This window comes from Carassius auratus, chromosome 8 (genome assembly GCF_003368295.1).
Source record: "Carassius auratus strain Wakin chromosome 8, ASM336829v1, whole genome shotgun sequence".
NCBI classification, from domain to species: domain Eukaryota; kingdom Metazoa; phylum Chordata; class Actinopteri; order Cypriniformes; family Cyprinidae; genus Carassius; species Carassius auratus.
The window spans coordinates 11,831,237-11,975,415 of NC_039250.1; the positions used below are offsets into that span (position 1 = coordinate 11,831,237).

The window sequence follows — 144,179 nt, forward strand, 5'->3', positions numbered from 1 at the left end:
AGAGAAGTGAACGGTTTGAGGGAACCCACCTGGTCGTGTTTCGCGGGACCAGGGGAGGTCGCCGAGGAGGAGGTGGCCGAGTGGAAGCTCAGGATCGCTCTCCACCATGGCCCCCCTTCGACTCGGGACTCACGTGGGAGGGACCAGAGCCGCCGTCTCACCAGGGCAGAAGAAGAAAGCCAGCGACACTGCCCATGATGGCCGCAGGTCCAGCGCCACAGCACAAGATGGCCGCCAACCCAGTGCCGCTGCGGTGCATGGCCACCAACCCCACACCACGGGGCAAGATGGAAGCCAGCCTCACACCACAGTGCAAGATGGCTGCCAGCTCAGTCCGGAGGCCATTACCGAGGCGGTGCCCGAGGGCCGTTCCAGAAGCGCTGACCGAAGCCGAGGCGTCTCACGTCTCCACAGGCAGTCCAAAGTAAAGTCAGGTGCCCATTGACTTTCCAGAGTTGAGTCAGTTCCCGGTTGACCCTCTTGGGTCGAGTCAGGTGTTCATGGACCCTCCTGAGTCAGTGTTAGTCACCGTCGACCATCCAGAGTCAGGGTTAGTTACTGTTGACCCTCCAGAGTCAGGGTTAGTTACTGTTGACCCTCCAGAGTCAGGGCTAGTTCCTGTTGACCATTCAGAGTTGAGTCATGTTCCAGTTGTTCCTCCTGAATCAAGTCAGATTCCTGTTGACCTTCCCGAGTCAAGTCAGGTGCCCATTGACTTTCCAGAGTTGAGTCAGTTTCCAGTTGACCCTCCAGATTCGAGTCAGATGGTCATGGACCCTCCAGAGTCAGGGTTAGTCACCGTCGACCCTCCAGAGTCAGGGTTAGTTACCGTTGACCATCCAGAGTCAGGGTTAGTTCCTGTTGACCTTCCAGAGTCGAGTCAGGTTCCAGTGAACCCTCCAGAGTCGAGTCAGGTTCCAGTGGACCCTCCAGACTCGAGTCAGGTTCCAGTGGAACCTCCAGAGTCGAGTCAGGTCCCAGTGGACCCTCCAGAGTCGAGTCAGGTCCCAGTGAACTCTCCAGAGTCGAGTCAGGTGTTCGTGGACCCTTCAGAGTCAGGGCTAGTCACCGATGACCTTCCAGAGTCAGGGCTAGTCACCGATGACCTTCCGGAGTCAGGGCTAGTCGTCTATGACCTTCCAGAGTCAGGGCTAGTCGTCTATGACCTTCCAGAGTCAGGGCTAGGTACCATGGACTTTCCAGAGACAAGGCTAGTCACCGCTGACCTTCCAGAGTCAGGGCTAGGTACCATGGACTTTCCAGAGACAAGGCTGGTCACTGTTGACCTTTCAGAGTCAGGTCAAGTCACTGGTGATCTTCAAGGACTGTGTCAGGTCACCAATGATCTTCCCGAACAGAGTCAGGCCAGCACCGATCTTCTGGAGTCCAGTAAGAACACCAGAGGATTACCAGAGCCTCGTCGTTCCGCTGGTCCAGCCGCATGGAGGTCTGATCCACCCTGGAGGGCTTCCCCCTTGACCACACGGCAGTGGTGGTCTTCTGCTCCGCCCTGGGGGACTCCGGCCTCAACCACAGGGGTGTGGTGGTCTTCTGCTCCGCCCTGGGAGACTCCAACATCGACCAAAAGGATGTGGTGGTCTTCCGCTCCGCCCTGGGGGACTCTGGCATCGACCACAGGGACGTGGTGGTCATCTGCTCCACCCTGGAGGACTCCGACGTCAACCACAAGGATGTGGTGGTATTCCGCTCCGCCCTGGGGGGGCTTCACGTTATTGTTTGTTTTTGTTTTGTGTCTTCACTCCTGTCCCTGTTCCCCTCTGTTAGTCTGGCCCTCCGTCCCTCCCCCTGAGCCTCCACCTGTCCTCCTCCCTCCTGGTCTCCCTGTGTTGTGTTACATTCTGGTACCTGTTCCCCATGTTTTTCTTTTCTGGCCCTCCGTCACTCCCCCTAAGCCTCCACCTGTCCGCCTCCCTCCTGGTCTCTGTTTTGTGTTTATCGTGGAGCGTCTGGGAGCCGCTCCGTAGAGGGGGGTTACTGTCACAGTGTCTGGGTTGTGTTCCCTGGGTTTCCACTAGGTATCCTCCGTTCCCACGGTGTCTGTCACCTTATCAATTCCTGTTCCCTTATTTGGTCACCTTCCTCCTTGTTTTAGTTAATTGATTGTTCCCCACCTGTTACCAGTTTCCCCATTATCCTTCTGTGTATTTATACCCAGTCTGTCTGAGTCTGTGTCACGGAGTCCTTGTCTTATGTGTGATACCTTCCACAGTCTGCTCTTCCCATGTGTTCTTGTTTTGTTTTTATGTTTATTGGATTTTCTGGCTTTGTCCCTGCCTGGACTGTTTACCCTTTTGGATGCCCCTCAATAAACCTCTTACCTGCATTTGGATCTCTCCCGTGTTTCTTGTATCACCGAACGTGACACAGGTAGCCAATAAAGTCTGTGTAGAATGGGAGTAATGTGAGAAGTTTTCTTTGAAAAAGTGTTAACCCTAGCTGCAGAGTTCAAAGCTAATTTATTGTTGTGTTTGGCAAACCATAAAAAAGAGAAATACAGTAGTCAAATGGAGAAGTAATGAAGGCATGAACCAGTGTCTCTGCATCATTTATATTTAAGAAGGCATGTAAACGAGTAATATTATGGAGGTGAAATAAGGGAGATTAAGTAAGTGAAGAAATGTGAGGAAGGAAGGAGAGAGTTAAATATTATTTCCAGGTTTTTAACAGTGGTGGAAGGTCAAACAAGGACTCCAGCAATGTTCACACTGTTGAAACAGAAATTATACACATTTTTGGGTGAACCAACAAGAATTAGATCTGTTTATCAGAGTTGAGTTAGAGAAAGTTACTGGTCATCCAATAATGTATATCATTAAGGGGGGGGGGGGGGGGGTGAAATGCTCGTTTTCACTCAATATCTTGTTAATCTTGAGTACCTATAGAATAGTACTGCATCCTTTATAACTCCAAAAAGTCTTTATTTTTATTATATTTATAAGAGAAAGATAGCCTGTGCATAGCATGTGGGCGGATCTAAAGAATCAAGAGCGCCAGTAGGCTTTTGCGTTGAGAGCATTTGTAAGCTGTGACACAGATCCAGAGGCTGAAATTTAACAAGAGCAACATCAGCAAAGGCGTCTCTATGTGGTATGTACTGAAACTGTATATATTTTGCTATTAAGTTCCACTTTGTCGTCTTTTTTTTTTTTTTTTTAAGCTGTACATGTGGAAAGTGCAGTTTGATGACAACATCGCATGTTGTTTACTTGATGTGCTTACACGCCGATAGCTAAGTTAACAAAACAGAGATATTTGAAGCAGTCTTACTCACCGCATGTGGTTCCAACACACGATCGTGACCCTTTTTCGTTGGGACTGCATTATCCTAAAGAAATAAACGATGTGCAAATCCGGCGTCAAACTGGGCCTTGTTTGTAAAACAAGCATCTTCGAAATGCAGGGAACAAACAAAAACACTTGCACAACTCCGTTGATGCTCTGTAAAAATAAACTCCATCCACTGGTCCCTTAATGCTGTTTCTCTTTTGGTAATCTGTGCAGGGTTGTCTTGCCCTGGCAACCAAAAACACACTTCTTTTGTGACTTTTCGCGATGCTCTCGCTCTGATCAGGGAATGCCTGTGCTCAGCCTCTCAGTGCTCTGCTATACGGGAGCGCGCGCTCTTCCGGCAGAAGTGCCTTAGGACCCATATAAGGAAATTCCGCTTCATCTAACGTCACACAGAGCCAACTCGAAAAAACAACTTTCCGAAACTTGTGACAAACCGGAAGAGGTTTTTTTGGAACAAAAATACTCCTTCAAACGTACAACTTAATTTTTGAAACTTTGTCCATGTTTAGCATGGGAATCCAACTCTTTAAGAGTAAAAAAAACTCAGTATGCATGAAATAGCATTTCAATTTAGCACATTTAAAATGTGTTTGAAAAGCTTACCTTTTCAAACTACAATCACATTAAAAGCACAGTTATGATTTCTTAAAATGCTAAGTAGACAGCTAACTAGGTTTAGAAACATAGGATTTTAAATGCCTTTTTTAAGAAAAGGCAGTAGTGAACACTGGACATTTGAAATCCAATTTCAAAGATTTATATGCTTCATGAGCAGCAGTGTGTCACACTGAAATTTACATGTCAAGTTATCTTTTCTGTCTTCCACTTGTCTATATAATCGATAAAAAAAAACTAAAAAAAAACTCTGCTATCCAATTTCTGTAGTACTTATAAATACAACCTGGTCTCATTGGAAATATGTACCTATGTACATATGAGGATCATTAGTGAAGGTCAACAGTGTGAAAACTTTCCATTTTAAACTGAATCAGTTATCCTATTCAGTCTCCTGAAAAGCAAAATTACATAGTGAAACTGTATTCCAGTGTCGCTCGCTTGCAAAAGAGATGAACCAGTGAGATAATTACTAGCTATGACTCTTAACTATAGCCCAATGACACTCTGTTTAGCTTTTGTGTAGCGTTAAATAGATATCATGGCTGCCATTGATTTCATTTTGCACCTGTGACATAGTTAAATCCAAAAGCCTAGCAACCATTATGTTAAAAAAAGTGGTTTGCTGCTAGATCACTATTAGCCTACTATTTATTTTCACTGTCTAATTCAGCCTACACCATTTGTGCTATGAATATTATCAAATCATGCAAGCTTGATCAGAAGATCACATATAAAATTATATTTTCTATGTGATTGGACGTCAATTTTCTGACAATTAAAATATTTATAAACAATGTCAAAGCAAAATCTACCACCTCAGGCTCATTAGAAATACATGCTTGTGGTGATGTTTCTACAACAACAATATTACGTCCCTTATTGCACATTTCGTCATGTCTAAAGTATCATGTAATACTGGTGATTTGTTCTTGAATGAATCAGTCTTAAAATAGGTGCTCACTATGTGATTTTGCCCACAATTTAGCCATCTAAATCAAACTTCGCAAATCCTAAATGATTAATCTGATCCTAAGCCAAAATCTATAGCCTTTGATCACAAGTTAACATATTCATGGACTGCCAATTAATCATCATTTTGATAAAATTTTCCTGTTTGCGATTGTTTTGTTTGCTATTTACCATTTCAATCACTGGCTACTTTCACAATTGCATACTTCCCTACTATATAGTAGGCAAAAAAGTATGTGAAAAGATTAGTATGATCTACTTCTTACAAGATTCTGAAGTACACCCATGGAGACTTTACTATCCTATGAGGCTATGGGACACGATTTGTGAATGTTAAGTGAAGCAATGCAACTGATGCAGGCAGATCACAAAATAATGACATGGCGGATATATATAGTATGTCAGAAATAAATTCATTCTACACAAATTTATACCATGTAGAACATGTTTTCACAGTTGCAAAATATTTACTTAATCAAAAGAAGAACCTGTTTACAAGTGTACAAGTGTGTCCTTCCAAAAGAGTCAAAATGAGTAAAGACAGAGAAGCAAGGTAATACCAAACAGTGAAAATCGGCTAGTAATGCACAATTTTACAAGGAACAAATACACATCATTACCACAGACAATATGCAATGCAGTCAGGCTTTTATGCTTTTATGTTCAATGCCCAAGTTTTTCAAATAAATATCCTTAAAAAAAGAATCTGAACAACACATTTCCAGAGATGCCATCCTTTCATAATAATACGGTTGAGCAGCAGACATTCCTGTGAGTACGATAATCCCAAATCTGTGTGCTGAGAACAGTCCTGCTAAAATATTTAATGTGAAGGTTGAGATAATAAAAACACGCTGGCTTTTGCAGAGAATCTCACGCTGATTCCCAGTTATCGTTAGATATGCAAAGGAGACTCCTCATACATAAACAACGTTCTGTTCTGTGCAGCGCAGAGACTTGTGTTTGTGTCTGAAGCAGTGTGAATCAAAGGGAACCTCTTGCTGATAACCTGCACAGACCTCAGTATGAAGGCCCGGGATGCCCATCATTCGCCCTGTCCTCTGGGGAACTGTAAATTAGGTGCTAATGTGAATGTACAATGTCAGTTTCCACAGAATGTTTTTTTGTTTTGTTTCTCCTAACAAGCCCAACTGGGAAGAACTCCACTTTCCCACTTGTTTTCGCTCCTACTCTTTCCCACATTGTTCTTATATTCTCATCTGACCCTCATAAAAGGGATTTACTCTGTCCCTAATGTTTCAGACTTTGTAAAATGTTGTTTTTAGTAGGGATGCACGATATTGGATTTTGGCCGATATTCGATATGCCGATATTTTCAAAATAATTTTGGCCGATGCCGATACCGATATCGATATATATACAAATATATACTGATATATTTAAACTTTAATTTTACTGAAGAGAAATCCATGTATCTCTTCTGTACTGATTCTACCATAAATTTATTATTTTACAAATGTAGACAGACATTCACATCTGAAAAACAGGTCAATTATTTCACTTGGAGAATATCGGTTTGGCTCATCGGCAGAAATATTCATATCGGCCGATACCGATAATGGTCATTTTAAGCTTTTATCGGCCGATACCGATATTGTGCCGATATTATCGTGCATCCCTAGTTTTTAGTTATGTTTGACTGAAACATTTGAAATGATCCTCAAGACCTGCTGTGATAGAGGGACCAGGATATATAGAGATTTAGGGGTGGGATTTTAATGATAATTTTGACAAATTTTGTTTTTATTTTTTTATGTTTTCCTCAAATTATATTTATGGCTTGCTTCAAACCTTAAATATTTATTTTCCCAAGGACAACATTTTTTATAAAAAGTACATTTATTGTTTTTTTTATAAAGACCATATGCCATATTTAATGTTTTTTTCTTTAGATGTTGTCAAAATAAGTCTCATCAAGCAACTTTTCTAAATACTTTATACAATATTCAACTCATGTATTTGAATCAGAATAATGTAACTTATGTTAAAATGACTAATACAGCTAAGTTGATTGTTCTTAAAAATTGAAGGCAACAACTTTAAAGCACTTTAAATAAAATACATGTTTTTATTATTATTATTGCAGTGCAGTGACTACCTGATCATGCAGCAATTACTCAAAACCTTCTATCAGTTACATAGAAATGCTCTAAACTGCTCAGAACACCTTCACAACCTCATAGCATGACTCTGCTAACTGACTTGGCATCCTGCCAGCAATTTTGAACATGCAAGTACCATTCTTTAAAAAAAAAAAAAATCTTTATCCAGTTACATCCATTTTTTGTTGTTGTGATTATTCCATCTGTCCAACCATCTCCTATTTACAGCATCCGTGAATAATCAGGCAAGTCATCAATGAATGCATCATACGCAGGTGTTTGAGGTTGTGTGCTTCCTGCAGTTGTGTTCAGATGAGTCAAAGAGACTGATATAATGTGAGTATGTAATTGAGTCTGATTGGCGTTTTCCTGGGGCAGCAGATGTTGGGTGGATGCTGGTGCAGAAAACTCATTACACCAGTGGGGAATATGGAGAATATTATCATTTCCTAACATTCAATCATCTGCAATTACTTACCACACGACTTGTGAGTTTTCTGACTTTTAAATGGCACACTGTCAAGCCATGTCTTCTCAAACTATTGTCATTTTGACTGGGCAAGCGTAGAGTTCAGGTAATTTCCATCACTGTTGGTTTTGTACCTGGTTAGAAGTGGAATACCTGATGCAATTTAAATAAGGGCCATTTCCCAATGAATCCTTCAGCTGAAGTTCCACCAATCACCCTAAAACAGACCACAGTGGTTTCTGTCACAGTGAATCAATGGTCATTCTAATGGCAACGGACCCAAGGCAGAAAAGGTAAAGTGGGTATGATGAGCACATTTATGCTTGTTTCGGTCGGAATGAGAGGTCAGGACCAAGTTGACTTCTTACATCAGTTGTAAGTGTCATTCACATCATTCACATTTTTTTACATGCTCAACAGAATAGAGAACATTCTGGAAGTCCCCTAATGACTTGAGCCTGATTCGAGGAGGGAACAGGCCTGTGCTCCTTCAGTACCCTGAGAGTCAGAATCACCGCAGGACATAAAGGCCCCGGCTCACTCACACATGATGGGTTCTCTCTCTTTAATCAGGGTGACAAATGGAGCCCAAATGCCTAATGATTCCACAGAGAACTGCATGAAAAGCAAAACCATTTGGTAAGACATACAAAAATATGTGTGGTCGGGGTTCATTTGTCAGTTTTTGTCTTCTTTGTCAACTTCTTATTTATTATCTGCTAAAACTGTTTTGCTAAATGAAGTACATGCAGCATGAAAATGTAAGGTATTTAATAGCTAAAGAAAACATTACCAAACATAATATAATTTTTACATTATTATATTATATTATATTATATTATATTATATTATATTATATTATATTATATTATATTATATTATATTATGCTTGACAGATCATTAGTTGATATAGGCCAATAATGTGATGAGATCTATTGATTTGTATTTAAAAAAATCAACAAAAATATATATTTTAATTATGTTTTTGTATTTTTTATGATTGTATTTTTTTCTATAATAAAACCAACTACAAGGATAGACCGATAATATCACAGTATTATACAACATACATTTCATAATATTAATTATAATAATGATAATAATAATAGGATGCATTTATATATATATATATATATATATATATTTTTTTTACATTTATTTATTTTTTATTTTTTTACTCAAAGTAATATAAAAAATACTTTAGGGAGAAATTTTACATTATGTTATATATTAAATGTTTATATTTATTATATCATAATTCTGTGTTATGTAATTTTTGTAATGACTTATTAAAGTTATCAGATTTTACCAAAGGAACTTTTTCATAAAATTAATTCACCTATTATGCTAATGACACATAACTGTTTAATATGATAAATAACTGTTTAATATATTTAAAATACAACCTCTCAAGTGTGTGTATCATTTTTCAAAGTGTGTACTTACATAATAAGCTTCATAAACAAAATTCTGTCCAAAAGCACCATCCTCAATTCCTCTGCTTTGAATGAACTGCATCCACTCTGATGAATAGAAATGCTCCAAAACCACAAGAGCAAGACCTGCATGAGCTGAGAGAGAATAATGCTTTATCAAGATTACATTTCATTAGGAGAGTGAAAAGTAAATGCAACTCTCCCAGGATTAGCTTGTCTGTCTCTCTCTCTCTCCATATCCTCCTATATTCATCTTTATTCATCCTCTCTGCTTTTGTTCAGAGTCACTCAGTGATGCAAGCACACGTTTGCTAAATGTTAAATCTTCTTCGTCCTTCATCATATTTGTACATATAATGTCCAGATCACCTCCATTTGAGCACATCAAAGGTTGAGCCAAATTCATTATAGACATAACCTAATTTACAAATGGATAAAATTTAAATCCTGTCATTGATTACTCAACCTCATGTCGTTCAAAGCCTACTTGTATTGTATGAAAAAAGCAGCACAAACATTCTGCTAAATTTCTCCTTTTGAGTTCCACAGGAGAAAGGAAGTCATATAGGTAGGTTTGGAACGACATGAATGTGAGTAAATGATGACAGAACTACAATTTCTGAAAATATTTTTCTGTGTTTAGCATCTTGCTGGTGTATTTGGAGTGAGAACATGCTTTCTCTCTCATAACGACAGGCATGAGAGCACAGATTAGGGTGAATGAATCCATAGTGAATCACTTAGCTGTTCTGTTATCAGCCACGCTGTGTGCTTAATATTTATCTTCAGTCGTGTGTGTGTGTGTGTGTGTGTGTGTGTGTGTAAGTGATCAATATACTTTGTTACCTAGAAATCGGACTGTGGACCTTTTAAACAGGCACAACAAAATGTCCAATAAGGAGCTTTAAATAGCACAGTCGTCTCATTAAAGCACAGTTTAATAACTGATATCCTCCTGACCACTTTTAAAAGCAATCATTTAGAAATACATCTCAATAGCTGGACAAATTAATTTGCCCCAAATTAGATGAATCTGTAATCAATTTAAATCAATGAAATGATAAATTAAATATCCACTCTATAAACATACATACATATATATATATATATATATATATATATATATATAAGACTCAGATTCACTTTTTGTAATATACTGTACATACACATCCATACATAAAAGTATATGAGTGATTCAGTTCGACCCCCATCATGTAATCATTGCTAGCTTTCAGGTTGCCATTGGACTGTGTGTGCAGTGAAAAAAAAAGAAAAGAAAATTGAACACCTTCGTCATGTGGTACAAAAATGTCTAAATAAAGATGTCCACACAATAGAGGAGTTACAGCATCAAGGTTATGAGAATAACCTGCTAAACCCTGATGCCTCAGTAAAAATAGCACTTTTAATGTTTTAAGTACACTACAAGTGCATTTTCAATACATATTCATTCTGTTTCACATGGGATAGTATAAACTTCCAGAAATTTGCTTGCTCGTGTGCTTAAATATATTTAAAGGGGGGGTGAAATGCTCGTTTTCACTCAATATCCTGTTAATCTTGAGTCCCTATAGAGTAGTACTGCATCCTTCATAACTCCAAAAAGTCTTTAGTTTTATTATATTCATAAGAGAAAAATAGTCTGTACCGATTTTTCCCGGAAAAACACGACCGGCTAGAGGCGTGACGTGTGGGCGGAGCTAAAGAATCACGAGCGCCAGTAGGCTTTTGAGTTGAGAGCATGTGGAAGCTGTGACATTACCTTGAGGAAAAAAAACATCATCCAAAACAAACCATGGCTAACAGTCAGATTCAGCCGTTTATTTATGATCCAGAATCAGATCTCGAGGCTGAAACTGAATGAGGGCAGCGGCAGCAACGACTCGCTCCGTGCGGGACTCGAACCCGGGTCTCCGGCATGGGAGGCGGATGCACTAACAAGGAGGCAGAGATATTTGAAGCAGTTTTACTCACCGCCTGCGGTTCCAACACACAATCGTGACCCTTTTACATTGGGATTGCATCATCCTTAAGAAATAAACAATACGCAAATCCGTCGTCAAACTGGGCCTTGTTTGTAAAACAAGCATCTGCGAAATGCAGCGAATAAACAAAAACACTTGCACAACTCCGTTGATGCTCTGTAAAAATAAACTCCATCCACTGGTCCCTTAATGCTGTTTTTTCTTTGGTAATCTGTGCAGGGTTGTCTTGCCCTGGCAACCAAAAACACACTCCTTTTGTGACATTTTGCGACGCTCTCGCTCTGATCAGTGATTGTCTGTGCACAGCCTCCCTCTGCTCTGCTATACGGGAGCGCGCCCTCTTCCGGCAGAAGTGCCTTAGGACCCATATAAGGAAATTCTGCTCCATCTAACGTCACACAGACCCATACTCGAAAAAAACTTTCTGAAACTTGTGACAAAACGGAAGAGGTTTTTTTGGAACAAAAATACTCCTTCAAACGTACAACTTAATTTTTGAAACTTTGTCCATGTTTAGCATGGGAATCCAACTCTTTAACAGTGTAAAAAACTCAGTATGCATGAAATAGCATTTCACCCCCCCCCTTTAATTATTATCCTGACTATTTACATATGCTGTTAAACATACATGATGCTGTCTAACGGAATCAAAATATAGAGCTAACGTTACAGCCTAAGCTTAATAAGGATTTGACAGTCAAATAAATTTTATAATGTTGCAAACCCTTAAAAGCTTTGTTCGTCTTCAGAGCACAATTTAAGATATTTTAGATGAAAACCGGGAGGCTTGTGACTGTACCATAGACTGCCAAATAAATACACTGTCAAGGTCCAGAAAAGTATGAAAGACATTGTCAGAATAGTCCATCTGCAATCAGTGGTTCAACCGTAATGTTATGAAGCGACAAGAATACTTTTTGTACACGAAGAAAACAAAAATAATGTCTTTATTCAACAATTTGTCTCCTCCGTGTCCCTCCACACATCAGTGTAGCGCCATTTTGGAAAATATTTGCTGAATGCAAACTGTCTATGCGCTTCTGTTTCAGCCGCGACACACGGATACGTTTTCTACGGCGTAGGCACGGCTGACACAGAAGACCATTAGCTGCCTGCGTTCTGATCACATTCTCCAAAATGGCTATATGGTGATGTGGAGAGACACAGAGGACACAAATTGATGAATAAAGTCATTATTTTTGTTTTCTTTGCATACAAAAAGTATTCTCGTCGCTTCTTAACATTACAGTTGAACCACTGTGTGCAGATGGACTATTCTGACGATGTCTTTCATACTTCTCTGGACCTTGATGGTGTCATTTACTTGAAAGTCAATTTGACAGTCTTCATCCAAAATATATTAAATTGTTTTCTGAAGACAAACTAAGCTTTTATGGGTTTGGAACGACATTGAGGTAAGTGATTAAAGACAAAATTAGCATTTTGTGGCAGAGTATCCTTTTCAGGAGCTTGCTTTTGTTATTTAAAGGGATATATCTAAAAAATCTGTTAGAACAATAAAAAAAATAGAGAGAGTTGAGTCAAATGTATTTATGTAGCACTTTTTACAATACAATTGTTTGAAAGCAGCTTTACAAAAATTATGTTGTTCGTGTTTATAAATTTCTTAATATCTTCATGTTTTATTGTCACATTTAGCAGATTTGAACTGGGTGTAGTTTCTATTTTACATTGATAAAAGCTATCAAGCAGTTCAGAATTGCTGTAGTATATATCACCCTACACTCTTAAAAATAAAGTTTCCAAAAGGGGGTTTCAGTAAAAGAACCTTTCAGTAAAACATTTTTCTGAGTGTGAAGAACATTTAAAAAATCTAAAGTACAGTTGAACTAAAGAACATCATGTGCAGTGGAAAGATTCCATGAATGTTAAAGGTTCTACATGGAGCCATCAATGCCAGTAAAGAACCTTTATTTTCAAGATTGTGTAGGCACTGTTGGACACACTCATATATCTAACTTGATTTAGCAAGTTTAATGTTTAATCCACTATATTAAAGAGCCACACAGATGGGAAATCAAAAATTACCTGTATTACAGTGTATGATGTAGCTGTCCATCAGTGTAAACAATGTGCAAAGTAATTAAATCAAAAAGTACACGATTTATAAAGTTATTGGCTTCTAAAGTAAGGAGTCGACTCTGAATCGCTGAAACGAGTCGTTAATAGATTTCAAATCTTTTGCCCATCTCTATGTACGTCACTAGGAAAACTTTGCATAATAATCTCCGCCTACCGTCTTGAGAGAAACTGAACTCTGAGCTGCCCCCCCCCCACACACACACACACACACAGACGCTCTGGTTGGTGTGATAGTATCATGTCGAGGAGACGGTGTGTTTTTAATTGTAAAGGCAAGTTTGTTTTATTTTCACTGCCAAAGAATGAAGATCAGAAGAACCAATGGCTAAAATTAATTTTCACCACAATACCAGAGCAGTACAACAAATCCCTTTTGCTGTGTTCACAACATTTCACTGATGACTGCTTTTCTAATCTCGGTGAGTATAGCGGGATTTTCAAAGCGTTTGGCCATAAAAGAGGGTTCATTACCAAATTTATTTAGAACAACGAGCTTCTCCGAATCACAACGCGTGAATACTCAAGGAAGAGACATGAGAGAGAGATCTATAGAAAGCTTGACATGTCTTCTTTAAAACTAAACAAGTGCTGCAGAAAACAGATATTCTGTGAGTTAGTTGACCAATCAGAACACAGTATGCTACCGAAAGGTGGGGTTTAAGGAAACCGAATCTTTTGAACAGCTTCGCGCGAACCGTTTGGGGATCTCTGGGAATTGAGGTAATTTTAAAATGATATTTTGAAAAAATGACAGTGTTTTTTAACCTTGGATGGATTTAAACCTAATGTACAGGACTTATAAACAGTGATAGGAAGCTTAGAATTTTCATCTTACTGGCTCTTTAAAGGTTCAGGGTTTGACAGCTAATCGTTGAAATGGGTACTTCAGTCCAAATTCAAAATACTGGAAATAATTGTTTCTCCTACACCTTTCTCCTCAGACTCAAGGCTAACAATGGTTGCTAGATTAAGATTACACAACAGCAACAGACAATAGAAGGTGATGAGCTGTGGCTGTCATTGTAATCTGATAAATTAATTTATCCATCTTTAATATGCCTCAGGTCTTACAGCTTTTTAGTTATGTTGCTGCACTGTTTTCCCCCAACTGGCCACCCAGGGTAGTGAGCAGAATCACACAGACCAAAACAATTGTTTTTCAGAGAAACATGTTTGCTAATCATAGGCAATCAAATAATGGTGTTTTTCGGCTCACCTTCCCATCTTCAATTCAGCTGAGGCAAAGCCATTATTCCCTGACATCACTGTTGAATGGTCAGCCCTGCACTCCATTACCGCTTCACAGAAAGGCTTCCAACACCTCACACAATTACCAAGAGTTCATCAAGGGCATTGGGCTGGATGGGCAAAGGACACAACAGCTACAACAAAACACTACAACAAAACAACAGAGGAGCAAGAACAGCACTGTCCTGGGAAGCAGATGAGGTGGTACTGTACGTCATCAACTATTGACCACATCTTTCCACCAACATGAAAGAAACTGAACTCAAATGCTGAACAACTCTTTTCAGTCTTTCAGAAAAGCCTCTGCTTATGCTCCAGGTCCACTGTCCACAGTTTTGAAACACACGTTTTCTTTGCTGTGAGCCAAATTAATAATGACTGATATTTACCCCTGCCCTTCTGCCTACCCATGTCTTTCCTAGTATAGTTCCTGTAATGCCCTGGCCTTTCTGGAAAAGGACCACAAAATGTTTCACCTACCCTCAAAGTCTAATCTTTCAGCTGGTGTGGGACAGATTGAGAGAGACTGGAAAGACCTTGGGTGACATGACCTGACCGACAAAACAAAGCCAAAACTGCCAGCACTGGAAGATTGTGTTGCATAAACATGACATGGATGGTGGATGTTCATGTCTTATTCAGAAGATCCCACATACTCACACTCATTTCAATACGGCTTCAAAAAGATGAATTGGCCAGTTGAATACAGGTAACATGTACTTTTATTTTTTTAATGTTTGTCTTTTTATCTACTCTTCTGCTACATCGTTCTATTTTGTGGTTTGGATGCTGGTGTCCATACAAGGCTTCTCATAACCTACTTCTCATAAACTATGACTGGAATTCATAGTTTATTGCCATATTAATAATATGTTGAATTTTAAATGGTCAAAATCCATATATTGAGAATATATTTAAGTATTTTACATTTTCACATTAAAAGTGAATTTTTACAAATATTAATGTAAAGTAAAACTTTTCATTTAACATTCACTTTTTAAATACTTAATGAATTATTATATTAAATGCAAGTGCAATTTTTAAATACACATGCAATACAGATAAAGCACACTTCTTCTTCACAAAGCCAGTGTTAAACCAGCATTAATAAGCATAAAGCAGCACGGAAGTCCTTGTCTAATTTTATTTTTTTTGTCATGTCTTGGGGGATGCAGGTTGGGGATTAGGGTCAGCTATGGGCGTAGGTTTGGTCTCAGCTTTGGTAGGGACACCCCCATATTTGTGTGGCTAGCTAGTTATTTTGCCTACTTACACTCTGACTCTGCTTTATGAAAAAGCTTCTTATGTCCCTTTTCTTCTTCTTGGGTGGCATCTACAAAGTACAAAAAGGGGCAAAAAAGAGAGACAGCCCTTGTAACTTTACCGTCGGTGTCGTTAACATGCGTGCACACACAAACCACCCACTCGCTCGCTGCTAGTGCAAGCCCAAAAGCAGTCCCGGCCCACGCGTGTAGTCTGTCAGATACCCCGCCGCCAATCAAATTACAGCGTTTCTTGTACTGTCGTCGTCCTGGCCGTTAGAATCGATCTAAATAGCAGTGCAAAGATCCAAATAGCAGTTCAAATGAGCTTGCTAAATATTGGTGGGGACAAATTTGTCATCTCAAAATATTGATAGGGACTAGTACCTAGCGTCCCCCCCTAAACCTACGCCCATGGGGTCAGCTATAGGTCAGCTGTATAGGTTCACAACTGAGATATTGACTAAATCCTTTGATAGCGTTCCAGTTTAAACAGGAGATTTTCCTGATTCCCTATCAAAACTCAATCTTGAAAGACGAAAACAGTCTTGGTTCAGAAGTAGCTCTTCCTGCAAGCGGAGACAAGTGGAAAATGGCAATCCAGCCCTGTAATATACACAGTGAGTGACTTTGACAAAAATAATTTATCACAGCAGTTTTGTGGTCGACACAACTGTCTTTTCATGACTGATTCAGAAGGTCGGTGGGGAGGAGAAAAAGAGCATAACGTCTTCAATTTATTATTGTGAAGGGAGAGAATAATGCGTCTCTATGAAAGTACCCGAGGAGACCGAGCGTTGAGATCTGACAAGCGTTGGTTGTAGCCTTATAGGATTTTTCTCTGTGGCTGAGAATTGATCACATGGCAGCGACAAAATTGCTGTTGTCAGGGTCAGCCAGCTGTCAAGACACCATCCAGACCTGATTAATAGAGTCCAGTGGTACTCCGAGAACTCAGAGAACCAGGACCGAGCGCTGCACTGCTACAGCTAAATTCGATAGCGTCTGAACCACAGGTAAATTGGATCTGCCAACATTTCTGAGCAGTTACAACATGCTAAATTGGATGCTTTTGTGTGATTACACAATCCATAGCTCCCAGTGAAGTATTTGATCAGTCAAGCCTCTGTAGGGCACAGGCTAATATAGTTCAGAGGGTGCAAACTCAAGCAGATCAATGGAAAGGTTAACGATTTTTAACACACTAAGAGATGAAGATAAGGTTATGATAGCACACTATGAGATAATAGCCTCTGGTGGACTAGAAGTGCCTTAGATATGGATGTTTCCAAAGCTGAATACCTTATACTGAAAGGCATGAACAATAATTCTACCAAATACTTAAAGAAAATAACTATTCATTTGAACATTTTCCAACAAGAAAAAAAGTGGTATTTTCAAGCATACTTACAATTACGACACAGTGGTGAGTCTGTGAAGCCAATGCGATAGACTGTGATTGAAATCCAGAAGTGTGAAGTTCTCACAGTGTGATATCGGTTTTAAAACAGATGGCCGTGTTGCTGTGATTTTAATTGTGCGCAATAAAAACAATTTCACGTGTCTACTGTATGTCAATGTTTCAAACTTTCCTAAAAGGATACATGATTACATGTTTCTGTGCTTGCTTGATGTAAGAATCAATGAAGTTTGATCATGTGTGTCACGCAACCAAGGTTGAGCTTTTACCATATTTGATGCGTGTGTAGGATCAATGTTTATGTGAAGAAAATCCTTAATTCAATCAGCATATATAAATCATAGGTTCAATAGGCAGTAGTCTTCTCAGAAGACTTGTATTGAACCTTTTGATTCATATGGATTACTCTTACAATGACTTTTAAAAGCATCCAAGTTCTGGTTACGTGGACTTTCAGTGGAGGAACAGAGACAATTTTTCATTAAAATATCCTTATGTGATTTTAGCCCCACACATGACATGCAAGAAAAAAAAAAAAAAAAAAAAAAAAAAAAAAGTGCACACAATTTACTAATTCGTTTCCTCAATGTACTAAAACATGCACATGATTACTATTACATTCCCTCGATTTGCTAAATTGTGTGCGCAATTTAGCAAATCGAAGGAACAAATTAGTAAATCATACACAATTTATAAATCGAGTGAACAAAATATTAAATCAAGGGCAATGGAGTAGTAATCGTGTGCACGTTTTAGTACATTGAAGAAACAAATTAGTACAGGTAGGTATTGTGCAGGGCTCCGTAATTTTAAGACATCATTGTCAGGGATCTGCAAGAAATGGGACCCAAGTGCAGAATGAGCAGACGAGGGTATTTTATTAAAACAGACTAGAACAGCTCGGGGAATTTGCAGTGAAACGGTTCAAACAGATGGGCAGGGCAGACAACAATACGGGCAGGAGGGATGACCACCGAGACGGTCCGGGAGGACCACGGGCTCAAGCACAGAGGAGGCAGCTCCAGAGGAAGGACCAGGCAGACACACACAGGAAACCCGTAGCTTCAAGTGAAACTCAAAATGTCACCAGTCTAGTCGCCAGGCAGAGACTCACGAGACTTGACACGTGAGAGAGGTGAGCTGCTTCCAGGCAGTGGGGTTCAGTGGCCAGGAAATCTGAGTGCGGGCAAGACAGGACAATACACAAAAACAAGCAAGACTCAAAACGACAGACAATTGAAAACAAAGAGTGAGCTAAAAGCAAAATAAATAACCAAAACTATCCAAAGAAATAAATCAGAGTGTAAAAACTAAAAGCCAGGATCCAAAAAGGAACTGCAATCTCTAATAGAATAAATGAAAAACTAAATCAAAAAAAAAAAAACTAGATTAGAATAAATTCCAGCCCAAGAAACAGGTAAACACCAAAAACAAACCAGCAGAGACACAATTAAAGGGAATCCAATATATAGAGCAGTCCACATGAGGATCAGGTGAAAACAATCAAGCCGACAAGGGCTAAACAAGGGGGCGTGACCAGGGGTAACAAAGAGGTGGGACAAGAGCATGTGGCAGACACGAACAAAGACAAAACCATGTGCTTAGACACAAAACAAACAAAGAAACATGGAACAGAGACAATATGGACAGGACTGTCAGGCCAGGATCCTGAAAATCATACTGTTGTTATTTATATATTCTTTTTTTTTTACCAGATTCATTCTTAGTTTTATTTTACATAATGATTTTAGATAGTGTATGTAGGATAATGGCTTTACTCACACTAGTAATTTTAAAACACTTATCTGCATGGACAGGAAATTAGTCACATAATGGTGTGTCACACTGGATCTGTCCAAGTTCTCCTCAACATCATACTTGCCCTTCTTTGTACAAACAGTACTTTGTAATGCAACCAAACTGGTAAAAAAAATGGCTTTGTTAAGAATTACAGCTGTGTCTTAAAGGTGGATTGTACCTTGAAGCGACCAGAGATAATGTTGTTGGGATGTTGTCATGTGTTGCTGTTCTTAGGGAATTTTGGGATCCTGAAGTCTCAGGAAAGTTATTGCAATTTAATGAAAGATTTTGAAGATACGGCCAGAGATATGTATTAAGGGAGTAGTTCACTCAAAATGAAAATGTTATGAAAATTACTCACACTCAGTTCATGCAAGATGAAGATGAATTTGTTTCTTCATCAGAACAGATTTGGAGAAATGTAGCATTCCATCACTTGCCCACCAATAGATCCTCTGCCGTGAATGGGTGCCGTCAGAGTGAGAATTCAAACAGCTGATAAAAACATCCCATCACAAACTCATGAATCTTGAATGGTCTGAGAGTAAGTGCATTTTCTGCAAAATTTTAGTTTTGGATAAATAATTCCTTTAAAGAAATATTAATGCTTACTAAAAAAATAAATGCTGATTTCTCACTCACTTTCTCTCAAAGACACAACACTTGTGAAAAAGAAGTGCAGTTAATTCTATAAAATGTGTATGTAGTTTACTGCCGTTGACATCTTATACTGAACCTGGAATATTCCCGAAAATAAACAGATTACATTGTTATTCCACTTTGAGTTGGAAGTACATACATTTACTGAAAACACTGATTCATGCACGAATGCATAATTCAGGGGGGAAAGATCATAAAGAGCATACAATCTGGGATCCTATGGCATAATAATTAACGAACTCTGATATGAAATGGACTAATCAGCACAATTAGTATGTGAATAAGATGCAACCAGAGACAACACATTATCTGGTCCCATCCTGAGTGGAGCTGAGACTGACCTCTACCAGACCAACCAGTCGACATGGAAACCAACCCCCTCAGCTGTGCACTAATTAGAGTCATGGTGTGCAGATCAGCCACTCCCTGGCACACGCTTCCGCTCCGGAGAACACTGCTCTCCGCTCACACACCTGCTGGACTTATTAGTAAAAGCACAATATTTACTGAGTGAATATCTCATACTCATGTTCACAGCAATAAAACACCAAACACTCCAGAGAGCAAGACTGAGAGACTCGGTGGCTCTGTAAATGCAGTCATTGAATGTGTGCACAAAGTCAAATTGTTTTTTTTTACTCTCTGGAGCAAAGAACAAGCTTTCCATATATGTCCAATTAAAGAGTCATCCAAACGCTGTTCCAGAATTTTGGAACAATGCTTTATGTCCTGGACCGACTCCATCAAAAACAAATTACACCTCACAATGTGATGTATTACTCTGGCAGGCGGCTCAAGGGACAGAGAGCAGTGAACCGACAACAATCTGGTAAAGACATTTATCACACGATGGGTGACGGCGAAGAACTATTCTTTAGTCGCATAGAGTAGCATACTAATACAACACAACACATTTTACAAGTTTGTAATTGCTGGTGGGAAAGCAGATACTTTTAAGTATGTATAGCAGTATGGGTACATTTATTTCATATTTATTTATAAAAAAACAGTCGTGGAATCTTTCATATTTTGAAAACATCACAAACTTTGTGTAGTGGGCAATATTATGTCTAGACAGATGGATACATACAAAAACGTTCAGAAACAGCAAACCATCTGGCCACGTTCAACTCTTTTAAAGTGTTATGACATCAACAATTATGTCAATAACCCAACGCACAGGATTTTTGAGGTTCACACTAATATTTAATTTTGTTTTGCAAAACATGTGTCCAAATGTAGCGTCTGGCAGGCACACTGACACTGATGTATGTAATAGCTGTGGAAATCTATTAGTGCACCTGCCGTTATGTAATATGTTTCTCTCTTAATGGCTTCCCATAAAGTGCCTTTGGGAAATCCTGTGAAAGCCAGATGTAGACATACTGTACACAGCAATGTCTTGAGCAAATCTGTATCAAGACGACACTGATCCAGTGCCAGTCAGTTTAATTGAATATACTGCTGGAGACAGCAGCCATGACGCTCATATCAAGTTTGTACTACAGCCGCTTTCTGACATGTACTATAGTTCATGTCACAGCCAGGGGAGAATCGGTTTTGACGTTTGCAACCTCCATGATCTGGCTAAATGAAAATGCATTTATCATTCAGAGAGAAAATCGACAAATGAGATGATTTCAGAATCTCAGCTGTTTCTTAGACAGCCATGAGATTAAATACAGAGACCCATTAATATCACATGCACCTGCTGTATCGTTTCAGAAAGACGTCAACAACATCTCAAACTGCACTCAGATTTGCAGAGATAATCGAATTTAAGTTAAGTTAAAAACCTCAATATAGCATGAAAAAACCTCTCATTCAGTTCTTACAGGACAAAATTATCTGAGAAATTCTAACAATATTCATTTTATAGCTCTACAAAAGGAGAACGTTTTACAAGACAATACAACTTTCTTTTATGTATGTATTTGTGTGTGTATCTTACTACTTTCAAATACGTTTCTTTCTTTCTTTCTTTTTCTTTCTTTCTTTCTTTCTTTCTTTCTTTCTTTCTATCTTTCTTTCTTTCGTTCTCTCAATGTGTACTGTTTAAGCATTTGTTTCACTTTCGTCTCTATTTCTGCTGAGGAGTTTTAAGGGCAGAGATGATACTTAAAGCTGCAGTCGGTAACTTTTGACGCTCTAGCGGTTAATAAACAAAACTGCTTGCGTCTTGCGGAAGAACATCGTAGCCGGAACTACTTCTCTCTGTTTATGTCTATGAAGAATCACAAAAGGTACTGGGTTACTCCGCCGCGGTATCGCCGAAGCAATCTAAAATAGTCTGAATATAAACACTTATTATAGGTGCACCCTAGTGATTCAGGACAAGCTAAAAACACGGTTTGGAAAATGGATTCATTGTGTACTCGCTTATTATATACATTTTTATAAATTTTGAACACAAACAAAGTTTCGGACCGTAGCTCTGATTGGTTGTTTCTTATCGGGAGCGGTCAGTAACTGGGAGGAGCCAGAGGAGCTTGATTTTTTTCACAGATTATCTGTCTCATATTCTACTGTCAGGACATAATGACAGGTTTCACAAATATGTAAAAAATATATTTTTACAAAAGTTACCTACTGCAGCTTTAAATAGGACACAACAAAGAAATGCGTTTTTAAATTTCCAATTTACCTGCATTGTAAAAATTATTTTTCAAGGTGTTAATATTACTAAAATTACTGGAGTTATACTATTTCACCTTACTTTAAAGACTAAAAATGACATTTCAATGTGTTATTTGACAAAAAAAAAAAAAAAGTAAAATAATTCTTTTTTCAAAGACATTTTTTTATGTAAAGACTACAACATTTGGTACAATGTCTTTATGGAGAAGGACTGAAAAAACATGACCTATGATGTACAGTAAGTAGTAGCCAATGCTTGACAAAAGTTTTATGATTCCAAAAAGTATTTCACATTTAGTGCTTTTTGAATGCATAAGCAATGCTGTCTCTCTTAAGGAACAGTGAAACAGAACTCGCTATGATGGGACACTTGACTGTCTTCATCTCGATCTCTTCCTGCCGTTTACCAGACAGTGACATAACTGCATCTTATCTGCATCACTGCCCTGGCCAAGAGGTCCTGAGACACTAACTGAAGGAGACAGGATGCTCCTCCATGCAAATCTCACTCCACAGAGCTGCACACGTACACAACCAAGCAACACAAATACAGTTGTTCAACCTAGAAAATGATTTCATTCTGTACCGTGACAGGAATTAGTCAAATACATTTAAACATGCAAAACCAATCTCACCCCATTTCACTGCACTATACACTAAACGGCTTTTCTACATTTTATTTTAATGGCATTATTGATGATGAATTCATTTTAAAAGCATGCTTTGTAGTCTTACATCGAACTCAAACAAAGATCCTTCCTTTACTTTAGACAATCTTTTTTTGTCATAGGCCCTGGAGCGACAACAAAACTACTTTTGCGTATTCAAATCATTCTCTGCAATGATTACCCATGAATAATTAGCATGTGAAAGCTGTTTAGCATACTGAACTAGAGTGACATGCACTACGTGCTCGAGTCTCCTGATACTGCTGAACCCGCTCGCAAGATGCATCATCATTTGTTTTTATGAACCTTGCTGCACGGTCTCCACGGGCAAAGCTAATTCAATGAAGCATCAGGTCATTAGCAAAGAGCAGAATAGCACGCTTATCTTAGTAAAAACTCATTACAGACCATACCACCATCTCTGTGCAATATGTCGACATCGTTTCCATTTAAAAAGGGTAATTTGACAGATAGAGATGTATGAAATGATTGCATTTTGCAGGTGGTTTGCAATTGTTTGCTGTCATTGGTAATGAAAACAATAGTTTCATGCTCCTCTTACTAATCTGTGTCCCCCGGTAAACGCCTCATATATTACACCTCACTGATACCAGCACAGGTTTATGAAATGCAGATAAGCTTTTTGTGAAAGTGGGGATGTTTAAAGATGATTAACAGCCTAATTAATCATGTGTGGACAAGACATCCTACATGCTCGCTGAATGCTTAGTGCCAGTGCAACACTTGCGTTTGACAGGCTAGTGTGAGACATCTGAATATTTTATATATCAGAAACAGAAGTGCTTCCAGAGCTCACACAGGAATAATAATAATAATAACAAAAGAGTTAGATTGTGAACAAATGACATAAATGTTGTTGTTTGTGTTCTGCGCTTCTATTCTGTGGCTGTACAAGCAGCAGGTGTGATTACAGATTTCATCGGCCTTGCATTTGGCTTCTGTGTTTGATTCTTATTGATTTCAGACCCATGACAAGTAGACATCTGTCATCACAAATGACCCGGCTGGGGGTTTGGGTGATATGAGCAACACGCTCCATTAGATATGAGATGGCAAAAGCAATTCACTGAATGATAACATCAGCTGCTCGAAAGGGTTGTCAAAACGATGCAAATACACAGTAAAAAAAAAGGATGTTCTGCAGCATGTTTTATAGGAAAATACTATTTTAGTCGTTCTGCTTCAAAATATCACATCCGAGGCGGTGTGTTGCTGCCATTTCTTTGTCATTATCTGAGAAATTCACCAGCAATTTCTGAGTGAAAGTAGTTTCAAAGCAAATCTCGCACCATTTTTTTCTTCTTTTTTTTTTGTGTATGATACAAGAAAGCAGAACAAGATTTCACTTGATGACTTCTCGTTTTCTGTTATTTGATCATTTCAGGGAAACAGATGTGTTTGGAAAAAAAGCTTTGCTGGCTGCTCATTGGCAGGTCAAAGGAAATGAATTTATGTTTCAAGGATGTGTATATCACTGTGGCATTACCTTTTTGAGAGTACTACTTTTAAGTTACTAATATGCATCATTTTGGGATGTATGTTTTGAAAGCGTTACCTCCCAGAGATATCTTTTTTACTTTTTCTGAGACTGTATAGCTTCTTTTATATATAATGCGTTTATTATTTCATTAAAATGTTGGAATATAAATCTCAAAAGCAACGAGGGTAGCTAGATGTTGGTTTGTTTTCTTATAATCCATCACAATCTCTATAAAGCATTAACCAGCGTACCTGATGTAAGTGTGTTCATTCAATATGAGTGAAAAGTTATATCCAGAATGTGAGGTTTTCATGTTTAGATGGAGTACTTCAGACCTACTGATGGTGCTGCAGACATAAGAGGCTGAAAAACATCTTTCTTGTCCTGAGATGAGCTAAGAATAGAGCTCTAGCGTCCTCTGCTGGTCGTGAGAGATGAAAGGTGTGTACAAAGTAGTATATAAGTTAATATATAGGTTTTTATGTTAATATAATTTGAAAACCACAATCAGTGAGCTCCACTTAATAGCCCATGTGAAAGGCTATTCATCTTATTTTTCATTGGTGAAATAATATATGAGAGTAGAATAGTGCAGTAAACATTAAAACTAACTGTGATACAGCTGAATTTATAGCTAAAATGATAATATATAATATGCCTATAATCCAAGATGGGATTAGGCCTACATAATCAGATTACAAAAATTAAGAACTTGTGTTTAGATTACATTACATTTTAATATGCTCATAATCAGATTACAGTTACTTATTCATGGATTGCATGCTTACATATTATACATATACAAAGGCTGTAAATTATTCATAATTTATTGATTCCTAATTCTTCTTTTTCCTCTTTTAAATGTTCCTTTCTGAAAGAAAGAAACAAACAAACAAAGAAAGAAATAAAGAAAGAAAGTACATATTTCAATAAATATTTATTCTTTCTCTTTACTTTTTATATCAATATGGTACTTTTAATGGTAAATTGAAAACAAGTTTCATTAGATAATCTTAAAGTAATCTAAAAAGTACTCTGAATACATTAGTTAAAATGACTAAAATTATTAATAACAGATTGCGTTAAGTTACTAACTATAATTTTAACCGACTACAATATGTAAGTAATCTACACTCTTTATATTATCATAACATAACAAAATATAATATAATATATTATAATACCAGTAAGTAACTGTTTAATTATGACCTGCAGCGAAGCAGCGCTCAGTGCTTTTCATTTGACAGCAGCTGCTGATGTCATTTGTTTTGCTCTGTACCGGAAGCGCTGCTGTGACGTCACGGTGAAAACTCAGCTGGGCGATCAGAAAACAAACATACTGAAACATCTTCGTCACAATCATCACAGTTATCAAAGAGTGGCCGTTGACGTCTGACTGCAACGGGCTTCTTTAAACCGTCCGATTTTTTCCGGTAGGTGTTGCAGATATGACACTACCTCGTGCACTCATAACTCATAACATTTACTGTAGACTGCTGTAAGTTTATATAACGACCACACACTGCTGTCAGCTGAATACATCTCACCGTTTTATTCGCATCATTTTTATTATCGTACTGTTTGTTTGCACTTTCTGCTAATATCCTTTTCATTGGAGGAACAAACATAGGCCACTACAGCTAAATGATGTTAACATTATGTACGGATATAAAATTAAAAGAATGTTGTCAATCATAGTTTTCTGCTTATTTTAAGTACAAACTTAACATTGCCCTTAAAATTGTATAGTTTTTTTATTTGTTCTTATTTATATTAATTGACATATCATTATGGCCTAGTTCTTGTTTTTCTGTGGTTATAAAATGTGACAGGCAGGACTTTGTTTCCTGTAAATCAAACCATGTCTTCATCCTGTTGTCATTATTGTATATGATATATGCTTGTCATTGTTTACTTTCCGTGATGATTAATATCAGTTGATGACTCACACAGGGTGGGGAAAGCTGTCTTGGGTTTGTGTGTATTTACTAATTTGTGTCCCTGTGCTTTCATTTAGCAGCAGTGTGGAACGTCGCACAAAAATGTGAGCAGGTTCACTTTCTGTTTGCATTTTTATATCAAGATGGCTGATGATTTGGTCTCGTGCGCGGCTGCAGGAGCCGTTCACTGCGCCCAGCCCTGTGCCAAGCAGAAGTACCGCAGTCATGCCCACTCACAGGGCCTGTTAGACGGGCTCCTGATGCTGCGACAAGGAGGGATCCTGTTTGATGTGGTGCTCTTGGTGGAAGGAAAGGCCATTCAGGCTCACCGAATTCTCCTGGCGGCCTCCTGTGACTACTTCAGGCATGTCTGACACTCCTGAAACGATTAGGCATGACAACATTTTTTTAATGTTTTAAAAGAAGTCTCTAATATTTAATCAAAAATACAGTAAGAACAGTTATTATGGGGAATTAGTATTTCAAATATTTGGTATTGTAATGTATTTTAAATTGTTGTTTATTCCTGTGTCTGAAAGCTGAATGTTCGGCATCATTAAATCCAGTGTCAGAAATTATTATAGTATGCAGATTAGCTGTTTGAGTAGCATTTCTTATTATTATTAATAATATATTAATATATAAATTTATATATAAAATATTAATTTTTGATTAGCACGATTTGATGAATATAAAGTTCAAAAGAACACATTTATTTAAAAATAATATTTTATTATTTTAGTTTTTACTATCACTTATGATCAATTTAATGCACCTCTGCTGAATAAAGGGAGTAGTTTCTTCAAATAATAAAAGCTTACTGACTTCAAAATTGTTAATGTTGGCATATATATGTAAATGAAAGTGTATATGTTAAGTACCTTTTTTAAAATATAGCACTGTTGTCACTCATTTCACTTTCACAGAGAATGCACACAATAATTAAGTTACTAAACATGTCAGTGATGAATAACCACTTTGTGTCCCCATTTAAATGTGTAATGTGCAACATACAGTATATATATACGTATGTATATATGTGTGTGTGTGTGTTTATTTAAAAAATTCAGATTTAGACACATTTCAAATTGAAAAACAAATTCAAGTTTAGATTATTTATTATTTCATATATGTATATGTATATATGTATGTATGTATGTATGTATGTGTGATAAATATATATATATATATATATATATATAAATTATATATAGAAAAAAGCTGCTCATTATAGAAGACATGTATTCAAGTCATGTTATGTGTAAATTTGTGGATAAATTAATAACTAATTAATACTAATGACCTTTGTATCACCAATGTGTTCTGAGAAGAGTAAATGTAAAGAAAAATGTAAAACAATTGAAGCTGACTCTCTAACACAAAGCACATTGTTTGTGAAAGTGATTTATTAAATCTGGATATCAAAAGATTGAGCTACATGATTATTGTTCCCCTGTACAGTCCTTCTTTTCTCTTTGTTTAGGGGGATGTTTGCCGGCGGTCTGCGGGAGATGCAGCAAACTGAGATCCCCGTCCGTGGAGTCACATACACAGCGATGACCAAACTGCTGGACTTCATCTACACGTCTGAGCTGGAGCTGGACCTGGACACGGTACAGGAAGTGCTGTGTGCGGCCACTCTGCTGCAGGTCCAAGATGTGATCGGCTTCTGCTGCGACTTCCTGTTCGCCTGGCTGGATGATGACAACATCTTGGAGGTGGAAATGCTAGCCGACATCTATGGCCTCAACCAGCTTGGGGAAAAAATTCGCTCATATCTGCTCAAGAACATCCAGACCTTCTCACGCACGCCGGTGTACCGAAAGCTTCCTCCGGAAAAGATCCTGAGTGTCCTTTCCAGCAACGATCTGGAGGTGAACTCGGAGAACGAGGTGTTTGAAGCAGCCCTGCACTACCATTACACTCCTGAACAGGTGGAGAAGGATGAGGTTTGCTTACAGGTGATCATCCCGAGTTCAGAAATATCAATTAAACCTTTCCCACATTTAACAATGACGATTTTTCTAATTATAAGTACTACTTTATGTATCATTGTTGTTTTAATATTTTTGAGATACTATTGTAGTTTTTATTAATATTTTGAATCAGTTTTCATTTTTAATTTTAGTCATTTTGTTGTATTTTTGTAGTTTTTTTTTCCGATAAATTTAAATAAATTAAAAAAAAAATATTTAAATAAATTCACAATTAGATTTAGATTTGGTATGAAGTGTTTTTGTATGCCGTGCCGTAAAAAGGGTTTTGCCCTTTTTCCCTTAATAAGTTAAATCATTATTTCAAAACTGCATTTTGTATTTGCTTGCATGATCTCTGTTTAATAAAAAATAAAATTGATGGTCTGAATGTGTTAGGTGTGACGTATGCAGAAAAAACAAAAAAAAACAAAAAAAACAAAGGCAAAAACCTTTTCACGGCACTGTATGTGTGTGTGTGTGTGTGTGTGTTTATATCACCTTTTTATACTTTAAGATAAGAAAACCAGTCAAATGTTTTGGTTGTAATGACAAAAAATTTAAATGTAGTATTTTACTTATAATCTTTAAATAAGTGCAAAAATATGTTCAAATGATACATTTAAAGGTACAATTTGTAAGATATTTGCAGTAAAATTTCCAAAAACCACTAGGCTAGTGTTATATGTTTTGTCCAGCTGATTATTAACAATATCTCTAATGTTTTCAACTACTTGTAAATCATGAGAAAATTCCCATTCTAAACAGTGACATGGGGCAGTGTAGTCACCTGTCAATGACGTTAGTTACCCTGTGTCATCGCCTTTACTGACGTAGAAACCACATGACAACAGTGTCGTGGACAAATGCGGAAGTAGCTTCGTAACAAACTTCAACTAGAAAGAGATGCCGATCTCGCTTGTGTTTTACTCGACAGGTGAGTTGTATTGATTCGTATCTTTACAGAAAACATATGCTATTATAACGATCAACAAGATTAGTATTATGGGGCATACACGCCAAACGCGAGGCATCACGCCTCTAGACCCGAGCGAGGATGCATCTGATCCATAGTCTGACCGCGTCTTTGCATTGACTTTGTATGTAATCTACTCACAAATCGTTGAACTCGCGTTAAATCCATGATTTATCTTTCCGTCTGATTGATGGCCGTCAGCGGTTGGGTAGAAGACAACAAATCCCATCATTCCACGCTCCTTCTTAGCATCATCAAACCACGCGATTGTTATTGTTTTGATAGTGCGCCCTCTAGTGGCAGGTCCTACAACCTGTACCTTTAATGTCCAAAAACTTTACATAAAAACATTTATCTTCTTTTCCCACAAAATAGTTATTTTCTGTGGCTGATTTAATGAAGCACCTACAGATGTAACAGAAAACATCTGGCTAATGTTTGCATTTTTTTCTATCACTGTCCATAATTGTAACCATAAATTGCATAAATTGTTGTCATCTAAAAAATAGCGAATTGAGAATTGAACATAGTGTGTAACCAGCTCAGAGGAAGATATGAATCGTGTCTTGGTGGCATTTTTCCAGTGATTTAGGGATAAAAGAAGATATTTTGTGAGAGAATGTGGCATGCTAGAGCAAAACCTGCACTTTTCTAATCTGTGCCCAAAATGAGCAAGAAACAAGCATTAGTCCGTCGTTTTGGATGTAATTAGTGTTATCTATGACAAATCAACTTTTCCTTCAGGATCCGTTGCAGATGTTGGAAGCAGTGCGCTTCTGTCTGATGGAGAAGCACGTGTTGCAGCGCTTACACAGCCGGATAAAGCAGTGTCCGCTGCGGGACTCGGTGGCCGCTGCTCTGCGTTACCACAGTCAGGAGCTGTGGCAGCCGGTGATGCAAACCCCACTCACTCAGCCTCGCTGCAGCTCCCAGTGCATTGTGGGATTCGGCGGCATGTATTCATCCAGCACACTGGTGGACAATGAGGAGCGCTTCCAGGTGTTCCACCCCTCCTGGGGCGAGTGGCGTAGTCTGGCTGCAGATCGCGCCTCTCGCATGTCCAACATGGGCATCGCCGTACTCAATAACTTTGTGTACTTGATCGGTGGAGACAAGAACACCAGCAGCTTCCGTGCTGAAGCTCGATGCTGGAGGTAAGTGATGCTGAATAGTGATGCTTACATGTTACATTCATGTTACATACTGATCTTGGCGGAACCTTTTTTTTTTTTTTTATGTTAATCCCGTTTTGAAAACAAACTCTTCATAAACACACACATATCAGTAATTTTTTATGTTTTTAAAAGAAGTCATTTATTTGATTGAAAAATACAGTTAAAACTTAAATATTGTGCAATAAATTTTATTAAAAACTATTTTAGATATTTAAAAATGTAATTTATTTCTTTGATGCAAAGCTGAGTTTTAAAGCATCATTTCAGGATCATCTTCAGTGTCAGATGTGATGATTTACTGCTTAAGCAGGAAATGTTTCTTATTATTACAGTGTGAGGTTTTACATTTTATAGAGCAGAGCTTTGACTTTAGATCCACCCATATGGCCTTATGTTTAGGATTATTGGATTTGTATTATACCCAAATCAGAGACCAGTATAATCAGATAAATGCTGATTGGATTATTAGAACCTTAAATCAGTTTAATTGCAAGAGCACTCAGAGTTTGAATCCATTTCTAAGTTTATCAAATGAAATAAAACTCAAAGATTTAGTATTCACAGAAACAATAACAAAAAGAATCCCTTATAAACAAAAATAAATTAAGATGCACATCATCCGTAATATTATAAACTATGGGCTAAAAGTTAAGAAACAGTCTAGAAACTTTTCCAAATCTGGACCTGTTGTTTGCACATTATATTGCACATATTCTAAATTATATATCATAACTTTTTTTTACTTTAGTCATTTAGCAGCTGTTTTATTCATTAAATGCACAAGCGCCGAAGATACGCACAATATCGCAATCCAGTGATCCAAAAGTAAATCGGGAAGTGAAAGAGAGAACAGGAAAAGATTTTCTATAAGGAAGTCCCTTCGATTGTTGCTTTAATTGCATTATAGTAATAACTATAATGTAGTGTTTTGTGTAACTTTGCCACCAAAAATTTGTTCATCACTATCATTCTTTTCAAATATTTATATCGATTCGCTGTGGAACGCAGGTCTCCTGATCAGTGTTGTTACTGTTCACAAACTAAAAGCAACATAATATCATGTTTGTTACTCTGAAGGCTGAAATAAAATAGAAATATTTGAATAAACACTTGAATTAGAAATGTTGCATTGGCGAGAATGTTGCAAGTGAAAATTAAGTAGACATACTAAAATTACTAAAATTGTGTATAAATAATACTAAAATACCACTGATCTTGATATGGTTACTACCAAAATTGAAGTTTTTCAATAATAATATTGCTAAAAACAAGCCAGAAAATTAAACAAATGATATACAACAATATTTGCATTCTAAGTTTTTTTAATTCCATTGTCTTCTCATCAAGGTACGATCCCCGCCACAACACCTGGTGTACTATCGAGCCTTTACGGCAGCAGCACGCCGATCATTGTGTCTGTGTGGTTGATAAATATATCTACGCCATTGGAGGACGAGACTACACCAATGAACTGGACTGTGTGGAGCGCTACAACCCACAAACCAACATCTGGGAATATGTGGCGCCGCTGAAACGAGAGGTGGACTGTCATCAGTTAACCATTATAGACTTTCACACTGAAATTGAAATCCTCTGAAATTGAAATAGATTTTAATATTGAGGATATAATACATTTTCAAGTTGTCATAATATGTCACAGTGTTTCCATTTTTACTGTATTTTTGATCAAATAAATCAATTTTTGTTGAGCAGAAGAAATATCAATCATTCCAAACTTTAGGCCAGTAGTGTAGTTTGGTAACTGTATTTACAACTGCAACTACCACAAGAATGTGGCACAAGTCTTTACAAGTCTTTACACTCTGACATGCCTGTGTCTGCAGGTATATGCCCACGCTGGAGCAGTGATTGATGGGAAGATCTACATAGCATGTGGCCGGCGGGGAATGGCTTATCTGAAGGAGAGCTACTGTTACGATCCCAGCGGCAATCACTGGAGCTTGTGTGCCGATGGCCCGGTGGAGCGCGCCTGGCACGGCATGGCAGCACATAACGGCCGCGCTTATGTCATTGGAGGCAGCAACGATGGTTGCGGTTACCGGCGAGACGTCCTCAAGGTACTGCACTTCTGAAATACATCCCCCTCTGTGACACCAGTTATAGCATAGTGTAAATATTGTGTCCAAAGCAAGACTATTGGGCTCTTCCTGCCTAGACAGCATCATCAGCTTCGCTCCTGAAGTGAAGACTATTTCAAAAGCCAACATGTGTCAAGATCCACAAGCCTTTCAAAATAACTGACAATTTACCATTTGTGACAAGATACTGTTAGTTCAGTCAGTGTGTTGCATTAGCCAAAAATACATTGTATGGGTCAAAATTATAGATTTTTCTTTTATGCATAAAATAATTAGGATATTAAGTAAAGATCATGTTCCATGAAGATATTTTGTACATTTCCTACCGTAAATATATCACAACTTGGATTAGTAATATGCATTGCTAAGGACTGCGTTTGGACCGTTTTAATGGTCATATTCTAAATATGTTTTGCACCCTCAGATTTCAACATTTTAAATAAGTTGTATCTAGTTGTATATTTTATCTACTGATTTTTTTTTTTTCATTTTAAATACAGCAATTGGTGAAATTATTTAAGTTTCAGTAATTTTTGAACATTTCCAGCACAATACCGATAACTGTGATCATTTAGGTCACTATAATTGTGATGAGAAATTTTCATACCTTTACATCCCTACTCATATGTATTCAATAAGTATGCAAAATAAGTAATTACTTTTACTTGATGTTACACCATACGACATAAAAAATTTTCAATTGAAACTTTTCTTGATTTTTCAAAACCATGTGAAACCATGAATACAAACAGTACATTTCAAAAAAAAAAAATGGCAAATGTTTTAAAGTAGATTTCTTTTTTTAAACTGGCACACTCTTATCTTCACTGACCTATATCTGTTTAGTTATTTGATATGTTATTTAATATACTACCAATGTATATATATACAGGTGCTGGTCAGATTATTAGAATATCATCAAAAATTTTATTTATTTCACTAATTCCATTCAAAAAGTGAAACTTGTATATTATATTCATTTATTACACACAGACTGATATATTTCAAATGTTTATTTCTTTTAATTTTGATTATTATAACTGACAACTAACAAAAATCCCAAATTCAGTATCTCAGAAAATTAGAATATTACTAAAGACCAATACAAAGAAAGGATTTATAGAAATCTTGGCCAACTGAAAAGTATGAACATGAAAAGTATGAGCTTGTACAGCACTAAATACTTAGTTGGGGCTCCTTTTCCCTGAATTACTGCAGCAATGCGGCGTGGCATGGAGTCGATCAGTCTGTGGCACTGCTCAGGTGTTATGAGAGCCCAGGTTACTCTGATAGTGGCCTTCAGCTCTTCTGCATTCTTGGGTCTGGCATATCGCATCTTCCTCTTCCCAATACCCCATAAATATTCTATGGGATTAAGGTCAGGTGAGTTCGCTGGCCAATTAAGAACAGGGATACAATGGTCCTTGAACCAGGTACTGGTAGCTTTGGCACGGTGTGCTGCGGCAGAGTCCTGTAGGAAAATGAAATCTACATCTCCATAGAGTTGATCTGCAGCAGGAAGCATGAAGTGCTCTAAAACGTCCTGCTATACGGCTGTGTTTACCTTGGACCTCAGAAAACACAGTGGACCAAAACCAGCAGATAATATGGCACCGCAAACCATCATTGACTGTGGAAACTTTACACTGGACATCAAGCAACGTGGATTGTGTGCCTCTCCTCTCTTCCTCCAGATTCTGGGACCCTGATTTCCAAAGAAAATGCTAAATTTACTTTCATCAGTGAACATAACTTTGGACCACTAAGCAGCAGTCCAGTCCTTTTTGTCTGAGAGACACTGTCTGTTGTTCAAGAGTGGCTTGACACAAGGAATGCGACAGCTAATTTAATTTAAAAATAATCTAATATTATTAATATTATATTAATATTATTGAATATAATAATCTAATCTATTATTTTTAATCTAAAAATAATTTGTATTTTAATTTGTATTTAATTTGTATTTGGAATGCGACAGCTGAAAACCATGTCTTGCAAACATCTGTGTGTAGTGGTTCTTGAAGCACTGACTCCAGCTGCAGTCCACTCTTTGTGAATCTCCCCCACATTTCTGAATGGGTTTTGTTTCACTATCCTCTCCAGGGTGCGGTTATCCCTATTGCTTGTATACATTTTTTCTACCACATCTTTTCCTTCCTTCGCCTCTCTTAATGTGCTTGGACACAGAGCTCTGTGAACAGCCAGCCTCTTTTGCAATGACCTTTTTGTGTCTTGCCCTCCTTGTGCAAGGTGTCAATGGTCGTCTTTCAGACAACTGTCAAGTCAGCAGTCTTCCCCATGATTGTGTAGGCTACAGAACTAGAGTAGCCGCATTTCCACTGTCGGGCCAGTGCGAACCAGGGCTTAAAGCGGGCCGGGTGGGGCTCATAGCCCCGGGCCAGTAGCACCGAGGCCAGAATAGCGCAGGGTTTCCACAGTCAGGGCTTGAAGCTCCGGTGCGCGTCACTAAACACGCCCTTTACATGCCTCTCAGAACAACGTCATGCAACCTCAAAATTTCACCATCAAAGAGAAGTTATCAGAAAACTAAGAAATAAGTCACTGGAACACGTGCAATCACAAAACAAACATGATCAAAGCGGCCGTTTGTTTGCATGCTTTGTTATATATTCAAATTCAAAAGCATCGATGTTTTAACTATACAATAAGTGATGCATTGATCATATTGATTTAATTTATCAAAATTAATCAAAATGAATCACACATAAATACACTTATTTCTATTTTATTTATTTATTTTTAACGCTCGTGAAAATAGCTTGCTTATTAAGTCGAGTCTGTTTCTGTTTATTAGCCACAGCCGTCATATTTAGAATGAATGATAATATCTCTATTTTTATAAAAGCTCCTGAACAAAAAACATTATTAGGCTATTCTTTTATGAAAAATTCACGAGACGAGGCTTGTGACTGATAATATAAGTTACTTAATAAATACACGATTGTGATAGAGAATAAGCTGACGTCTGATTTCTTCAAGGGGTCATATTTTACCATGTTTACTACATGTTTAGCGTGCATATCTTTTTCATCACTTATAAATATTTCTCCCTTGTATAGTGATTATAATCCACATTGGATCAAGTTATTTCAAACACTCGCTGCTGCCTGAAAGAGAGTTTTGAGATTGATTTATTTAAAAAAGTGTTTAATGCTGGTGTTATAGCTGTTATCTTTCTGAAATGATCCTCAGCTCAGACTCTCTATTTTTATAAAAGCTCCCAAACAAAAATCATTACATTACATCATTACATTTACATGGTAAATATATATAAGCTGTTATCTTTCTGAAATGATCCGCGCTGACGCTCTCCAGACACGGAGAAACTCCGCCTTTGTTCATAACCCCTCCTCTAGCCCCAGCTGGCCCGCTTTGGCCCAAGGTTGTCGTCAGGCCAAAAAACCCTGGCCGTTGGCCCCGAGGAAGCCCCGGCGAGGCACAATCAAGTCCCGGAAGTGACAGTGGAAACGCGACTGGCCCTGACACGCACTAGCACACCCGGTCTTAGCTCGATAGTGGAAACACGGCTAGTGAGAGGCCATTTAAAGGCCTTTGCATGTGTTTTGAGTTAATTAGCTGATTAAAGTGTGGCACCAGGTGTCTTCAATATTGAATCTTTTCACAATATAAAAATTTCCTGAGATACTGAATTTGACTGCATTTATTTGATCAAAAATGCAATAAATACTGTAAAATTGTTAAAATTTTTCTATTTTAATATATTTTAAAATGTAATTGAAATTAGAGCTGTCGGGACCCGACGGCTTCGGTCGGGTTCGGGCTTAATTTCTATCATCTTACGCGGGTTCGGGCCGGGCTCGGGCTTGCGCTCCGGTTTGCGAGGTAAACGAGCGGTTTCGATTAGAGCGAGAAAGATGCGAAAATGAGTGCTGAGCAGGTGTAACGGAGGCTTGTCTCTAGTGATTACATTTTGGTTGCACCAGCAACTAAAGCAAACTCTGAGGTGTGGAAAAGTTTTGACCATGTTTATAATGAGAATAATGAGTGAATAATGACGCACCATCAGTGAGCGCAGGAACGCGCTGAAGACATCTACAGTGGATTCAATTATTTTCCTCCACAAAAACATGTAGACCTAGTCTAATCTCTGTGAGTAAATGTTTTTTAAATGATAACTAAATATTAATTGAGTCTTAAATGCATAATGTTGACAGAGTATTCACGCTAATGTTGGCATTATTCTTTTATTAAATAAAGCAAATCCGGCGGAGCCTTTATCTTAATTTCGTTATTGCCAAATACCCATCTTAATTTAAAATTTATCTTAATTAAATTTTTTTAAATGACTCGTTTTTATTGGTGCGTTGGTGTATTTATAGGTTAAATGAGCCTATGTCTAGAATGCTGAGATGTTACGATGTGACACAGGACTTATTTTATTTCTTTATTCCAACTTCCAAGTGGTCTAGTCTATGTTAGTTATGAGTAAATTATGTTAAAACATGAATAAATTACTCATTGTTGACAAAAGGCAAAAGAGCTGTGTGCGTGCGCACATTTGAATAATGTCGGGCTGTAAACGGGTTCGGGCTTTAAAAAAGCTGTCAATCAAAATGTACTTGTCGGGCTCGGGCCGAACCCTGTCGGGCTCGGGTCCTGTCGGGCCTAACTTTTAAGGCCCGATTACAGCTCTAATTAAAATATTAGTTACATTTTATATATGTCTTTACTGTCAAATCTGACCACTTTAATGTGTCCTTGCTGAATAAAAGTATTAATATATACATTTTCATCTTACTGACCTCAAAATGTATTCACAGTAGTGAAATACATTAATAAAAATCATAATAATAATAATTAAATTCTACCTTTTCTTGAAAATATAAACTACGTTTCTAAGAATTCTGAGAACCTTACTAAATTCTAAAATATTTTTTACTTTTTTTGTGGATTTCTTATTGACTTAAAAAGTACCGATAAGGAAAAAGCCAGTATAATTACATTTTTACACTTATTAGAGTTTTGGAATCATATGCTCCATGTGAGGTTGGATCATTCTTTGTGTGGCCCTATTAAGATTGTTGCTATGAAGTTGAAAACATGCTGCCTTTAAAGACAGCTGTCTAAATCGAGCGTAGACAACTAAGCAGCTCACCATGTTTTGATCCATAGCCGGCGACTGAACTGAAGGTCTGTGTGTCTCTGTAGGTGGCGTGCTATAACCCAATAGCAGATGTGTGGTCTGTGGTGAGCCCGCTGCCTGCTGGACACGGAGAGCCAGGTGTGGCCGTCCTGGATGGGTGCATCTACATCCTGGGGGGAAGATCACATGATAAGGGCAGTCGAATGAAGTACGTTCACATATATAAGGTGGAAGAGGACCGATGGGAGAGCGGGACATCCCTCGAGGACCGTGTATCTGGGCTTTCAGCATGTGTCCTGCTTTTGCCACAAGCAGCCATGGCTCAGGCACGCAGCTGGGAGCAAAGGGCTAAAGCATCATGGGAGGAGGTGGACTGGGATGACTCGGACAACTCAAGCGAGGACTGAAGGTGTTAGCGCTGCTCAGGTGGGGCATAAAATTGCAAAAATGGGGAAATTGTCCTTTATTAAATTGAGCACTTGTACGAAAATCCATAATTCTTTACTAGATTGAGTTTAGGGAGCGTCCCTGTTGTGCCTGTCTGTAAGTAACTGAAGGTAAGTTGGAAGTGTTCTGGTTTAGATCATGTCCAAATCACACCCTTTTGTGCTTGTGGGTTAATTTTACTGACTCTTTTAAGTCGTTGTGCCATTTTATATTGTTTTGTGTCCAAAACTTCATTCAGAACTATGAGAAACTGTTGTTGACGCTTACACTGTACATGCACTTTACAAATACAGTTTGATTTTGTTTATAATGATGGTGCCTTTATTTTACAGATGTGTTTTGGTAAGTCCAATGCTTTTTTATTAATAGATTTGAATTAAGTGCAATAACAGTTTTCAGAAGAGTAGAGGAAAGGGGAAGGGAAGTGGTAAACAGGATGCTCTAGTGCAGGGGTTGGCAACCTTACACACATGTACTATTAGCGGAGGAAATATTGGCACAAATGTGTGATTTGTACAGGAATATTGTGAAATATTATTACAATTTAAAAGAGCTGTTTTCTTTTTGAATATATTTTTGAATTTCATTTTTACCTCTGTGATCAATGCTTTATTTTCAGCATCATTACTACAGTCTTCAGGGTCACATGATCCTTCAGAAATAATTATAATATGCAAATTTTCTGCTAAAGAAACATTTATTGTTATTATCACTGTTGAAACAGTTGTGCTGGTTCATATAAAAAAAAATGTGATGCAGTGCCATTTGAAAGTTTGGGATAAATAATACTTTTTTTTTATTCAGGCACACATTAAATTGGCAGTAACTGGCAGTAAAGGCATTATGATGTAATGAAATATTTCTATGTAAAATTTATGCTGTTCTTTTTAACTTTTTGAGAATCCTGAAAAAAAGAATTAGTTTTAAGCAGCACAATTGTTCTCAACTGTTATATAAGAACCTTTATTAACAGGTGAGCATCAACGCTAATATACAAAGTCGAGTCACCCTGGTGACATTTTGGAGAGCGTCACATACGTAAAAAACATTTGCAATGTATGTATGCGGATACGTTGTTTACGTTCAGGTATGTGATACTGTCCAAAATGGCACTATGGGGGACACGGAGGAGACGAATTGTTGAATAAAATTATTTTTGTTTTCTTTTCGCACACAAAGTTTTTTTGTACCTTCGTAAAATTGCGGTTGAACCTCTGATGTCACATGGATTATTTTAATGATGTCTTTCCTATGTTTCTGAGACTTGACCGTGGTAGTACCCTTGCTGTCTATGGAGGGTCAGAGAGCTCTCGGATTTCATAAAAAATATTGTACTTTGTGTTTCAAAGATGAACGAAGGCCTTACAGGTTTGAAACGGCACTTGGGTGAGCAATTAATGAAGCAATTTTCATTTTTGGGTGAACTAGCCTATGGTCTGTAACAGTTCTTTCCAATTTTAATAATATTTCACATTAATATTGTTTTTACTGTGCTTTTGATCAAATAAATGCAGCTTTGGTGAGCAGAATAGGTTAATTAAAAACTCATTTGAAAAATGTCACCAACATGTCAGCTCTTGAAAGCTAGTGTTAATGTATATAGAAATGGGGATGAGTCACAGTGATTGCTGTTATAAATTAATCTCAGACAGGTTGCCAACCGTGGCTCTAATGAACGCTGGTTTACTATTTTGTTGGCCGTCAAATTACTCCAAAGAGAAATAATCCAAAAATTGCAAGTGTTAGATGAGCTAGTTATTCAAGAGTCCCTCTTGTGTATTTCGCAATGTAAAAAGCAATTCTGTTCCTTTAAATATTATGCACTCCTTTTTACTGTTTGCTTTTTCTTTTATTTATTTTCTGTCTTCGGTATATCAGACGTATCGCCTCTTCTAAACGTCTCTGATTTGTTTGACCCTTTTGAATTTCATAATACAGATCACATGAAATCTGAAAATCACTGATTTTCTTATTTTTAATAAATGTTTTGTGGAATATTTGATTTTGTGTCAAATTTCCAGTATATTTGACAGGAAATGATATACATTCACTCTGACTGTACTAGCTTAGACTCATTGGGTTTCTTCTAATATTTTGGAAATTCATTACTCATTTTAACTGCATTGTTACCAGTTTGCAGTGTCGAATTCATGAATAAAGATCAACAGGTTGTAATGTAGTTGTTTGAGTGGCTTTAAAGGTTTTGAACAAGGCCTGGTTAATACAATGAGTCTGAACAGGAACTGAGAAGAGGAGAGGGAAATCATTTTATATAAGCAGGGAATCCTTTTTGTAACTGGTTTTTGGAAGATGTGACTATAGATTTAGTGACGGAAGTAGTCATTAGTGTCCAGTATGATGGTGTTTTAACTGCCTCTACAGCATTAACACGTGCTTGTCTATTAAAGTCACCCAGAGGAGCTCTTATAGCCCCACTTCACAGTTAAATTGCTGTTTAAAGGGTTTTTACACAGCGGGCGTTTGTGTTCTTTCACTCAGTCATAAAAACCCTTTCAGCATCTTGTTTCATTTCCCCTTCTCTGACAATAATCTCACGTTTTACTAGCACATAATAGTCAAGTTTGTATGACATCATGCAACAGCTCCAGTTTTTTTGCCTCAATCTTTTTTATTCACCAGCATTATTACAGCTTGATTACCTGACATTAAATGTGTTAGATACAGTTAAACTAGAAGTATGTTAAACCTCCTGTATAATTCATAACACTGCACGTTGCATGTGATAAACAGTTAATTTATATTATGAAGCAAATTGTTCTTTATTAAATGTTTTCTAGTCATAACAATTGGGGTACAGTTCACTGTTATGATACAAAAATAATATATTTGGTTGGTCTTTACAAGATGGCCTAAACAAACTGCAAACTTCCATGAAGATATTAAAAGATACGCACTTCAGCTTGTTTTTAAAAAGAGCACTTATTACAGAAATAAAATACTTTAATAGAATATACTTGTGTAAATATAATTGCATGAACTTTACCATTAAATCAAAATGTGTTTCAATTTTAATATAAATTGATGTTAAGCCATGCATTTATATGAATATATCTATTTTAATCAAATGATTAACTTTACATTTCTACATGCAAAGTTTTATTGCATATTCTACGGGAAGTATATGCAAAATGCGTGAGCTAATAAATAAATCTAACAATAAATATAAAAAAAGAAATACTGTGTGAATACCATAGTTTTCTTAAAAACATGATAAAGGCATAACTTTACTTTGCATCACATGAATTCTGCTTACATATTTTAATTGAAAATTATTTTTGTAATAAGGTTTGATACTTTTTTGCAATATTTTTGCTATTTTGGCCCTTTTGAGACATAAGACATTTTGTTTTCATACTCGTATGCATCTATTTAATATAAGTTAAATTCATGTGTGTTTATTTACCCTGTTCCTGCCACAAAATGCATTAAAAACAGCACTTACATGCCCATTTTGTTCTTTAAATGACTTTCAAAGCTTGAAAAGAGCCAACTGCTTAAGTAGAAATAGAATATAAATGATAACACGTTCTCATCAGTGTTGTAAACAGTATCAAGAAAATGTTTAGATATTGTTCATATTTGAGGTAAACGAGGTATTGTAGTGCTCTTGTTTGTGCCACAGAAGTAGCTTGGTAAATATAAAGACGGTAATGCTTATCTGTAGTGTGTTTGAGTAACAAATAGCTGCTAAGCTTGTCTGAAAGATGCTAAAGAGCGCTGTAATGAAGTGAGCTTGGCTAATTCTTCCACTCAGGACATACAAACACACCTCCCTCCCCCCACCTTTACGGAAGTCATTAGCGCCTGACATCCATGACGGCGGCAATCAGCGTCCGTCTGCATTTTGGAGTGGTGAAAAGGCTTGCCCCCCATCCCCATTTTCACGCCTCTTAAGACTCTTTCATGGGCACAAGGGACACGTGACATGCTTTGTTATGTAAGGTGGTACCTTAAGTGTTCTGAGGATGCAACATCAAATAATGTGTGTGTAGACGGACAGAGATGGGCGGGGTTCCAATTAGAGTCAACAAAAGGGGCAAAAGTGAAAGAAAAACAAAAATAGGGTACTGAAAGATTAAAAAAAAAATTCTACACATCAGTATATTATGAGTCACCATGAGCCTTTTCGCACAGACTTTCAAAGTGCTCTCATTAACTTCTAGCAGATGTTTCTGTCTACTTCACTTCCCCTTGAACTGAACTTCTTTATGACTCATTGGATTCATTCATGTAAGCGTAATAGCTGCTAATTTCTTTCTTTGGAAAAGAAAAAGACCATGACCACAGCATCTTTGAAGATATTTACTGATCATTCTGAATTTCAGACATACAACATTGTCATTTCCAAACAGCATTTCATGTGAAATGTGACTCTCTTTTTTAAACAAAAATAATATTAAGTAGCAGCAAACGCAAACACAGAATAAATAGACATTTTAACAACAAAGCCAAGAAAACCAGTCTGTTCTAGGTCCTCGGTACGCATGAGTTTTCAGGTCAAAAGGTATCAAAAGTCTATTTCCAAACGTGTTTAATGCAGCACAATTGACAAGCACAGACTTTTTTTTTCAGTTAAACTGAAGCAGATTATTTATTTTCTATTTGCATTCAAGTTAACTCCTGAACGACATTCTAGTTAGTGCCACTTCCTCGTTACACTTTCGCTCAGTGTTTATCTGACGCGCGCAGACACCCCATCATCTGAAGATCCAGACCTCAACGTGCAAGACTTTAGAAAGCGTGCCATCTCCCGCTCACCAGCACGAGTAAGAGAACAGTGGGTATTGGCTCCAGTCCCCTACATTTCCGTGGTGATAGCCGTGATGGACGGCCTGGGTGCTGTATTCGGTGGGTAGGTGGTGATGGGGAGGTGGAGGAGGGGGGTATTGAGTGGATGCTGCCCCGCTCCACTGTCCCAGAGACTGTTCTGTGCTGTAGGGCGTGTAGAGAGGATGGTGGCCCAGCATACCTGGCTTGGCCTGGGCTATGGCCATGTTCAGCACCCCTGCGTAGTCCTGGTGCCCCGCGGAGGGATGTGGAGGGCAGGGAGGCAGGGCGAACTCAGGGGCGGAGGGCTTGCTGGAGGTGTCTTGATCGGGCACGGTGGCAACATCCGGCACTCGGGACTCAAGGCTGGAGCGGCTCCCACATCCACTGCTGCTGCCAACACTGGAGGAGGACGGCGAGGGCGACTTGCCATATTCATGAAATCTGTGAAAAGATTGAGAATATAACATCGTGACACAGACCAGGAGGAAAATAGCTTGGGAAGTCTTGTTTGAGGTCACGAGACTGTACCTGTAAGGCTGGTATGCGTTTTGTCCTGGTACGAGCTGCTCAGAGCTGTAAATGTCCCGAGGGTCTGCGCTCAGAGGGGACTCTGCACGGAGAGAGTGACCGCTGTCCCGGTCAGACGCACTTCTCCATGGAGAGTAGTGCTCGACCTTCACCACCGACTCTTTGTGACCCACATGTTCATCCTCAAGACCCTCACATGAGGACTGCTGGATATCTGAGGAGATATCAATGAGACTTTAATAAATTACAAATTAAACAACTATCTTAGAAAAAAAGAAAAAAAACTCATCAGCTAAGATGACTAAACTCAGGCTGCTAGTTAAAAGCCTGCAAATCCTGTACGTCCATGGAGATATTAATTGAAATGTAAAGACCATTACCTCGTGGGCTTCCATGTTCTGGTTCTTTTGAAAAGTTCATCTTCTTTGCAACTCTTTCAGGATCAGCCAGACTTCTGTTTGCTCGTCTGTCAAAGGACAATTGTAAACAATGTAAAAACTGTAAACAAATGTATTGAAATAATTGGAAATTTAAAAGATAGAATATATATTTGTTTTTATTTTTGTGATGGATTCCATTTTTAAATCAGTTTTTAGAGCGACAGGTCATGAAAAAAAAAAACACCAAGATAATCATACCTCTTAGAGTTTGTGCCCTCGTCTCTGAATCCTTTGGCAAAGGGGTTGTGGTCGATTTTCAACTTTGTAATCTGTGAGAGTAATCATGTAATGTAAGAGTGTTCTAATTAATGGTAATAAAAAAAATACCATTATCTATTCAACTTCAAAATGTATGCATAAGAACCTATACATGCTTCACCTAACATTATAAGAATCGGTGCTGTAACAACCATATATGTGACCCTGGACCCCAAAACCAGTCTCAAGTCGCTGGGGAATATTTTTAGCATTAACCAAAAAAACATTGTATGCATTGTAGCATGAGAAAGCATTGTATTTATACCAAAAATCATTAGGATATTAAGTAAAGATGATGTTTAATTAAGATATTTTGTCAGTTTCCTACTGTTAATAAATCAAAACTTCATTTTTGATTAGTAATATGCTTTGCTAAGAATACATTTGGACAGCTTTAAAGGAGATTTTCTCAGTATTTATATATTTTTTTAATTTTTGCACCCTCAGATTCCAGATTTTTCCAAATAGTTGTATCTCAGCCAAATATTGTCAAATCCTAACAAACCAAACATCAATGGAAAGCTTTTAGATGATTTATAAATCTCAATTTCAAAATATTTACAAATATTTACACTTAAGACCAGGTCCAGGATCACATATGATAAGGTGATGTGTCCCCACCCCAATTTCCAGAATAGTGTTCATTCAGTACGTTGCTGATTATCAAATTTTTATAAAACCCTTACCTTTGTGTTCTGGTATGCAGTGACAGCAGTGAAGGATGTCTCGGGGAAGGTAAAGGTTTGGAAGACGCTCCACCGTACACTGTACAGATCATCAGCCTGGACGATATGGAAACGCGGATGGTAGCGGTGCATGGAGTGAAGAATAATCTGAATTGAAATGAGAGACGTGGTTTAAATCAAAGTCAAATCACTATTAAACAAATGTAGGACTCAGAACAGCCACATACATGTCCATGCTGGTCCAGGGCATTGTTGGTAAGCTTGAGCTTTAGGAAGGACACAGGCTGCTTCATCCAGTGGCTGCCGGGAGCTGGTGAATCTGGGTGAAGGTACGTCCTGTAAGGCGGCTGAGGCTCAGACTTACCAGCCACCTCCCATTTGTCCTTGTTCCACTAAGGAAGAAGAAGCATGTCATGAAATAACTGAAGACAGAATAGTGAACTAGAGCTTCTAGATCGGACGTGACATAAGGTGCAGGGGTGTGAGAGTATGTGTTAACGAGAGTGTGTGTCGGGCCAAAACCCCCCAGTGGGCTCTGTAAAAACAGGAAGAGTTGGGGCTCTTTGAAGTTGAGGAGCCCAATCAGTGGTGAGAACGTTCTGGGGAGACACATGTGACAACGTCCCCCAACGCTCCAGCCGTTCACGGCTTATTCCCAATTCAACAGCTCTTCATTTCAATAGGACTCTAATCGTCTAGACTAGCCTGCGACCAGATCATTCAAATGGATAAGGCAACTTTCTTAGAATCTGGTTGGATTTTATGAGGTTTTGGTTCTAACCTTATATCTCAGACCATCTTCTGGCACCATGTCAACCAGTAAGATGTACTTCGCATATGGCACCAATCCAGACAAATTGATTTTGCAGTGTGGAAACATCCTCCTGTAATAAAAGCATACAAAAGTAAGCTTAGCTCAAAGAATTGAGGTCTCAGACGTATGTTAAGGTCAGTTTATAGAGTTTAGCTGATCCAAGACTTGTCGACAGATTGAGTTGTACATGGTTCTGAGACAGACCTGCCAGGTTTGGTGATGATCATCTCCGTGCCGATCTCATGGAAGGACCTCCACAGCTCGGGATCCTCCAGAGTCATTCGGATGTTGCCCTGGTGATAGGAATCCCCGACTCCAGTCATGGAAGGTGGAGGAGGGAGACTGAAATTGTGCTTGAGGTCTGAAGCAAGATGGAATATTTGAGATTTTCAGGCAATGGAATTTAATTCAGTGTAAAGCGAGTTAACAATGAAGCCAAGTCTGAAAATAAATGTTGCACACCAAGAGTAAGAGCCCTCAAGTTGCATTAGAGTTAAAAGTATTACTCACCTCTGATAGCCTGCATTTTTAAGGCTTCTCAAAGATGCCCTCCGGAAGAAAATGAGACGCACCAAATGATCTGAATGAGCAGTTTTTAGATGTTGTAATTAAAAATACAAGTTCTCCATAAGAACTCAAAGAGCTTGAGTTAATTCCAATGTTAAGTACAAGAATGAATGGGTTCAGTGTGTTGTGTCTGTCTTTTGCTTCTGCCACAGCGGAGGGGGTGTCCCTCACCTTTAAGTGGGATCTGGATGTGGGCGGGGCTTGGACCCCCATCTCCAGCCTTTGAAGTGACACAGTGACGAGTCAATGTCATGATCTCATTGGCCGATGGGAAGAATCAAAGAGAGTTAGCAGAGCCTTGATAGAGTCCCAACAGGAAGGGGACAAGCAGAGGAAACATGTCTTTATGAACTGCTAAAGGACTTGTAAGCAAATACGTACAGACCCAAAGTATACAGGATGGCAAATCAAGCACAAAATTCCCTTCATTAATTCAGCTAATGTGACTTCACCTTCTAATTGACAGCATTGACCCCTTCACACAAACATAATCTGACACACTCAGTGCTCATGTTTGCCAATTCACACACACATGTATCCATCCACTAATTCTCACTTATGCTACAGACACCAGGTCCTGATTTTAACAACCAGGTCAGACCATGGCAAATAATTTGAAATGCAATTGAAGTTGTCACTAGAGCATGAGGTTCTTGTGAACTTTTTTCTTTTCATACCTTCCAATCTTGGCCTTCACGCTGAATTTTAATGGAAGTGCTTACAGAACTTTAGCCCTTGGTTTAAACACATCATCTTCCATCATGAAGAAACTACAAAAGACCACACAGAACCATCTTAACCTCCATTACCTTTAGGTTTGGTCGCGGTTATCTTTTGTCAACAGCAGTTTTGAGACAAATATTGACATACGGTCTTAAAACTAAAGCTTCTTAATGGTTCATTGAATCCCTAAGAAATACCTTTCTTATCAAGAATACTGGTTCAGAGTGGCTTTATGGTTCTTTGGAGATTCAAATATTCTTGATATTGTATTGAAAATATCAGATCTGATTTTTAGGATCTACTTTTTGTTTTAGGAATCACCTTTTAAAAGAGAGGAAATAAATAGGTTTCTTGAAATTGTGAAACTTAAAACATTCTGCTATGGCATGCTGGAAAATCATTTTTGGTACTTATTTGAACCTTTGTTTTCAGGGGATTGAGTTTAACACTCTTAAAGACAAAGTTTCCAAAGGTTTTTGCAGCAGCGGTGCCATAGAATAAACATTTTTGGTCACCCAAAGAACATTTTAGTGAGCAGTTCTTAAAAGAACCATTTTCTTGGTGTGAAGAGAATTCTAAAGTAATGGAATGGAAACATTCATGGACTTTAAAGGTTATTTTTGGAACCATAGAAGGCAATAAGGAACCTTTATAGAGAATGTTTGAAGACTCTTTGCATGTTTTAAATTTTCAAAAACAAACTGTTTTGAGGGATTTCCCAAATAAATTATGGAATATCAAGTACATGATTCTGACTGTATCATCTCACTGAATGTCTCAGTGAAAGTGCACCACATAAAGGCATTATGGAAAGCAAACCCTGGGGCAAATCTGCAGGTGAGGTTTACCTGAGAATGAGCCTGTGGATGTGTGTGTGGTGGGAGGGAGGGGTTGTGTATTCAGGGTGTCTAGACATGACCGTTCCTTGATGCTTAATCTCATTAGGAAGAAATGCTCTCTGAAGGCAGCAGGCTTTCTATTCATGCAGAGAGATACATAAATAGAGACAGAAAAAAAGAAAGATGGATCCAAAATAAATGGGAATGTTCAAGTGGTTTACAGCCTGTTAGCACCATTTCATTGCAGTTTTCTTGTCCTTTTTTTAAGAATAGGGAGAGCTTACTGAATTTCTGGGATTGTTATGTCTCTGTGACTATAAGCTGAAATGAGTGCTTGACTGACTGTTGACAAATTGATCTGCAAGCAGATGTGTGTTTGTTCCTCTGTGCTTCTTTGGTAAAATTGGAAGGGTTGATTTATATTTTTGATAATTAGAATCGAGATAGTAGGGAGTACTGGAAATTATGGGGAAATGGGAGGAGTTGAACGCTTAAAGATTATAAATGGGATCAAATAGATAAAAAATAAAAAAAGTTACAACAAATAATAAAATCCACAACTTGAATCGATTAATCACTATTTCTTGTTTAATTTGTGACACTGATCTTGTGAACTCAACAGACACTTCAATAAAAATCAAAAATTATTTCTTATTTAAAAATTAAAAGAATGATTTAAGATTTTAAAAATTAAAGTTATAAGAAACATTGTTTAAATATTAAATATATATTCTGCTATATTTCTAGGTAGCTTTGTGACATTGACCATGTCCGTTCATAAAAATCCGTGATTCCTTCCCATTTAAAAATGAAAAGGAACTTTTACGATTCTTAAAATAAAAATGATGACAAATAAAAAAAAAACTTATAATATAAAATGAATTTAAAAATATTAAAGATTCTGTAATATTTCTAGGTTGATTTGTAACATTTATCATGGGGACTCAAGTATCTCAACTTCTGCTGGCTTTACAGTGAAAGGGGGACAAACCAAATAAAAAATATTTGGAATATTAGTGTTTCCATATTAATGGAAGGAAATAAACATTAATACTTGAAAATTAATTGCTGTTTTTCCAGGTAGTACTTTACCTTACATAATTCTTAGTTGATTTCAATCCAAACCAAATAGAAAACTTTAGGGTTGATTCAAAACATGTCCCATATGCAGTTGCTTTAGGGGTGTTTTAAAAACAGGAATTGAATGAGACAGAGGCAGAACTGATGACTATTGACTGGTTCTGATGTTTTAGTCATCAGAAAACACAATCCACAGTTTGTGCTCTTTCTCCACCCTTGCATAGAGTACTGTTAGCACAACTCTTTCTCATGCTAAACGCTAACTCCAGCAAAACAGACTCTTAATCACCGCCATTTCCTACATTTGCAAGAACTCTCAAAGGACCGAAGCATTTGAGAACAAATACTGCCATATAAAAGATGATCGCTAAGACCATTCGCATGACGACATAATGTCTTATTGTTGATGCATACTGTGAATACGTATAGGCACTGGAAGAGATGGATATCAGATTAATTTTTAACATATGTAAAGTCCTTTTATAGTTTATTATACATTAGATGGCATATAAAGTAAGATACATGATAATAATGTTTCTTCCCATTCGTGGAATCATTTATAAATTAGCTATTAATGTATAATAAATGTGTTATAACACATAGTCAGTCTTGAGTGCATTTTTCCCCTATTGATTAATGTCAAATGATCCTGAAGCTTGTTTTAACTGTTGTTTTTAGTGGCTGCAATAAAAAAGATTAAAACACTTGTTCTTAAAGAAGTGGTTAAATCAGAGATGCCTTTTTTACGAGCTAAAAGCCCTCAAAAGCTGGAAACGTATTGATTGGGAATCTAAGGTAGTTTAGAAGGATCTGTGTTAGTCTTACACTCAAATTCCTCTACACAAAGTAAAGAAGAGCATCAAAAATCCCTCACACCTCAGAGTCACTCTGGAGATTAACATTGCGAGGCCTAAACCTGGAGAAAACGGCAGAAGACATTAGCCAAACACACGCTCCGCTATTGCTCCATCATGAAGGTGTGATGGCCAGGTTTCATTTCCTTCACCTGATACTGGTCAGTATGATTCACACATGGCGCGTGGCTCTCCTCACTCCTCTGAGATTACGCACACATTGCTGCAAGACTAATGTATAGTTTTCCTAAACTTAATCCACCGGTAACATGCTGATATTGGCACTCATGCTAATTATCATAATGTATGATCAGAGTGAAATGTTTCAAACATTTTACTCTACAGTAGATTAGGTTTGTCTTTGGTGTAAATGACTGGAGTAACTTTAGTAGTTATTACAATATTAAGTAATTCAATTAGATTACATTTTTCCTGTGAATTTGCGCTATTGTACTATTGAAATTGAATCATGCACTTTCCCTCAGTTTCATTTTTAAGTCAAAATCATTATTTTACCTCTTACAATCCTTTAGACTTCCAGAGTAAAAAGTCCTTTTTGTAGATTATCATAACTTAAAATCTTCCTTGTGACGAGACAATTAAATTACACTCGATGAATTTTATAAGCCATCAACAACCATTTCAGTTTAAATGGTTTGGATGCAATAGGGGTCAGATCTTCACGCTTTTTTTTTAGCTTAGCATAAGCTAGCGTGTGAAGAGCTAATGCTGTCATTTGAAACGAGTCAGTTGTTGAAACGGACACCAGTGCTTATAAGCATGGAAATCACACACATTAGACACATTTAATTATGGTAACAGACTTTACCCTATATTTCTCAAAGAATATATACAGCCGATAGACAAACATACAGCCCATGAGGCTAAATATTCTTCGGTTTCAAGAAACCAATGCCATGGTATAGTGACACAGCAAACGTGAGCTGCGAAAGGTCAAACTTCCTCTCACTGACTTTTGCTTAACCATCCAAATCAGTGAAGTGCATCATAAAATTATCCATATCCCCTTTGATCAGGTTAAAACATCATTAATGTGTAACTGAAAACACATGGCTGCTCTTTAGAGGAAACGTATGGTTCCGTGAAGTGTCGTGTCTAAACGTTACTGAAGGTTTCCTACTGTAGACCCCACAGGGATCAAGAGAGTCCCACTGGGACTGGGCTGGGTCACCCCACACTCACGCTGGGCTTCATGTGTTAACTCTGCGACTCCAGCAGCTGATCTCAAACCAGTTTGGCTGCTGGCTTTTAGGACGGGTGACAGTTTGGGTGAGAGAGAGAGAGAGAGAGAGAGAGAGAATTAAAGGATGGAAAGTTCAGAAAGGACGCACTGGATGAACTGGCAATGTCACGGCCAAGACCACAACAAATCCTTTCTTTCTGCTTTACGCTGCATTTTGGCCCACAAGAATGAAGAAATTGTGTATTCTTATAACGCCAAGTTAATCGTATAGTCTCTAAGAGAGGTTTATTTATCTGAGAGTCAAAGCATTTCAATTTGGAGGACATTCTGGAAAGAATCAAAGACTGTCACTAGGTCGGACACTCAGCATGTCTTAAATCTTCCCTTTCCTCCAGCTCAGCTCAGCTCTGCACCCATCCCATATCGCAGACACTAAAGTCAGGAGGTGTTAGGCACCTCTGCCATTTGCTGCACCTTGTGTGGACGTATCGTCACTCAATAGCTTAACAGCTGCCAATACACAGGCGCTCCGGGCTGGGATCAGACGGCTGTGGGGTCTATAAAGAGCCCCCCCGCGATGAGCCGACGAGAAATCTCACACCTTTCACTGCATTAGCCATGCAATCTTCCCTTTTGATGCTCTAACTGGCCACTTTAAATGCTCAGGTACGGCCGTCAGGGGGGACAACGAGGAGGTTAAACTGGATCATTTCTGGAAAAGTGGGGTTTCAAAATGTGAAATGAAATGAAGTAAATGAATGGCACAATCACACTGAACTGGCACCAAGCATTTACAGGATTCCCATAGTGTTTGTTCCCTGAATTTCCCCCTAGTTGTTCTTGCTCACTGGAGAAGGTTATTTGGTTTTAAAACCATGAATTGCATGCAAAAATGTACACATTAAATGAAATGCAGAATGCAATGGTGTGGAAGTTCAATATTTTATTCGGAATACAACATAGATGACATATCAAATGTTTTAACTGAGAAAATGTATAATTTGAAGGGAAAATAAGTTAAGTTGATTTCATGGCAACAACAGATCTAAAAAATGTTTACCACCGTGTGGCATCCCTTCTTTTTATAACAGGCTGCAAACGTTCCACTCTTTGTTATAATTGCAGCCATTTGCTAAAATCATTTAAGTGCATTTTTCCCCTCAATGTACACACAGCACCCCATACTGACAGAAAAACACAGAATTGTTAACATTTTTGCATATTTATTTAAAAAGAAAAACTGAAATATCACATGGTCCTAAGTATTCAGACCCTTTTATTTAGTAGAAGCACCCTTTTGATCTAATACAGCCATGCGTCTTTTTGGGAATGATGCAACAAGTTTTTCACACCTGGATTTGGGGATTCTCTGCTATTCCTCCTTGCAGTTCCTCTCCAGTTCTGTCAGGTTGGATGGTAAACGTTGGTGGACAGCCATTTTCAGGTCTCTCCAGAGATGCTCAATTGGGTTTAAGGCTCTAGCTCAATTGGGTTTAGGGCTCTAGCTGGGCCATTCAAGAACAGTCACAGAGTTGTTGTGAAGCCACTCCTTCATTATTTTAGCTGTAACCTTTCCGGAAAACTTTCCGAAACTTGTGACAAACCGGAAGGAGTATTTTTGGAACAGAAATACTCCTTCAAACATACAACTTAATTTTTGCATGGTAATCCAAAATAGCATGGTAATCCAACTCTTTAACAGTGTAAAAAACTCAGTATGCATGAAATAGCATTTCACCCCCCTTTAATAAATGTGCAAAAATGTCAACAATTCTGCGTTTTTCTGTCAATATGGGGTGCTGTGTATACATTAATGAGGGGGAAAAAAAGAAATGAAATGATTTTAGCAAATGTGTGCAATATAACAAAGAGTGAAAAATTTAAAGGTGTCTGAAAACTTGCCGTACCCACTGTACCTTTGAGCATTGATGGTGCCTTTCTAGATGTGTAAGCTGCCCACGCCACAAGCACTCCAACCATCAGAGATTCAGGCTTCTGAACTGAGCGCTGATAACAACTTGGGTTTTCCTTGTCCTCTTTAGTCCAGATGACAGTTTTCCAAAAAGAAATTCAAATTTTGATTCGTCTGACCACAGAACAGTTTTCTACTTTGCCACAGTCCATTTTAAACGAGCCTTGGCCCAGAGAAGACGCCTGCGCTCCCGGATCATGTTTAGATATGTTTTTGTTTTTACCTATAGAGGTTTAGCCGGCAACTGCAAATTGCACTGTGGATTGTGTTCAGGACAATGTTTTCTGGAAGTATTCCTGAGCCCATGTTGTAATTTCCATTACAGTATCATTCCTGTATGTGATGCAGAGCCGTCTGAGAGCCTGAAGATCAAGGGCATGCAGGATGGTTTTACAGCCTTGACCCTTACGCACAGAGATTGTTCCAGATTCTCTGAATCTTTGGATGATATTATGCACTGTAGTTGATGATAACTTCAAACTCTTTGCAATTTTTCTTGGAGAAACTCCTTGCTGATATTGCTCCACTATTTTTCGCCACAGCATTGGGGAAATTGGTGATCCTCTGCCCATCTTGACTTCTGAGAGACACTGCCACTCTGAGAGGCTCTTTTTATACCCAATCATGTTGCCAATTGACCTAATAAGTTGCAAATTGGTCCTCCAGCTGTTCCTTATATATGTACATTTGACTTTTCCAGCCTCTTATTGCTAGCTGTCCCAACTTTTTTGAAATGTGTAGCTCTCATGAAATCCAAAGTGAGACAATATTTAGCATGACATTTCAAAATGTCTCACTTTCAACATTTGATATGTTATCTATATTCTATTGTGAAAAAAATATAAGTTTATGAGGTTTGTAAACTATTCCATTCCCTTTTTACTCATAATTTGTACAGTGTCCCAACTTTTTTGGAATCTGGTTTGTGTGTGTATATATATATATATATATATATTTATATAATATTTTTTTATCCAATGCAAATCAGCTTTATTAGAAGTAGAACTTAAACTCATTTTTTAAGTTAAAGTTTTTATCTAGTATTTATATTTTTTCATATTTTATTTCAATTATGATTATTATTATTATTTGTAATTTTAGAATTTGCTCACGATACCAACTAAAAAGATGCTGTTTGTTTTTCCAGTATATTTAGCATATGATTAAAATACCATCAACATGTCAGGACATGTCATTGAGTACCATTTACTACAAGAAATAGCCCAAGGCTACTTGGCTCATTCACCTGAAGTAAAGGCTAGTTTCCTTACAGCGCTCATCTAAACTGCCTCAACCCATGACCCAACAGAACTACATATTGGCTTTAATTTAGACCAAATTCCAAGTATACATTATGTATCATAAGTATTCAGTCAGATGGAGGCCAGCGGACACACACACGAGGCAAACAATCACCACCTACCCCCACATCCCCTAAAAAAGATCTGACACACATTTGGTCCTGTACGTAAGAAAACAAACCCAGAGTGTAGTATGCCTGACAAAGGGACTAAATGACACATTGGCAGCAGTTCATAAGAAACCTCTGGGAGCTGCTAATGGGGCTTAATGGCCTTCCTCAAGTTTGAGGGCTTCACACCAGCCTGGACTCAGCCTTTGACATGGCCTAGCTAAAAGACGGGGTGGTCTTCAGCCCAAGAGGATTGCAGGATGACTTTAAGGAGCTGATGTCATCACTTCTCATAAACTCCCTTTATGGAATAAATGTCCAAAACTGGAGGGATTTTATAGAAACAGCATGCATGTGTATACACAAAATCATCTACGAATGGGTAACTTGTGGTAATAAAATGTGTACACTAGCATTAGATCAAAACTCTGTGATGTCTGTGTAATCACAAAAAAATAACCAAACAACAAAGATCAGGTAAAAATGTTGTAAGTGTATTTTTGGTTTTGTGATGCAGCAAGTCAGAAATATCAACCTTCTCAGAAAAATAAGCCTGAGGACAGCAATACCCCATAAACCTCCGTCCCTAGAGACCAGAGCATATATCCACTTACATTCATAACACCAGCAAAGAAACAGCATACAAAAGACAACAACAAACAAAATATTATTTTACAAAGAGGAAAAAATAGAAACATCTCTTTATCTGTTTACAGGTAGTTTGGTCACACATGCCCAGTGCATCGAAACATTTCATCCCGTCAAAGTCTTTTCTTCTTGTATTGAAAAATTCTGCACTCAAAAAAATACTGGTAGCTATTTATCTGTCTACAAGTAGAAAACGTTCTGTAAAAAACATTCCTCCGTCTAAATTTTTCCGTAGAACAGAACTGGAAATGATCTGGTGGGGAAACACGACCAGCACCACCACGAGCGACGTCCACATACAGACACGTCACGACAAAATCATCGACTTGAAAAGAAAATCACCAATGTAATGCTCCAGGAGAAAGCAGTGCTCCTCCAAATTGAAACAAAATCCCACACGTCAAGAACATAATCTCAATACAACTAACGTTTGGGCATTTCTCTTTGGTAAAAGGAAAAATTTACCCCAAAAGTAAGTTTCATTCTTCATTTCCTTACTAGCTTGTCAATATAAACTCTAAATGGAGATGTTTGGCAGGATTTTCATGCTACTCTTTTCCATAAAATAAAAGTGAATGGTGAACAAAGACTCACACTGCAAACACTGCAGTTCATATGTCTTATGTAAAATATTTCAAGATTTCAAAGGCATTTGATAGTCTTTTTTGAAGAACAGTCCAAAATGTAATTCATTATTCACTGAAAATCAGTTTGATGTACCATACCGGAATATACACAAATGTCAATGAGATCTCAGAGCGGCAGCAGAGGAGATATTAAATTGCTTACATTTCAGTCTGTATCTCATGCAAAAGTATCAAATGCCTTGGAATATCATGCACAAGTTATAAGCATTTTTTAGTGCTTTTAGTCATTTTTGGACCCTGACACCCTCTGGTCTCCATCCACTTTCATTGTATGGAAAAGAGCAGCGTGAACATTCCATTAACTTTCTCTTTCTGTGTTCCACACAAAAACAATACGAGTATAGTAAATGATAAACAAAATGCCATTTTTGGGTGAAATTATTTAAAGATTGTTTTAAAAAGCCAAAAATAAGGGATCAGCACCATTTCTAAACACTTATTTCCAAAATTTGTAATTTATACATCTTGGCATAATCTTGAAAAGAAAAGAAAAATGAAACATTAAGTAAATTCTTCGGTAGCTAGTTCAATCACATTCTTCCTTCAATTGTGATACGAATAATAGTCACATCTTCTCAGTGCTGGTGATAAAACTGACATGTTTACCCTTTCAGTTTATGATCCTCAATAGGAAATATAATAAAACTACAAATGAAAACATGAAATCAGGAAAAAAAAAGGTGTGACAGAAACGGTAACACAACTCAAATGGAACTTGTGGGGGCTTAAAAACTCCCAATATATATATATGATCACCAACACAGTAATCAATCATTGAAATCTTGTGATGCTGTGAAGAATCTTTAAAAGCACGTAGCTAAAGCATGGACAACCGATCAAACTTGATGCTCCGTGCACAAACACATAAGCAGGAAAACAGAGATACATGTCCTGTACACACGGCTGTTAAAAAAAAAAAAAGAAACAACCTTTGCATGCTGATATCTCCACATTTGGTTACAATGCCATTAAAACTTGGTAGTGATATGAATCATGTTTTTTTTTTTTTTACCAAACGTCAAGCACAGTTTACTTCCTCTAAAATCTGTAAACAACACTGTGATGGATTTAATGCCCAGGAAACTCTGAGGGAGTAAATTGCATTACACAAACTGTCAATATTACATAATCCATCCTTTAGGAAAGGATTTTGTACTGACATTTGTACATGATTCCACTGTGTGAGCGTCGTTTTCAGTACAAATGGCACTTTGCAGGATCGTGCACAACAACAAAAAAACGTAGCAGCAGAGGAGCAAACCAACGGGTCACAAGTGCCAGGGTGGGAAAAAGCCCTTTCCATGAAAAACGTGCATTCGGCAGAGAAAAAATATGCTAAAGAAAAAACGTCATTGATTAGCTACAGCTACACAATTAAACAAGGAGATTTCGCTTCAGAGCTCAGCTTGACCGTTCAGATGTCCATGTAGTCATCTTCCTCATCCGACTCGCTTTCCAGAGAGGATTCCTGACTCGACGTCTCCTGCACCTCTAAAGCAGGCTGAGCGAGAGTGTCTTTCTTCACGTTAGCTGCCGACTGAGAGGACAGGATCACATTCTGATGGGAAAACCAGACAAAGACAAGGAAATACTTTCAAATACCAGATTCCAGATATGTTGTGAGACACTGTGTCTGAAGACAGGGCTATTCTGCTTTCCACTGAAATAGGAATGAATATCAGCCACACAAGAACACCTACCTTGAGTTTTTGCTTGGTCTCCTCAGAGATGCTACCCTTCGGGGAGAGCAGGGTGGGCGTGGGGGGCGTGACTGTTATCTCTGGGGGGAATTTAGTGACAGTGGAGGGGATCACCAGTTTGGGCATGTTGGGAGGAATTCTGGCCCGGATGCGACTCGCATCTGCCTGCTTTGACTCGTCACTTTCTGTAAAAAATCATTGACAAAATAAAAGCATTGGAAAATGTGGGTAATTAAAGTAGAGATTATATTTGTATAATAATATATTAGAGATAATATATTTATAATAATATATTAATTATTATTTTTATTAATTATTGTGGGGGAAGTTGTGGCCTAGTGGTTAGAGAGTTTGACTCCTAACCCTAGGGTTGCGGGTTCGAGTCTTGGGTCAGCAATACCACGACTGCACGTCCTGATTTTGCTGAGTTAGATGTGTTCCTAGGTCAACATATTTTGTTGACCCTGGAACAACATTTTACTCCAAAAATATATTGTTGACCATTTGCCTACACTTAAACCTAACCCTAACCGTGAGAAATCCCTAAAATCAGAGGAAATGATAGATGAATGACACTGATGTACAAGCACCAAACACTGATTTTAAGCGTAAACTTCACAAAATCTATAAACTGGTTCTTCAAATCTGATTGGTTAATCATAATGTTGTCCCAGGAACATGTGTCACTTGGTAAAATCAGGTTCTGCACAACAACTGAGCTGCCCTTGAGAAAGATATTTTCTCAGGACCCTTCAATGAACAAAGTTCACAAAGGCAGCGTTTTGTAACACTATAAAAGTCTCTATAGCTGTCTTTTTTTGAATGCGTCCTTGGAAGATAAAATATTAGCTGCTTAAATAAATGGGAGAAAAGCTCTGATTTGTGAGCAGACGTTACCTGTGCTGGTGTGTGTTGAGCAGGACGGGGGCTCGTGTGTGCTGGGAATCTGAGAGACGGTGGCCATCTTCATCTGCTGGCACAGATGGGACTCCTGCTGGCGGTACAGCAGACCCTCAGTAACCGGCTCCTCTCTGTCCTCTGCAGACACAAACACAGAGACACGCGCCATTAGTAAACAGATCATTTAGACCCAAACATTTTGTGTCAGCAATATCAACTGAATTCTGTATTACTGCATCAAATGCATAATGCCTATTAGTTTTTATATACTATTACAGCATTTATTAGTATTTTGAATTAACACTGATTTTTAAATCTGCAGTTAAATTTGATTACATTTGTTATTTATTTCTATTCGGCGTAATATTTCAGTTTTATTTATTTCAGTTTTTCGCTTAAATTTCTTTCAGTGAGCTGCAAATTTAATTTCTACCTTTTTTAATGTTTAGCCATTTTCTAATGACTATATTTTGTTTATTAAGCTTTTGTTTGATGCAGGTTATTGACTTTAATGCCTGCATTTATTTTTCAGTCTTCACTAAAGTGTCGGAATAAAATATGTCCACTGACTATAAACAATAATTCAGTGCCAGTGTCTCTGTGCATCTAAGTATGTTTAGGGTGACCATGTCATTTGAATTTGACGAGGTTTAATATGCTGCAAACTGCGACTGGATTTCCTGTGTTTATGTAGTAGTGCATGCACTTTCATGTGGCTTCAAGGACACACACAGAGCCTTTCTGCTGTATACATGCACACCTAACACAATCATGTACTCTGGTGCTTCATCCTTGTTTCCCTAGCAACGGAGTATGCAGCAAAGAACTCATCTGTCTAAACGAGACACAGTGAACACACACGTCTTTCTGCATGTGTATCTTAGAGGAAGAAATCAGACAGACTCAACTTGCTCTATAAGTAATGAGAGTTTTGATGAAGTTATAAGCTGCATGTTGATCCCTAGCATGCAGTGGTGGTTACATAAAGTATAAATCATAAACAGTGTTTAATTTCATGATCAAACACGCCCTCTGCTGGACACATGTGGACACCGTCAAATGAGTGTCAAACCAAAGCAGTGCATGATAACTGGACAGCTGATAAGTGTACTAATTTAAACCTGCACACTCACTAATCATGCTGTACTAATAAGTATACAAATTATATATTGCACAATATGCAGTGAATAGAATGCTATTTTAGTATGCTACGTGTTATACACAGTAGATTTATTTCAAAATGATTTCAGTATTTTAAAAGCAAACAAGAAAGCCTATAGATGCCATACCTGTGTGACGCAAGAAGGCCATGCTTGCTATTGGCTGGCAGGGCGTCTTTCTCTGTTGTGATTGGTCGGGTTGGCTGGAGGGCGTGCAGTGGAGCTGTGTTGCAGTGCTGTGTGTCTGCGGCTGTATGAGGAGCGGTCGAGAGCTCTTGTTCAGGTCCTGCGCTGGTGCTGGATGCGTGTGAGTGTGGAGGCACGGCGTGGAGAACGATGCTGGGAAGAAGAGGTCTCGCTGGTCTTTACTAAGCTTGGGAGTGCTGGGTGCATCACTGGAGCTCTGAGAGACAGATGGGACAGAAAAACAGAGCCATGAGTTGACATCATCCCTTTCAAAACGGAAATGGAGCCAGAGAAAAAGTGACTCAAAGAAAGAAACAGTAAGAGAAACAAAGTTTGAAATAAGTTAATGACCTTCTTGCACAACGTATTATTAATAACCATTATAAATGAAAATGTTTCTGTTTAAATGCATCTTAAAATGTAATTTATTACTGTGATGTAAAGCTGAGTTTTCAGCATCATTCCTCCAGTCTTCAGTGTCACATGATCCTTCAGAAATCATTCTAATATGCTGATTTGCTGCTCAAGAAAAACATTTGTTGCGTCTTATTTTTATGGAAACTGTGATACAATTTTTCATGATTCTTGGGTTAATAAAAAACAAAACAGCGTCTTTTGAAACATTTCAAAAGTATTTGCTGTCACCTTTAAAAGCATTAACTGTCACAGCTCAATGCATCCTTGCCGAAAAAAAACAAAAACAAAAACATAATTTCAAAAAAATTCTGTCCCCCAAACTTTTAAACTACTGTATTTCTGAGATGATAACTAACTAAATTATAAACTTTTAATGAGGTCATGCCGTTGCATACTACAGTTTTAAAATAAACTATTACAAACCAAATAATATTCGACAAGCGGCATTTAGCTCTTAGAATTAGTACAACAGCAATACAGCCACTAAAACAACCAATCAATGAGCAGGAAACACACTTGTTGAGCAAATATCCAATCAAAAGCTCATGCTACAAACTTAAACATCCAATCAGCTGCATCCGTGAAGCCTACCTGTGAACTAGTGTTTGGTTCCTCTCTCAAGATGGACGATTCAGTAGACGCTCAGCAGAACAAGCAAGCGAACGGGCAAACCAACTAAACAGCTCTGGGTCCTGTGTGTGTGTGTGTGTGTGTGTATAGAGAGAAGAGCTCAGGGACACACTCACAGCTCCACAAACAAACTACACCACAACAGAACCAGCTGTCGCTATAGCAACAAAGCCAAACCGCAGCCAATAGCTGATCAAACGACCACGCACCGTCTCTTTCCACAGAGCCTCGCTCCGTCTCTCTCTCAGAAGTGTTGGGCCAGTGCAGAGCACATCTTGGTTCGGAACCAATGTTCAGTAACACTTCTAGTAGGAAGGATGGAAGCTTACGAAGATGCAGCATATGATACAAGAAAGAACTAAGCTTTTCTTCATAAGAGTATATGTGTCACGGTAGGAAATCCAGTGTTTCCTCCGTGTCATGTTTTGTTATTGTTTTTGTACTTACGTTGTCTCCATGTGTTCGTTTAGTTGATTGTCATCACCTGGGTGTTGATTGTCTCGCTCCAGCTGATCGTCATCATACCTCTGCTACTTATACTCACCTCCTTCTCTCTCTATTGTCAGATCCTCTCTTATGTCTCCACGTACAAACTGGATTACCGTCTTCCGTGTTTGTGTGCTGGTTGGATTCGTGTTGTCGTCCGCGTGTCAGTGTTCCGGTCTGTTCCTGGTTCTAACCATTGACCACCTTCACCTGCACCGCTGACTTCACCATCCCGCTCTTCGCACGCCACCGTAGACCTTCCTTGCCATTGCCAACACTCTGGACATTCCTTATCAATAAACAACATCTGATTGCCTGCAATTGCTTCCTCCTCTTTTGTCTGTCGTTACAGTAGGATCTGACCATCATGGAAGCAGCAGGCGATCGCTCCCCATCTCATCTCGAAGAATTTCTGCAACGAGCTGTGGGTCGTATGGATCGCCAAGACAAGGCGATAGATGAGATGGGTCGAGCCTTCCAAGCAATGGTGACGAAGGTGTCCGAGCTCGTTCTCCAGACGCAACAACAACAACAATCGTCACCCGCTGCGCCTCCCACGCCACCCACACCGCCGATCGTCTCCGGGGGGATTTCCCAGCCCGATCCACGCCTCCCCATCCCGGAGAAATATGCGGGTGAGCCAGAGTTCTGTCGATCTTTTTTGTCTCATTGTTCTCTGCACTTCGCCCTGCAGCCCCGCACGTTCTACACCGAGGAAATGAAGGTGGCATTCGTCTTATCTCTACTTACGGGAAGGGCTGCCCTCTGGGGGACGGCGGTGTGGGAGAACCAAGACAGCTGCTGTGCCTCGTTCCACGCACTTTCGGAAGAGATGAGACGGGTCTTCGACCGCTCCGCCGCCGGGAGGGAAGCGGCTTGGCTTCTCACGGACCTACGTCAGGGGGAAAGGTCCGTTTCTGACTATTCGATTGAGTTCCGCACCCTGGCGGCGGAGTGTAAGTGGAACGAGGAGGCGCAGTGGGATCACTTCCTGCATGGGTTGGCTGACCGCATCCAACAGGAGATCCGCGCCGTCGAGCTCCCCACTTCTCTCAACAGTCTGATTGACCTAACCATCAGAGTGGAGAATCGACTCGATCAAGCCACCAGACGGAGGGGGAGAGCAGTTCTCACGAACAGACCGGAGGCCCAGTATCAGCGCTCAGATGTTGCGGTCAGCCCACCGGGAGATCTTGAACCCATGCAGGTGGGGCGAGCTCGGCTCTCCCGGGAGGAGAGGATCAGGCGGAGATCCCTGGGACTATGTTTATACTGCGGCAGTCAAGAACATCACATCCAGCGTTGTCCGGTAAAAGACCAAGCCCGATAGTAAGACGGAGGCTACTATCGGGTGGGATCTCTGCCAGAAAGACCTCTTCTACATCGACACTCCTTCCGGTGAGTCTACGGTGGTCCACCCACGCACTCGAACATCACGCCTTGTTGGATTCTGGGGCAGAGGGTAATTTCATGGACTTCCAGTTCGCTAGTAAGCTCAACATTCCTCTCACCTCCCTCAAACACCCCATTGCACCCTTTGCTCTCAATGGACACAGACTACCAGTCATCACTCAGACCACCTTACCTGTTTCCCTCACCACCTCTGGCAATCATACAGAGGAGATATCATTCTACATTACGGACTCACCTTCATCCCCCATCGTTCTCGGTCACACCTGGCTTCAGAAACACAACCCCAGCATCAATTGGCGCCTTGGATCTGTGGTTAGCTGGAGCGAGGAATGTCATTTGTCTTGTCTTTTGTCTGCTGGTGTTAATGTTTCTGAGTCTGTGTTTCAGGGGGAAGCAGTGGATTTGGCTAGCGTGCCCGCGGAGTACCACGACCTGAAGGAGGTGTTCAGTAAGTCTCGTGCTGATTCTCTTCCTCCTCATCGTCCCTATGACTGTGCGATAGAGTTATTGCCAGGTACTTCTCCGCCTAAGGGCAAGTTATATTCTTTGTCTGTTCCAGAGACGGCGGCCATGGAGAAATATATATCCAGTTCTCTAGCAACGGGGTTTATCCGCCCTTCCTCTTCTCCAGCGGGGGCGGGGTTCTTTTTTGTGGGAAAGAAGGACGGATCCTTGCGACCTTGCATTGACTACCGAGGGCTGAACAACATAACGGTAAAGAATACCTATCCTTTGCCGCTTATGTCTTCAGCTTTTGAGAGGTTGCAGGGAGCGTCCGTTTTCACTAAATTGGACTTACGTAATGCTTATCATTTGGTCCGCATCAGGGAGGGGGATGAGTGGAAGACTGCCTTTAACACCCCTAGAGGCCATTTTGAGTACTGCGTTATGCCGTTCGGGCTAACCAACTCGCCGGCAGTCTTTCAAGCACTCGTTAATGACGTGTTGCGAGACATGGTCGATCTGTTCATATATGTTTACCTGGATGACATATTGATCTTTTCTTCGTCTCTCCAGGAACACGTGCAACACGTACGACGAGTGCTTCTGCGGTTGCTAGAGAATGGATTGTTTGTCAAGGCGGAGAAATGCGTTTTTCATGCACAGTCTGTTTCTTTTCTAGGACACATCATTTCGACTGAGGGTGTTCGCATGGATCCTGAGAAGGTTAAGGCTGTGGTAAATTGGCCATCCCCTGAGTCTCGCAAGGCCCTGCAGAGATTTCTGGGGTTCGCCAATTTTTACCGGCGTTTCATTCGCAATTTCAGCCAACTAGCCGCTCCTCTGACCGCCTTGACCTCCCCTAGTTTGACGTTCAGGTGGTCAGACGCAGCTGAGGCTGCGTTTGCCAAACTGAAGAGCTGCTTTGTTTCAGCTCCCATTCTCGTCACCCCTGATCGCTCACGTCAATTCATAGTGGAGGTCGACGCGTCAGAGGTGGGGGTAGGAGCAGTGTTATCCCAACGCGCATCCTCAGACGGAAAGGTGCATCCGTGCGCGTATTATTCTCACCGTTTATCTCCTGCAGAAGTTAATTATGACATTGGCAATCGAGAGTTGTTGGCAGTCAAACTTGCACTGGAAGAATGGCGTCACTGGCTTGAAGGGTCGGGTGTACCTTTCATTGTATGGACAGACCATAAGAATCTCGAATACATTAGAACCGCCAAAAGACTTAACTCCAGGCAGGCTCGGTGGGCATTGTTTTTCGGTCGTTTCGATTTTACACTTTCTTACCGGCCGGGTTCCAAAAACATCAAACCCGATGCTTTATCCCGTCTTTTTGAGCGTTCCGATCGTACTGCTACTCCCGAGCCCATTTTACCGGGGACCATCATTATCTCCGCGCTCAGATGGGAGGTCGAATCGAAGGTGTTGACCGCCTTAGAAGGGGTAACGCCCCCGGCTCGTTGCCCACCGAACCGATTGTTTGTGCCGGAGAGGTTACGGTCAGACGTTCTCCAGTGGGGTCATTGTTCCAGTGTTGCTTGTCACCCAGGGGTTAGTAGAACTAGATTTCTGGTCAAGCAACGATTTTGGTGGCCTGGTATGGCTCGTGACGTCCACGATTTCGTCTTGGCTTGTTCAGTTTGCGCTATTGGTAAGACTTCCAATCGACCTCCAGATGGGTTACTCTTACCGCTGTCTGTCCCTTCAAGACCCTGGTCCCACATTTCGCTAGATTTTATCACCGCCCTCCCGCCCTCTAAAGGCAATACGGTGATTTTAACCGTAGTGGACCGGTTCTCGAAGGCGACTCATTTTATTCCCTTGCCCAAATTACCTTCAGCCAAGGAAACAGCGGTAGCTGTCATTGACCACGTCTTCCGCATACATGGCCTCCCGACAGACGTGGTTTCTGACAGGGGTCCCCAATTTGTGTCCAAATTTTGGCGAGAGTTTTGTAAACTGTTAGGAGCGACTGTTAGTCTTTCTTCCGGGTTCCATCCCCAGAGCAATGGTCAAACCGAACGAGCCAATCAGGATGTCGAGAGGGTTTTGCGATGTTTGGTTTCCAATAATCCTTCGTCCTGGTGTCAGCAACTCTCAGTTGTGGAGTACGCACACAATTCTTTGCCAGTGTCATCTACGGGCATGTCTCCATTTAAGTGTAGTTTAGGGTACCAACCACCTAATTTTGTCAGTACGGAATCCGAGGTTTCGGTCCCCTCCGCACACGCATTAGTCCAGAGGTGTCACCGCACCTGGACCAGAGCTCGCAGAGCTCTGCTCCAGGCTAGGTCGCGCACCAAGGCTAAGGCCGATCGCCACCGGTCGAAGCCTCCCCGTTACGTCGTCGGTCAAAGAGTGTGGCTTTCTACCCAGAACATTCCTATGCGGTCCGTTTCTAACAAACTTGCTCCCAAATTTATTGGCCCGTTTTCTATTACCAAGATTATTAATCCGGTTACCGTGCGTCTTAGCCTTCCTCCGGCGTACAGGAGGATTCATCCCGTGTTCCACGTCTCCAAAATTAAATCGGTGATTTCTTCCCGTCTTAATCCGCCTGCTCCGGTTCCCCCCCCGCCTCGTCTCGTTAATGGGGAAACCACCTATTTGGTTAATCGTATTCTGGACTCTAGACGGAGGGGACGCGGTTTTCAGTACTTGGTGGATTGGGAAGGTTACGGTCCGGAGGAGAGGAGTTGGGTTCCTGCTCGGGACATATTGGATCACCACCTTATAGATGATTACAATCTACAGGTAAAGCAGGCTGGGAACGTCAGGTGACGTCCTAGGGGAGAGGGTACTGTCACGGTAGGAAATCCAGTGTTTCCTCCGTGTCATGTTTTGTTATTGTTTTTGTACTTACGTTGTCTCCATGTGTTCGTTTAGTTGATTGTCATCACCTGGGTGTTGATTGTCTCGCTCCAGCTGATCGTCATCATACCTCTGCTACTTATACTCACCTCGCTCTCTCTCTATTGTCAGATCCTCTCTTATGTCTCCACGTACAAACTGGATTACCGTCTTCCGTGTTTGTGTGCTGGTTGGATTCGTGTTGTCGTCCGCGTGTCAGTGTTCCGGTCTGTTCCTGGTTCTAACCATTGACCACCTTCACCTGCACCGCTGACTTCACCATCCCGCTCTTCGCACGCCACCGTAGACCTTCCTTGCCATTGCCAACACTCTGGACATTCCTTATCAATAAACAACATCTGATTGCCTGCAATTGCTTCCTCCTCTTTTGTCTGTCGTTACAATATGAGGTTCTTCTGCACAATCTGACTTTGCTGGAGCCTGGAATTGAACTACTGGTTTCGTCTGGTCAGAGGAGAACTGACCCCCCAACTGAGCCTGGTTTCTCCCAAGGTTTTTTTCTCCATTCTGTCACCGATGGAGTTTCGGTTCCTTGCCGCTGTCGCCTCTGGCTTGCTAAGTTGGGGTCACTTCATCTACAGCGATATCGTTGACTTGATTGCAAATAAATGCACAGACACTATTTAAACTGAACAGAGATGACATCACTGAATTCAATGATGAACTGCCTTTAACTATCATTTTGCATTATTGAGACACTGTTTTCCAAATGAATGTTGTTCAGTGCTTTGACGCAATGTATTTTGTTTAAAGCGCTATATAAATAAAGGTGACTTGGCTTGACTGGTACTGTGTGAAACTAGAACAAAAAAAGGATGCTAAGGTGATCTGGGTGTTTGCTAAGGTGTTGTAAGATGTTTACACTGGCAATACTTGCTGGCAAACACTTCTTATTGTTACAAAAGTGCTACAACGTGCTACTGTTTACAATACAACACCGGAGCACATGCCACTGAGGGGAGGGGAGTGATGTTTCTGGGCCAGCTAACCAACCTGAGCCCACTGCTTATTTCTGAGAGAGGGGCTTTATAAAACCATAATATAATTGTACCATTATAATGCTTATAATGAAGCATTAACATGTTAGACTGCACCCTATAAACACAATCAAGCCTAGAAAATAAGTCATCAACCACCCCTTTAAGAACAATCACTACATTAGCATCATACTAGAGGTGGACGATATACCTGGAGACACGATTAACGGGTAGCAATGTGTCAAGAAACTTTCGACTGTTATCTCTATCATGGTTACACACGTGACGTTCCTGTGTAATCAGCAATAAAAGAGAAGATTGAAAGACGCTGTCAGGCGCTGAATGAAGGGTGCTGTCAGAGAAGTGCACACGCGTGAAGATGGTGCTCGTGGAGGGCAGGAGTATTGGAGTTATTTTGCCACGTTATAGGCCTTGAAAGGTTAAATTCACACACTTGTATGTCAAAATGCCCGTCTTTGCAATTATAATATAATTTAGGGCTTAATTGAAAGTAAATAGCTGAGAAAGAAAACGTGTCACAGTATATTGGATCCAAGCAGCTCTTAAAGTGACAGCAGTCTAATATTCCTGCTGTGTGTCATTCATGTTGATCGAGCAACAAAACAGAGAAAATCTCTCAATGCTCGTGACTAAATCACTTTTATAACTTTAATAAGAGATATATATATGTAATTTACATGAAGAATATGCATAGTTTTTATACATTTTATTATTTTATATAATGAAGCATTTCTTTTTTATTTTTTCTATTGTAGTTTTTTTGTCCAATTGTTTGTAATTAGCTTCTTATTTATTTTTCTTGTCTTTAATAAGTTATAATATTAATATTATAAAGTAATCACATCTACCACCTTGCTTGAGCTCTTTCAACTGGATTCTGATTGGCTATCAGTGTTTTTATTTTTTCATCACCAGAAAAAAAAAAAAAACATTCCAAAAGTGATTCCAATAATATTGTCCCTCTGAGTCGTTACTGTTATAGCCGTGGTTTGGACTTTCTATGACTTATATTAGCAATATTAAAGCTGCAGATGGAACATGGTATGTTTGAGTGTATGCCTGAGTTACAACAACGTCCACCTGACAATGACAAAAAAAAAAACTGGCACAAAATGGCACAAAACTTGCCAAGAAAACAAAAAATAACAGACTTCCAGTTGGGTTTCGGACTTTATACCGGGGGGACTTTTTTGTAGGTATTGGTGTGTTACATTTGTCTACCAAAATCATGCATTTCGAGGGGAATTTTGTTGAAATATTATAGGTTGCACCATTGAAACTTCTGAAACTCATATGAGATGTAAATTTCGCCACTTCTGGCACGAGTTTTCAAGCATGTTTCGGCCCTCAAAATTTGGTGAATTTTGGAGAAGAGGAAGAAGAAGAAGAATAAACCGAGCAATTCCAACATGGTCCTCCCATCACTGGTGCACGGGCCCCAATTAAAACTTTATAGGTACAGTTGTTGCCTTTGGTGCAAATGAGCATTAACTCCAAGGTATAACATCATTCAAAGAGTAGTTTATTCCATTAATAGTTAACTAAATGCATACTAATACGCCCAAAATAAGCATCCATAAACTTACAGTATTACAGGCTGACTTGGAAAAGAGAAAAGAACTGGGACACAATGTTTCCCATCTGAGATATCTGGTCAAGCCCACAACTCTGACATTGTTTATTAAAAATATACAAAGATTCATCTCTCAGCCACAACATCTGATCCAATGTCAACGTGGGACACGCATCTGTTCTCAACCGCCACATCCTGACCACAAGGGGGCCAAATGGTCACACTAAAGCAGTGCTAATGGAGAGAGGTTTAGAAATGAAGGAATTCGTTTGCATTTAATGGTAGGGTTCAGAAATGCATGTGTAGAGTTACACTGCACGGAGCGCAGGAGGTGCGTTGGCAAAATCCTGTTACTATGGAAACGCTCCTGCTAGGTAGAGCGTGCTTTAACACAGAAGTAGCACAAACCCACGTGTTCGGCCAAGTGCACTTATCTATATGAGTATGTGTGCTTAAATAGCGATTAACAGACTGTACACAAAAGCTTATTAGACAACAAAGTGGTATGCTAATGAGGATGTGTGTCCATTTTTATTTTAGTGCACAAAAATGTGTCCGTGACCTGCAATTTGCATAAGAGACTGATCTTTGTAATTGCAAGTAAACAGACTGTTGGCAAGCCGGCTGATCATCTGATACAGTAATTATATAATCATATAAACGCATAGCCAAATATTAAGTAAATTGGCCTTCAAATATTTATTCATCAAGGTATCCAAAGTTTCTTTCTAACCATAGTTATTGTTTCCATGATAAAACTGAGGAAACAACTTTAACAAAACAGCTGGATGACTCAGAAAGAAGTGTTTGGTCCCAAACTATTGTGATGTTTATAGTAGTAACAATAACTGTAGCGACTAGCTTTTTACTGGTGTTTGTTCGACACACATGGCTAGGGCGTTGTAAGCTAGTTTCCAGAGCATTGCTATTTCATTGCTAAGATCCCTAATGTTCTTTAGCACATTATTATGTGGGTGCTAAGACAATTCTAGTCTCTAGATAGGACTTGGACCTTCAGTATGAGCAATAGTTATGCATAAAAAGTTTAGTAGGACAGCAGGACAAAAATGGCTATACAATAATATTAATAATACTTTAAAAACAATATTTTATCATTTAAATAAAATGTTTAATATGATTATTATTATTATTAATGTACTTTTTTACATTATTTTAAATAAATATTGTATAACATATAGTATTTAAATAATATAAAACGGTGTTTTAATAATAATAATTTATTATATCAATAATATATTATTTTAAAATGTTTCTTTTATATTATTATTATTATTAATAATAATAATAATAATCATCATCATCATCATCATCATATTTTTGTGAAAAACTGCTGTGAGACCTGAAAGCTTCTCCTTTTTTTGACAGCAGATTTAAAAGCGATTCTCGTTATAAAATCCGGGAGATGGTTCACTCCGAACCATGAAGCGGCGAGTTATTAATTTTCACCAATTGTAATTCACATTTTCTGCTTTGTGATTGTTTATTTTGGATTGTAAAGGTGTCCCGCGCACACAGTCACTAGACGGCGCTGCTTATATTGTGCTATTGGAAGCTATGGGATCCATGAAAGAAATGCATATTAAATGTATTTGAAAAAGTTGCACAGTTCACATGGTTAATGCTTCGGATTGGTCAATGTTTGTAACGTACTTATGTTGTTTGCCGTGAGTCTTCATTTCCCTGTGCACAGGACAGAACACATTCACCTGTACATTATGAAAAATGCCGCACACAGTCATATGCATAGTCCACACATGAGAGATGCAAACGTGAAATATATTTGCTCTCTATTTGCACTTTATCCTGCACTCTAAAAGCCACATGATGACTCAAATGACAACAAACAGCAAACAAAATCATTCATAACCTCTCAAAACAACAGAAGCTCTTCCTGTAGCCTTAAATGACAACTCTAATTTCACAACTGCAGATGGAGAGAGAGAGAGAGAGAGAGAGAGAGAGAGAGAGAGTGACTCTTCATAGTCAGTGAGCAGCAGACAGCACAAAGAGACGGCAACCCACTGACAGCAAGTTAATGAACTCCAAACACGTTAATGGACCCTCAGCAATTACAGCAAATGAGGAATTACAGAGGTTTAAAAGCGGCTGGATGCTGCACATGGAGCGACGGGCTTTACAACGAGACGGTGTTGGAGCCTAGTGGTTAACAACTCACCACAGAGGTTAAAGTTTATTCACCCTCATGTCACTTTTAACCTGTATGGGGCTCCGCATCTAAACATGTCTCCATGATTTGATTCAGTTAGATACGAACAAACTGGCATCGCCATTTCTGATTCTAAACAGCTGATAGGAAATGCGCACAACATGATTGCTGAAATATTGTCAAGCAGAATGATTCATCTCCAATATCAGACAAGGATTTATCAGTAACATTTTATATCAGTAACAATATTTCAGAGAAACTCGTGCCTCAGTAAAAAATGGTCTAGCGATATCCAAGGTTCATGCTGTTCTTTTCCATTCTATGAAAGTATTTGAGGTCTATGGAAGCCATTTCTGCCACTGAAAATAAAATAAAAAGAAGGTAACTGCAGGTTTTTATCTAACAAATCGGATTTTCTTTTTCTCAGAATTGTGTAATACAAACTCTCAATTCAGATTTTTTGTAATATAATGTAATATAAAAATAATTATGAGTTATAAAGCAATAATTGCAAGAAAACCTTACAATTATGACTTTTCTCTTGCAAATGTGAGTTATATCACAATACAAAAAAAAGAGTCAGAATTGCGAGACTGACATGTTTTTAGAATTGTGAGTTTATATCTCGGAATTATGAGAAAAAAGTCCAAATTGCAAGATATGAACTCGCAATTTTGTGTTATAAAGTCAAAATTCCAAGATATAGACAAGTTTGCATCATGCAATTCTGACAAAAAAAAGAGAACAAAAATCAAAATAGAGAGATAAAAAGTTTCAATTACCTTTTTTGTGGCAGAAACAGGCTTCCATAAAGGATGAATGTTAGGCTCCAAAAAAGTGCCACAGAAATATTCCATACAAGTGAATTAAACTACAAGGTGACAGAAAATTCTATAAATAATCAATGGTGTTTTTGAGCAAGATGTGACATACCATATTTTTTTATATCAATTTCATGCCATATTTACAACAACCTGAAAACTGTATGGCAAACACTTAAAAAAATGCATAAATGAATACTTTTATTCAGCAAAGATGCAATAAATAGATTTAAAAAATGACAGTAAAGGCCATTTTTCACAAGATTTCTAGCAGCACAAATGTTTTAACAAATGATATTAATAAAAAACAGAGAAAACTGAAATTTTTTCTTTTTTATATATTTTACAAACTTTCTGTATTTTTGATCAAATAAATGCAGCTTTGGAGGCATAAGAGATTTCATCAAAAATAATTAAAAAACCCCAACTTTTGAATGGAAGTGAATGGTAATGAGATTTCCAGCAAATAATTACTCGTGCACATTTTCAATATAGTGCATAGAGAGTTCAATAGAGTTGTACAGACCACTATTAAAGTGCTTTTTGTCATTTTTTGGAGCTCGATTCCCTTTCATTATATAGCTCATTTGCATAAATTCTTTTTTTTTTTTTTTTTTTTTTTTTTTAAAGACATGGGTTTAGAACGACGCAAGGGTGAGTAAATGATGACAGGAGAATATGCCAGAAATAAGTGTAAAGCAAGTCACTTAGGATAAAATTGCCAGTCAGATGACGAGTAATCAGTAAAGAAAAAAGAAAAAGAGCTTAAACAGCCCCAAATGGAATATCTCAGGGAAAACCTCTGAAATTACACAAGTGCGTTATGATTGTGCAGTGACTGAATTCAGTCAGGTTTGTTAGTGCACATTTGTGATGAGCACCCCCCACCCACTCATCCTCTCTCAAACCAATGCATGAACCCACGCTTCCCACCGACAGGCGCATTTCCTGTTTCATCGCTTGCTTCAGAGCAAGACGACTTCTGAGGTAAACAACAAAGACGGAGACCTGTTGAATAAGCAAACCGCCTCAAACACTCTGGGGAAATTGGATGAGTTCAATTTGAGTGATTCTTTACTAACGCTGTGAGCAGGTCAGAGAGAAACCGTCCTCGTCTTATTCTGAGTCAGTGCTGCAGTGAGTGAACTCACAGTGAGAATCAAGAGAGCTGTCCACATGATCTTCAACGGGAAACTTTTAATGCATTTTGCCTGTTCGTTTACATGACAAGGGCATTTTGGGGACTGAAACGCATATTTTTTAAAACGGCTTTAAAAGTGCACGTTTTTGAAAACGCCACCGTTATCGTTTCTGTGTAAAAACCCAATACGGGAATCTTTGAAAACGTTGATGTCATGCGCATGCGTAATATTAAATTAAATTAAATTAAATTAAATTAAATTAAATTAAATTAAATTAAATTAAATTAAATTAAATTAAATTAAATTAAATTAAATTAAATTAAATACAATTTTAAATTTAATTTAATTTAATTAATTAACTTTTATCCAAAGCGACTTACAGTGCATTCAGGCTATCAATCATAAGACTTTGATAAATCTTCTTCAGCTTCTTATTACGCATCATATTCAACATATAATCGTCACTTCTATACAGGTACTGTTTACAAACAAGGCGACAGCGCCAACTACTGACTACTTTTAAATTGGGATAAATAGCCCAGATATTATCTTACAATACCAGCCTAATCATATTGATGCAGATGAAAAATAGCAGCATTATACAGCACACCCCGGCTGCAGTGGGGTTTTACACACTAATGGTGGACAAACACGGTCGACCTGTCGGTTATCAGACAGAAAACACTCTAGTAATGGTGCATTAGAGCAAAGTGAGCAGCGGAGGAGATGAACAGATAGCGTGAGTGACAGAGATGTGAAATGAAAGAGATTGAATCGGGGGAAGAGTAGGAGGGGGGCTGGTTGAGTGGGTGAGAGATGCAGAGAGTAAATGAGAGAGATATGAGACACACAGCAGGGGCCTCTTATATGTTTTGCCCAGGTTTGTTACAGCACACTAATGAATGGCTAATGAAACGCAGGAGCGTATGAGAGCTGAACATCAGTGAGAGAGTTAGTATTTGATATTTAGTGAGTATGCAGTAACTATTCCTCACCCCAAATACAACCTCTGTTTCTCTCTCTCTGTGCTGCTCAACAAAGTTTTATCATTTGTACAGTGAGAGGGATGGAGGAATACTAGCAAAAGGTGCATAATTAATGCATCTCATAAATAGCAAAGACAGAGTGTGTGTGTGTGTGTGTGTGTGGGAGGGATGGGAGAGAGAAACCTAAAAGAGAGAGAAAGGGGCAGCACCAAAGCCAAATGTGAAAACATCCCGAGTCTGCTGGGTTTCCAATGGAGTGAATATTGGATTTGCATTCCAGAGGTGTTATTTCCTGCTGTGAGACAGAGAGAGTCTGTGCGTCCTACCTGTCTTTGTGCCGACGTTGCCATCTGAATCTGGCAGAACTTAACAGCTTGATCCAACGCTACATCCTCATCCACCTACAGAGAGACAGAAAGTATGAGAAATGACGCCAGTGGAGTTATTTGTCATAAACATCAGACACAACAACGCAAAAACAGCCACTAGAATTGACTTACTTTTTTCACATATTAGGCACTTTAATGCGGTCTCATGTCATGTTTACAATAATTTACAGTTTATAACCAGAAAAAACATGTCGCACAATAATTTGGAAACTGAATCTTATAATAGGCCTGATTTCTCCTACTTGCTGTGTTATATAAAACCAGCCTCAACAGTTCAAAAGCAGTCAATTTCTGTCATTTGATTATAGTCCGTGTTGTTAACTTGTTGCAAAAGGATAAATTTGTGAATTAATGTACCCATTTAATAGTCTACTGCCATATAAACACTAAAAGTACACATGGATCCAGTTTTTTGGCATGGGAATAAATAATTTCTGTCTGATGATGCAGTTCAGAGTAGAATCATCTTGTCATCTCATAATTATGGTAATTCAAACTCTAAATGAACAAGAATACAGAATTTTAGAGCAAAAATATAATTAAAAGAGCTTGATGTAGACATACTTGTCCTTAATCACAAATCTAGACACGTGAGCACTTTAACACGTGACTGCCCATGTTTATATATAAACTTCCATTCAGTAACTTGACATGCAAAGAGGTCGGTAAATCATTCAGCGAGGTCACTGACACATAAAAGGTGAGGTTCACATACAACTAAATCACCACCAATTTAGTGCAAGTAACATTCAATTATAAGTCGTCAAAAAGAGACAGTTATTTTTCAGGACTCTTTGATGAATAGAAGTTCAAAAGAGCAGTGTTACTCAACTGTATTTGAAGAGAACAAACCTCATTGGTACTCAAATGACAAACAAGCACTTTTGAGCTTCCGTTTACCGTACTGGATGTGTTTCAATCATGGGTTTATAAAAAAAAAATGAACATAAAAATGAGTAAATGATGACAGAATTAAAATTTTGGACTAACCTAAAAGTTTCTGTCTATTTGTTACACAAATCTATTATATCAGATATATGATATATAATCTATAAATCCTTTTGATTTATTCCCCATTTCTGTTTTAATTATTATTATTATTTTTAATTATTCCACTATTTTTCATTTAAATTTGTTTAAAGTTAAAAATGAAACTATGTTTTAATGGTTAAATTAGAAAATATTAATGCAAATAAATGCAAGTTATGGCCCAATAAAAATATATATATTTTTTTTCAAATTCAGTTTTATTTTTATACTTTTTTGCCGATATCCGGTATGCCGATAATCTTCAACTCATTTTGGCTGATGGCCGATACAGATATATAATTATTTTCATTTTGTTTCGTTTTTAACAATAACTTATTTGTTAGAATTAAATAATAATAAAGTTATTTTATAATTACAGCACTTAATAACTATAAAAAAACTATATATTAATCATCACATTTTTTTAGAGAGCAGTTGTAACCTTAACATTTTATTTTAAGATTTAACATTTGTAAATGGTCTAAAGCAAAAGAGTTAAAAAGTTCAGAAAATCTTTTAGCGCTCATAATTTGTAAAAAAAAAAAAAAAATTATATATATATATATATATATATATATATATATATAAAATAACAGTACACATTAATGAATAAATCAGTATATATGAAATTATATAATTTAAGTCTCATTTTGTTATTTAAAAAAAAAAAAATTATGTAAGCTATAACTTGAACTTTAAGGCCCCGGTCTTCAAACAAAATCGAAGAAAGAACTGATATGACGTAATTTTGGACAAAATCAGGCCAAAACTAAGTTCGTTTTGAGTTCGTTTTGCAGTTTGAAACCGCTCACCAAAGCAAACCTTCTGGTAGCTTTCATTGGTCTGTGGCGGTTACGCAGTGTGTTCTGAAACTCTTTTTCCCCAGTTCGTTCCTCATTCTGCAGAGGTCCTACATCTCCTGAATACAGTGGATTGTTGAATAGCTGAGCTGCACAAATATATCCACACCAGTACTAACAGACTCCAAAAAATTTTTCCACATCATGCTAAAGTTTTCAGATTATGAGCCACTCACACTTCCCATAAAGAACTGATTATGGAATTGTTCTTTTGTGATGCAAACATGATACTTGACTCTAAACTGCTGCTAATCATTATTCTTTTGTCTATAATACTCTTGACCATTGTGCCCGTCTCACACCTAGATTGCCTACGCTTATTCATTTCATCGTTGTTTTGTTTAGGGTATAGACACTATATTTGCGACATGTTTACATTAATCTCCACCCTGCCTCCAGCAGAGCGAGGTATTGGAAAGTTTGTTAACAGTATCCCGTCTCTGAGCCTTTTCGAACCACTTTTTTGCCCCCAAACAAAGAACGAAAACTAACTTTGTTTGAACTATATTGGGCCTTTATTTGTTTATTTTGCTTTAATTGTATTAAAAGTAGGCCAAAAAGTAGGCTACTGTTTACTCTATCACAAACCGATTATGGATTGTGTCATTCTGCACATGCTTTCTCAGTTTAAATGACCCAAAGCAGTGAATATAATCATCATTCAGGCAAAACTTTGCTTCAAGAATGAGCCCAAATGCTGAAGTTATTATCTGCAAACACACCCAGCACATGTGAGTTAATTTATTCTTCATATCGGCAAAACATATCGGCAGAATTTTTCATACCTGGCCAATGCCGATATTTACATTTAAAGCCATTATCGGACGATTTCGATATTGGTCCAGTACTACTGTGCACCCAATTATTATTTTTTTCAATCAAATTCTTTTTTCCATTTATTGTCTGAATTCCATTTTAATAGTTTAATTAAACTGTAGTGATAAAAAGCATATCTAATTAATTGATATTGTTTTAAAAAAACTTTTTTCAGAAATACCTTTTTTTGCATTTACATGTTTCTGGTAAACAAATCTTACTAAATATTTTTTCCTGGTAAATATACCTTAAAAAATAAGGCTTTAATAATACTTTTTAGTAGTAGTAGTAGTATCATTAAAGTATTTCGGTCACAGTTCCTTAAAGTTAACTTCGTTAACTTTTGTTTTGACATGTTACTGTGAAGACCTTTACATTTCTGTATTTATGATATGATGATAGTTTTACTCAAAAAAAAAAAAAAAAATGCTAATAAAATTCTACAGATTATGTTCATGTCCTCATATTTAGGCGACACAGGCTGAAAACATTGTGTGCATCACGCGCAGTAAGTTTGTAGTAAATGAAACCGTGCGTCTGCACCATCATTCAGTCAAAAAGATGCAGAACATGCAGGATTTATATTTAAACAATATTTTTGCAGCATTATATTCACAGACATTAGTCCGTAACACATTTTTATTTAAGTATGCTTTGTTCATTCCAAAATTTGGCAAATTCCATGACATTCCACATAATACAATACATTCCATTTTTAAGACTGGATTCTGCGTTTTCTGCATCATGGAAATCAAAGGGCCCTATCAATTACTTGAAAGCATCAGTTAGCTTGCAAAAGAACTGTATTTTGTGTTTCACAGAAGAATATAAATTATACATGTTTGTAGCGACATGACCATGACTAAACTGCATAGCTCCTGTTTTTAGGTGAACAACAACTTAACTGTTCTTTTACCCTGTTAAAACTATCTAATACTAATACTTGGTACCTAAAGCACTAAAAAAGAGCTTGACTTTACAAAGGGTGTTAATGAACATCTGATTAAATTTTGTAGGCAAACATGAAGTCCACTCCAGAAAACCACCCCCAGAAACCGTCCTCTCACTCACTAGCCAGTGCCAGCGTGAAAGCCAAGTAAGCTGCCAGAAAAGCTCTCAGAAATCAGTTGATGATGATTTCTGGAAGAAGAGGCCCACGCTAATGAAGGACCATAATCAGATCATCTACAAATATGGAATAAAAAGCAGCGTGCACACACATTCACAAACACAGGCAAAGGTCCCGAGAGGATGCAGCAGGAACAAAGAATCGCTACCAGCGCTATGATATGCCAAAATGAGCAGATGGCCTTATGGAGTCCTGAAAATGAACAAACCAAACTAACTTCTGTCTGTACAAAACATCAAGAACTTACACAAACAAATAAAATATGCTAGTTTAAAGCAGCATAAACAAAACCACCCTTATGAAACAAAAATATATTGCAGTATATAGGAAAATATCATGTAATATATTAGACATATATTCTTATATATATTTATTTTTTCCAATATATTGCAATATATTGAAAGTGGCAATCATTTGTATATTTTTCCATATATTATATAATATATGTATCATCAAGATATTATTAAATGTATTAAAATGTATAAAATAATAGAAAATAAAAAAATATATATTTTAAGAAATATATTGGTAAATATATTTTCCTTTCGTAAGGGCAACCATCAGAATGCTATAGAAATCACATGTACTACTTTTAGTGTTTTTTTTTTACCATTCTGGACCCAGACCTAGTCATTCTCACAGAAAACGGCAGCCAGAAATTATTTATTGATTTTTTTTTTCTTCTAGAATTTCTTATTTTGTCTTCCACTGAGTCATACAAATTCAGAACATGACTGCATAAATGATGACGAGGTGAACAAGCCCTTTAAAATATGACTGATTAGACGAGTTCTGAAGATCTTATTGATTTTTTTAGATACTCATAAATTTGACACACATAGAACTATAGAACAAAATGACCTAAATAGAACTCTCCTGTTGTGCTTGAGGTCATGGCAACCAGAGGAGCCGGCTGAAATCTGGCATCCCTGGTGTCAGTTTTATGTCGGATAGATAAAAGTATGGTGCTCTCTTTTTCAATAGCGTTTGGGAAAGAGAAAGTCAACAATGTCTTCACTAACGTTCACTAATACATAACCGACAACCAAATTCCTTTCAATAAAGTATCAGGAGACTCTACTAAAGCAATACTGTGGATGCATTTAACATACTTGCTAATGCTGATCCACCTTAAGTTGTCCTAAACTTAATCTGTATTCAGTGTTTAAAGTTCAAGGGCGCCGTTTTTTTTTTTTTTTTCCTGGTGTGCATGTGTGTGAGTTAACTGTTAGGACTTGTTCCTCCGGTTGGTGTGGTGTGAGAATTCAGACGTATGAGTCAAAACACTGCACGACAACCTCAACACCACACAGTGCTCAGATGCACGAGGCAACACTCTCAGCACCACACACACACAACATACAGATCTCACAGTTTGAGCAGTTAAAAACAACAGCTAGCCTGACGCGTTCAGTGTAACTGTATAAACAAAGGTACCAATCAAAAGACCAGACATGTACTCATTCGCCATTCATTTTATGCTTTAAAATAAATAAAAATGACAGTATAAGTACAATTTTAACTATTCTTAAAAATAACAATAAAAAAACAGGTTGAGAAGATTTTTAATTTTATGAAACGTGTGTGAAGTATGCAAACTTTTTTCCAATTATGATTTAAAGCTGCTTTGACACAGTATTTTATAAAGCGCTATAATTTACGGTAAAGGTGACTGACAGCTTTTTGAGAATTGACTTTAACTTAAACTCTTAAACTTTCAATGCTTTGGAGCACAGATTTAGGTTAAGTGGTCTCTTTTTAAAGAAGACCCTTAGCAGATTATTGCTGAAGTGAAAAATGTCTAAAAAGTAGAACTTACAAAAAAAAAAAGTTATGGAGGCTTATGTTTATTATGAAAAAATCACAAAAATACTATTATAAAACATTGTAGCAAATATATATTTGCCAAAACATGTCAAAAGCAAAAACCTAGACAAGTTGTGTTGGAAATTTGAGGTTCATATGGCAAAAAAAAAAGATTTGTTTGGGTGCAGTACCAAATGTTTCCACTAGCTGAAATCTGGTTCTCATTATTTTACATTGTCACTGCCGGGAGTGTGACAAGTTTGACTATTTTTCAGAACGGTTAATTTTTTTTAAATCATGTTGTTTTAAATTAAATTAAATTATATTTTAATACCATTCCAATAAATTAAAAGAAAGAGAGAAAGAAAGAAAATGACAGAGCAACCGCTAATGTGACAGCACCTAGACTTACATAAGCATGAGCATTTAGCTATATTCATTCATTTACAAGCTTTCTACAACCGAATAGGTCAAAAACGAACAATCACCCACCTTTCCTTTTCTTCACCACTAGGGGTTTATGGGAATAATTAGTCCAAAAAGCATAAATGGATGCTTATTTCTTTAGATTATGTTGGACATGGTGTTTCTATACACCTATGCACTGTGATTGCATACTACACAGTGCAGAGAATGCAGCTCAGGATGCAGCCCGGTTCTTTCTATATGATCGGCACAGAATAAGCCCATACAACGGCTTTATGATGATTGCATTACCAGAGAAAGCAGTGGCAGAGCGGGTCTAATCTCAGGGTCTGTAGATGCTTAATCCAGGACTTCCTGGAGCTTAAATGGATGTTTGTGATGTGGATTTAGTATTGGAAAACCTTTACAGCTCATGATCACATGACATGAACTCGGTACGGCTCTCGAAAGCTGAAGTTACCAGTTTGGTAAACTTACAGCGGTGAACGGAAACTATAACAAATACACATTTTTGCATTCCCATTTTCTCCAGCAGAAAAAGAAAAAATCCACAATAGTGAAAAAATAGACAGATAGACAGACAGACAGACAGACAGACAGAAAGATGGAGACAGAGAGAGACAGAGAGAAAGAGAAGATCACAGGGCTCCCGACTGAGCCTAAAATGGATGCATTTGTGACCAAACATATTAGTTTGCGGGTCATATTTTTGCAGAGATTGCCATTGTCAAGATAAATGTACATAATATTATGAAATAAAAATTTGTGTGCAACATATTTTTGCCTCTGAGGTCAAGAGGTCAATTCACTAATATGTCAAATGCAGTCTCTTTTTTAATAAACCTGGGGGGAAAAAATAGTTTATTCTAATAGTATGTACTATGTAATTGTGCCATTTTTATGAATAAATTAAATCAAGACAGAATGTTTCACAAAAGCAAAGTCATTTGCAGTTTTGTGTTGTAGAACTGAATCATCACTGAAGCTAAATAAGTGAAATAGCACTAATAAGCGTAACACATTCATAAAATCTAATGACTGTTGAAAGCCAGTGATAAAAACATCTGTCCACATGACTGCGTGAATAAAGTGTGAGAATCTCATTTCCTTTTTAATCACTGCCAAGTTGGACCGAGTTCAATGTTTGTATTTCCTGTGCATTTATAACTGTGGTTACAATTATTAAAAGACTGACCAAAACTGCTTTATCACAAAACCTACTGTGGCCTATGGACTCAGCACTTCATCATAGGCCCTCAAAACACTGCCAATGTGAAACCTGCTCCAAATGTAGGCAATTTAATTATGCTGCCTACTAAGACGCCACGCTTAATTCAAGAATGCACTGCAACAAGTTCATGAAAAAAACTAATCCAATCCAATCCAATGCATCTTCATAATGCATTATGCATGTAGGCCCCAAATAAAGTGGATTGGTAAATTCTTCACGTACAATCTTTCCTCAATCAGCGAGGTAAAGACAGGCCAATTTGAGCAGTGAGTCAGTGTCCAGGGGCCACATTAAAATCTCTCTTCTTTCCACTGTCATCTCAATCAGAGATTTGCTCTTCACCGGGTGAATTAGACGGTGCTTCATAACAAACTAACCGCAGGACACGAACGCACACAAAAACATTCATAAACATGCAGAGACAAGCACTACAATTAGACTCAGGTACAGAGACAAACACACACACACACACACACACTCAGAGAGCAGATGCAATTACACAGGCATGGGAACCGAGAGGTGATACACTGTTAGAGAGGTAGAGGCTGATAATGGACTAGATGAGTGTTGTGAGTGTGTGTGTGTGTGTGTGTGTGCGTACTGCCAGCTAGAGCCATTAACCTTCTATCCCAATAAGAGACTTTAATGGCAACTTTGCAAGTTTGTTTTTTACCTTGACATAATTAAATACAGAGCTCTACATTTGATGATGGCATTGGGGGAAAAGGCATAATGAGACATAATAACTCGGTCTTTGTTATTCAAAACAGTAACCTATCTCCTCTGCTTAAAAAGACTATGAACTTCACTAGGAGGCACAGAAGATTTTTCAGCGCACGGTTATGTGGTTCATAGGGTCTTGTTGTATATTGCCATGTTATACATGAAAACATAATGTAATATAAAATATATTTACTTTTATAATATTTTCATACAATATTTATTCCAAAGGTTAAATTAATAATAGTTTGCTACTTTCGTGCAACAAAAACATTTACAATGCTACAAAAAAAAACTGTCACATGAAAGTATCTGATTCTTGATATGTATATAAAAATTGTATAGAATACAATATACATATAATTTCATTATATGTATATAAAAAGTTTTAACTGTCACTTTTGATCAAATCAATCCATGAAGTATTAACTTCTTACTGTAAAAAGGTTTCCCAAACTGGGGTTCATGAAGAAATTGCACCAGGTTTGTGGGTTTAAAAAAAGGAAACTGATAATCGAAATCATAAAAATATAACATTAAAATAAATCATTTTAAAATAAGTCATATTATAGTTAAAAAACCAACTGAATGATAATTCAAATAAAATGAATGTGTTCAGTAGTTGATGCAATGTGGAAATTAAGAGAAAGAAGACACTTGAAATTGAAATTAAAAAAAAGAAGAAGATTTTTGCAAAACCAGTGGTCATATGTTATTATAATAACTGAAAACTGAAAGACTTTCTGAAAGGTAACTAAAGAAAAATTGAAACAATTAAAAATAAGAATGAGGGAGAATCTATAAACTCTCATTTATTTATTGCTATAGTGCTAATAATACGGTAATAATGCAATCAATAAGAATAAACTTTAGCCTGATTACGAGTATCTTGAGCTGCAACAATCTAATTAAAAGTACTTGATATATTCACTGTGTATTCAAGGGCATTCGAGGCTCAGTGTGTAACAAAAAGCCAGAAACCGGTTCTTTTAGACCTCACTGGTTCTTGGTGAATTCTTATACAATAGCGTACTTGACTCAGCAGCACTACGATGACAAATGTTATAGAGCTCGTGTGCTACACTATCATTAGCTACACCAGTAATTTTCCACAGTTCCATTTGTATTCAATTGGCTCTCGCTTGCTCTCCCCAGGGATGCCTTAATGTCTGTATAATATAACATAGTATAGCTCTATCCCACTCACAATACGCATCCCACTTTACTGCCTGCTTCATGACTAAAATAATTATTTTACTAGCTGTTTTTACTAAGGCAAGCATTAATATTAATATCGCTCACATTTAGGGTTATGGAGTTTTGTTCAAATCCTTGTACTAAACAGCAGGTAATTCATCCCACACCATTTATGCTACAGAAGATTTACACCCAAGGAGGATTCGAGTCATATCTAGAGACCAGAATATCATAGAGTCGACCGTGGGCTACACACACACACACACACACACACACAAAATTACCCAGAACACTTTAGTAACCACAGACAGTGGCAGTGGAAGGTTTCACATGTACAAACACCACATGCATTTTATTTTGTAGGTCATCTTCCTTGAGTCTGACACTAAGTAAATATTACCCGAGGAGTTTCACTGACAGCAACAAAGCAACAAGGTTTTTCGGACTTTCCCTCATAAATCTTCTCAGTGTTTGATCTCTGTTTTGTTCAACAAAAGTTGTGGGATTTCCCCGTCACAGTGACTGTATGTTTACCTTCTGTCACGACTGTCATGCCTCGTCATGTCTGAATGAGAACTGACAATGAAGCAATTCCTTAAAAGGGAACTGCGATAGTCTGATAATATTGTAATTGTTGTTTTAGAAATGTGTTCAATAGCCATGTATGTTTGTGTCATTTCTTTATGATAGTTAAACAAAATCACACAAGCAAGTGTGCTGTTTTTCCCGAATATCAGAGCAACTGTAAATGTGATATTGATTTTATACATATGTAATAGTAGAATTTAAAAATAACATTTTATACCAGTTATATAATTATAGAGAAGTTAATTTAATATTGTGACTTAAAGTTTAGTCATAATTTTTTTCCTATTTTGGGGTAAAAAACATAAAATACATAATGTAAAATGCTTATACATAATATGAACATAACCAACTTGAGTATATTATGTGTTAAAACAAATAGCTGTAGAGGGAGCCAATGGCCTGGTGACGTGTAACAGCAAGATTATATGAAGTCACGATGTACAGTACATGGCATATTTAGACATAGGTTGATGTATTCTCCTGTGTTGGCAAAGGTTTATAAATTATTTACATAAAAAATCTAGTGAGGTATTGCACACAGTTTTTCCAGATGAACGTTCATAGCATATACAGAAGTTGATTAGCCCATTTCACACATTACCTTTGATAGATAATGTGTGAACAGGACCTTTTCAAAAATCCCGGTAAATTTGTTCTGCCAAACATATAGCCCATTTCACATTGCACGCTGGACCTGGAAGATTTGCCGGAACATTGCCGGGTCACTTTCTGTGCAAACAGGAACTTTCAGTGAAAGTTAACGTGCCTAGCGTTTTCGACTCGTACATTACACGTAACATCATGATGTCACGTGTCTTTACGGGACCTTTACAGGCCGTGTGTGAATGCACGCACATATTCCGTGTAATCACTGGCAGTGTGAAAGGGGTTTATGATTCTTATGGAGATTACATAATTACTCTGAGCTGTTTACAAAGCTCCGCTGCTTTATAAATTCACATTTCTATGCAAATAAGCACTAGATGGACATCTTTGTTCATTGTGCCTCACAGCTTTTTGTCGCGAATGTAAAGTTAGTTTAGTTGAGAGTGGAAGCTGCTCCTCTCATACCACTGGTAGGTGATCTCATGGACTCAAAGGTGATATGAACAAGTTTTTTTTTTAAATGCAGGATTATTTTTTTCCGCAGCCAAACATTGCATACTGGAAATCCGCCATGTTGGTGGAGAACTGTAAACCCTGCGCTTCAGATGCTGCTTTTGCACCACTTCAGCAGAGCTGAATTTTTGATTTCTTCATTTCAATTTTTTTATTTATAAAATGGATAGTATCACCACTTAATGAAAATTTAATGTCTATCGATTTTGTCTAATTATTAACAATAACATTTCAGGAAAAACGAAGATTTCATTTTGTCAATATTGCGCACCCCCAGGCCCTACTTGCCTCTTTTCTTACCTGTTTAATCAGCATGTAGGTCTCGGACATGATCTTCTCGATGCGCTGCAGGTCGTAGGTCATGCCCTTCTGACCTTGCTGCCACACCCTGTACGCATCCAAAAGCAGCGTCTTGCCCGACTCTTCATCATCCAGCAGCTTCCTCTTCCTGCTGGGCCTCTGCTGTAGTCCCAGCTCAGGAGTGCTGGCGAGAGGTGTGGGGATGCTGGATGTTGGTGTTGGGACCATACTAAGTGCTCCTTTATCTGCGTTCATCTGATTCTGTAGCTGCTGCTGTTTTGAGCTAATGCTCAAATCCTCCAGCGAGAGCTCAGACGCCCGACTGCTCTCTGGGACCTTACCGGCCTCCTCTGTTGCCGATTTAACCACCCCCTGCTCCTGTGGTCCAGTTTCAACAGGCGTTTGAGGGTCTCTGAATTTTGAGGCACCCGGCCATGATCCAGGGCCAAGCTCCATAGGCTCTACAAGTGCTGAAGTACCTTTTCTGGGGTGAACCCCGGCCTCTGCCGCCTCATTTAAAGGCTCCAGGGAGAGCTGAAGAGTGGCTGAACACTGCTGAGGCATCCTGGGAGGTCCGGTCTCACTTCCTGTAAACTTATGGGTGTTGGGGAGTCCTGCTTTAGGCTGGGTGGTGTGGGAGCATCTGTGGTCCTCCACAGCAGGGGGCCGGTTGGACACATCCGCAGTGGTCATTTCACCCATTGAGGTAGTAGACGGTTTAGGGGGATCACTTACCTGAGAAAGAGAATGATAAAGATATGAAAAAGGCATCTTCAAACTACAAATGTAATGAAACCACATTTAAAGTTACGCATATAAAGTAACACATGTAAGTAAGGCTGATTCTGCTGACAGAAAGCAAAACATATGCTAATAAATTATGATTAGTGCAAACTTGAAAAGTCTGTGACACTAGGAGTGAGGACAGAATTTTTTTGCACTACTAGATCTGGTTTAACTCGATGTATAAAGTGTAAAGAAAGAAGCACAGGCATTAAGTTGAGTGAAGCTCTCACTCTGTTCTTCGAGCAGTCAGGATGGCATGAACTAATGTGTTAGCACAAACGCGATGTGTTAGCATAAGCGCGTCCTTGACTGTCAGATCAGTTCCCAAACATGACAGTCTCCATAGGAAACACATGCTAGCAAAGCCACTGTTCAGCTTCTATTTCTTAAAACAAAACAAAAAACACACATACAAAATAAAATTAAAATAATAATCTTAAAAAAAAAAAAACAAACACACAAAAAACTAAAATGTAAAACAAAAATAAAACCTAAAACCAAAACAAAGCAAAACACAAAAAAGTTGACAGACACACCTAAAAATAAACAAAAAACACACCAAAACAAAAGAAAAAATAAAACAAAAGGAAAATAAGGAAAAGAAAAACAACAATGAAAACAAAACAACATCTTTATATATATATATATTATAAAAACACATACACACAAAACAAAAAAGTATTTGACTTTCATACCCCCGTGAGTTTATCCAGATTGTCTTCCAGCACTTTTACAGTGAAGAAAAATGCTCGCTTGGCCAATACTTGTCGGTCCACATCTCGAAAGTACTTCCTATAACACACAACATAACACAATATGATATATCCTTGCATTAAAATGCTTCCTGCCATATGCTTCATATACAGTATAACAAAATAGGAAAACAAACCCACAAAACAATTTATGATAACTGTATGAAGTGCTATAAATTTATACATAACAAAAATGCAAGGTTAATTGAATTGTTCACAAGCATTTGGCAACACTACATATCAAGAGGCTACTTCTTCTCATTTTCTGTTACAAATTTGCACTTATTAAATATTTGCACTGTCTTACTTTCCCTGATCAGGGGTTCTCTGAAGCATCAGGGAGATTTTAAGTAAAGCGTGGTGATCTTTCAGTTGAGACAGAGCATCCAGTAAGAGCACGACGGATCTGTTCATATGAGATGCAAAACTACCAGGACGATCGATCTCATCTACTGGAATACGCCAGATGCCCTGAGGAAGAGAAGGAGAGAGCCATTAGCAGAGAGAAGAGGAGTTCGTCTGCATGAGGCATCAGGACAGCTTTAAACCCGGCGCTGGCTGTCAGATCTGGCTCCAGTCTCGTTTGCCAAACAAGCCAGCATCTCCACAGGAAAACTGATGTTGCCAAGGCCACTGCTGAGCTGCTATTTACAGCACAGTCCAAAATATACATAAGGGCCAATTATAAACACAATTCAGTGCTTCACGAACATCTCCAATTGTGAAAACAAACCTCCAGGAAAGTCCATTACCATTCACAAGAGGTAAAAACATAAGGAAAGAATAGGTGGATGACTTCAGACAGTGCAGCGCTCATAGGCACAAATGAGAGAGAAGGCAAAATGGAGAGAAGTGGAGAAATGTTATTGTTGTAAGGCCATCTGCTGTTGGCTTTTGATGCGTTGGTCTCCGGCCATGAAGACAATCTGCCCACTGATGAGACATCTGCCTCAACCCACTCTCTCTCTCTCTCTCTCTCTCTCGATCCATCTCTCTAGCCCTCTGCTTCATCTCGAGCTGTTCATCTTTCCCTCCAGTCGTGCTGGTCTAGTGTGTGAAGTGTATCTGGCTGGAAAACAGCAGACTAAACAGAGCTGGTGACAATGAACGGAAATGGCAAACTAATGAAGACGTCAAGAGAACATTCGCTATGCAGACACGTGGAGTTATGCGAGCTCGATTTCACGTGGCATTGCATTGTGAAAGAACTCGTAGCACAGAACGGTGCATTCTCAGGATGACTGCAAGCGTGCAATAGCAGACATTAGCAAAAACTGTCTTCCTTTTCCCGTTTTCTCTTTTAGATCAACAACCGTGCTGTCAAGGTGGAGCAACAGTCTGAAGAGAATCTTGCAGTCTTATCGGAAAATATGACATTATATCACAGTAACACGTTAAAGCCAGTGTGAAATGGCATTTGAAACCCATTTTACTTCTATAGTCAAAATATTTAACAAGAAAAATGTTGGACAGGGCCTGATTCTGACTCAAATATGCAGAGTGAGCGATACATCTCAGAATAAAAAAAGTCAGGTGATTTGAAAGGAGAAATGAACAAGAAAATCATTCTTTATACACAATATTTGTTTGTGATAAATTTTCTCTGCTCTCCAAGGATGCTTTTATTTGATAGAGAGTTAAAACTGTAAATATTATTACTATATTATTAAAATACCATTTAAATAAAAAAATATAATAATAATAATAAAACTTTGAATAAGTGTTTTCTATTTAAATATACTTTAAAATGTAATTTATCTTGTGATGCAAAGCAGATTTGCTGCTCAAATATTATTCATTATTATTGGTGCACAATTAATAATAATGTTTCTTATTATTATCAATGCTGACAATTTTGCTGCTTAATATTTTTGTGAAAATTGTGATAGCCCAATAAATAAATACAAATCCTACTTTTATTTGGAAAGGACACATTCAATTAATAAAGTGACAGTAAATAAATGTATAATGTTATTTCAAACGAAAACTGCTCTTTTGAACTTTCTATTAATAAAGAATCCTGAAAAACAACACATAAAAATGAAGCAGCAAAAAAACATTTGCAACATTGATACAATTATTAATAATTAAGTGGCAACAATAATTGATAATAATCGAGCAAATCAATATATTAGAATGATTTTTGAAGGATCATGTGAGTGAGTATAATATATTTTACTAACATTAAAAAACTTAATTATTCCAAACTTTTGATCAGTAGTGTACATTATGAAGAAAGATATATTTAAAAACTTGTCTTTGGACTACTGTGCATGATGATCATTCATAATAAGAGCAGGAACATGGATTAATAAGGTAAGTAGGCTCAATATATTATTTATGAATGAACGATGCGATGCGCACTTGCAATACATTGGAAATGCAAGCATTTGCATCTGTGCTCTGGTCACGACAGCTTCATCCTTCACCAGTGTGAGTGTGTCTCCAGCAGGCAGAGAACTTCGGAGTAAACATCAATTAGAGCAAATAGTCTGTTTTCAAACAGAAAGCTATAGCCATGCAGAGCTGCAAGTCTCCGCAGTCTTGATTTCAATGAGGAAACAGTGTACCCCAGTTCTCTGCCGCCAATCTTTCAGTCTGAATCTTTCTAAATGCCCTAAAAAAAATGACACTGCTTCGGTTTGGCCTGGCAGACTCCCATGTACGGACATTTGGACATTCCAGAAAATGTAGATGGCACTGGAGCATGTGGAAACTGAGAAAGTGGATGTAAGCGAGAACTGAAAAATATGCAGGAATGTGAAAAGAGAGAATGTGAAAAAGAAAGAAATGCTAATCAGAAGGTTGGATGTTTCCGTAAACCTGGATGTTTATTTGCATGTGGAATGATCTGCAGCTGCTAGTCGTCAAATTAAGAGCAGAGTGAAAGAACCGATCCAGAAGGCACATGAGAAGAAGAAGCAATGGTAAAGGGGCTGTAGGTGGAGAATGGATTAAAAGTAATTAATAAACTTCAGATTTTGTTAATACACTGAAATTCTGCCTATACAACAGTCACATTTTCTACATCTGAATAGACCAGTGTAACTAAACAAATTCATCTATATTTTTCATCCTTTAAATTATTATTATAATTTTTTTTTTAATCAGAGCAATTTTGACAAACATTGTTGCCAGTTAGATTCAAAATGTTTAACCGAGGAAGTAAAATACAATAGTTTGTTCATTTTAGATTATTTATTTAATAATATTATTTTAAATTTATTCGCTTACAAAATAAATATAGTCAAAGATAATAGAGGCATGTTTTCCAGAACCTTCTTCACTAAAAATAACACCAGAAACAATATTTAACCATTTTCATTTATATCTACCATCATACAAACAAATAGCAATATTCATCTTTACAGTAAAAACTGAATAAGAGTGAAGATTGTTTTCTTTTTTTTCTCAGTGTACATATATTTTAACTAAAACATTGTAGACATTGTATATTTTTGAAGGTCTGGCAAAAAATAAATCCTTAAATTTGAATTCAAAACTGAATCAAACTGCAACGCTGTTTTGAATCAAAAAACTAAACGAGAGTTTCACACTTATTAATACTATCAACACCATCACACACACCGAACTTTGAGACAAGTCTAATAAAATTGGCTAAATAAAATGCTAATTAAAACCATCCTGACAAGTGGCTTAAAATACACCATTAATATTAAACATATCAGCCAACTTTAGCTCCGAATAATAAACTCTAGACTCTCACAGGCCAGCATCGGTGGCTAATAGCCAAACAAAAAGTGTGTGTGTGTGTGAGAGAGAAAGGGTTTTGCCCTTTCACTGCAGGGATTACCCAAAGCCCCTCCAGCAGGACTCCGTAGACGGATGGATACAGGAAAGAGAAAGGAGGGAGTGTATCCTGATGGACAGATATGGGGAAGAGGCGTGCCCAGACGGATCAGCGGATGGAATGATATTAAGACGGGTCTCTGGCACAGGACCCTCAAACCGCTGTGTAACACGGCTTTACGGTCAGATTACACACATGAGCTCAGTCATTCCTGCACTGCAGCAACTGTCCTTCTCATCAGCATGTTTACAAGATGTGCGATCGCCTCATAACAAGAATAACACTATTACATCATTTCCAGTCAGTGTTTACTTTAATGTTCAAAACAAAGTTTGTTGACCTAAATAACTACAGCTGTTTTATAGATTAAAAGGGATTACAAATCAAAACATGTTTCTGGCAAATCAACTATTCTGACTGGTGTTTTAAAAGGTGCATGTATTAAATGTGTATATAATGTCTTTAAATACAAACTTATACCACTGAAGCTTCTAAATGAGTTTTAGATTAAATGCAAAAATGATGCTACTATCGTGACATCAATTTTGGCTTTGCTGTTATGCTAACTACACTAGCATTTGATATCAGTGTGTCTTTTTGTGTCAGTGAGAACATGCATCACAGAGTAACAAGACGAGATATAATGGGAGCTAATGGTCCCTTTTGAAAGGTTAAGTATGGCCAAGCGCTCTGGAATTTGATACACTCGTTTATTCTCCATTTCTTTTTTTCTGGGAATCCCCACACCTCCAGATGTGAACAAATACATAATAGCCATGTTTATATGATTTTGGTCATAGAAAAAGAGAGAGGGATAACAGAAACAATGTTTTCATGGCAAACAAAACTTCCTGATGATGATGACGACGACTAACAAGAACAAAACCAGCCAATCGTCTGCTTCCAATTAGCATATTTCAATTATTATGAGAAGGAAACTTTGACTTCAACAAAAAAAAATATGACATTAATCACAATGACACAAATTACTGAAATGACTACTCATAAAAACAATACAAATTTACTTTAAAAAGACTAAAGTCGACTGAGCAGCGGAAGAAGAGCAAGCTGTCATGTCTGTTTCAGGCCTACAGCTGCTCCTAATGCGATCGATACAATCTGACAGTGAAATCATTGAATTGAGGTCATCAGAAGAGGGCTTCCCTCGCCATGTGAGGCCAGTCCTCTGTGCACGAGCAGCAAAAAGTGTTTTCATTAGTGAAGAAGGGCTTCCTTCACCAGTGCAAAAAAAGAAAAACACTCTCAAAAGCTTTCAATATGAGCAGCGCAAACCAGATGTGCAGATCTCAAGAACGCTGCAAGATGTTTCTGATAAGCAGCTCCGATTCAACACGTTTGACTAATTAAGCGAAACAAGAACACAAGTGAATTCTTGCATAAGAAACAAGACACTGAATTTTCCCTCAGGGATTCCCACTAGACACCCAACCTCACCCGTTACTTTAAAAGTGTCCAGAATTACAGTATCTACAGAAGCATCTTCACTCCAGAGCTGAGGAGCACAGAAGGAAAGCGGGAACCAGGAGGAAGGAGGTTCCCAGTTTTCTGACTCATCCAGTGCACTTCATCACTCCATTTCTGGTCATTATTACTGCCGCTCGTATTGACGAAACGCAGGACTCCGGAGAAAGCACTAGCTAACTATTATCTGCGTCACGCGTGACAAGAGTCAATGCTCTCAAACACTCACTTTCTCTCTCTGGCTCTACTCCTTGAACTCTCACCCACTGCTCTCCCACCTTCAACTGCCTCTTCACAGCAAATCTGAACGAAACAATCTCAAATACGAGCAAGCTGACACTTCTCCTCTCCACCTTTTATTCCAGGAGCAAAAACAGAAGGAAAAGGAAACCAAACAGGAAAAGCAGAAGGAAGAAACTCACCATCACCGAGGAGAGCTACCCCACGCTCTGCCTGTATGAAGTGTGTGAGTAAATGGGATGTTTTGATTTTTTTTTTTTTTTTACGGTCCAGCGAGAGAAGGCGAGCTGAAGTCCAGGCTCGAGGGAGTGGGCTGCACGCGTGCGAAGGGAGGAGAAAAGGAGAGATGGATGAAGGAGTGTGCCTCAAACAGAGGAGCGCTTGCTCTCCTCTCTTTCCAGCCCTGCCATCGCAAAACAAAACGCCCACGCTTCTCTTTCTCTGCTCTGACCCCAGTGCGCTCTCTCGTGCTCTCTCTCCCTCCCTCCCCGCGCTCTCGCTCCTTCTCTGTACACAGACCGAGAGACGGCCCCTTCAGAACCCAGCCAGCCAATCAGAGACGGACTCTGTTTCTCAGCCCAGCAGTGCACACCCACACAAACATACAGAGAGAGAGAGAGAGAGAGAGAGGGGTGAGCGACAGGAGACAGAAAACATGCAACAGGATGTTGTTTGTGTGGGTTGGAGGGAAAAGGGTGTATATGAACACAAACACAGATGCGAGGAGACAAGGTGAGGGATTGTAATTGACAAGAAAAGATGAGACGAGAACACAACAGACAAGAATGAAATTAGACGAGAAGAGAAGATGCTATAAGAGACTAAGAAAGAGAAAAAGAGAGGAGGCAAGACAAGAACATGAGAAACAAGAACAAAAGTAAAAAGGACAGCAAAGAACAGAGAAGAGAAAAGAACAAAAAAAAAACAGAGGAGACCAGATGTGAGACAAGAAGTGGAGAGACGGGATGAGATGAGAAGAAAGTGAGGTGAGATGAGATAAGATAAGAAAAGAAGGAATAACAATAAAAGTGAACAAACGAGGGAAGAACAGAACTGAGGAGAAGAGAGACGAGAAGACAAGAGACATGCCAAAAAAGAGAAAACAGAGTAGACAAGAGAATGAGAAAAGAGAAGAGGTGAGACAGCTTGAGAGTAAAAGAGAGAGGAAGACAAAGAAGAGATGGGAGAATAAGAGAGAAAAAGAGACAGATGAGTGGAAAAGACAAGAGATGAGAACAGAAACCAAAGAAACTGACTAAAAGACAAGGTGAGAAGAGAAGAGGTGAGTCAGGCTGAGAACAGAACAGAGACAAGAGATGAGACAAAAAGAGACTCGGACGGGCGAGAGGAGAGGATAAGAAAAGACAAGACTACCTGAGACATGGTGTGACACGAAAGAAAAGGAGGAAGAGAAAAGGGAGGTGAGAACAAGAAACAGGATGGGAATAGAGAATAAGACAATGATGAGACAAGATTTGAGACATGGAAAGGAGAAGACACGAGGAAAGAAAAGAAAATAAGAGAAGGAAAGAGATGAAACAAGATGAGACAAGTGAGAAGAGGGGCGCTTAGAGAAAAGAAGAGACCAGGAGATGAGAAGAGACCAAAAGAAAGGAGGTAAATAGAGACAAGAGGAGAAGAGAAAAAAGAGATGAGATGAGATGAGAAGAGAAGGGAGGAAACAAGAGACAAGAAGCTGGGGAAATGTTTATGTTGCAGTCACTGAAGCTCAGAGAGTGCAGAGGTGTATCTCTGCCATACAGCTTTCATTTCCCCTTCTCCATCTGTTTATGTTTCTGCGTTTCCACTGTGACAACAACAACAACACACACACACACACACACACACACACACACCTGGCATTTCCAACACCCTGCTGCTAACAGGAAAGTCAAGATGCAAATCGTGCTGACCGTATCTCTACATGTGAACCTCAGGTGTTTGCTACGGCTGAACTTTCACATACCAGCACTTCACAAATAAAATGAAGCAGAGCATCCACGTCGTTCAGCCTGCTGTCAAACACAGAGCTCATTCTCCTAAAGAGATGTTCAGACACCTAAAGAAAACTGGACAGTAATGATAAATCAAATCCAATCCAGGCAGCTATTCTGTGGCTCGGGCCGGTGGTCCAGTGAGAGCAGGAGAGTGGGCGGCTACATATGTGAGCGCATACGCCTGAGTGTGTGTGGACATGGGAGAGACACTGTGTTTGTTTTTGTGATGCCTTTAAGGCTTAGGCCAACAAATACTGCCAGAGCCCTTTTAACTTATTTTTTTTAAATCTGCACTTTATTTTTTGACATTATACACTTAAAGGGTTAGTTCAGCCAAAAACGAAAATTCTGTCATTAATTACTTACCTTCATGTTGTTCTAAACCCTTCAGACCTCTGTTCATCTTCAGAACACAAATTAAGATATTTCTGATGCATCTAGTGAGCTCTCTGACCCTCTGTAGACAGCAGGGATCCTTACACAATCAAGGCCCAGAAACATACAGTAGCTAGAGGACTGGTAAACTATTCAATTTAAAGGAATAGTTCACCCCAAAATTTACATTGTCATCATTTACACACTCTCAATTTGTTGTAAACTTGTAGATATTTTGAAGAATGTTAGTAACAAAACAGTTGATGAGAGCTGTTCAGGAAAGAATACTAAGAAAAGTCAATGTTTACCATCAACTTTTTGGTTATCAGCATTCTTCCAAAAAAAAAAATCTTCTTTCAGGGTCAACAGAAGACAACTTTTTTGGGGGGGGGTTGAAGTTTAAATCTGCACATTGTTTAAAGGACACAACTGGGCAACACGAAATAACCATTAGATTAAAAACATAACTTTCCCACTAAATTTCCCACCATAATAAAATGCAGTTTCCGTGAGCCCTGGACCGGATGTTGCTTGTGTATGTGAGGATTCTCCCATAAGCTGAGAGCAGGTGGGCATGAGGTTGATGTATCCTAGTGGGCGCAGCTCTGAAGCCCAGCGAGACATGACGCCCGAGTGTTTTTAGACTGCCATGTGCCAAAACTGATGAAGCCACAGGCTGCTTCCTTACAGCTACTGGTAAACACACCAACACTAATGTTACGACCTCCGCTCTGTGAGGACTGTACCAATGTGCCAAAAGGCCACTGGGCAAAACAGCAACAACACATGTACACACACCATAGTGATGCCATCTGTCTGTAAATCCAGCCAGTTTAGGGCATTTTCAGTGAGGAGTCGTAATCTCCTTGGATTTATGTCTGTGTGTGTGTGTGTGAAGGGATTTAACTGCACTGAATCGCAGGAACTCATGATGGCATTCATCACACACATGTGTATGAACAGCAGACGCGCTCGACCAGATATGCACTAGGGCTGTGCGATTAATCGAAATCAAAATAAAATCGCGATTTGAGTGTGCGCGATTTCTAAATCGCTTTATAGCATGATTTTCCGCAGCCCTGACCTCCCGCAGTATTTTATCTGATGATTTTAAAATTTTATTTTATCAGAGATGGAGGCGGCAAAGAAGACTGCATGAAGAGCAATGGCTCTGTTTTTGGCTTCATTAAAATTTTTTTTATAGAAAACCCTTTTTAAAAGATTTTCGTTTTGTAAAAATTGTATCTTAATTTTGATCAATGTTTTATCAGTCAGTTGCCTTTAATTATTAAATAAGAAGCAAATATATAGCCTAGCAGACAATGTAATAAGGTGCCGGCACGATCACTTGCATTGCATGTGAACTAAACTCAGCGTGTGCTCAGCATTCAGATTTGAGAAATACAGGCTATACTACAGAAAGCTTGAAATATCTTCTTCAAAATAAAAAGGGGCTACTCTCGGATGATGTAATCCATATGAAATGTGCATTGTTGGCATTTCTCTCTGGCGTTCATGGCAAGTCCGCATTGTCAACTTCATCTTTGCAGCGACACAGAAAACACCAGTTTATTTCTAAACAATAAAATGACTCCTTGCATATTTTCGAACCAGCAGGCCATTCTGGGTTGAGCGAGACCCCACGGAATGAGCGAGCGGATCGGGATAATCAGAAATGCGTTCTCCGCTCACGAGCTCGGATCGGAACAAACCCGAGCCTCTGCTGACCTTGCAGAAACATGCAAATAGACATAGCCAGACTAGACTATTTTAGTACAAATTATGAGCTTACTGACAATTTTTTTTATAATTCTTGACAAAATTATAATATATTAAGTTTTTTTTGCCTAGTTAGTTGTCTACGTTCCTATGGCCCAATGACGCTACGATGAGCATTTACTGCTTTTTAAAAATGCGGGTCAGGAAGCGGGTCGGGTACAATATTTTATTTTTATTTTTTTGCGGTCCGAGTTACGGGCGGGTTAGTTGAAAACGTTGGTCGGGTGCGGGTTATTAATACATTGACCCGTGCATGACTGTTACTTAGTGATTATTTTGACTTATGTCTGTTCTAGAGACATTTGATAAAGCTCTCATTGGTTTTCTTTTGGAAATATGTTTAAATATATACTGAATGCATTTATGACTGTAAAGCATGTCTGTCTGTGTCAAAATCGTGATTAAAATCGAAATCGCAAAGTTTATAAAAAAATCGTGATAGGTTTTTTTTTGTCCATATCGCACAGCCCTAATATGCACACATCACTCTAATCTCCAGACTGGATCACGCTGTAGCTGTGATATGGTGAACTTTGACATATAAGGTCAGCAGCATTCGTAGCGTTGTCACTTACGTTGAACAGATCGGTCTTATTCCTCTCGAAGAAAAGTCCTTGTGCCGGCATGTGCTTCAGCTGTTGCCATGGGACACTGCTCCCTAGCAACACGTCTCGTGCCCATTGCAGGTTCTGTGAAAACACAAATAAATTCAGTCAGCTCTGCATGCAGGAGGGCGAGAGAGGGTGACGACTTGAACTGAGGGAAGTCTGAAGTCTTTACCCTAGAGTCCCAGTCAAGTCTGAAGTCTTTTTTGTCACGAGTCTAAGTCGAGACTCAAGTCATTTAATGGCTTGCTAAAAAAATCCCATTCAGAATCCTCATGTACTGAAATCTTCCAATTTACCAAACAATTTTATAGGCTATAGCCAAAATATATGATCTAAGATCTGCTGTGTGTAAAAAAAAAACTTAGATTAACGGCTAGTTAAAGATGGAAAGGAAATGGAACTATAGTATTAATTAAAAGTAAACTGACTCTAACAATCAGTTTTTTGCTCACCTTTCCTCCTAATGCCTTTTAACACAATTCGGTAGCACATGAAGACTGAAGCGAGGATGTGGTTTTCATAACTGTGAAACTCCTTGTGGTAGAAAAACAACGCAAAAAAAGAATATAATTACACCACAATGCACACTAAAGCATAAAGCACTATGCAGAGATAGGATATACTATATACTGCCTACAAATTTTCTGAAAGTAATGTCACAGCATGCAGCAGGTAGTGATAAATATATTTCAAACTGTATTGTATTTAAACTGTCACATGACTTTAATGCAGTATGCTGTTATTTTAGTTATTACTATATATCACCGACTAGTTATAAAGAAAATAGTATGTGGTGCAGTAGGTAGTGATAAACATTTCAAACTGTATAACACTAGACTAAAAAGCTTGCAGTAATAGTACAGACAGTACACTGCCTACTGGTTCTGAAAAAGGTATGCATTATGTAGTAAGCATTTCAAACTGCAATACATAACTGAGACATGAAATATAGTATTTATACTGTCTGCTGGTTTGTAAAAATGTGTGTGAAAGCGCATGCAGTAAGCTACAGTGAGCAGGTAGTACATACTGCGCACTGACTGTTTTCAAACATGTCTTGTACATAGAGTTTGCATTAAAGTAATAATAAATGTTTGAAGTGTACTAAAGTGAACACAGTATGTGAACTAGTTTGCTGCAGGTGACATTTTTATTTTTTTCCCAATAACATTTCTTTCAAAGTGTTTCAAATCATATTATGCTATACTATAGTCACATAATCTCACAAAATATGATTATTTTGCAATTTTAGTCCAATTTAGAGTAAAAATGTGTTCTTGTAGTCAGGGTTGCCATGTCTGTATAATAAAACAAGCCCAATTGCTACTCAAAACTACCCCAATCATAGCCAAAACGAGGCCTATGGTTTTCTGGGGAAATTGGCTTTTTTTGGGTGGGGGGGTGGTTGTGCGAGGGGTTTCGTTTCAACGCACAGACAAAAATATAAAAAATATGGCAACACTGTGTTCATTTGTCTCACTGGAAACTGTTTAAGACACATTACATTGCATTGTGGGCCTGCAAATACAGAACTGTAATATTTAATCTAACCTAGTAGGCCATCCAGATATTCAATTCGTAACATCTTTAAATTAACTGATTAACCGAGCCCAGGAAAACACAGAAACAACTTTAAAATGTAGACAAACAGCTCCCGTTAGAGGGCTAAAGACTGAAAGCTTCATCCAAACTCAGATATAATTACACTGTATCATCCCATCAAATCCATTTCCACACTGCAAATTCACCTTTAATGAACACATAACATTAGAACACTGCAGTCTGACTTCTTTATTAGGATAAAGACACATGGATCTCTCCCTTTATGTCACACACTATACAAACGAGAGCTCAAACACTGTTTGGGGCCATTCATTAAATCCGAGAGCTAAATTTCTATGCTTTCGCCTTGGGATCGAATCGGGTGCGATTAAACGTGTTGTGGCGGTCATGAAATCTCTGGCTTGTAATGGCGGGGTGATTCAATTTCAGAGCTGAACAATCTCTGCTCAACGATCAGACAGATTTCTCAGTGTGAAGGGATGGAGATGACATATGTGAGTCTGTTTGGTAAGAAAGTGTCTGAAAGGAGCACAAACACACATGCAATGGATAGAGAGAGACATAAAGAATGAGAGAGATGATATAGTGACTCCAAGTCTGATATTTAATATATTTTTTTGAATTATGTATTGGCTCCTTGTGCATGGACTGAAACTTCAAGCTTCAAAAAGGATGCAAAAGCACCACAACAATAATTGATGTGCTTTATTTTAAGTCTTCTCATATAATGGAATGAAATTTTAAGTCAGTACTCAGTGATAATCCTCCCTGCCAAGGATCTGGACTTGGACTAAACATTTTTCCTGCCTGAGTGACTGATTGTTTTTTTGTTTTTTGTTTTTGAGGTTGCACTGGTGCCACTACCATTCTGATTAACCTATAGACACTGCCATTTCTGTTGTGTAGGGGAAACATTAAACAGCAAACGGGCCAGAAGTGGAACAAAACCACATCTGGAGCCCTGTAGATTGAATTTAAGTCATTATTCAATTATAATCTTCCTCTCCAATGAGCTGTTAACCACTGCGATTTGTGAATAAATCACTGGGACGGGTATTGTGGACCAGAACAAACAAGTCATTAAAAACATTGTACTAAAAAAAAACTAAAATTTTTGTTAAAGAACCAGGCAATTGCTACGTTTTTCTCATATAAACTCATGCTCTTCAGTGAATAACATTCAGTCAATTTTTCCACACAAAGCTATCATACTTCTTTAGAAGGCATGAAATATACTTTTACGGTGCTTTTGTCATTTTCAGTAAATCACTGTTTGCGTTTCAAGGAAGACAGGAAACTGCAATGACATGAGTGTGAGTAAACGATAACAAAACTAGCATATAGGAGTGAAGGATTCCTTTAGTTATCGTAATTCAAGATATGACAGTGAGAGAAAGAACAAAACAGAAAAGAGAGCAAAAGGCTAGATATCGAAGTTTATGACAGCAGTCATTATTTAGTCTACACTACTGTGAAAGAAACACCCCCAATAATGCTTCGCTGTGTCCTCTTCCACTGAGCAGTCACTGATATTATTATACATGGCTATAGATCAATCAATCTTCAGTACAAAAAAACCCTGCTATTGTTCCGCAGAAAGGGAAACTAAAGCTTTCATAGAAAATTCACCAGAAAGAAAGAGAGATGATCAGATGAAGGGACTGTATGACAATGATTTTAAAATGTTTGTTTCTATTACGAACAAAATGCTGTAATATGCTTCCAGGCAGAGCCCAAAATTACCACCATGTCACACTGGCCGACAGTGAGAAAATTTACCAACCACAGATATTTCACACTGGCCATGAAACAGAATTTTGCATTATTGTAAAAAAAAACAAAAAAACAACAACAACATGTAATGACAACAATTACATTTTTCCTTGCATATCAGTGACAAAATGAAGGATGGCATGTCATTTGCAGCATCAAAAAAATGCTCCTTCACAAAGTCATTAATACAAATCGTGATTTTGCTTCTCTATTTGCATCTGGGTGGCTCCAAAAATTAAAATGAAAAAATCCACACATCACTATATGGAGCTCTACTAATAGACAGTCCAGATATACAGTTCATGGTGAATTTGCCATAAATAAAAGCTTATGAAGACAAGGAACAGCAGATGTTTCCTTTAGTAGATGTTTTGATGGAAATCATTCACGTCACTTCATACCGTTATTCTTACAACTCAAACTCAATTAACATCTAGAGTTAGAGTTAGATAGATCTATTTTAAAGAACTGGTTTGTTCTGATGGGTTTATTTAGTAATCAAATAAATATTGATAATAAATATCAACTGAATACTTACATTAATTATGGTTCTATTTTATTTTATTGGCTGCTCAAGAAACACTTTTTTGAAAACAGAGGGCTCCAAACCCCCAAAATGTTGTAAGGCGTCATTGGCTCCAATAAGAAAGTTTTTTTTTTTTTTTTGTAGGTAACAGAATAAATGTGTTTTATTTATTTTATTATTATTATTAACATTTTAACATTTCAATCATACTGTCATGTGTTTATGTCTCATCTTTTCATGACTTTATCAGCATTTTAATCCATCTTGTAGATGTGCTGGAAACTAAGGTTCACTTAAAGTGGGAACTAAATGTCTTTTCCAACTTGAAACATAAGGTCACAAAGAATTGTTTATTATCTGTACCAATATCATGGACCATAAGCATCACTTGGCCACTGAGTGTAGTTTACAACTTTTAAATGTTGTCATACACTCTTAAAAATAAAGGTGCTTCACGATGCAACAGAAGAACCTTTTTTGTCTATATGCTTTCTTAAGGGTTTTTCGCACGGCGGGAACCTTTTCATAGTACCAGAACTAATTACTACCCACTTCTGGGTGTTTTCACAACGCTGGAACTGTTTGCAATTTTAATACCAGATTGCCTTTTTCGAAAACTGAATTAGCTCCTACCAGCTCTAACCAGCTCAACTGGTACTAGCCGTGATATAAAGGAGATATTGATTGGCCAGACGTGTTCGAAAACGCCCTCAAGCGCCATGATTTAAAACGCTGTGTAAACGTCCTGTAAACATTGTGTCAACTTATTTTGCAAGTATGATGAACAGTGATAGATGAACGGACGCTGAAGTGCAGGCACTTGTAGCAAATATAGCACTGCCAGTTGTCATTGGAGATTCTTAATCCTCCTTTCCGTTCTTCTCTTTACGTATACGTGGACATTCCATGTCCATTATTGTGAAACCCACAAGACACAACAAAAACACAGCTCTGATCACAGTGTCCCCCATCCTCCTGTTGTTAACATTATTCTTCTTTGTTAACGTTGTTGAACAACACGCACAAATGACATAGCTGTCGAACAGTTTACGTCACATCCTAGTACACACTGTCAATGTGAATGCAACCCTTTAAATGGTACTGGGAAATAGTTTGCGCAAAATCGCTCCAGTACTTTAGTACTGTAAATTTAACTTTATAGTTATTTTTCTAGCTGCCTGACGAGCTTATGGACACCAAATGTTTATTCTGAGGTAAATGATTATTACGTTGCAATGTTTACAAGCTTTATACTTTTATTTTTGCAGTTGGAAACACTGAGGGGCCTATCATACACCCGGCACAATGCGACGCATGGCACAGCCCAAGTGTGTCTGTTAGTTTCAGTCTGGCGCCGTCCGCATTTTCCTGTCCAGCACCACGTCGTTTAACTAGCGAATGCATTTGTGCCCATTTGTGCAACCATGGGCGTGCTGGTCTAAAAAAGAGGTGTGTTCAGGTGCATTGCTGGCGCATTGATATTTCAAGGAGCTGAAAATAGACTGCGCCATAGACCAACTCAAATGTGCCTCTGGGCGGGTTCACGGTGCGCATTGACTTTGTTTATTACACACAGGGATGCGCATCACACAAACATGCCAAATATTAAAAAGAAAAGGATTACAGGGCAATAACATTTATTGTTTGTGTTTCGTTATGAATTTTGAATCATTTAATAAAATTTTATTAGTCACAGAAAATTAAAATATGACGAAAATTCCACAGGCGAAGTCACGCAGTTCGTGACAGACAGATCATTAGGGGCAGCATCATGTGCTCACTGCAGGACAGATGGAGGCAGTAATACATCTTTCAGATCTGTAAAGACTCTACATTTATTTGTGTGCACTCACAATTAAAACAAATTTGGCTTTTGATAAAGAATGAAAGCAAACAGGATGCGCTTTCTGCCGTCTCGTTTTCTGTGAACTTGTGCGAGAAACATTTGTATATGGACATGAAAAATATAACTATAGAGAGTAAAACCGGTTTTTCCGGACTATAAGTCACACTTTTTTTCATAGTTTGGCTGGTCCTGCGACTTATAGTCAGGTGCGACTTATTTATCAAAATTAATTTGACATGAACCGAGAAAAATGAACCAAGAGAAATGAACCAATAGAAAACATCATCGTCTCCAGCCGCGAGAGGGCGCTCTATGCTGCTCAGTAGAGCTGAAGATCTTTGCCCGAACCCGATGGGACCCGTCGGGACCCGACGGGTTCGGTCGGGTTCGGGCTTAATTTCTATCATCTTACGCGGGCTCGGGCCGGGCTCGGGCTTGCGCTCCGGTTTGCCAGGTAAACGAGCGGTCATGTGATATGTTTCGATTAGCGCGAGAAAGATGCGAAAATGAATGCTGAGCAGGTGTAATGGAGGCTTGACTCTGGTGATTACGTTTTGGTTGCACCAGCAACTAAAGCAAAGTCTGAGGTGTGGAAAAGTTTTGACCATGTCTATAATGAGAATAATGAGTGAATAATGACGCACCATCAGTGAGCGCAGGAACGCGCTCAAGACATCTACAGTGGATTAAATCATTTTCCTCCACAAAAACATGTAGACCTAGCCTAATCTCTGTGAGTAAAGGTTTTTCAAATGATAACTAAATATTCATTGAGTCTTAAATGCATAATGTTGACAGAGTATTCACGCTAATGTTGGCATTATTCTTTTATTAAATAAATCAAATCCGGCGGAGCCTTTATCTTAATTTCGTTATTGCCAAATACCCTTCTTAATTTAAAATTTATCTTAATTTATTTATTTACTCGTTTTTATTGGTGCGTTGGTCTATTTATAGGCTAAATGAGCCTATGTCTAGAATGCTGAGATGTTACGATGTCACAGAGGACTTATTTTATTTCTTTATTCCAACTTCCAAGTGGTCTAGTCTATGTTAGTTATGAGTAAATTATGTTAAAACATGAATAATTTACTCGTTGACAAAAGGCAAAAGAGCTGTGTGCGTGCGCACATTTGAATAATGTCGGGATGTAAACGGGTTCGGGCTTTAAAAAAGCTGTCAATCAAAATGTACTTGTCGGGCTCGGGCCGAAACCTGTCGGGCTCGGGTCCTGTCGGGCCTAGCTTTTAAGGCCCGATTACAGCTCTACTGCTCAGTGCTCCTGTAGTCTACACTGAAAACATAGAGCGCCCTCTCGCGGCTGTAGACGGTAATGTTTTCTCTTGGTTCTTGGTTCTAAATAAAAGCGACTTATATTCCAGTTGGACTTATAGTCCGAAAAATACGGTAATTTCAAATAAACCAATTCAAATGAAAAACAAATTATCAGCTTAAGTAACCCGTTTGAAACATCAGATGACGAGTCCGTGTCATCGACTTCATCTCTTAAACCGAAAACACTAGTTTATAAAATTATTAAAATGTAAATACAGTTTATTTACTGTTTTTCACTGACACATTCATAATCATTAGGCTACTTCTGCGGTGTGCTGTGGCAAGCCTGTGTGCTTGAGTGCCAATAGGCTACGTAGGCAATTAAAGGCTAATCTATTTTTTATCCGCACACTAAAATGCTGTCAATGACATTTGTCTCGGGCCGAAACCTGTCGGGCTCGGGTCCTGTCGGGCCTAGCTTTTAAGGCCCGATTACAGCTCTACTGCTCAGTGCTCCTGTAGTCTACACTGAAAACATAGAGCGCCCTCTCGCGGCTGTAGACGGTAATGTTTTCTCTTGGTTCTTGGTTCTAAATAAAAGCGACTTATATTCCAGTTGGACTTATAGTCCGAAAAATACGGTAATTTCAAATAAACCAATTCAAATGAAAAACAAATTATCAGCTTAAGTAACCCGTTTGAAACATCACATACAGGCATGTCCTCCACTGTGGAGATGACGAGTCCGTGTCATCGACTTCATCTCTTAAACCGAAAACACTAGTTTATAAAATTATTAAAATGTAAATACAGTTTATTTACTGTTTTTCACTGACACATTCATAATCATTAGGCTACTTCTGCGGTGTGCTGTGGCAAGCCTGTGTGCTTGAGTGCCAATAGGCTACGTAGGCAATTAAAGGCTAATCTATTTTTTATCCGCACACTAAAATGCTCATGAAGAAGAGTGCTAAAGAGTGCTTGTGTGTTCGGCCAGAGAATGTCTAACATGGCGAGAAGTTTCACTTTCACTACACTTCCGGCTTCTGAACTGGTTGCAGTTACATTCTGATTCCATATGAGGGCGCTCACAGGACGAGTGCAGAATGAATGGAGGTCAATGGTGCTATACCCCTCAAAATCCAATTTTCTCAAGATATAATTTTTTGTCTAGTAATTTGAATGTTATATTCGAAAGGAGATGCAAAGAAATTACACATTGCTGGGTGTTAGATTTTTTAGAGTCACTTATTTGCTTTAAAAAGTCTTTTAAAATGTCAATGACATTTGTCTCGGGCCGAAACCTGTCGGGCTCGGGTCCTGTCGGGCCTAGCTTTTAAGGCCCGATTACAGCTCTACTGCTCAGTGCTCCTGTAGTCTACACTGAAAACATAGAGCGCCCTCTCGCGGCTGTAGACGGTAATGTTTTCTCTTGGTTCTTGGTTCTAAATAAAAGCGACTTATATTCCAGTTGGACTTATAGTCCGAAAAATACGGTAATTTCAAATAAACCAATTCAAATGAAAAACAAATTATCAGCTTAAGTAACCCGTTTGAAACATCACATACAGGCATGTCCTCCACTGTGGAGATGACGAGTCCGTGTCATCGACTTCATCTCTTAAACCGAAAACACTAGTTTATAAAATTATTAAAATGTAAATACAGTTTATTTACTGTTTTTCACTGACACATTCATAATCATTAGGCTACTTCTGCGGTGTGCTGTGGCAAGCCTGTGTGCTTGAGTGCCAATAGGCTACGTAGGCAATTAAAGGCTCATAATAATAATTTTAATGGTTTATTAACAAACATGCGATTAGTCGGGTAATGCTTAAAATGAACGACTACTAGTCAACCAGAAAAATCCTTAGTCAAAGACCGCCCCATTCCTTACAAAATCAATATGACTATTTGTGAAATATATCATATGCTGATTTCTTTATAATCATTCAAATTAATAATTACAAAATGGATAGTTATGATACTGGGTGCTGATTGGTTAAAACAGACATCCAAAACACACAATATAGTAACAGCTACAGCACAGATATTGAATAAATCCAAAAATGTCAAATGTTTTTCATAATCATTTAAGTACTTTTATAATAGCAATACAGTACTTAATTTTCTCCTCTTTTGCATTAATTCTATCACATCTGAAGGGCTTACGTGCACACCACTGCTATGCCTAACAAAGGCCTTCAGCCCATTTGAGCAGGAAGTTGAGTTATTTAGCAGGGGGTTTTACATGTTGACCGCATGTAAAGTAAGTATGGGGAATCCCCACTGACCCCATGTGCACACCTATCAACACATATCAACCACAAGTCAAAAAACAAACTGCAGTGGATACATTAGGCTTTAGGCAAGTGTACGTGGTTTGTTTAGTGAAAGTGAAGTGACATTCAGCCAAGTATGGTGACCCATACTCAGAATTTGTGCTCTGCATTTAACCCATCCGAAATGCACACACACAGAGCAGTGAACACACACACACACACTGTGAGCACACACCCGGAGCAGTGGGCAGCCATTTATGCTGCGGCGCCCGGGGAGCAGTTGGGGGTTCGATGCCTTGCTCAAGGGCACCTAAGTCGTGGTATTGAAGGTGGAGACAGAGCTGTTCATGCACTCCCCCCACCCACAATTCCGTCCGGCCCGAGACTAGAACTCACAACCCTTCGATTGGGAGTCCTACCCTCTAACCATTAGGCCACGACTTCCCTTTAGTGGTCAGGGGTGTTAAATAACATTCTGGCACAGCATTAAACTTGGCACTACTGCTCTTTTTTGCACTCATGAGGTGAGTGGGCCAGTCGTAATATCTGTAGGTAGTGGAATGCACCGTGCATAGGCTTCAAACACACACACACACATAGAGACACTGGTGAAAATGATATCATCCTCTTGGCTCAGTTAGTATAAGAGATAGACACTTATCTGCTGATGCTGATGTTCTTGTACAGTAAATGGTTGTTATAAAGCATATGTGTTAGGTCTGGGACAATAAACTGATGCAGAATCGATTCGTGGATCAATTCTTAGATTTTCAGAATGCATCGCGATTCCTCTGGAATAGATTCTAAGCTTAGATTTTAACAGCAGATGGTGCTCTAATCTATTTTTTATCCGCACACTAAAATGCTCATGAAGAAGAGTGCTAAAGAGTGCTTGTGTGTTCGGCCAGAGAATGTCTAACATGGCGAGAAGTTTCACTTTCACTACACTTCCGGCTTCTGAACTGGTTGCAGTTACATTCTGATTCCATATGAGGGCGCTCACAGGACGAGTGCAGAATGAATGGAGGTCAATGGTGCTATACCCCTCAAAATCCAATTTTCTCAAGATATAATTTTTTGTCTAGTAATTTGAATGTTATATTCGAAAGGAGATGCAAAGAAATTACACATTGCTGGGTGTTAGATTTTTTAGAGTCACTTATTTGCTTTAAAAAGTCTTTTAAAATGTCAATGACGTCATACACATTCACATTCATTAGCAGAATGCTAGCGTGTTATGGGCAACAACAACTCATAAGTACTCGTTCATTCAACTTTCTCAATGGCAATCGGGTGAAAGGAACAAATTTAGCCGTCTAGCCCCATAGACTCCCATTCATTTTGCACTCATGGCGAACGCCCCCAGTGGAACTCTGGTGGTACTGCAACCAACATTCGGTACCATAGTACTTAATAGGAAGTGGTAAGGCTCTACGTAGACAAGCTCTGGCTCGGAGTCATGTAATTTCATGTAATTTCACTTCATCTTAGAATGCTTTTATTATGCAAGATTCACACAGCCCACTGTGAACACCTTTGTAATTCGCTTCAACCTTTTCAAATTTTATGAATGATTATTTTAGGTTCAAGTGTGTGCAATGATTTGGAAACGAGCAGAGTATGGGTGTTTCAAAAGCATGCCGTGCCATCTGCTCTTCAAAACTAATCTCAGACTCGATTCAAGAAAGAATCGAGATGCATTCAGAAAATCTCAGAATCGATGCTGAATCATTTCTCGATTCGCGATGCATCGATTTATTTTCCCAGCCCTAATAAGTGTATATCTGTTTTTGTGTCAAAACACTTCCCAGTGTTATGTACAGAGACAACTATAACTACAAGCCATTTGCGGTATGATATCCTAAAATGATAAATTCAGTGGAGATTACAAAACATTGTTTGAGCAGCCCAACACTGACAATTGTAGGGAAGAGACTAAAGTAGGTGAATCTCATTAACACGGTCAAGAAATGTCATGGTTAAACTTCAAATCAATGAAAAATAATCTGCATGAAGAAAATGAAGCCTGTTTCAAAGCTTTAGTAATCTACTGTAAATTGAAAAATATAATTCCGAGTAGCATAATGTGAACTATGTTTATTATTAAATTATTACTATACTGCATATTAAACCATCTTAGACAAACATCTGTAATTTGTATTTTAGAATGATTTTAATACAATTATTTTCACACTGCAATAATGAGACAGAGTAACATTTATTATTATTATTATTATTATTATTAATACTCATTGGCCTGTTGCAAAAAAAACAATTGCAAAAGTTAGGAAGCAGCATTATTCAGTAAATATATTATTATATTACATAATTTTTGATTACATTTTGAATGAGATGTTTTTACATATTTTTTACTGCTATAATTTTCTAAATTATTTTTTATATATAGTTTTAAGTTTTGCTTTAAGCTTCAGTTCATGTAGTTTCAGTTACATTAGTACTTTAACTTTAACCATAAGAAATGTTGCCATGGCAATTAACGGAAATAAAACTGACATCTCGTCACTAAAGCTGGTTCTGTGATTAGTAGTAAATCTCAAAAAAAAAAAAAAACAGGAGTTCACTGACAAGCCACGCAATACCATGCTCATTATTGGAGTTAAATCGCCTGTGATTATCAACGCAATATTGCATAGCTTGTCAGTGAACTATGGTTTTGCACAGCCCTTATAAAGAGAATACTATACAGCATATATACTATACTATACATACCTCATACAGCATACTATAGCAAATATTAATGTTTTACTGTAAAATAGCATATGTTACTTGAAACAATAAATTATAAATATACTAATAATAATTGTAGTGTGATGATCAAGGCTGATATATAATCATCAGCCGATATTTTTCTGTTTGACCAATGTTTTTGAGGGAGGACTTTTATTTTAACAGCACTGTAGTAATGTAGTACTTACTTGTACTCAAGAAAAATATTGAGTTACTTTTACTTAAATTAAGAAATTACTACATTTCTAATATAAACAAGTATTAAATATGTAATATGAAACAGTAGTAAAAAGTACAATATTATCCTTTGGAATGTTTCTAAAGAAACACTTATAATGTACAGACAAACTTTTAAAGCAGACTAAAAATACTTCACTACTGTCCACCGCTGGTTTATTGGTTTGTTTTCTCCCCTCTTCCACCCTCTACACTCCAACTTTTCCACGGATGTACATGCCGATTTCTTGAGTCTTTTTCAAATCTGAGGTGTGAACAACCAGTGCTAAAACGGGAGTTTCATGACACTTTACAAAAAGTTTCTGTTTATCGCAGTACTTTAGAAAATCAGATGCGCCCACGGGAAGAAAAATGTAACTGTACTTATATATATATATATAAATAAATAAAAAGATCCCTACTTTAGTTGACTCAGGCCAAAGGCAAGTTTGCATTCTTGTAATTCAGTGGCACAGAATTGATTCACTTTGTGGTGTGTGTATGAAGTGTATGTGTGTTTGCGCACCTTGTGTGTCCTGCTGTAGGCGTACAGGTGGGCCAGATGATAAAGACTCTTGTAGTGTTGCGGGAAGTGACTCAGACAGAGGAAGAGAGACCTCATACACACATGCACTAGTGTTGTCCTCTGCTCTCTCTGTCCCGGTGGCAGACACTTATCTCCACTTAGCTCTATCACCTCCAGCATCTCTGGCCTGTGCTTGCCCTCACTGGAGGAGCTGGTCTGGGGGTGAGGTCTGTGTGGTTGGGCGGTGTGCAGCGGATGAGGTGGAGCTTGGGTCGGGGTGTCTGAGGTAAAAGTTTTGGGAACGGAGGCCTCAGGGGATGTGTTGGATAAGGTGGTGTCCGAAGACTCTTGTGTAACTGAAGATTCTTGAGAGAGTGTGGCGGAGCTGATATCCATGTTCTTGTCCTCCAAGGGACAGTGGGAATTCAAGAGGGCAGAGGTAACCACTAGCTGCAGATATTGATTTTAAAAAGCAGCAGAATAGGAGAAGATAATCTACTGCATTTTGTGCTATTGGCAAGACAATTAAAAATGTAACAAAAATTCTGTACAAAAACACTTCTTTACTACTGTACATAAGTTTGGGGTTGGTGAGATTTTTTTTTAAGTCTCTTAAGCTCACCCTGCCTGAATGTTTTCTCTTTGAATACTTTTAAAAATGTAATTTCATTCCTGTGAATGTTCACCATTATTACATTACAGCATTGTTACAGTTTTCAAAGGATCCTTTTAGTTCAATATTTTGTGGAAACATCGAGATATTTTTCCGTGATGCAGCAGAAAAAGTTCCAAATAAAAGCATTATACATGGCGCTTTTAATTGATTTAATGTGTTCCTGCTGAAGAAATAAGAAAATAAAAAGCTTCTTTTTCTTTTCTTTTTTTAACAAGCTTTTGAATGGTTGTGTAATAGCATAAAAAGAAACACGTAAAATAATAAATATTAAATATTAATACCAAATATGAAATCATTTTTTTCAAGGTGTAATGAGACTTTGCATTATGTAGGTGTTTAGAAGAACTGGGATCAATACCTGCGTCATCTATTGTGGCCGGTTTCTCTTTTCCAGTGGCACTTGATTCTTCCGGAAAAATACTACACTTTCCAGGATCGACCTTGTGGCTGCTGTCCTGTGAGCTGGTGGCATCCATGAAGACATCCTGCAAGGAGCCGGATGGAAATTAGGATTTGTACCTGAGAGCATTTACTATGATTTTTCACAGATTAAAGGAACAGTAATAGAGTGCTGCAAGAGTGAATCCTAAAACCCAGAAACCAGTTGAGTGGGTAATTGGATTTTATGAATGGGTTTTTGGTTAAATGTCTGAAATAAGGTCTGTGTTTAACATAAGCCCAAGAAGTGTCAATGTTTTTATATGACATAAAATGTATCAGTAAAGTTGCATTTAATGGTCATTTTGTATGCAAATGTATATTTCTGACCAACTTTTTGCACTTTTGATCTTATTTCTAGTGGGAAATCAGTATTATAGTAATTAAATATTAATTAAAGGCATTTTTTACTTTCGGCAATTGTATTTAGGCTTCAAAGTTAATATTTTGTTGGTCACAGAGCTTATTTTCTGCAATAATCCAAATCACAATTCCTAAATTTAAAAATCTTATTTGATTTGTTTGGAGACAACTACGGTGATGCCAACTTTTAAATTTTTAAAAATAAAAATAAAAATACATCACTGTAGCACTCAATTGAACACCAACATGAAAATTCTGTCAAAATTTACTCACCCTCATGCTCATCCAAACCCATATGCTCTTAACTTTCTAATGCCGAATACAAAAAGTTTTGCTTCTACGTGCTTGAAAGTCAATGAGGGGAAAAAATTACTTACATTTAAGAAATTATTCACTGATTATATTTCCTATCACAGTAATTCTCATATATCATTTGTGCTTTATTCAAACAGCTGCATGGGCTTTCTCCTTGAAGTCATACAGGTTTGGAAGGAAATTAAGGTGAGTAATTAACGAAAGAAGAACTATTCCTTTAACAGGTGCAATGATTTTGATCCAGGTCTTAGGTCAGAGGTTACAGGGCAAGACCACAGGGGGCATGTTTCAATGCCATGTTGAATCAGCCTGCTCCTGAGGTAGAGCAAAGCGCTTGGAAATATTGTGCTTCTCAGCAAGCCCAGAAGAGTAAATTAGTGTAATTCCTCTTGTGCTGCCCGCAAACAAGCAGAAAAAGAAGCCTCTGAGCATGCTGGGAGTGTCAGCATTTGGCACAGAGGGTAGAAATTCATTAGCACACACCATCACCTCCATGACACAACAAAGTTCGGTGGCAACACCCCCTTCCCCTCCTCCACAGAACGCCAACGCACCCACACACTCAGCATGAAGGAGAAAAATGGCGCTGTGTCAGCGCAAAATTGCAGCCTCCTGCAGAGCGCATTAGCAGCTTTAGACCAACATTGCCAGGAGGCACATTAGTTGGTCTGCTACAGTTTTCAACAGGAGCTCAAGAGCATGTTAAAGACACAATAAAGGTCTAGACGGGACCCAGTTATGTGTTGGAAAGCGCTAGATAGGAAAAACTTATTGAAGGAAAGATAGATCTGATTGAGGGGGGGGAAATCACCAATAGAGCAAATTAACTGCACAGAAGAAAGGGACATTTGTTTTGAAAAGGACAAGTGTTACTGCATAATCTCTGACTGTAACCCACAGTAATTATCAGAATGGGGTCGCCTTCCTCAAAAGCAGAGAAAACTACATTTTCAATTTACAGTTACCACATTCACACAGCAGCAGAATACGGTTGTCAGTCCAGTATTTTAGTCCTTAATACGGTTACGTTCACACACAGTACGGTTATTAATGGGTGTGACAACCACACTCTGGAACCGAACTCACATCCACATTCTCGAAACACAGCAGGACTGGAACTAGATGTCTGTCATGTCATACAGTGTGAGCTACTCTGCCACACAAATGTGGGTCTACTGTGTGTTGTGTGTTTTCGGTAACTTGCAGTGACTGAGAAATGAGCCGCGTGTCATCTGAAAGTTTTAGATCCCATCAGTTTTCCCCCCGAGTTGTGTGTTCAGTGCACAATTCAAATGCTCCTGGGAGAATGCTGCTCTCCACCCAAATATAAAAGCTAGTGTCGGTTAAATGAAGATCTGACGAAAGAACTCATGGCTCGATTGGACTCTCAGAAGTCAGAAGTGACAAAACTTTAAAACTTTATTGTATTATGGACGTTGCCATCATTGATTTTACTTTGTTCACTGTTGCTATAGTAACTGGTAAGGACCTTTATACCTTTATACAGACAGTTTTCCAAACACAACTGTAAGCTGCTGTGTGAATGGTCCATTTCGGGACTTAAACTTGTAAGTAAATGTGGTTGTCAATCCCTAAAACTGACAGTGTGAATGTAGCCTTAGAAATACTGAGAGAATCATAAAAATGTCCAATGAAAGAGCTCTACAGTCTTCACAGATTTTAAGCAATAAGAAATATTTTCCTTTCAATGCTGACTTACACAAAAATGTCAAATGTGTTACAATGTACATTCTTAGTGAAATTTATCAAAAAGTCATATTATGGCAGGTGCTAGCTACAAAATTCTACACATCAGCAAAATTTGGCTAAAGAATGATGTTAAAGGGATACTCCGCCCCAAAATGAAAAGTTTGTCATTAATCACTTACCCCTAATGTTGTTCCAAACCCATTAAAGGTTCGTTTGTCTTCGGAACACAATTTAAGAGATTTTTTGGATGAAAAACTACCAAATAAATAACACTGTCACAGTCCAGAAAAGTATGAAAGGTATCATCAGAATAGTCCATCTGCCATCAGTGGATCAACCATAACATTATGAAGCAACGAGAATAAAAACTCGATTCCAAAATAGTTGGGACACTGTACAAATTGTGAGTAAAAAAGTTATAGAATAATTTACAAATCTCATAAACGTATATTTTATTCGCAATAGAATATAGAAAGCATATCAAATGTTGAAAGTGAGACATTTTGAAATGTCATGCCAAATATTAGCTCATTTTGGATTTCATGAGAGCTACACATTCCTAAAAAATTGGCAGAGGTAGCAAAAAGAGGCCGGAAAAGTCAAATGTACATATAAGGAACAGCTGGAGGACCAATTTGCAACTTATTAGGTCAACTGGCAACATGATTGGGTATAAAAAGACCCTCTCAGTGTGGCAGTGTCTCTCAGAAGTCAAGATGGGCAGAGGATCACCAATTCCCCCAATGCTGTGGCAAAAAATAGTGGAGCAATATCAGAAAGGAGTTTCTCAGAGAAAAATTGCAAAGAGTGTGAAGTTATAATCATCTACAGTGCATAATATCATCCAAAGATTCAGATAATCTGGAACAATCCCTGTACTTAAAGGGTTAGAAAATTATGTCATTAATAACTCCATTATTCCAAACCCGTAAGACCTCCATTCATATTGGGAAAACAGTTTAAGATATTTCAGATTTAGTCTGAGAGCTTTCTGTCCCTCTATTGAAAGTGTGTGTACGGTATACTGTCCATGTCCAGAAAGGTAATAAAAACATCTTCAAAGATGGTTTTATTCAAAGAAGACCTAAGACAGTTGAGCAACTAGAAGCCTGTATTAGACAAGAATGGGACAACATTCCTATTCGCTTGTTAAGTCTGATGTCACATAGCAGCGCTTCCGTGTCCAAACGCTCTATCAGTTACCACGAGAAAACAACAAAAGGTGCTAATATAAACTCACAATGTGATACAATACTAGCGAAAAAGTTATAATCTTAACCTTTAACTCCATAACGAAGTTCCAGATAGCCAGACAATGAAAATATAAATATAAAAAATATATATATAAATTATTTGTGTTTGGGACGCTGTGAGCACGGAGACTGTAGTGTATACCGTAAGTTTGAAAGCGTTTAGCTTAAATGATTAATATGAATAAACAGTGCTCATAAACGGCTGCTGGGGTAGTATTCTCAAGTGAATCGAGTTGAGGCTTGGACCCGGAAGCAGCGCTTCTTACGTCATCACTTAACAACCGAATTCCTAAACTTGAGCAACTTTTCTCCTCAGTTCCCATGATGTTTGCAGATTGTTATAAAAAGAAGAGGGGATGCCACACAGTGGTAAACATGGCCTTGTCCCAACTTTTTTGAGATGTGTTGATGCCATGAAATTTAAAGTCAACTTATTTTTCCCTTAAAATGATACATTTTGTCAGTTTAAACATTTGATATGTCATCTATGTTGTGTCCTGAATAAAATATTGAAATTTGAAACTTCCACATCATTGCATTCTGTTTTTATTTACAATTTGTACAGTGTCCCAACTGTTTTCCAACATTTCCAACAACCCTAAAACACTACATAATGCAATGTGCAATGCAACATACAGGTAAAACACTTGAAAAAGACCTTTTAAGATTTTAAACAATGGAGAAGTGCTAAATAAAGTCACAATCGCAGATGAATCGCCTTCGATTAAGAAAATGATACTGCATAGCTTGTCAGTGAACTACGGCTCTGTGTATTAAATGGCGCTCCATCTAAAATCACATGATGGAGAATTACTACTAATCACTGAAACTGACGAGATGCGCATGACAATCACGTGTGATTTATCGTGCAGCCCTAATCCCTAAACTGTATGGTTTCCTTGATTTTCTGAAATTCAAAAGGGAAACCAAGCCCTTAACACTTGCTATTGAGCTCTATGGAGCTCAGGGTGCTTGACCACTGGAGTTTGTTGGGAAACTAGAGCCCTGCTTTTGAGGAATGATGGGTGAGACGGAAATTTTGTGCTATTGGTTGTGCAAGGAAGGGTGTCTGTACCATACACAGGACCTGGTCACAAAGCAGAGAGACAAAGGCAGTAGTCATGGTCATGTGAGAAGTCAGCTCTAGAGGAAATTCAATTTAGAACACGTTTCATAATCTGGAAAGTCATTCAGTTGTATATTTCATGTACCACTGTAGCGTAAATAGAGGAGATCTTTCATTTTCTGTTGTGATGAGAAAAGAGGAGCTTTTAGAGGTTATTAGAGTGAATCTCAAAAAAAAACTAACCGTGTCCGAGTCATTTTCACCATATTTGGAGGGAAATTATGCTTAATTGTGTTAAAATTGATGCCTCAACACAAAAACAGACATCATCTTCTTCATTCAGAATAGCTTTTCTTTTGATTTTGAGGTGAAATAAGACCTGCTTGTGTTTTCATCACATTCACCCAGGGCCCCAATATACTTCAAGCAAAATCCAAGTGGTGTGACAGCATTTCGAACAAAATTAAGCCAAAGCGAATTTCACTTTGAGATAATTTTGGGAGTTCAGGAGCTCTACCTTCACTGACATGCAAATCTCCAATTATTGTCCATTTTGTTACTTAAAGAAAAACATGCCACACATATTTACATACTCATCTAAACGAAAGAACTTCACTGTGAGTTTATCGGGGACTTTCAAATCAACAATAGTACAATAAGTCTTGAATACTTATACAGTATCAGCTGATAAGAAGCTAAACTCATTCACACACTAACATTTGCAGAAAAAGCAGCTGAAACTTCCCACTGTCTTTACCAAACCACATTATTCAGAACAACCCACAAGAACAATCTCCCTTGCACATGTGAGCCACAGCAGACACGTTGATCAGATGTAAGTTTGCACACAGAGCAGTGCAGAGTGCATTGTGGGAAGTCTTTGTTGAATCAGGGTGCTGACCCATCATGCATCCATTAAGAAGCAGCAGGTGGGAAGCAGGTCAGAGGCAGGCGAAGAGGGAGAATGCAGGAGGCAGCAGGGAGACAGGGAGACTAAAGCAGGACATGGGAACGACTGAGGAATATGGGCAATGTCACAATGTTTACCTTAAAAAAATTAAAAGAAATTCACACTTCTAATCTGCAGAAAGCCAATGGTGAAGGTTTCAGTGAGGCACTGAGATGAGCCCAGCCATAAAATAAATATAAAATTAAACAAATACAACATGAAAACAATCAATGTCACACTACATATTATTAATAACTAATAAACTGGAAAAATGAAAATAGTAAATATCAGCCAATAAAGAAACGACACACCTCTTAAGGGTCGCTCACTCATGAAGTGTGTTCTAGCACTGTTTTTCCTGGGAGGGTTTTTCAGCAACTTACATCATGAGTAAAAAAAAAAGTTAAAAAGCACCCATTACAATTCAATTCCATTAGCATTTTTTTATGATGACTTAACAAATTTTAACAAATAATTTTTCATAAATTGTGAAACACATCTGCAATTTACAAATTAGCAAATAGAGCTGTACGATTAATAGAAATTAAACTGGAAATGGATTTGGCAAAGGCTATGATTTTTTTCATACACAGCTTGCCAGTGAAGCACGGTTCTGCGATCAGTAGTAAGTCTCCATCTGAAGGCCAGAGGGCGCTCTATCACTGAAACGCTATAATGCATGTCATTCCAGGAAAATCCCATATAGGTAGCTGAATAAACAATGTTGCCAATTTAGCAATTTTGTTGGTAGATTTAGCAGCTTCTCAGATTAACCTTGCAACTTTTTCTTCCAAAAGCGCCTAGCAACAACTTTAGCTATTTTAAAATTTGATTTGGCAACTTTCAGTAACTTTTGATAAATCAATAAAATGATCAAAAGGTACACGTTTTCATATAAATTATACAAAAAGAGGAAACCAAAGATTCCTACCAGTACACACATCACTAAATCATAAAGGTACTGTATGCTTTTTTAAGTTTTTGACTCTACTAAAGCATAAAAATACCATAATATGTTTGCAGATATTTAAGAAACATGCTAAGTTGATCTGAAATACAATGCTACAGTCAGCTATTCTCCTTTGAAAATGTGCATTCAGGGCTGGAAAGTCAGTCTCTTTTTTGGTTTGTGAAACCTGCCCACTGCCAGTTTAACCAATCATATTTCGGCACCCTGGCTTGGCAGAAAATACAACATATTTCATATCATTCTTTATCAAGTGCGTTTGTTCTTGTTGGTGATGTCAATCTGGCAACCTGCGTCCTCTGAGGAGGGGAGGTCGGGTGAAAAAAACCATCTCCAATATTTTGAATTTGGTCTGCAATACCTAGTTCAACCACTCGGTGTAAAGCCTACATACAGCACCTTTAAATTAGCTGCTATTTGTAATAATTCAATAATAATTAGGTGTGTTCAGCTTAAAGCAGCACTGCACAGACTCCATCGGCGTAGGATATCAAAGTTGTTGCTGATCAGTTAGCATCACACTGTAAGAAAAATATCTCGAAAAATGGTAAAGGTACTAGTTATTTTCCAGGACATTATCCATTATAACCATTTAATTTAAAATGCAGGTAAAAAACTGAAAATCCAATATGGAAAATTCCTTCATATTAACATAGACTATTTTTACAGACTTTTCTTAGAGCATATTAACTACTAATACACTGCTTACAACTATAACTGTTCAGAATGTGCAGTTTTACATGATAGCTAACAGCTGTAGTTAATAGATTTCGAAATTTCATAATTGCACTAAACTGAAAAATTTAATCGCAATTTCGTTTCGATTTCTATAAATTGTGCAGCTCTAGCAGCTAAATTTCTAATACTCTTTACCTACGCACATATTTGATTTATATAGCTACATCATATGTAGGCTACACCTCAAAAACATTGTCCATTCACAGCCATGCAAGCCACATGCTATTTAGCATTGATGAACACAACAAGAGCTGAGCAGTTTAGCCCCTGACAATCCACCTAAAGACTGAAGTGACTAAATCTAAGAACTGGGTTTCAGAAAATGAGCACACCAAGCTGAAATGTGCTTCAGCAACTAGGTCAATGCCACCATCTGACACAGTTTCAAAAATACTTACTCCATTTCATCAAAACAGGCCACAATAAATATTTAATCAAGTGTCCTATGCAATGCCCCCTTTCAAACTACTACTACAACAAAATAAAACATCTCAAACTCAAATATTCAAACTATGTGAATTTGAAATGAGATAAGAAATAATTTTCATATTATTTTTGAATAATTTGTTTTCTCAAAAACATGGTTAAACCTGAGAACTGCTAGATGTTACCACAGTATAGAAATGCTAAAAGCTGACAAATAGCACTATGACATTTTAAACATTAGAGACCAAATTGAGCTTGTATGGTATTATAAAAAAACAGATTTAAAATGGTATAAATTGTTGTTTTTGTCACGTTGAATAAAAGCATCTGATAATTACATCTAATTACATCTACATCTAAATGTACTGGCACTATGTATAATCAATATTCAATAAACATGTCACAAATCGATCGATATAGGGTTGTTTTACTCAAGTGGAAACCCGTTTTGTGTGTTGAAATAATGAAAATAATGAAATTCAAATATGAAGTGGACATCTTTTTTTGTTATTACAACCCTTGTCAAAATAAATTAATAACAAAAGTCACTATTTTGACAACATTAAATAAAAACAGATGATTTACTAAATTGAAATAACAAAATATTAAATCAGATTAGTAAACTGTCATTCATGCTTCGCATTCCATCATTTCTACTTAGCCAGCTGTCTAATACTATGTTGAAATAAAACATCAAGTCAACTTACCATATTCAAAAAAGTCAAAATAACTAGAAACTTAGAGACTTAGAGACATTCTAAGCTGACAATAACAAACTACTTTTGTAAAAAACAAAAACAAGATACTAAATGAAAATGTTATTACTCTTTTTAAAATGACAAAGCATAAATTATTATATTATTAATTTTTTACTTAGCGAAAATACAGATATATGTATGAAGTCACTTAAACATAAAACACTTTAAAAAGACACAAAGTCGTCGACTTACTAAGATGAAATAATAAACTACTACATCAAAAATAAGAAACTTAATTGACTTACATTTATGCAATTAATTAAATACTAAGTTGAAATGACAAGATGTTATTATAAATATAGACAGTCAACTTACTTAGAAAACTGGCAGAAAACCAAGTTTTGACAGCAATTTACAAAGAAAATTTACAAAAATTATCAAGTTGTTTCTTAGTTGAATTATATAGATAAATTAAATTCTATTAAGAGTATTGTGAAACTTCAAGCCAAAACGACATACAAAAAATAATGTATACTACTCCCATAAGGCCAAAAGGAACTGCATTGCTCAGAAGCTTCCACCACACCACTGCTTCACTTCAGATCGAATTTATTTAAAATGTAATAAATGGCCAGCCGTGATGAAATTTAGGTTACCTACAGCACAAGATCTGCACCAGTGTAAGCTAGCATCTGCTGCCTTAAATTGTAGATACAACAGATAAAATATAAAAAATTGATAATAACATGATTTACTGGGTGAACAACTGTGAAGCACATTCCTAATCTGAGCAGGAATGGCAAGCGCAAATAAAACAGCGGAAAACAGAAACTGGGACTGGGTGTGTACGATGTAAAAGCAATTTAGCTGCATAAACAACAACAAATAAACTTAAACAGTACTGACTGAAAATCTGATTTAATTACCTGAAGGCTAAAAATGGCAAAGTGGAACTGGCCTACAGGCCTAAAGCTTAAGGCTATGTTTACATGTTTTCGTTTTAAAACGGATAAGTTTTGCTATGATCACGCCTGTCATTTTCACTAGTTTCCGGCATTTTAGACCCTAGAAAACAGAGATTTTGAAAATGCTGCAGACCCCATTTTAGTTAGAAAAATTTGGGGTTGCATTTCAGTGTTAATGGACCAAATAGAGAAAAAACGAAAACAACGTTTCGGCTTGGCTGCCCGCATTCACTATGCGTATCTTTGACGACCATGTAAACAATAACAACATGCTCCTTGTGGTACCCATAGGTCTATATACACTTTATTCCTAAACGCAGAAGTAAGCCTATGAGCGAGACGTCCAGTTCATTAGCCGCTAAAAGGAAATAATGAGAAGAACAACAATGTGCAGTGAACGGTAAATCTGTTTGCATTGAAAACCAGTGTGTACATAATTAAGATAATACACAAATAATATGGCAAGATGCACCAATTTCCAGTATCAAACAGCAAAAAGAGTGGTTTCACACAGCTAAAAACAGCAGGATGAAAATGAGACTGGAAGCAAGAACCATTCAATTTAGAAATGCCCGCTTCTATTTTTGTGTGAAGAATTCGACCGCTTCAAACATGTAGACATGTCTGCCATCTAATAACAGGGCATCTAGCTATTAATATCAATGGTTGTACCTGCATGAATGGTCATGTGACATGCGCTTTCAGTTGTGTAGTGTGGACGGAGATCGTTTCAGAAACGCATTGTAGACGAGAAACGTATTCATTTTAAAATGCTGTTTTAAAACGAAACTGCACTAGAGTTAACAGGGCCTAAAAAACGGCTGGCAAGAGATACATTTCAGGAAGAATACAAACACAACTTGTGTTTAACTGATTTGTCATAGTATAGGAGTACTTGCAGTACACTACGCATTAAAAGTTTGGGGCAAAAGTTGTTTTGTTTTTAAGAAAACTTTTATTCAGCAAGGATGTATTCATATTTTTACGTTGTTATAAATTTCTATTTTAAATGAACGCTGTTCTTTTGAACTTTCTATTCATCAAAGAATCCTGAGAATTGCTTTCAACATTGATAATAATCAGAAATGTTTCTTGAGCAGCAAATCAGCATATTGAATGATTTCTGAATGATCACGTGATGATGAAGACTGGAGTAATGATGCTGAAAATTCACCTTTGATCAAAGGAATAAAATGCAATATTTGACAATATTAATTTTTCTACTGTTTTTGTTCAAATAAATGCAACCTCGGTGAGCCAAAAACTCCAAACTTTTGTACAGTCGTGTATAAATTTGTAGCATTTAGACCAATCAGACACAGAGACTTGCTTGTGCCAAGCTTCGGCCTTGACTATTCATTCATCAAGATCCTCTGATTCGAACTGGTCTCATCAACTCACTTAAGCAGAGACCAACTGGTTCTCCAAAGTGCATCAGGACACTTTATCAAACAGACAAGACTTGCAAGTAAGCTCATCACCTTTTTGTACAGATGCAGGTAGTCTTTGGGCGGCACTTCTCTGCAATCTTTCCTAGCATGTAGTGAATGAGCCGCTCCTCCTTATCTCCGACACAGCGAGAGGCGCTCTGAAAGCACTACGACGCCGTCTCCAACATCGAGTCCCGGCGCTCGTCCATCTTTAAACACAAACAATGGCTCTTATTTCTAGTTTTTTTAACACACACTCTCACATTGTTTTGTACACAATCACATGTCTCTCTCACTCTTCATCTATACAAACAGAAATACCTGTTTGATCAAGTCAGGAGGAGGTTTGTGTTTCCACTGTTTGAGCTGTCTGGAAGCGAAGGAGTCAATGGAAGTGCTGGCAGCTTGGAGAAAGAGAAATACTTTAAGTGACAGATGAAGAGATTAAAAAAAATCTATATGTGAATGCATGAAAGTCGATGAGCTCATACCTTGAGAGCAGCTCCTTCGATATAAGCAGACACATCGTCTACAGAGATTGTGGGGCCGTCGTTGCGTGGGATTAATCCAGAAAGTCAGGTTGCAGGTTGGCAAGGTCAGCAGAGACAGTGCTGGTCTTATAGCTGTCAAACTCTGGCAAGGTCTTGGGTTTAAAGTACTCAAACATTATCCCAATGAAGCTCCACCTAGAGACCGGAAGAGAGAAAGAGAGATGGAGAGATGTATCAGTACTATGTAATGAGGGTCCAAAACTGTTTTATTTTAGGATTATTTATATATTATTATAGTATTTATTCGTATTTTGAATTAGCACTTATTTTAATACATCCAGTTTACATTTAAGTTTTAGTTGGAAGTGATACTGTTATGTGCTTTTATCATTATTAGTATTTTGTTTAATATTTCTATTCAGCTTTAATTTTTATTTCAGTTTTTGTTATTTTATTAACTTCAATGGCAATATTTGCCATTTTCATTTAAGCTTTTTTTTTTTTTGATGAACATTTTCATCTCATATTTACATTTTATTTATAATATATAAATACTATTTTTAATAGTTGTATTATTTATTTTTAATTTTAGTCAAGAATGACAACATTGGTTCAACATTCACTTTTTGCCAGTAAATTAACTTACCTGCCTATAAATTGAGATTTTATCAATTATAAATATTTACAACCAACCAAAAATATACTTATTTTATATACCTATATATATGTGTGTGTGTTAGTGTGTGTGTGTAAAATTCTTATAACAATTATTATTTTGTCTTAGAATTGTATTAAAATTATAACTTTGTCTCTGACAAAGGAATGAAAAAAAATTATTTTGTATTTTTAGCCATGTTAATTTCAAGGAGATTTTGCTGTACACACACGAGTGGAGAGTTTTAACTGGGGATTTCTGTCAATCTGTAAGTCAGGACAGACTCTTTTGTCCCCGTCAGGAGTAACAGTAATATGAACAATGGCAGACATGCAGCAATATCCTGTGCACTGGGATTTTTTTTCATTACCTGGACTATTTGACAATACTGACGAGTGACAAAGACAGAATTATCACTTATCCATTCAAACGAAAAGCAATTTCCACGCTGGCATTATGACAATGTTTTTTGTGGAGAAATGAGCCAAAAGCCTATAACAGGGCCGAACAATTGTGCTGATTATTTCTGATGTATAACACTAACAATGCAGAATCAGATAAATAAAAAAAGCCTACAACAGATTATGCTGCTGGATAATTAATTCAGAGAAAAGATAGTGGCTGGAATTCAGAATGAGTTCAGAAAGCCAGGATCATGTAATTTGTCCTGATACTGATTCTGAAAAATAGGCTGAAAACATCTGTAACTATGCTGCCTTTTAAGATGGACAAATGTCCTTTGTGGATTATACACTAAATGCATGTTTTGTCACTACTCACTGCTGTGTGTGTACTTGATGGGTTAAATGCAGAGCACCATACATGTCCTCCTTAAAAACCCCAAAATCCGCACAAACATTGACTTTTTTTTTTTTGGTTTGTTTTTCTCTTTTACACCAGTGGTGCAGTACCTTGCAGCTGCAAAGACTAAGCACAATTCAATATTTGCTAGATGCCTACAAAAACACAAGCAGCATCTACACAACGCAATACGGGATTAGGTGCAGAACACCTCGGTATTGTACTTTGGTGGTTGTTTACAGCGTTTCATGTGTACAGAGCAGTCCTGCATAATGGGTGTGTGGGTGGCTAAATGATCAATGAGACTCCTGCTGCCAAAAGATAATCAATCAGTGAATTATTGCTGAATCAGACCGCCAACTCATCCTACCCAACATCCACCTACCTTCATTAGCACAGGGACAGTTCTCCTTCTCTCTTTACAATGCTTCTTAGATATTCAAGACATAAAATCAGTACACAGGAGACATGGGTAATTCCCTAACATGACATTCAGAAAGTTAAGTGTAAACTCATATCATGTCACTGTGAGTGTGTTACCTGTAGGACAGAATGCTCCTCCAGGTATCGGGCTTTGCTCTTCTTGCTCGGGTAAGCATACAGGCAGAAGAAACACTGCTCTAGTGCCATCTGCAAATCCTCTTTATATGATAGTTTTTCATGTCCTGAGAGCCTCTCCCACAAAACACGCACCTGAAAATAGACACATGACCATTAGACCATTAAAAACCACAACTTGACCCCAAAGAACTAGTTAATTATAGACCGATCTCGAATCTCCCTTTTCTGTCCAAGATACTATAAAAGGTAGTATATATTCCTAGTATATATAGGTAGTATATATTCCTTCTTAGGGAAAGACGGTATCTGTGAGGATTTCCAGTCAAGATTTAGACCGTATCATAGTACTGAGACTGCTTTCCTTAGAGTTACAAATCCATCACGCTCCCTAAGGTCACAAAACGCTGGACTTTTGGTAGTTCCTAGGATAGCAAAGTCCACTAAAGGAGGTAGAGCTTTTTCACATTTGGCTCCCAAACCCTAGAATAGCCTTCCTGATAATGTTCGGGGTTCAGACACACTCTCTCTGTTTAAATCTAGATTAAAAAACGCATCCCTTTCGCCAAGCAATTGAATAATGTATCTTAAATTGTGAGTGTAGTTGCATCTGTTTAAATGCGCATTTTATCTTTAGCTTGGGTTAAACTAATTCATTTTACTTTGCTGGATCAACAGCTATGCTAATGATGTCTCTATTTGTTTCTATGTTTTGCCACGGATTTACAGAAGCTCCAGTCTGGATCCAGAACACCTGAGAAGAGATGATGTTGACCCTCAGAGGACCCCAGATGATGCTAACACTGAAACAACATACAGAACTAACAAATATCATCTGACGGACTGTCATACGTGCACGAACTGACAGCCACCACTTATAAGCTATTACTAAATGTTGTAGATACATAATTTTCTGTAAAGCTGCTTTGTAACGATTTGTATTGTAAAAAGCGCTATACAAATAAACTTGAATTTAATTGAATTACAAATGAGCTGCTCTTATCATCTGATCATGGTTGTATCTCTCTATTAGTTCTATTGGATCTTAGTGCTGCATTCGACACTATTGACCACAACATTCTTTTGCATAGACTAGAACACTTTGTTGGCATTAATGGAAGTGCAATAGCATGGTTTAAATCCTATTTATATGATCGTCATCAATTCGTAGCAGTGAATGAAGAGGTATCATATCGATCACAAGTGCAATACGGAGTACCTCAAGGCTCAGTACTAGGGCCATTACTCTTCATGATTTACATGTTACCCTTGGGAGATATAATCAGGAATATGTTATGCTGATGATACTCAGCTCTTTATTTCTTCGCAGCCCGGCAAAACATACAAGTTTGAAAAACTAACAGAATGCATAGTCGATATAAAAAACTGGATGACGAGTAATTTCTTACTGCTAAATTCTGAAAATAAAAACAGAGGTGTTAATTATAGGACCTAAAAACTCTGCATGTAATAACCTAGAGCGCTGTCTAAGACTTGATGGCTGCTCTGTCAATTCTTCGTCATCAGTTAGGAACCTAGGTGTGGCTATTTGATAGCAATCTTATCTTAGAAAGCCATGTTTCTAGCATTTGTAAAACTGCATTTTTCCATCTCACAAATATATCTAAATTACGGCCTATGCTCTCAATGTCAAATGCAGAAATGTTAATCCATGCATTTATGACCTCAAGATTAGATTCACAAGTTCACACTTACATATAATTAATAATTAGCTGAGCTATGGTATGCGTATTTGGCGTGCTGTCCAGGGAAGGGCTCCGAGCTCAGGAATGGCCCAAACCTAGAGTACCCCCCCCCCTTCCCCGTCTAATTATAAAGTGAACTCGAAGTGAGGAGATGGGGTGGAGGAGGGATGCTGATTAACCGTCAATGGATAGAGGTAAGTCAGCGATATTTATACTGTGGGATTGATAACTAGATTGTGGTCCACCTGTGTTGATTAGGCTAAGTATCTGACGCGCTCCTCTCGAAGCTTGTTAACGAGAACATCATTTATTTTAATGCTTTATTGGGTGGTTGTTCTGCAAGCTTGGTAAAACAAACTCCAGGTAGTCCAAAATGCAGCAGCTAGAGTTCTTACTAGAACCAGGAAGTATGACCATATTAGCCCTGTTCTGTCCACACTGCACTGACTCCCTATTAAACATCAAATAGATTTTAAAATCTCCTGAATGTTTTAGCACCTCAGTATTTGAACGAGCTCGTTATATTATAATCTTCCACGTCCGCTGGGTTCTCAAAACTCAGGTAATTTGATAATACCTAGAATATCAAAATCAACTGCGGGCGGCAGATCCTTTTCCTATTTGGTGCCTAAACTCTGGAATAACCTACCTAACATTGTTCAGGAGGCAGTCAAACTCTTGCAGTTCAAATATTTTTCTAAACCAAATCCGTTGACTTGATAGCAAATGATTGCGCAAGAAAGCTCTCGGATGTCATCAAAAACATCTTACAGGGCTCCAGACTGCAACTTTTTTCTGCATGTGTGATTAAATTTTGTGAGTAAATTTTCACCTCCTTGTTCAACTCATAAGCAATTCCATTTCTGTCCCATGACAAACATCAAATAGCAAACAAAACTTTTTTGTTTATTTTAATTTTGAAAAGCTTGTTTTCTTTAAGCTATGGAGGCTCTCTTTTATTATTTGATACCTTAGTCTTTGTAAGTTATTAGTCAGTATATAATACATCATGTGCTGTATGCCATGCCTCATCTTATTAGTTTTTGTAAAAAAAACTTTGTAACGTAGTTTGTCATTGTATCTTACAGTATCTAACCGTTAATTGTTGCTGTGCTGTTAATTAAGAGTAACAATGAATCCATCTATTATTTTGGTCTTAAAAAGTGAAAGGTGTGTAGATGTGTATCAGTGATGCGGGATCAATGTATAAACAACCCGCACCCGACCGCTGTTTTCAACTAACCCGCCCGCTACTCGGACCCCAAAAAAATAAAAATAAAATATTGTACCCGACCCGCTTCTTGACCCGCATTTTTTAAAGGGGGGGGGGGGTGAAATGCTAATTTTCACTCAATCTCCTGTTAATCTTGAGTACCTATAGAGTAGTACTGCATCCTTCATATCTCCAAAAAGTCTTTAGTTTTATGATATTTATAAGAGAAAGATAGTCTGTGCCAATTTTTTCTGGAAAAACACAAGCCGCTGGAGGCGTGACATGTGGAACTTGTGACATTACCGTGAGGGAAAAAAAAACATCATCCAAAACAAACCATGGATAACAGTCAGATTCAGCTGTTTATTTATGATCCAGAATCAGATCCAGAGGCTGAAACTGAACGAGAGCAGCAGCAGCAACGACTTCAGCAGGACGTCTCTATGTGGTATGTACTGAAACTGTATATATTTGCTTAGCGGTTTTGGAAAATGATTAAGTTCCATTTTATGTCGTCTTTTTTTTTCTTTAAAGGTGTACATAGGTTTACTTGATGTGCTAACGCGCCGATAGCTAAGTTAACCATACTCACCGCATGCGGTTCCAACACATGATCGTGACCCTTTTTCATTGGGATTGCATTATCCTTAGGAAATAAACGATACGCAAATCCGGTGTCAAACTGGATCTTCGAAATGCAGGGAACAAACAAAAACACTTGCACAACTCCGTCGATGCTCTTTAAAAATAAACTCCGTCCACTGGTCCCTTAATGCTGTTTTTTTGGGGGGTAATCTGTGCAGGGTTGTCTTGCCCTCGCAACCAAAAACACACTTCTTTTGTGACATTTTTATTCTTCTCTGATCGATGAATGTCTCCGCTCTGCTATACGGGAGCGCGCTCTTCCGGCAGAAGTGCCCTTAGGACCCATATAAGGAAATTCCGCTCCATCTAACGTCACACAGAGCCATACTCGAAAAAAACTTTCCGAAACTTGTGACAAATGGGAATTGGAACAAAAATACTCCTTCAAACATACAACTTAATTTTTGAAACTTTGTCCATGTTTAGCATGGGAATCCAGTAACAGTATAAAAACAGTATAAATAACAGTATAAAAAACTCAGTATGCATGAAATAGCATTTCACCCCCCTCTTTAAAAGTAGTAAATACGTTGCCCCTTTGTATTCATTTAATTACTTAAATAGGCTATAGCCTACGGGATAATAAGCGTTATGACCGAACACATAAGGCTTGCCACAAAGAAATTGTTAAAGTAATGATTATGAATATGTCTAAATTAGCAGGGAGACATTTAATTGTTTAGAAATACATTGGTGTTGACGATGTGGACTCGCCATGAACGCCAGAGAGAAATGCACATTTCATATGGATTACATAATCAGAGAGTAACCTATTTATTTTGGTTTGAATATTTTCGTTTTAAAACTAGACATTTCAAGCTTTCTGTAATATATTGCCTATATTTCTTTTAAACCCACCGACTAAAAGATTAAGACACTACCTGACCCAAAATATCTACAGCATTTTTCTAGCTATTTCAGAATCTGGAAAAAATACTGGGTCTAACTTACTGCAGTCGGTAGAGTAATATGAAAGTGTGTGATGAACAGCCATGATAAATGCTCATCACTTCTGCTGCCGAAACTTTGTCAGCCTGTGGGTCATTTGGTTTATTGAAAAACGATTGCACCGATTTGCATGTTTCTCGATGATGTGCTTTTTTTCTGTGGAACTCATATGCACCACGTAGCTTCACGTCGTATTCTCCACCATGTCCCACAGAATCTCTCCAATTTGATATTGTTGACAGGAGGCGTTTGTGACCTTTATGAGGTTGTTGGCGAGCCGCTGGAGGATTGTGGATCGTGGGGTGTGGATTAGCAGCTCAGGCTTGTCCGTGATGCGGCTTTCGATGCCCCTCAGCAGAGCCTTGATGGTGGACACCCACTCCTCCTTGGCAGAGGGGCTGCTGGGTAATGCAGAGTTCAAGTGCTATATGGCCTCATTGAGAGACACTCCAGACGTCTCGAGGCAGGAGCTGTAGTCTCTTAACCGCAGCAGGAAGCTCTGGGGATAGAAAAAACAAAGACGGATGTGGTGTCAACAGGTTAAGTGTCTGAAAACGCCACACTTTTGTAGAATTGAGGGTTGAGGAAATGTTCGGTCATACACGTCACATTTAAGACAAATGGGATATTGCTCACTTTGGGAGTGAAGCTAGTCATTATTCCCATAATAACTAGCTTTTAACATGCTGGCTCTATCATGTTGAGCTCTGATATGAATTGAACTGATCCATGGATACAGTATGTCTGTGAGAAAAATAGGATGCGTTTATGAGACAATGTGTGAGACAATTACTTGAAGTCTACATACAGTACACTTCAATACAAAGGAATTCATAGTGCCTAATTATATACATTGTAATGCATCACATTTCTTTTCAAAGTTTGGATTTGGTAAGAGACTTCTTATAAAATCATTAAAAAAAAACACAAATTAAAAAATTAAAATGTTTTTTATTGGGCATCAAATAATGGCGCAAATACCAGTAATTTGATGAGTGAAACGTTAGTAAATCTCACTGCGTAATTCATTTTAATACTAGTCTCCTCCCATAAATTTTGAGTCTGAAAGGGAAACTCCTACAAATGCATATTCAATAATGTCAGGCGCAAAAGTAACTGTGTCCACGCCTGTCAGCATGGTAAATCCTGACAGTACTATTTTAATGGCAAAAGGCGGTTTGCGCTCACGTAAAGTGTTATTAAATCTGTCCCCTAACATACTAATTTCTTTAAATCCCCAAAGTTTTAGTGTATATCTTCAAAAATAATTATAAATGCAGTTATAATACATAGTATTGCTCATGGTTATATTATTAAATACAATTGTTCACACAAAGATTTTAACTATCATTTTGTTTTTCTTCCTGCATATTTCATATGTTTATGTTCCTTTAAATAACTACTTCTATTAAAGAGCATAACACTTCACAACACACAAAATAAAACATAAAATAATCATGCTTTTCATTTATTATACTGTGCAGAAGGGATAAAGTACAGTCAGCTGGTCATTATCGCAAAGTAAACCCTGACAGAAGGATCAGAACCACAGACGCAAAGTGGAGGACTCTTGAATTATCATGAAGGGCTTCATTTTGCATTAATGACCTACTGACTGTACATTATGCTGCTAAACTTACAAAGCCACATGATAAATAAATAAATATCAGGCAGTATGAATCATTTATAATGCATTAATAATAAGTTTGTGATGTATTATACAAACAGGCTTTGCAGGAAGTGTTTTCCCTGCAGCAGTAAGAGCTGTGCTGGTCTCTCAGGAGCAGAGCTGATGTAATCGAGAAGCTCAGGGTGGGCTGCAGCAGACGGACCACAGACCGGTATTCTCCCATGTCAAACAATCTCTGGATCTTCTTTAGAGACAGACATCCCTCTAGAGACTTCAACTTCTTCTCAATCTCAATCAATCAAACAGAGTTATATTCTTCTATAGTTAAGGGCCTATATAATGCAAAACTGGATCTTGGCCAGTCTGATCTACCATGCAGACAAGTAACTACAAACTACAAAAACTACAGCACCAAAATTTCAAGTACAAAACATCAGATTGTTGTTTTCCCAATTAAGGACATTGGTTGCACTTTATTTTACAGTCCTGTTGCGCATTTACATGCTATATATTTATTATAATAACTACACTGTGTCATTAGAAGATACTAACCCTACACATAAAAACATATATTCCTCAGCAATTTCTCAGGTGAGTGCGCTGTAAAAGCACATACTGAAAAATACAATGTAACCAGGACGTTTTAAAAGGAGTATTTTCAAAAGAATCACTTACACAAATTATAGGGGTCAGAAAAGGGATTTACAATGGAGTATAGTATTACTTTATTTATTATTATACCTTATTTAATATAAAAAAGTTACACACACATATACAGTATGTAACAGTTTCAAGATTATTTAAATTTTTTTACACATAATTATTAATACATTATAATATCTTTATTATAATATAGTACAATCATATATGTGTGTCTTTGACACTTTTTTATTATTTCAACCCTCTACATTGCGAGTAAATCACTCACATATGTGACAAAATTTTACTCTGGGCGACTTAATTATGTCTATTGTTAGCCATTGGCTAATTATTCAGCTTTTTAGAACAAGCAGAATTTATGTCGGTTTCTCTGGTAGTGGGCGGAGCTAATGCGCAATTGGCAATTTCATTGGCTGCCGCTGATCTAATACCGTCCCCGTTTTGATTTCAGCAAATCAGTTCGACTGAACGCAGACAACGTGATTAATATTCATGAACCCAGCAGCTCATCAATCTGTAGTGCATTGTATATTGTTAGTATGGTAGGAGAATTTGTACTGTATTTTCCGGACTATAAGTCGCACTTTTTTTCATAGTTGGCTGGTCCTGTGACTTATAGTCAGGTGCGACTTATTTATCAAAATTAATTTGACATGAACCGAGAGAAATGAAGCTAAATAAACTATGAAACAGAGGTGACAAACTTCTTTTGTACTGTACCTCCTCTATAGAGATGGCATTGCCCATACTGAGGTTGGGCAGGACGATGGTGATTTTTTCCATCTCACTTGTCTGACCTTTCAGCAGACCGACACACATGTCGTAACACTCCAGCGCCTCCTCCGTGTCACCCTAAAACAACAAATTTACGTTCATATATTCATGTCTACAGGGCAAAAACTTCACACAAGTGTAAATGTACTTTCTCTTAACATACTCTATTTGTATATAAGTCAGCACTAGGCATTGGCCCATCACCGGTTTTAAAATTTGGTTTCAAAACCACTAATATTTTTCATGTCTCCTGAAAGACTGAAAGAGTAGGAATCCCTCAGGCTGAGTGCAGTGTAGAGAGTAACACTGACCCCTCCTCCTCCGGTTGGTGAGAGCGAGTGGTCAGTCATGTGTGAGTAGGATGACCGAATTTAAAGGGTTAGTTCACCTAAATATTAAAAATATGTCATTAATAACTCACCCTCATGTCGTTCCAGACCCATTAGACCTCCTTTTATCTTCAGAACACAGTTTAAGATATTTTAGATTTAGTCCAAGAGCTCTCAGTCCCTCCATTGAAGCTGTGTGTAGAGTATACTGTCCATGTCCAGAAAGGTAAGAAAAACATCATCAAAGTAGTCCATGTGACATCAGAGGGTCAGTTCGAATATTTTGAAGCATTGAAAATACATTTTAGTCCAAAAATAGCAAAAACTACGACTTTATTCAGCATTGTCTTCTCTTCCGTGTCTGTTGTGAGAGAGAGTTCAAAACACTGCAGTGTAGTGATATCCGGTTCGTGAACGAATCACTCGATGTAACCGGATCTTCTTCAACCAGTTCGAACTGAATCTTTTGAAACGGTTTGCAACTCCAATAAGCATTAATCCACAAATGACTTAAGATGCTAACTTTTTTAACATGGCTGATAGAGATCGACCGATATGGGTTTTTCTATAGCCGATGCCAATGCCGATGTTTAGAGGTCAGGGTCAGCCGATGGCCGATATGTGCTGTCGATTTTTAGGGCCGATATCTTGAAGTTTTCCCCTTCATTTGCATGCTAAAATGTCACAATAATAATAAGTGGATGCACAACATTTATAAACTATTTATCATTTATTTAGCACTTACTTGAACCATCTCTCGAATCTTAATTTTGTGCACTGCACGGTATTAAAATAAAAAATTATTATGTGCCTGTATTAACAGTGTCTCAGAGGAAGACCATGTCTGGTTCAGGAAGGGATTGTAGGGACGCTGATGGTCTAGAGGCCCGCTTTCAGACAGATATGTTCCTCCTGACCATGGCCTCCTCATCAGAGAGATCTGATTGAAGACGACTGGCTCTCTTTTGCCGTCAGAGTTCACCGGCTCAAAGCACGATACCACACCTTTCAAGTAAGAGAGCTCAGTCTCTAGACACATAATCACCAGTAGTATCACATTAAAGCATTTATGGTCATCTTGACTAGAGCTGACTAAGTATGGGCCGGTATGAGATTTTGATGGTATGATAACCTTAAGCAAAAATATCACTGTATCACGGTATTGTTGTTACAGCTCTAAAAATTTGTTATTTGCAAATGACTGGGTAAAAAAAAAAAAAAAAACTGTTTTTTTGCACTGGACACAGTATTTTTTTTTTTTTTTTGAGCAATATACAGAATATTAGAAACAGTAGAATTAGTTAATTTTTTTCTTGGATTTGTTTCCTAAAATAAAAAAGTCATCTTTATTTAACCTAAATCTGTAATTACAGTTATTTAATTTTAGTTATATAATTCATATACATATAATTTATATCATTTCTTAGCATTTAGTTCATACACATGAATATGATTTAATAATAACTCAATATGAAGCAAAAACAGAAATGTAATCTTCAAAATGACACATTTACATAAAGAAATACATTGCCATTTTACATATTGCATTTCAAAATGAATTTTGCCAACCTTATGCTTCCATACATCTACTACAACTGAATGAAATATTAGAAATATACACTACAGATTAAAAGTTTGAGGTAAATAAGATTTATATTTAAAATAAATGCTGTTCTTTTGGACTTTGTCTTGATCAAAGAAAAAATGCACCACACAAAACTGAAGTAGCACAAATGTTTTCAACACTGATAATAAAAAATTGTTTCTTGAGCAGCAAATCAGCAAATTAGAATGACTTCTGAAGGATGGTGTGACACTGAAGACTGAAGTAATGATGCTGAAAATTGCTTTGCATCACAGAAATACATTACATTTAAAAATAAATGTAAAAAACATTTTAAATGGTAATAATCATGTTACTTCCAGATAAATATTCAGTTTGTGTTTCATTTCTGCTCTTGTACGTTAATTGTGTAGGTTCATTTACATAACAGAGAATGTCTGTGACCTAGTTTTTGCTAAAAACACTCCTTAAGGTATCTGTCTCTGTCTGATTTTAAGTAGACCCACTGGGAGAAATATAGCAAGTTCAGGTGGCATGATGAATAGAGTTTTGTTTTCAGGCAGGTGCAAGCAGTATGTGTACCAAATGGTCTTCCAATGAGGAAAAAACTTCTTTAAGTGAACAAGTGTAGCTATTTCCTTCTATGTGCAGATGAATAAACGGTTCTAAGTCATTCTTCTGTTCCTACAACAGTTTTCACTCAGTCAGTCACACTTATCCAGGATAGTGGAATTAAATTGCGTTTTTGAGCTGAGCAAAAACACACACACATACAAAACTAAACTACACTAAATAAATATGTTTTTATTTGGTTTTAAATTATTTCTATATTTAAAATTCTTAGTTATATAACAGAAAAAAATATATAGAATTTTTATATATATATTTCAGAATGTAATTATTTATTGAACTGGCAGAGAATAATTATAACTCCAGACTCCAGTGCCCATTAAAAAAAAAAAAAAAACTAATACTAGCCTAAAAGACAAGTAAACAGTCAGCAATTAAATAAGAAAAAGAGGCTAATTACAAGCAATAGGACAAAAAACTACAGCAGAACTACACTATTTTCCGGCTTATAGTTAGGTGCGACTTATTTATCAAAATTAATTTGACATGAACCAAGAGAAATGAACAGAAAACATTACCATCTACAGCCGCGAGAGGGCGCTCTATGTTGCCAGAGATGCTGCTCAGTGCTGCTAGGGCGCCCTCGCGTGGCTGTAGACGGTAATGTTTTCTCTTGGTTCTTGGGTCTAAATAAATGCGACTTATAGTCCAGTGCGATTTATATATGTTTTTTTCCTCATCATGACGTACTTTGGACTGATGCGACTTACACTCAGGTGCGACTTATAGTCCGAAAAATACGGTAAATGATTCATTCAAATTGTTGGGTGAACTGTACAGTAGGTTCGGTCAAAGTCTCTGTCTGCTGTGTTTAACTCACAGAGACGAGTCCCTTCCCTCCTCGTGTCAGGCCTTCTCTCAGTCCACTGGGCTGCTTGTTCATGGCCTCATGTCTCTATATATATATATAGTTTGTAGTTCTTGATCTTATTCTTTTCTGCTTATGCTCTTGCTTTGTTTCGTTTGTTGTTTATTTTTTTATTTTGTTTTTTTGAGTGTTTAGTCTGCATGTATCATGAGTTAATATGAGCAGGAGTGGAACTCTGTACAAGTCTAGTGTGGCTTCGTTCCCTCCTTGCATAGTTTTGTACTTGTACTAAACATGTGCTAAACAAATAAACTAAACTAAACCAAACTAAGATACTGCAAAAGCCATAAAAATGTTTTGTTTGGAATGTGCACACGATAAATGTTCCTATCAACTGATATATATATATATATATATATAGTATATAAGAGTAGTTAACTTGAGAAATGCTTGAGAGACGAAGGACAAGAAAGGTTTAATAATCTAGTGCTCAATATTGCTATTTTTAATTTCTAATTCAGTTTGGATGCTTTCATTGTGACTGGGATGTCAAACATATTACATTTACACTATGCATAATTTGACTCAAATCAAATATACACTATTGTTAATAGTTAATATATAATTTATTATTATTATTATTATAACAATGTTTGTTATTTTTAAGTATATTTAAAATCCTGTGACATTATAAAGTAACAGAAAGAAGGATAAAGAATGGATGGAATAAATAAAAATATTAAACCAAATAAGAAATGCATTGCTACTAATACAACTGTACTATAAAATAAATATATTAAAAAAATCATTTTACATTAACAAAATATAAAACAATTAGTACAACTGTAAAATTATTTTATATTATAATTTAATAATTATATTAAAATACAATATTCTAATATTTATGTTTTTTTTGTTGTTTTTTTTAGGAAACTATATACACACTATATATTTAATCTATACATTTTTTAATAGATTTTTGTGTGTGTGTGTGTGTGTATAACACTGTTTGAACATTTCTCTGCAGGCTATTGCAACTTTGCACATTTCCATGTACTTGTTTGTTGCTTAACTGATCTCATTTGTCATTCAAAAAATTCAACATAGGACTAAATGAAATGGTTTATTCAAGTTACATATATCACTTAATCAGCCTAAACACTATAATTTATGCCAAGGTATTCCAACTAATTTTACATCTGTTTTACTTTGTACATTATTATTTCTATATAGCCTATGCAATACAAAGTAGACTGAATTTACCACGTTGACGACAACTGTTTGCTCACATTATTTTTTTTTTTTTTTTTTTATGTGTATTGCATTATACATATTGTAGTTGATAAAATATACTGAGCATGAACATTTCCATTGCTAGGCAGCATTTTATCTTTGAGGAATGCGTGAAGTATGAGGTGTGTTTGTTTAAAATATCTTTTATGGAATAAAATGAAATGCAAGTCTACATTGACTTGCAAACCATAACTTATGTGAGTTTTTGTAAAAGTTTTGTAAAAGTTTAATTGTAAAAAATAAATAAATGAACATTTTGTAACAAAAAATAAAAAATAATTTTATTAATTGGTATATTCATTTAGATTCTTAGATCTTTCCTATTCCTGGAACAAAATTAATGCTTAAGGTTGATTCAATATTATTCTTAATAAAAAATTAAAAAAGATTCCACACTCAACATCAGCCTTTGTAGCAGCCTACAAAGTAATTAAAGCAAATTATTTTATGAACAGAATGAAGACTGACATAGCTTAGCACAAATAAAAAAAATAAAACATTTTTTAGATTGTCCCCTTCTAATGAATGCTTGGGTTGTGGCTCATTATTATTCATATTAAATATATTATTTTAATAGTTTTTAATAATTAATTTATATATTTATTATTAATAAAAAAATAGATTAAAATCGTACAATGACATATTCACTTATTTTAAACTTTGAACATTTGTTAGCCTAGCAATATGAATACGGATAATATACGAGGATAACATTTTGTTGTTGTTAAATTCAAGTTTTTTTGTTATATTTAATATATAAGTATTGTTAAATTTGCGCTTTTAGACACATATCCAGTCGTTTGTGTGAAGAGTGGAAGCTAAAGTGCTCTTTACAGGACATGGAGGCGCCAGCGCGATCACTTGCATTTTTTCTTAATAAAAGTAAAAACTTCGTAAATTACGCAATCACTTTTGCCGAAAGATAATTGAAATACATCATTCTGCACTGTAAAGGGTCTACTTTTATTTTTGTGCACTCACAATAAAATGCTAGATTCGCTTTCTTCCGTCTCTGTCTTGAACAGAGCGCTTCACAATCACATAACGAAATTCAGATAATACTAGCCTCACAGAAATGATAAATATATCTATAGAACGCTTTCAATTACTACTGCAAAACAAAATAATTATATAAGTCTTCAATAAAACTCTTCAAATTATCAAAAACAAACTCTTTCATTATGTAATCCAAAAGATGTATTTCTTTCTAATAAAGGCGCGTCCAGTAAGAAGATGGCAGGATCGACTAAATCACTAAAATATCTCCGTATTATTCCCCCCTCAACACTTTCATGGCAATTATTATTATTAATTATTATTATTTACTTATTTTAAATCTCTGGTGGGGCCGCAGTTTTAATCCAGATGTGGACATTTGCTTGTAGTCCTGCCCTATAGAGTTGAATAAACCACGCTTGGGTGGAAATACAGGGCTTTAAAATAATAGTCTTTGGATTTCACCTTAGTTATAAAAATGCAACGGCAAATTCGCATATACTTAAACAACTTTTATTAAGAAAATGAATAAGACAAGTATTCCCTACTTGCATTGTAACCCAAATAAATAAGGTATTTTCCCTTTGTATGGCGTTCACGTTTTTTTTTTTTTTTTTTTTATTATTATGAAAACAGCAGCAATAATGACAAACTCACTCACAAGAAATGAAACTTTTATTACATACAGGTTCCCACAGCTATGCATAGCCTACAAAATACAGTCATACCATGTTAATTACAAGAAGCTTACCTATAGCCTATAGGCTCATTAACGACTTGTTTGGACAGCAAGAGGCGGAGAGTGACATCATCTTGATTTCTGTCTGTTATTTCTAAGACGGAATGTTCATTTCAACGGCACAAAGCAGCACAGATTGAGCACAAATGAATGACACGGTTTTGTGTGATTTAGATTAACTGGGGTGTAGTGTGACATCACAACTCCCGAAAATATTTTGGTTAAAACACATCTCTTTTTTTCTACAGAAAAAGACTTTACACACAAATGTCGATCAGAATCTATCTATTACAGAAAGGCATTCAATTATTAAATTACATGCTATTACATGCAACATAGAACCGTATATTATTACATTTCTACACATGTATTGATGATCTTCTTGATTGTACCTTGTACCTAACTTTAAAGAGACGCATTTGAAAGGATTTTCAGTAAATGCATAAAATAGTTTGTAGCATTAACAATCATGTGTCCAGCTGTGGTGAAGAGGAAAACTCTGTACAACTGTGATTGTGAACAGAATTACAGAATATGTAGAGTACAGATGGCATGGACTACACTTTGTGTGTGTGTAAAAAACACTTACCATAAACAAGATGCTATTTGTTGAATGTACACTTCAAGCACATAGTATCTACCACTATTTACATTCAGCATAAATTTATTCGACATTTCTTACACAATACTTTTTTATAATTCACTTCATGCTTTAGTGCAAAGGTATTTGTGTCCCCAGCAATTGGACAAGATTAAGTTACCATTCTAAGATATACAATGCCAAGCAACACATTTATTGTGCAATGATTTCACTGTTTGCAAGACCAACTAATTCAAAAACATTCATCAGATGTTTCACAATCATAATAACAACAGTGTTGTTGCAGACATTGGTAGTGTTATTGTTAATAGCGTGGTTTATCGACCACATACAGTACCATTCAATAATAACAACAACATGCTAACGATGCTAGCAGCACAAGCCCAGCTGACCTTACAACATAATCTGCGTTTCTATTCAAGGCATAGTTTCCTAATACTTTATAAATGTAGGATACTTTCACGGTGATGTTTGCATGTACGATGTTTTGATGAAGAGCTGCTACTCACCAACTGCATGCATGATCTTCTGCTCGGAGGAGAGTCGCGTCGAGCGCTCCGATTGGACAAGTGAGTGCACGCGCACCTGAAAACAGCCAATCACGTGTCAGATCCCAGTTTTTAAAGTTCGGTTTCTTAATGAAGCGTTGGATATCCATCAGTGTCATAGATAGATAGATAGATAGATAGAGAGAGAGAGAGAGAGAGAGAGAGAGAGAGAGAGAGAGAGACAGACAGACAGATTGAAGATGGCTAAGGACTCAGCTGCTCGGATTGAGTTGGGCAGGTCATTCCACCAGGAGGGAACATTTAATGTAAGTCCATAAAAGTGACATCATCATTTATTATTATTATCACTGGCAACATCTCACACTGCCTAAGGTCACAAAACGTTTCCTGATAATGTTCGGGGTTCAGACACACTCTCTCTGTTTAAATCTAGATTAAAAACACACCTCTTTCGCCAAGCATTCGAATAATGTATCTCTTAAATTGTGACTGCAGTTGTATCTGATCAAATGCACATTATCATTCTTTAGTTTGGGTTAAACTAATAAATTTTACTTGGAACAGCAGCTGCGTTAATATTATGTCTCTATTTGTTTCTCTGTTTTACACAAGCTCCAGTCTGGATCCAGAACACCTGAGAAGAGATGATGTTGACCCTCAGAAGACCTCAGATGATGCTAACACTGAATCAACAATCAGAACTAACAAATATTGCTACTAACTATGCAGTCACATTATAATTGCTGTTAATAATGTTCATCGTCTGGTTGACTATCTTGTATTATTTTTTTCTGAAAATTCCTGTCATATGCACATAAACTGACAGTCACCACTTATAAGCTACTACTAAATATTGTTGAAACTTAATTTTCTGTGAAGTTGCTTTGCAATGTGTGGCGAGTGGGGCGGGGCCGAGAGGCGTGGGAACGAGGAGTGAGGCCAGGTGCGTGGAGATGAGCTACACCTGCACCCCACCGCCAGTATCGAGTCCCACGTAGGAGATGGAAGGATATAAAACTGGAGTGACGACCGTGAAGGACGAGAGAGGACCAGGCCTGGGACATTATTTTATGTTTGCTTTTTATTTTGAGCGCACCAGTCGTCCGTGAGGGGCTGGTGCGCTGTTTTGTGTTTATTTTTCAATTATTAAAGTGTTTTGATTGTGCGCCGGTTCCCACCTCCTTCTTCCCGATGATTACAAAGGTCGTATCGTTACACAATGATTTGTATCGCAAAAAGCACTATACAAATAAACTTGAATTGAATTATTATAAAGTGTGACTAGTACCTTTGAATAAATAGCACCCTGCCTAATGCAAAGACTCCATTTAACAAATTTCATTCTGCAAAAATTTAAGTATTGCACTAGACAAGACACGCAAAACAGATTTATATTCACATGAGAAATGATTTCTAGAAAAAAAATCACCGCAAGATGGCGAATTTGATGTCACTGCTTTTAATCAATCACAAATATCAATCAATTTAGCAAATCACAGAAAAATTTAAAAAAATAAAAGAACTCTTAAATAATAACTTTAGTGTCACTAGACTAAAAACATACCATAAATAAAACTTCTTAGTCTATACAACTAAACAGCATTAACATCTTGTACGTAAAATGTAATGCACAACATCAACTTCTCAAACAAACAACTAATAATAGTATTCTCTCAGTCTGGTAAAGATAAAGATGACAGCAGCCGAGACAGTTCCAGAGAAGATCTTCACGATAACCAAGATCTCTCCAGCTGTTTTAGCTCTAAAGCCCAACCGATCCAGCAGCGTTTCTCTGTCTGCCTGAACCCAGCGGAGACAGACGGGACGCTCTGGAGTTCAGAGCCGAGCACTCGGAGCCATTGGCTCTGGAGGACTCTGAGGCTGTGGACTGAGGACTGACTGAGAGAGCGCCTCCGTCGGCCCGCTGCTTCCTCGAAGAGTACGAGGACTCTGGGCTCCTCCCAGGGGCCTCAAACTCAAGCGGCTCCTGTAAAGATGGGGAGGCACGACACAAGCCGACTGGACTCAGAGGCCGGGGAACGTCTTCAGTGTGAGCAGGAGGTTCTGAATGAGTCCGGGATTCAGCTTGAGCGATGTCTGCCATCTGTGTGGTGATTAGAGAAATGAGCATAATATAATAAATATTAAAAATCAATCAAGAAATACACTACTATTTAAAAGTTTGGGGTTGAAAGCTTTATTATTGTTTTCCAAAAATGTCTCCTCTGCTCACTAAGGCTGCAGTTCTTTGATGAAAAAAAAAAAGAATTAAAACAATTATAAATAACTCTTTTCTATTTTAATATATTGTAAAATATAATTTATTCCTGTAATCAAAGTGTCACATGATCCTTCAGAAGTCATTCTAATATGCTGATTTGCTGTGCAAAAAAACATTACTTGATTATTTGAAATAGAAACATTTTGTAATAAATGTTTTTCCAGCTGTTTTTCCATCAATGTAATACATCCTTGCTGAATATAATATAATTATATATATTAGTGCTTTAAAACTATGAATCGCATCCAAGTTAAAAGTTTTTGTTCATATAACATATGCATATATACTATGTATATTAATGTATAGATAAATTCAAACACATGCATGTATATATTTGAGAAAAATATATTATGTTTATATATTAATATATAAGAATATAAACATATAAATGTGTACACATGTAAATACTTTCAAAATATATACTGCATGTTTGTGTATTTATATACACATTATATATATACTCCGTACACATATATATTACGTAAACAAAAACGTTTATTTTGTATGCGATTAAATATAAATATATATATATATATATATATATATATATATATATATATATATATATATATATATATATATATATATATATATATACATACATACACTCAATATATTGCATTTAGTAATTTATAATTAATTTACATAAACATGAAGAAAAATATTTATTTGTATTTTAAAAATCTAACTGACCCCAAAATTTTAAATAGTAGTTAATAAATCATAAAACAAATCAACAAACAAACAAATAAATAAAATAATTTTTTCTCTCTCTCTTATTTCTACTCACTGCTAAACTCTCCCTCCTCTCCTCATTTTCTTGGCTGACGTGTGTCCTCTCTGTTGAGGAGAGCTGAGGATGCCCCAGAAGCCCAAAGTCTGACTGGTCTATTCCTGCCATAGATGCAAACTGGCCAAGCCTAACAAACAGCCAAGTATCAAATTGCCAATGAAAGTTTTGAAGTTTCACAGTATAGCATCAAGACTTGATGAAACAGTAATGCATAAATCATTCAGCAGATATTAGTCAGATGTGAGATCAGACAGACCCAGCGTCTTTCAGCAGATCTAGGAACGCGTGGAATTTTTGGAAGGAGGATTCGATGCTTTCTAGCACATGTTCATCCTCCAGAACAGAGGTGCTGAGATGGGCTTCAGACAGCGATTGATTCAGACGCCGCAAACGCTCATTCTCCAGCTCCAGCTGCAGGAAGAGACAGGTTAATACACAGCCACGTAACTTTTCATTTCACAAGCAGAAGAACTGGGGAGACTTGCACCTCCACCAGACGAGAGCTGGTTTTGAGTCTGTTGTTCCTCTCCTCTGCCAGCCTCAGACGACACTCTTCCAGCGCCACCTGTGTGTGAAGAGAGGAACTGCATACACAGTGGCACCAAACCATTTAACATCTCATACATTTAAGCCATGCTAAAATATATATATATATATATATATATATATATATATATATATATATATATATATATAAATAACAACAATTATTCTGATTGTCATTACATTAGATTACAAAATATCAAAATCTTATGTCACTGTAAACTACTTCTTTAACTTTGAGCTTGTTTTTTTTTTGTTATAATCACAATAAAACTGCAACTTTTTGTCATAATATAGTTTATCTTCAATACTTTTCATTAAATTACATTAGTCATTTTCCAGCTGTCCTAGTTTTCAAACTATGGAAAGAAATCATAAAAATGAGAATGACATGATTATTATACTATAAACAGAAGCCATTACAATATTTCTTGAATGAACATTATTTATATATTTTACCCCCAATTCAAATAATTTAGTTTAGTTTAGTTTTTTTAGGTTGGTGTGCTTGTTTACAGCAGTGTGACTGAAGAGCTTGAGATTCATGCTGCATTAAGAAAACAATAAAAAGGTGTGCATTTCCAATCAACTGGGGATTTTGTCAAATTATGCAACGTGTTTTTTATTATTCAGGTGCATTTAAAATACATGCAATGCTAACCGTAAAATTAGCTTTACTAAATAGTTTTAAACTTTACAAAAAAAACTCAAAAAAAAAAACTCAAGCTTCCTCATTCAGTAAACACATGAGAGAGAACAACTGGACAGACGGTTACTGCGGCACCTGTAATCGATTATTCTCTCGCTCTAGTCGTCTGAACTGGCAGCTTGTGATTTTCTCCAGAGGACCCGGTTCTTCTGCACCATCCACCTCCTCGGACTCTGACTCCGACTCAACGGTTACCCGCACAGAGGTGGCGTTCTGATGAAGAAACACATCATGACATCCTCAACACAGGATGATGAATACGGAAAAAAAATTCATACGAACATTTCAGACTCCGTGTGCAAGGACCATAACACTACAACTAAAGAGTTTTTAAAAATGTGACGTAACTTTCAAGTCGGTGTACTAAATATATAATAGTCGAAATTGAGCAAAAACACAGTCCTTACTTGAAAACTGTGGTCTGTCAGCCCATCAGCCTGTGATGCACCTCTTTATGGACACAGAGAGACACATTCACGCATCTTATTGACTTGAATGGAAAAGCAGAAGGATTGAATTGCTTCTAAAACTGTCTGAAATCTATCCTATAATTGATATCACAAACATCTTAGTGCTTACCTTTGTAAGCCAGCCCGTGCAGCGGTGCGCCATGGGACGTACCCCACTGAACCCGGCCGAGGAGGCCTCCACACAGAGTTCAAAGACGACGACGACCGGCGAGATCCTGCAGAGAACGGCCTTTAAATGGTCCAAAAGAACCTACAGAACAATACAAATAGCCAAAATACTGCACATACCAATTCGATATGTAGCTTTTCCTGCAT

General features: G+C 37.7%; 4 protein-coding genes, 1 long non-coding RNA gene and 1 pseudogene across 11 annotated transcripts in view; 1 reads left to right on the forward strand and 5 right to left on the reverse strand.

Moving 5' to 3' along the window:
• Positions 1-7,016: 7,016 nt before the first annotated feature.
• LOC113106738 (uncharacterized) lies at positions 7,017-18,273 on the reverse strand. The gene is made up of 3 exons (XR_003292563.1): positions 18,060-18,273; positions 8,938-9,062; positions 7,017-8,106 (listed from the first exon to the last, which is right to left on the reverse strand). It is a non-coding gene; the product is annotated as an uncharacterized LOC113106738 (long non-coding RNA).
• Positions 18,274-25,470: 7,197 nt separating this feature from the next.
• Positions 25,471-38,256, forward strand: klhl22 (kelch-like family member 22). 5 transcript variants are annotated; one of them, XM_026269680.1, is made up of 7 exons: positions 25,471-25,644; positions 26,229-26,515; positions 27,635-28,112; positions 29,845-30,254; positions 31,623-31,815; positions 32,120-32,353; positions 37,565-37,906. In XM_026269680.1, the coding sequence occupies exons 2-7, from the start codon at positions 26,295-26,297 to the stop codon at positions 37,904-37,906; spliced, it is 1,878 nt and encodes a 625-aa protein (XP_026125465.1). In that variant the 5' UTR covers positions 25,471-25,644; positions 26,229-26,294. The 5 variants fall into 5 exon arrangements, with proteins under 5 accessions (XP_026125465.1, XP_026125467.1, XP_026125468.1 ...); XM_026269682.1 differs by having other exon boundaries at positions 26,232-26,515; XM_026269683.1 differs by lacking the exon at positions 25,471-25,644 and having other exon boundaries at positions 26,295-26,515; positions 37,565-38,256.
• A 4,000-nt stretch (positions 38,257-42,256) lies between these two features.
• tbx16 (T-box transcription factor 16) lies at positions 42,257-46,189 on the reverse strand. The gene is made up of 9 exons (XM_026269686.1): positions 45,974-46,189; positions 45,668-45,824; positions 45,431-45,533; positions 44,877-45,041; positions 44,650-44,796; positions 43,904-43,974; positions 43,646-43,731; positions 43,266-43,479; positions 42,257-43,178 (listed from the first exon to the last, which is right to left on the reverse strand). Exons 1-9 carry the CDS (start codon positions 45,987-45,989, stop codon positions 42,722-42,724), a joined length of 1,416 nt encoding a protein of 471 aa, XP_026125471.1. The 5' UTR covers positions 45,990-46,189; the 3' UTR covers positions 42,257-42,721.
• An 8,397-nt stretch (positions 46,190-54,586) lies between these two features.
• Positions 54,587-110,680, reverse strand: LOC113107286 (calcineurin-binding protein cabin-1-like). 3 transcript variants are annotated; one of them, XM_026269687.1, is made up of 11 exons: positions 110,559-110,680; positions 109,525-109,974; positions 96,737-96,850; positions 86,785-86,948; positions 86,421-86,517; positions 84,940-85,674; positions 73,656-73,730; positions 59,298-59,571; positions 58,006-58,146; positions 57,109-57,293; positions 54,587-56,966 (listed from the first exon to the last, which is right to left on the reverse strand). In XM_026269687.1, the coding sequence occupies exons 1-11, from the start codon at positions 110,565-110,567 to the stop codon at positions 56,823-56,825; spliced, it is 2,388 nt and encodes a 795-aa protein (XP_026125472.1). In that variant the 5' UTR covers positions 110,568-110,680; the 3' UTR covers positions 54,587-56,822. The 3 variants fall into 3 exon arrangements, with proteins under 3 accessions (XP_026125472.1, XP_026125473.1, XP_026125474.1); XM_026269688.1 differs by lacking the exons at positions 109,525-109,974; positions 110,559-110,680 and adding an exon at positions 97,222-97,606; XM_026269689.1 differs by lacking the exons at positions 96,737-96,850; positions 109,525-109,974; positions 110,559-110,680 and adding an exon at positions 92,193-93,132.
• Positions 110,681-121,565: 10,885 nt separating this feature from the next.
• Positions 121,566-125,394, reverse strand: LOC113107934 (calcineurin-binding protein cabin-1-like; annotated as a pseudogene).
• A 15,117-nt stretch (positions 125,395-140,511) lies between these two features.
• cep78 (centrosomal protein 78) overlaps positions 140,512-144,179 on the reverse strand; it is an 8,781-nt gene continuing 5,113 nt past the window's right edge. Inside the window, exons 9-16 of the mRNA XM_026269694.1 lie at positions 144,153-144,179; positions 143,974-144,079; positions 143,802-143,844; positions 143,470-143,607; positions 142,630-142,707; positions 142,399-142,553; positions 142,140-142,269; positions 140,512-141,172 (exon numbers count right to left, since the gene is read on the reverse strand). The exon at positions 144,153-144,179 is cut by the window's right edge and continues 67 nt beyond it. Coding sequence (XP_026125479.1) covers positions 140,831-141,172; positions 142,140-142,269; positions 142,399-142,553; positions 142,630-142,707; positions 143,470-143,607; positions 143,802-143,844; positions 143,974-144,079; positions 144,153-144,179 — 1,019 coding nt within the window. The 3' untranslated portion in view covers positions 140,512-140,830. The remainder of the gene's footprint in view (positions 141,173-142,139; positions 142,270-142,398; positions 142,554-142,629; positions 142,708-143,469; positions 143,608-143,801; positions 143,845-143,973; positions 144,080-144,152) is intronic.

Bases quoted from the DNA above. Each gene is read 5' to 3' on its own strand.
- LOC113107286 (XM_026269687.1), bottom strand. The intron at 96,851-109,524 runs GTGCGCAAACAC...GTGTTTTCACAG, and splicing joins CCTACAGCAGGACACACAAG to AACCTGCAATGGGCACGAGA. The intron at 85,675-86,420 runs GTATGAAAGTCA...TCTCTTTCTCAG, and splicing joins ATCTGGATAAACTCACGGGG to GTAAGTGATCCCCCTAAACC.
- klhl22 (XM_026269680.1), top strand. From the start codon at position 26,295: ATGGCTGATGATTTGGTCTCGTGCGCGGCTGCAGGAGCCGTTCACTGC. The intron at 26,516-27,634 runs GCATGTCTGACA...CTCTTTGTTTAG, and splicing joins GCCTCCTGTGACTACTTCAG to GGGGATGTTTGCCGGCGGTC. The intron at 31,816-32,119 runs GTGGACTGTCAT...CTGTGTCTGCAG, and splicing joins TGGCGCCGCTGAAACGAGAG to GTATATGCCCACGCTGGAGC.
- tbx16 (XM_026269686.1), bottom strand. The intron at 44,797-44,876 runs GTATGTGGCTGT...ATTTCAATTCAG, and splicing joins CCCTGGACCAGCATGGACAT to ATTATTCTTCACTCCATGCA. The intron at 43,732-43,903 runs GTATGATTATCT...GTCCTTTGACAG, and splicing joins GAGGGCACAAACTCTAAGAG to ACGAGCAAACAGAAGTCTGG.